Source organism: Sciurus carolinensis, chromosome 4, assembly GCF_902686445.1.
Source record: "Sciurus carolinensis chromosome 4, mSciCar1.2, whole genome shotgun sequence".
In the NCBI taxonomy this organism is placed as follows: Eukaryota; Metazoa; Chordata; class Mammalia; order Rodentia; family Sciuridae; genus Sciurus; species Sciurus carolinensis.
The window spans coordinates 160,370,854-160,515,032 of record NC_062216.1 but is presented as its reverse complement, the minus strand read 5'-3'; the positions used below and the strand labels follow the sequence as shown (position 1 = coordinate 160,515,032).

The window sequence follows — 144,179 nt, the reverse complement described above, 5'->3', positions numbered from 1 at the left end:
ACGGGACACACTCAACCCAGATCCAAACCGTAGAAGTATCTGTGTTTTAAGGGGTTTTCATTGGATGAATTGGTTAGGTAGAAAGTAGTTAGGAGAGTCATGCCACAGAGAACGTTCATCATATTCTTACCAGGTCTAAGCACCAAGGGATGCTTCAGCCTTCCCTCATTCAATCTTCTTAGCAGCCAATGCAGTGAAAGCTATTATTATCTGCATTTCAAAAGTAAGAAAATTAAAGCTGAAAGAGGTTAAGTCATTCTTCAGGAACACACCAAATGGATAAGTAGTAGTGATAGAATTTAAACACAGAACATCTTGTTTCAAAGCTGGTGCTTCTAACTCCTGTATAAAATCCCTCTTGAGAACTTTTTTTTAAGGAGAAAAAATTTACTGGAGGGCTCATTTCAGAGGTCTCAGTCCATAGATGGCCGACTCCATTCCTCAGGGCCTTAGGTGAGGCAGGACATCATGGCGGAAGTGTGTGGCAGAGGAAAGCAGCTCGGGACATGGCACCAGGAAGCAGAGAGAACTACTTTGGAGAATTTCGAGAGCAAACAGGAAGAGAGACAAGAGGGTGGCCTCCAGGGTGTGAGATAGATCAGTTGTTTTGCCTTTGGGAAATAGCACTGATTTTTCTTTGGGAGAATGACCTTTCCTTGCTCTCAGTCATGTATGTCAAATAACATCCATACCCCACCCTAGGCCTAGGAGTGAGCATGTGACCCAGAAATAGCCAATGGGAGTGAGCACTCCCTTCCCAAAACAACAGGACTGGTGGAGAGATGGGCACATGACTCAAGCCAGGCCAATGAGGGTCAGACCTGGGACTGTTCCTGGAAAGAAGAGTATTTTTTTAATCCCTTATTCCCCGACTCCCAGCATCATTGGCCAGGGACCAAGAAATCCTACCTGAACACAAAATCAACAAAGGAAAGCTGAGCCTAGAGGTGGAAAAAAGACCAGTAACTAATCGTGTATTAGCTTCTGGGTCCACTCACGCCTGCACTCTGACGAAACCAGTTCCTAATGAGGTACAAAACTGAACTCGAAATCTAGTTCCTGTCCTCAAGGAGTAGCTAGCTAAACTCCAATCTCTTGGATCAGTTAAACTTAATCAATCAATCAAAAAAAAAAGTTTAAATGCATTTTCCTACTCAAATGTATCTTGTCTGTCTCTGTCGTTAGTTATTTTTTTCCCCTCTTGTGACTCACTCCAAAAAGCTAATTAAAAATTTTTCCCAGGAAAATATATTTCCTGTCTAAGCCTACAGGAATATGCATATGCACCAAAGCAAAGGCTTTTTAGCCATGGAATCTCTTTTCAAGTGAAATCTTATCTGGAATTCCAGGACATAAAATTGTAGCTATTTGGGTCGAAGGTGGTGGGAAACAGACATTGACAGATCCTGCTAGGACAGCTCTTTTATTTGTAAAGTTCTCGGGTTTATAGCATACGATAGTGCGTCTTGACAAAGTACAGCATAGAACTTTGACAAGCCCAGAGATTTAGAAAAAAAAAAACTCTGTCAAATCTTGTCAGACACTATGAGGATTGTCCAAAGGACTAGTAGCCCACTCAGTCAATGTGATTAGTTCTTTAAAACAATCACAAAATCTGTTATGTCCCGACCCGCGGGACATCAACACGGGACCGCAAACCTGAGAGAGAAGGAATGAAGGGACAAGAGACGCAGGGAGAGGCAGCAAGACAGGAATTCTGATCAAGCTGCAAATTTTTATTGTTCACACAGGGGTATTTATACTGAGGGAAGGAGGGGTGTGACAAGGTGCAGGCTGGTTGGCTGTGTTCTTCTGCTGGGTTCCTGATAGGGTGCAAATTCGCGCCGGCCGGGAGGTGAGGTTCGCGCCGCCGGGAAGGTGAAGTTTGCGCCGGCGGGAAGGGAGGGGCGCTGCTGCTTATTGTAAAGATCAGAATGTTCTCAGAATAAGAACTTCTTGGTCCCTGACACTGTTACTTTAAGTAAAAAGGACTTCAGGAAAGTTTGACATCCTCTCTCCCAACAATTATTCTGCTAATAGAACAGAAGTCAGGTTTGGAACCAACACTGTTATTTAACTGGGGCAACAGCTTCAAAGGTCTGTTTCAAGTCCCTGAAGCAGCAGAAAGAAGGGAAAGAGAAATGAATGGCTGTGATGTTTAAGACTGGAGACTAAAAAATGAACAGCTGTGATAAGTTCTTCATGCAACTGCAGCTTGTAAGCAAGTGCTAGAATATGGGGGCCTCAAACACCCCAGCTCAGGAGGATCCCCAACATCCCAGCACAGATCCTGAGGCTTCTGTACACCCTGGGTTTGGTCTCTGACCTTGACTGTGTGAACTAGCAACTCAGATTCATGACACCTTATGTGGAATGTTTAGTTCAAAGACCTTGAGCAGAGACTCTCACCTTTATTTTCTCCATGGTTCCGTAATTAAGGACCCTGATCTTCCTACTTCCCAACTTTGTTCCTAAGAAAGGGAAACTTCAAAAACAGGATCAAAACAGCTTATGAAAAAGCTGATCATAGTCTTCCTAGATGTAAGCACCAAGTGTCGCTTCAACCTTATCTCATTTAATCTTCTCAGTAGCCAGTGAAGTAAATGCTTTGTTATCTTTTTGATAGTATATTATTAATATGTTAATATCTTTATTTGTTGATCTTTTACTATGTTGATCTATATGCATTACATCATTTATACCTCACAGAAATGCTCTGCAGTAGTCACTTCTATTTCCCCCATGCTAAGAAAGAAGAAACAGAGGTTCAGAGTGGGTAAGAAACTTGCTGAAGATAGTACAGCTAGCTGAAGGCAGAGCCAGGACTTGAACAGTCAGTCCTGCTTCTAACTCATGCTCTTAACCTGGCACAAATAAGCCGTATCCAATGTTCAAAGGATTACATTCCAGTTCGTTTGTTTAGAACTGGGGCAAGTTTTCTAATAGAAACAATTTTTAAATTGTAGTCCTCCCAGATCAAACTCCAGAGGCCTATTTATGTCTTGGTTTTGCTCAAATTCCACCCATTTGCAGGAAAATAACAGGAACAAGGTGTTTCAGTGATGGTAATGAAACTGTATGTAGAACTAAATACCGTGAATAAGGAACGTTCCACAAACCTCCAATACCTGCCTTGAGGAATTCCACAATCACTAGAAAGATAAAGAAGGTAATGATTCTAAACATTTCTCCTGACAGAGTTCCAACACTTTAGAGACGATTACAGCTGGTCATTTGCTACGAATCTCCTCCTCTTCCTGGATCCAAAGACAGTGCTCGCTAAACATATGCTCATCAAAAAACGTAAAGACTGTTTTATTTTGTTTTTACTCTTGCACTCAGTAAGAGAGATGGGTGATATAAAAAAAAAAAAAATGTACAAACTTTGGAGCCTAACGGACAGGAATTAAAAACCAAAGCTCTGATAAATGCAGAAGCAATGAGGAAATCTCAGGCTACATTAGCAGGGATTCAATGCGTTTCACTGGAAAGTTTATAATTGGGGAGTTTGGGGTCATTTCTGTCAACAGGACAGCCTGTAAGATCTTGAGGACCGTGTGTGATAGTTTGTGGAATTGGGGGTGACTAAGTAAAAACGCTAAAATAAAGGTTATGGTATGAGAAACAAAAATAAATAAATCCCAGTTAGGAGAAACTAGCAGGTGAGAAAAACTGGACTCTAGTTCTAGGCTTGTAAGGGACACCTGGTGAACAAGGGTAAGGAGACTAATGAATACCCAGAGGAGATCCTCTTGGTGCCTCCCTAGTTGGTCCTCCCTGCCATTGAGCCCCAGGAGTTCAGGACAGGAAGACACTAAAAAGCAAACCAGTTACATTTCCTGACTCTGACTCAGACACTCTTGCATCAAACCAGAAAGAAAGTCTTCTTGGCCCTTCATTTAAAAATACCCAGAAGAGGGCTAGGGTTGTGGCTCAGTGGTAGAGCGCTTACTTAGCACATGTGAGGCCCTGGGTTCAATCCTCAGAGCCACATAAAGATAAATAAATAAAATAAAGGTATTAGGTCCATCTACAACTAAAAAAAACAAAACAAAACATTTTTTTAAATAAAAATACCCAGAAGATATTATAGACCCTGCCTCAAGAGCAATTGCTACCAAATGACATTCTTTTGAAACTCAGTCACCATTCATTTTTATGGAATATTTTGCCTTATTTTCTCTGTATTCTTGCCAAGTGGGTCCTCAGTGATGTTAGCTGGAAGGTGGATGGGCTTGGAAATCCAAATCAAATTCTCCATCAGGACATTCAGGAACCACCCAGATCCACCTATTTTCAGTTCCTTTTCAAATTACAAAACAAAACGGTTTTAAATGCTACAGGACTTTCTCAGCATGTCAGTAATATCTTTTAGTAAAAAATAAAAGCCAGTAAAATTTTAATGTCTTTTGTATGAAAGATACTTTTCATAAAATATATTTTGTTTTCCATTTGAACAATAAGCACACAGGTAAATCCACAGTTTACATTTGGTTCCTTCAGAGATTTTGAAAAACAATGAAGATTTTCTCTCTGGATCCCATTTTCCTTTCCATAAGACAGCTCTCTTCCCAGCACAGGTTTCCTTGTCTTAGCAACACCCTGAGCCATGGCCACAGACCTAGAGGAGTCCTGCAGGCTTTGAGGGGCTATCGGGTCCCTTGGAAACTGCCGCACCCCCTGCTTCCTCCTCTCTACTGCCAGGGGAGGAGAATCACCCTCCCACCAGTTGGAAGGCTCAAATTGAATCTTGCTTATAGGATTAAACCAGAGGCTAAGGAAGCCAGGAAACCCCTCTGCCAGACCACTAAAGTTCTCTCGTATTACCTTTTCAAAAGTTGCTTAAAGCTCTGTAATAATAATCTGGATCCTGTTTGTATTATGTGCACTCGATAACAGGATGATGATCAGACATATAAAGGGACCGTTCTCCCCGTGTGACTGGGAAACGGTAGCACTCCCATATCCAAGCGAGCCTTGTTAACACCACATTCAATAAGACCTTAGTTTTCCTGGTCTGGCTACCCCAAGAACTGTGTGTGTGCATGTGTGTGTGTGTGTGTGTGTGTGTGCGCGCGCGCGCGCTCGCAAGCCTGCTTCTTTAGCCATGAGGCCGGTAGTTTCAGGGACAATCACTCAGGCTTGCAGGAAAAAACTGTAGTCCCTTTAAATGACAGTATGCCTGCCTCTAAAGTTGCTTTTTTATTCCAAGAAGGCCCCCAGTGGAACTTAAGAGGCACAGCAAAAACTGCCACCCACCCCGCCCACCCCAAACATCTTGCTATGTGGATAAGAGTTTGTGTATTTTACACCATTTCCCAGAATTTCCCAGTGGGATTAAATTGTCATTGCCCACTCGGTCGCTGGTTTAATCATGGACTTTGACTACCTTCTTGCTCTGTATCACTCCCCTGCATTCCCAAACAAACAACTTACCCTCAAATCCTTGTCTCAGGATCTGGTGTGGGAAGAGCCCAAACAAAGAGGGTTGTATGACTGAGTTCAGATATTTAGACACATAATCGTGGTTTTTCCTGAGGACTTCCTTTCAGGATTTTACAAAGACCACAGAATGAACAGTGTGATCCAACAGGAGAGGAAGCAGAACTCCAGACACTGACCTGTTCTTTCGGGAGCATGATTTCACAGATGGCCACGTGGCGGGGTGTGACTATCACTTTCCTGTTCCTGCCTCACAGAGGACACACAGCCCTATGGAAAGACCCCCTTTCTCGGGGCTGGGGAGTTAGCTCAGCTGGTAGAGTGCTTGCCTCGCAAGCACAAGGTCCTGAGTTTGATCCCCAGTACCGCAAAAAAAAAAAAAAAAAAAAAAAAAAGACCCCTTTCTCTTCTGGTCTCTGAGCTGGATCCTCTTCCCGCTGACACTGTGCACAGCCCTCTGGGTGGGCGGACTCCTTCACTGGCTTCTCAACCTGATCTCTTACTAGCGAGTCGTTTTAAGCATTAACAAGTACAGTGTTCTAATCAGACTTGATTTTTGAGAGTGGTTTTCTGTTCTCAGTAAAACTAGTGGGAAGTACCGCAGTTACCACCCCTCTGCCTCCACGTGTGCACAGCCTCCTACGTGAGGGACATCAACCACCCAGTGGCTCATTTGCTACAGCTGATGAACCTGTGTTAAAACGTGGTTGTCGCCCAAAGTCCAGTCTCCCTCACGGTTCACGCTCCCTGTGCATCCTATGAGTCTTAACAAATGCTTAGTGATAAGCATCCATTAGGAGCTTAGGAACAGCAGAAAGGTGAGCGTGCGTTGGGCCAGGAGGGAGGCCTGGAAGTAAGGCCAGGAGGGAGGCCCGGAAGTGGAGGCTGGAAGTCTCACCTAACAAGTGCTCCACGGCAATGAAGGCTTGCACGGATGATGGCATCGAACTCTCAAGACACCACGGGTACTTCTGTTATCACCCCGGCCTTGCAGAGAGCTCAAAGAACGTGCCAGAAGTCACAGAGGAGTCAAACCAGGAGTCAAGCCGGCAGCAGAGCCAGGAACTAACCCGGCAGGTTGCTCCAGCCCCAGCGCTCCTCGGGGCCACATCCCCGGGACTCCTGAGACTCACCCGGAGTCTCTGAAAGCACCTCACATGTTACTAGCATGACATCGTGGTGGGGACCAGGGCAGCTTCCTTACAGCTATTCCCACTCACTCATGCTTATTTATTTATTCACTTCATTGGCTTTTTTTTTCTTTTTTACCAGGGATTAAACCCAGGGGCGCTTCACCACGGAGCCACATCCCCAGCCCTTTCTTCTATCTTATTTAGAGATGGGGTCTCGCTGAGTTGCTTAGGGCCTCGCTAAGTTGCTGAGGCTGGCTTTGAACTCTCCATCCTCCTGCCTCAGCCTCCTGGGATCACAGGAGTTCACCACCGTGCCCGGCTTAACTGGCTTTTCCTTGGATGCCAGCTGTGTGCTCAGCCCTGGACTTGTTTTCTTCCTTGCAATGCCGAGGTTGGAACCCTGGCCTTGCTCATGACGGGCGAGTGCTCTGCCCCTGACCCTCACCCCATCTGTGCTCAGCCCTGAAAGGGGACAGGACTACCGAGATCCCTCCGCTCTCTCGAGATCCTTCCACCCTCTCGGGAAGCACATCCTTTGGGTTCAAAATTGGCAATAAACGTAGACGGGTAAACTGACAGTTCTAGGCACCGGGTATAATACACCCGTGACCGAGGGGCAGCGACAGAGACAGCTGGGCCGAGGCCTCGGGCAGGAAGAGCCTCCGGGAGAGTCCGGGTAGGACAACACCAGGCAGGGGAGAAGGGGCCAGCTGGCTGAGTTTGGAAAGGGACAGAGGGAGGCATTGTCAGGGTGACCCAGCGATGGCCACCCACCGGCCATTGTTGGGCTTTGAATTCACGGTGACCGGTGACCGTGAGGGGGACATTGGGCAGCTTCAGCAGGGAAGGGGGATCTGCCTCACATCTGGGAAGGCTCTCGTTTCCGATTTCACTGCTGACCGCGGGGTGGCCGACGGGCCGGCAGCCGGGTTGGCATTCGCCCGCAGGCCTTCAGGGGACACCTGCCGCCACCCTGTGCGCCCTTCCCCGCCGACCCTGGGATTCCCAGCTGGGGAGGGGCCCCAGTCTGTGACCTGTTCCCAGGGCCCCAGAAGGCCTAGAGTGGACAGCAAAATCGTCAGCCGGCCTGCAGGCCGTGCCCGGATCCTGTCTGTCCTTACGGACTTGGGTACGTGAAGAGGCCCCGCTGCGTCCTCCAGACTCCCGGAGATCCCCAAGCCGCGGGAACAGGGCCTCCAGGAAAATCCACACGGGAAAAACCACCGCGCCTCCAGATTAACACCCAGGCAACGTTCCGTCTGTAGGAACAGAGATGCGGAAAGGGGCGTGAGGTGCCAACAAGTGCAGGAGTGAGAACTCGCCCGCTTCCCCACCCCCACATCCATGGTGGAGTAAACCGAGGCACAGGGGGGTCATATGTCTTGTCCAAAGTCACAGGTTCAGAGAGCGATACTGAGCTTCAAAACCAAGATCCTTCGACTCCAATAACTGGATTCTCCACTTCAGTACACGTTATGCTAAAGAAGATTTTAAAAGAAGCATTTGCAGCATAAATGTCTTGCTGGGGTATCAGAATGCAAAGATGATAATAGCAGACATTTTACTCTGCAGTCATTATGCACTGCACAATCATTTATTCCGCTCAATCACCTTGCTAGATAGCTATTCCCATTCATTTTCAATGAGATCACAGGCAACAGAGTGGTTAAGTAACTGATCCAAAGTCACACAGCTAGAAAGCAGCAGTGGCCAATAGCAGCATTCAAGCTCTGGATCTGTATGCTTGATGCTACACAGGCCCTCATACTGAGTTTGCCACCTCTCAGCATCTGATACCAGACACCTATGCATGGCTCAGGTAGAGGAAGAGCCTGGTCAGAGGTTGATGGGTTCTTTAGAAGTCAAAACCCGAAGTTGCCAGGACATGAAAGTCCAAAAAATTGAAAGCAGATCTCTACCTTATGAAACAAGAGCCCTTTATATGAATATACAAAAGCAGAAGGGAAATTAAAGTAAAAAGACAGAGGGGAAAAAAACATTCAGCCACCTAGATTCCAAAACTGCTGAGCAACAAGAATTTTTATAAGTTAACGATGACATTTATTGCCTGTGAAACTCTTAAGGCATTTCCTGGCAATTACATAGTGAAATTATTTCAAAATGAGCCATTCAGGTTTATTAGCATAAACACATCCTCCCTAAGGTGGGAATCGGATACCCCACTACTTTTGCATAATTTAATTTCGCTCTTATTTCCCTGCTGAGCAAAGCACATTTTGAACAGGGTCTTTGCACGTCCACCTCGGCTGAGCTCTGGGTTACTCAAGAGCTGCTGGCGTGTCCCCTGAAAGGGAGTCACCGCAGACCTGGTGTGCTTCCATTGGTCAGACAGGTCTTCCTCTTCTTCCCTCCATATCAGTGATCTGGAGTTACTCTGTGTTCTTTTGAAAGCAGCGTCTTCAGATTATTTTGAATCCGTGGTGATGGCTTTATGTTCGTAGTTATGGTTTTGCAGCTTCACTGTCTGTGCTGTTTGAATTGCTGGCTAGCTGCAGGAGGAAAGTCATCAGCCATGGCCAAAACAAGATGTCATTTCCATCTGGAGAGGAATCATGCCTCGTTTATCTTTGCATCCTGGTGCCTAGATTTATCACATGGGTATTGATGCCAAGCATAATACTGAGTCCTGTTAACCTTCATCAAAAGGGACAAAGTGAGGTTTTTAGGACCCATACTAACGATCTCTGAGTGTAATGAGGTCATGATGGGTTTGTGTGGCAGAGACTGTTCATTTTTCCTTTCCTCCATTGCACTGGAACCCTGGTTTGGGGCTAGGGACATGGCAATGTAGAATAAAGATCAAATCCCCCTCCCTCCTGTACAGTTAGGCATGGCCATGTGACTCAGTTCAGGCCAATGGGATATAAAGGTCATGTGGCAGCTTCAGAAATCCTCCATAAAGGAGCTGGGAAACACCATTTACTGTTTATTCTTGGCTCCTTTTACTTTTGACTGCCTGGAATGTAGACCTAATGGCTGGAACCCAGCAGTCCTCTTGGGCCATAAAGTAACCTACAGAGGCTATCTATGGTTGAACCTAGATCCCTGAGGACCTCATGAAGAAAAGCTGCCATGTTAGTCCTAGACTTACAATTCTGAACACTTATGTGAGAGGGGAACCCTGTGTTGTTTAAGTCACAGTTATATGTCTGTTATAGCTGAACCACATCCTGGTACTGTATTGGATTTTTCTGCTTCTCAGTGACAGTGTTTTGTAATACACTGAAAAAAAACCCTTCCTTCAAAGGCTTCGATGGGTCATATCTGGAAACTGGAAACTACAAAATTAAATGTATTACTATCTCTGATCTCCCTCCCGGTCTCCCCCTTCTGCAATGAGACACTCTGACTTATATCCCGACGGCATAGGCCTGTGGCTTTTGTTATTGAAAGCTTACTGCATGCCCGATTCTCTACGATACTTCACGTGCATTTTTTTTTTTTTTTGATCCCTGTTTATTTTTTTAACACTGTTCCCTTCACGTTAAAGATGCCCAATATGTGGCTCAGAGAAATCAAAGCTGTTCCAAAGGCGAGGCTGACTCCCTCTGGGCCCTGCATTAACCACAGCTGGACTCTTGCTGCAGGGAAGCTCTGAGGAGAGACTCTACCTCCACTTGCAAATCCTCTGACCGCTGCAGCCAGTACCAGACCGGCAGGGGGTGGAATTCTGCCTACAGCAAGGTGACATGGGCACCCCCAGGAGGGAGGGAGGGAGGAAGGGACTCATCTGCTGACCTCTTCCTATGGAGAGAGCCAGAGGCTAGAGAACATTGACTTCCTGGGTGACGCTGGGGGCAGGGCTGGTGAGGAGGCAGAGGGGGCCTCGTGGAGCCCAGGCAGCTCTGCCCACTGCCAGAACTGACCAGCCTTGCAACCGGAGTCAGAGATAATGACACAGTGACGTGGAAACCACAGGGCTGGCTTCCGATGGGACAGCTGAACGCCTAGAATCCGTGTGTAACAAGATGGGCACTGGGGGAAAATGACTCATGTGTCCAGCTCTGGCCTCAAGGACAATCCCAATCATACTGAAGAAGTAATTAATTCTCTTTTATTATCTGTGGTCCACACAGTCACTCAGGGAACAGGCAGTGAGAGTCTCCTGTGGGCATGGGCTGTGCTGAGTAGGGACTGGGGCACCCGGCGGATGAGGGCTGACCTTCCTATACAGAGATCCTCCGGTACGAGGTGCCAGGAGCCACATGGAGAGGGGCTTCAGTGAGAAGCATCCCACTCTGGGACCAGGGAAGAGCGTGAGGGGAAGGACCCAGGGTCTGAGGGACGACTCTGACATCCGTCAGAACAGAAAGGAGAGGAAAGAAAATAAAAAAGGTAACTTATGCCAGTCTATGAAAAGGAGAGGCCCGGCAGCCGGTCTGCTGGAAACCCAGGACCACACTCTGCGGGTCACAGAGTCACAACACCGGCTCATAAAAATGGTCCCGACACATCGAGCGCCACATCTGTCACTGTTTAATAAAACAAAGAAGATCAAGTCCCTCTTCCCCCGAGATCTTCTGACCATCCTCAAAAACAGTCAGAGTAACAAATTGGCAACTCAATGACAGGGCGAAACACCCTGTTCCTAAAAAATGCTGCAGCAGAGGAGGCTCTGCTCAGAAGGCCCTCTGCGTGACACATATCGATTGTCCCCTAGCCCAGCAGGACTGGAGTTGTCTTTTAACTATCAGACATTGATTCAGTTCTGCAGTGGCCCAGGAAGCAGGAGCCAGGCAGAGAGCCACGTGCTTGGCGCAGGAGACAACGCAGAGTGAGGGGCACAGGCCCTAGAGTCAGAAAAATCTGGATCCGAGCCCCAGTTCCGCCTCCAAACTAGCTGTGAGCGCCCTGATTCCCAACGCACACAACCACCAGTAGCGAGGTATCTGCACAGTTGTTGATCTAATTACGTAAAATGTAAGGCATCTCACACAACGTCTAAAACGTGCCAGTTCTTCATTTTCGGCTGCCGTGTCACCGTCGACAGTGGCTCTCATCATCCATCCCAAATGGAGCGTTCCAAAACGCTGAGTTTCACAGGCCGAGGTGCTACAACAGAAGCTTCAAGCAGAGATGGAGAATCCCGTCAGCCTTGCCCGTAACGACCGTGACCTTCTGAGTGAGCAGAGTGACTCAAAGTACTGTGACTAAGAGCTGAGTCCCCCATCCTGGGTCCAAATCATGATCTCCCGGGACTTTTATGCAGGAACAAGAGTTTCAGGAAAACCCCTTTGTGGGTGGGGAACGAGACCCGGTGACCCAATCCCATTTCCAACTTGTCAGAGCTCACAGCAGTCATTTTAATTCACGCGGCCCCGCGAGCGCTGAGGCGGTGGGTCTGGTGGGTTCTGTTTTTAACTCGCCCTGGAGGGACCCACGTCTCCAACGGTGGGAGTTTTGGAAATCCAAACCCTTCAGCCATGCCTGGCACTTATCAGAGGTGTATAGAAATTAATTATGACCTTTCTACAACTTCTTCACCTCAAATATTTCCACCCTCTAGATCATAAGTTGTTTCTGAATCAGACTTTGCATGATTATCTCTTCTTTCCACCACGAGTAAGCTTGAAAAATGGCACCCGGGCTGGGAGAACAGGAGCAAAGACCAGCTGTGTGAGTGAGGCCCTTCTCGTCTATGAAGAGGCCCGACGCCCTGCTTCCCTTCTGAGGATCACCTTGGACCTACAAGAGGGCAGGTGCATGAGATGGGGGTGGGCTGAGGAAGGTGAGGATGAAAACCAGGCCTCCCTCACCCGAGCCCAAGCCTGCAGGGTTCTCTGCTCTCCTCTCTGATTAGCCTGTAGCCAACTGTACTTCCCCAGAGACACGTAGCCTTGACGACCAGCTACGTGGAAAGAAGTCACCAACCTGTGAGAGCATCAGTTAGGTGAGGGAGGGGACAGGAAACGGCAGTGGACAGTGAGTGACCTTCTTGAGCCTCAGGAGAAGGAGCGCGGGGAGAATGTGGTGGAACCTTCTCCGCAGGTCCAGGGGCCGACGGGCTGACCTCTTGTTCTGTGCTCACCTCTGAGGTGATGGGATCAGGGAAGCAACTCTGGCAAGATCCAGCACCCATCTCTTGGTACCTGAGCATGGAGCAGAGAAAGAGAATCCTGAGCAGAAGATGGAAGCAGAGAGAGTCTTGAGATATGTATGACTTGATTGGGTTACCTCGTGGGAACACGGTGACAAGGACGGGAAGTGAGACGGCATTTCCTGAGGGACAGCTGGAGGGAAGTCTTGGAAGGAAGGGACCCTGCCTGTCGCCATCACCAGTGTGTTCCCAGCTCCGAGCACGGGTTGCAGCATGCAGTAGGTGCTCAGTAAATATTTGCCGAAGGAGGGAAGGGCGGGCGTGGCGTGACTCAGTGAATATGAGTACCCACTGTATGCCAGTCGTTGCTTCCTGTGCCACGCCACTTACAAACGCCACATCGCACAAGTCCCTGTCATTCACTGGACACTGAGAACTCAACAGAGAAAAGAGACAGTTCCTGTCCCCGAAGAGGTCATGGCCCTGGGGAGACAGATGTAGAGGCAACCGCAGTACAGGACTTTATGACCTCAGGCCGTGTCACAGCACAGGAAGTCATGGGGGCCAGCGTCACTGTCTTTCTGGGAGAGTCAAGGTGACCTTCAAACAGCAAAGAGAAAATGAGCAGAGAACCATGTGTGGGAAATGAAGGGAACTTATCCTCTCAGGGGCAAAATCTTCCATGGAGAAAGGAAGGGGAGAGGGTTAGGCCCGATCATCAGAGACTGGACTCTCGTCCGACGCAGCCTCATGGAACTGGCTCTATAGAAAAGAGGAAAGGGGGCTAGTTTCATCTTTGAGCTTGTGCTGTCTCGGGGAAATCCAGTGAGAGAGCGGAACGGGCCTTGAGCAGAGGAGGTGATGTGACAAGCATGCACGTCCACCAGCAGCGGCCACTTCGCTGGCATTTAGGGTCCATGGTTCCCCCTGAGCACAGAATTCCAGTGAACTTAATATGTGTGGGAGTTTAGCAAGACCCAAAGCCAGCACAAGAAAGTGTGTCGTGAGAAGTGCCACCTCCCCTGAGTCTCCGTAGAATGTGTACCAAGAAGTAAAGATAAAGCAGCGGGGTGGTTCTGAGCGGCCTTTCTAGCATGCCGGTGAGAAACAGCAAATCGCATGACTGTCCTGGTTCCATGCACCAGGCAGACCCTCTTCTCATTTAAAACTGGCATCACCATGTAAAGAGGGACAGTAAAGTTCATGCCAATGGATTTACATTTGAATGGTTTTGTTTTCCTTAGAACAACAATAAGTAGTAGATTCAAACACCATGGCCAATTGAGAGACTACCTAAAAAAAAAAAAAGAAAAATCACAGAAAAACCTTACATTTTAGTACACTGAATGTACCCTTGCTTCCTGAAGGTTTGGCTCTGGGCCCCACAAATTATGTAGCTGGCCTTTTGTTTTTTTTTTTTTTTTTTTTTTTTTTTGGTGCTGAGGATTGAACCCAGGGCCCTGTGCTTGCGAGGCAGGCACTTTACCAACTGAGCTGTATCCCCAGCCCCTGTAGCTGGCCTGGATGGGGAGCCATTAAAAAATCTTCAGCGGAGAAGAGACGGTGACAAGACTATCATTTTTTGAAAAGAACACTCATCTGGGAGTTAGAGCAGAAGCGGGTACAGCAAGGAGCAAGAGGACCGGTCACTGTGGGCAGCGTGGAGAGGTCTCTCCTGGAGCAGGGGCAGAAGAGAGCCAGAAAGGGACAGAAGCACCAGGAACCAGTGGGCAGAGGACCAGGCGTGGTGATTCCCTGCAAGTGGGAGACAGGCCAGAGGGGGCGGGGACGGAGTGCGAGTCCCAGGTTCTGGCTTCCACCACTGGGCAATGCCTTCCATGGAGGCGGGCGGGGGTCCGTGAGGGAGGGCAGATGTGTTCACTGGCACATGGAACTGACTCCTCTTGTTCTGGTCTGGGTGGTTCCTGTCCCCATCCTCCTTCTGGTAACAGACCCCATCTCCTCTGGCTCCGCCGTGCAGCTCTGACCTACACGAGGGCCCTTCCTGAACTTGGCGCTGTGCACCCACATGCACGCGGCCACAGCTAGTGATTCGGGAGTGGGCAGCTCTGTGTCTGAAGACAGGACAGTCGCAGCCCTTCTCCAGGACTTCTAAAAATTCCTATCCCCACCTCCAGCCTCACCCCCAGACGAGGTCTCAGACTGGGGGCTCGGTGATCCTCCCGCCTCAGCCTCTGGAGTGGCTGGGATGACAGGCTAGGTAGCCCACCCAGCTTGCATGTCCAGTGTTCCTCTCTTATATTGGCAGTGAGTCAGCAGCTCCCAGGTGACGTGGTTCTAGTTACTCTAAGACTTGCATCTGAGAGAATGAAGCCAATATGCAGGGAAATGTTTGGATGAGAGGTGGAAAGAGAGCCCTGGGCTTCCGGTCTCTAGTTCCAAGCCATTCCCAGCTTCCTTTGTACCCTGCCACCTCATGCAATCCAAGAAATCCAACTTCCTCCTTCCCGACCTTTTGTATTTTCCTTAAATACTAAAGTTTTTGTTGGGTTTTGCAGAACCAGTTGGGTTTTGCAGAACTAGGAATTGACCCAGGAGTGCTCTACCACTGAGCTACATCCCCAGCCCATTTCAGTTTTGTTTTGTTTTGTTTTCTCGGTACTGGGGATCGAACTCAGGGCCTTGTGCTTGTGAGGCAAGCACTCTACCAGCTGAGCTATCTCCCCAGCCCCCATTTCAGTTTTGAAACAGAGTCTCACCAACTCATCCAGGCTGGCCTCAAACTTTTGAATTTATGATTCTCGTTTTCTAGTCTCTCTTCTGTCTTTGGTCACTGAAGAAGCCTGATTAATACAGACACAGTTAGCTGCCTACAGAAATAGGATATGATAGGAATTAGCATATTCCTACCACAGAGAAGTGAGCTCAGGTTCAGAAAGGATACCTAACTTGCCCAAAATCTTCTGGCTAGCAACCTGCAATGCCAGGGCTCAAACTCAGATCTGTTCAGCTCCAAGGTCAATGGCCTCTCTACAATGTCGTATTTTCCTCTAAGCCATTCATCATTATTAGTACTCTATCCTGTATACCCAAGCTTTCAAATTTAGGGACATTCCTGTTACAACTCTGAGGTTCTTGCTTGGTGGCCAAAATTTATCAGGGACAGCCCGTGCTTTCTCTGGAGTGCTTCCCAGTCTTTGACTGTTCCCACTTTAAAAGGCACTGGTAGCAGAGGGCTGAGTTGCTAATTTTGCAGAAGTTCAAATTCAATGACCTTTGACTGAAACGTTATTTTCCTAAACTTTGTCGTGTTTTATGAGTTCAAATGGAAAGTCAAGTTTTAATGCCCAGCAAGAGTCCCAAGGAGGTGATAAAAAACAGAGCCCAGGTCTTCAGAACTTGAGAACAACTCTCTCTGACCTTCACTCAGGCCTGCTTCTTCATTTTATCATTTGACTATTATTTTTATCATTTATCCTCTGCTTTTTTTCCTTTCCATTCCATTAACCCAAAACTATTCTAAAGAGACTCTTTTCTGATTAATTCATTCCAGGGGTATTTAACAGAGACCATTATCCCCAAATTGTTATTCTCTCCTCTTTTTTTTCGCCAGTAGTAGAGCCCCAATGTTTTACACTAATTTATTATTGTTTTATTGGACTGTTATTCACACACCATAACATCATTTTTTTTTTTTTTATCTTATTTGTGGGGATGGGGAAGTCACCATTTAAAGGGTAAAAGTCCCTGGTTTTTAGTAGATTTAGAGATTGTACAACCATCACCAGTATTTGATTTGGGAACATTTCATCACCTGCTTCCCCTGAAAGAAACACCATGCCTGTTAGCAGACACTCCCCATTCCACCCTCCCTCCAGCTCCTAGCAAAGGCTCGTCTGCTTTCTCTCTGTATGTGCATACTGTCCACTCTGGGCATTTCACAGAGTTGGACTCATATAACATGTGGACTTCCTTGTCTGGCTTCTTTGATTCTGCATATGTGTTCAAGTTCATCCACATTGTAGCTTGTGTAAGTACTTCGTTCCTACTAATGTCAGAAAGCATTGCACTGTCTGGGAATGCCATATCACATCTTGCTTATCTACTGGTTGATGGACATTCAGGCTCTTATGAATAGTGCTACTATAAACATTCACATTCAAGTTTTTGTGTGGACAGATGTTTTCAATTCCATTGGGTATATACTGGAAGGGATTTGTGGAGTCATGTGATAACTTTATGTTTAACTTTTTGAGGAACTGACAAACTACTTTCCACAATAGCTACACCATTTTACATTCCTTCCAGCAATGTGTGCGAACCCTTGAATCTTAGCTGGGCATCCTGAGCCTGGAAAAAGGTCGACTTTCCAGCTTCCCTGATAGCTGTGTGTGGTCACGTGACTAAGTTCGGGCTAGGGCATGGGATGTCAGTAGAAGAGTGTGCAGTTTCTGGAGGAAATATGTCATTCTCTGTTGCTTTCTTTAAGCTGCTGTTTGGAATGCTGACTTAATGACTGGAAGGACAAGGAGAGGAAAAATAACTGGGGAATGATCCTGGTCAAATTATATTGTTACATTGTGTGCATGTATGAATATGTAACTACAAACCCCACCACTATGAACAACTACAGAAACTGATAAAAAGTATAAAAAGTAAAAAAAAAAAAAAAAAAAAAAAAGCCTGGAAGACCAGCCGCCATCTTGGACCTGGAGCAACTTTGAGAAGGGAAGCCAGAGCACAGGACAGAAGGATTCTGTGACTGACACTGTGGAGGGAGGGCCATCTAGCTCTGGACCATTCACCTCTGGGTTTCTTTTTCTCTTTTTCTCTTTTCATTTTTATTTTTGGTACTGGGGATTGAACCCAGGGGCAATTAACCACTGAGTCACAACCCCAGCCCTTTTTTATATTTTGAAACAGGGTCTCACTAAGTTGCTTCAGGCCTCACTAAGTTGCTGAGGCTGGCTTTGAACTTGTGAAGCCAGAATTGGGGACAGGCAGTTAGTGTAGAAAGAGGGAATCGGGTCAGATCTAGGAAATGGAGGTCATGAAAGCCATCTGCCTCTGGAAGTTGGAGACTGCCATGGGACAATGGAATGTCAAGGACCTGCAGAACCCATTGATAACCAAATTTACCTGCCCTTGTCAGAGACTACAGGCAGGAAGATGCTGATTAATGCCCCCTGGGCCCTTACCTGCCTGAATCACTTTGGCCCTCCCCCTGCCCCATCCGCTTTTCACTGTTTACATCTCACCTGCAAAACCAGGCCTAATCCCATAGGCAGGAAGGAAAGAGATAAGGGGAAGAGAATGGGAGAATAAAACCCATAAAAAGGACAAGATTTGCTCATCCCATGGATTCCGCCTTTGGGTCCCCTTCTTCCACCCGGGAGAAGTCTGCTTTTACTTTTCTTTAATAAAGCTGCATTTCCACTCTACATTTGCCTCTGTGTGCAACACCTAAGGAAGCAGGACTCGTCACCGGTAAAGAGCAGTATCACTTGCAATACTCCTGCCTCAGCCTCCCAAGACTCTGGGATTATGGGCAAGCACCCCCATACCTGGCACCTCTGAGTTTCTTGAAAATGAAAGAAAAATAAACTTCTATCATGTTTTAGACATATGTTTTTCTTATCAGTGGTATATCCATATCAAATCTTAACTAATACATTAACATAATGCCTCCTGTCACTGAGAAAAAATTTTTTTCTGAAAGACAGCTAAAAGCCAGCTTCAAAGTTTGGCACTAAGAAAATAAAGATACATGATACAAAGACTTTATAATTTATGGGCTCACAGATGAGTCAAGAGGGATGGTTCCATAAATAAATAAGAGGGGTATAAGTGCCAATAAAAACATGTGAAGTCCTATAGGAGGATGAAGGAAAGACAAATGCTGTTGTCCTAAAGCAACTTAGAGAAGCTCTTATTTGTCTTACATGTCCCTACTGACCTTTGGAATTTGGGAGCAAGAAATCAGAATTCCTGAGAAGTCTTAGGAACTCAATAAGCTTAATATATTTCCAATATCATATTTTTACTTATTATGAATATAAAAATTTGTTAATTGAATAATGAGTAGTAAGTTTGGTAGTGTTTATGAAGAACTGTTGCCTGTAGTGAATTCCTGACCCCTGGGAATATCATTGAACATCACCAAGACTGGGTGGCATTTGAATAAATAAAGGCAGCCACACTACACAGTGTCTCTGGTTGAAATCACCACTGGAAGGGTGCATTTTTCTAGGAAAACGTGTAACTTCTTAGAATATTGCTCAAAAGATTTAAATAAAGTATGCTAAATATATAACACTACTAAGTATTTTATTTCCTTTTGCAACGTCTCATCATTAGCAGCAGACAGGGCCACAACTGCATGTGGCGATGCTCTGAGCAAGCCTCTCTATGCCATGGTGGCTGCCCTCTTCCTGCACTCTCGGGCCTGATCCTCAGAATCGTCCACCTCAGCCTGCGAGTCTCCAGCCGCGCGCCCTGCACTCTGCTCATGCTGGGTTGGAAGCTCCTTTGAAGGCAGGGAGCCAAGTCTCCTTCACGTTGAGGAACCTCTAGGGGCTGGCTCAGTGCTGGCGATGAAGTGCGCGCTTCCTTATGTGCTTTGGACTGGATTTCACTGGCCACAGGAGAGCCATTTAAGCGGGTGTAGAGATGTGCGTTAAGCAGCTCCTGGGAGGGCGCGTGAGTCTGAGGGAAGCGTCTCTACGGACACCGGCGAGGGGAACAGTGGGTTTTCAAGGACTGCCATGGATTTCGAGTGGCAGGTGTGCAGCAGGCATGGCGAGAGGCAGCCTTGGTGTGTCAGCCGGGAGCTAGATCACCAGGGCCTTGCCGCCTATGGAGGAATGTAGATGTCGTACCATGAGCAGTGGGGGCCTCTCAGGGAGGCCTCTGAAGAGGCCGCTTCCTGGTAGGAGCCCGGCCTCCGAGGTTGGCTAACCCTGGACAAGCTCTCTAAGCCTCCTGGGTCTCAGTTGCCTTGTTTTTAAATTAAGCATTATTACAGCAAATTAGTACTGAGGTTTGCGATGTGGTTTTAGGAGAACCTTCGTGTATTCAGTCTGCTATAGAAAAATGGGAAATTCATAGATAATAGACATTTATGTCTCATAGTTCTTATGGCTGCAAAGTCCAAGATCAAGACACCAGCAGATTTTGTCTCTGCTTCATGATGGCTCTTTCCCTGTGTCCTCATATAGCAGAGGGGCAAAGGGGACAAACAGGGTCCCTCCAGCCTTTTCCTAAAGATGCAATCCCATTCAGGAGGGCTCTGCCTGCGCTTCCTTGAGGAGGTGACCTAATGACCCTCCTAAGGGCCCACCTCTGAATACTACTGCCTCGGGGACTAAGCTTCCATGTGTGAATTTCAAAGGAACGCACACATTCAAATCACAGCATCAACACAGGTAAAATAATAAGGCACATAGTAATAGCTCAATAAATATCTGTTTATAATTATGCTATTATCACAACCGAAGGGTGTTAAGTGGCAGAGTGACAATCCTCATCCTAAGATGAACACTCAGGACCTGAGAAGGTCCTTCCCCCCTTGTCTCCAGCTTCACCGGTTGCCATGGTGGTCTCTCCGAGCACAAGGATGCCTCTCATCCCTGAAGGTGTCCCCTCTCAGTTTCCACAACTGACTGCAGGGTGGCCTGGCAAATGGAAAGACGTTGGTGGAAACAGCCTGAGTCGCAGGGGTCCGAGGTAGAGAAAGAGGACTGAGCATTCATCCAACCATTTCAGAAGCATCTGTTGTGCATCAGAGGCTCTGTGGACACCTGGGAGGGAAGGAGAGAGGAGTTCTAGGTCAAGGTGCCTTGGCCTTCTCACAGGGGAGCCTCCCTTCTTCTCTGGGATGCGAAGGACAGTCCTGGCCTTGGGAATCCTTGGCTCTATCCCGGCGTTTATTTCAGCCTCGGCTGCAGCATCTGTAACATGGGGACCTCGGTTCTACTGCCCCCGCGGCCTGTGCCTCACCATGACTACTCCATGCCCTCTCCTCCCTCCTCAGACCTCCAACACAGCTGACCATTATTCTTTTGAGCCAATGGCCTGGCTTCCTATTGAAGCCAGAATTAAGGACAGGTAGTTAGTGTAGAAATAGGATATCGGGTCAATTCGAGGAAATGAAGCCATGAAGTCACCTGCCTTTGGAAGTTGGAGACTGCCCCTGGAAGAATGGAATGTCAAGGATCTCCAGAGCCCATTGATCACCAAATTTACCTGCCCTTATCAAGGACTGCAAGCTTGGAGCTGCTAATTAATGCCCCCTGGGCCCTGGCCTGCCTGAATCACCTTGGCCCTCCCCCTGCCCATGGCTTCTCACTTAATGCAAAACCAGGCCTAGTCCAGTAGGCAGGAAGGAGAGATAAGGGGGGAGAGAACTGGAGAACAAAAGAGACTTTAACCTATAAAAGATGTAGGGTGCGCTCACTTCTTGGGACTTTTAGAACATCAGCCATGGCCCCTTCTTCCTGCCGGGAGAAGTCTGTACTATTACCTTTAAATAAAACCTGCTTAATCTGCTTGCCTTGGCTGCTTCTCTAGTGTTCAATCTTCAACATTAGAAGGAGCAGAACTCGTCACCGGTAAACGGCGGTATCACTATCTTACTGAGAAAAATAAAAAGTCCCAGCAAAGAACTCCTCCATCCTCCCTCATTTAATCTACTCACCCACTGTCCCAGTATCACCCAGAATGCGCTGTCCCCGCTTCTGCCCGAGGCTGTCCCCTCACTGGAGATTTGAATCTCACTCCTTTTTGTTACTCAAGGACTTTGGTCTTGGAATTGCCACTTTCTTGTCTCTATTTCCTAATTCCCCCCACTCTACTGGCTTGTTCTCATCAACATACAAATAATCTAAGAAGTCCAGCCTCCTCATCCCTCCGGGCCTCCCAGCCTTTTCTTCTTCCTTAAAAACCTAAAAGGTGTTGTGTCATTTACAGCTGAAAAAGCTCTCATTAATACAGGAGGGCTAGCCAAGTGTCTATGGAAACAGCTTGTAACTGGTGACATTATTCTCATCCCACGGAGAGTAAAGCAAGGTTAAATAAGTCAGGCCTGGGGGCGCACACCTGTAATCCCAGCTACTCAAGAGGTGGAGGCAGGGGACAGGAGGATCGCAAAGTTTGAGGCCATCCTGGGCAATTTAGGTAGACCCTATTTCAAGGTAAAAAATAAAAATGGTTGGGAATGTAGATCAGTGGTGGAGTGGCCCTGGGTTAAATCCCCAATACCAAAATAAACAAACAAAGCAAACCCCCCCCACACACACACACAGTGCTAAACACCTTGTCCAAAGTCTGCAGTGTCTCCTTGCTTAAAACAAGCAAACAAAGCAAAAACTTCCCCTTTGCTATTTTCCCTGCAGTTACTTCCCCTCAGAGCACCCCCTTATTGAAAAACTCTTGAAGTAAGTTTGGTCTTCCTCCGTTGTTCCGAACTCATACCATCTGGCTTTCAAATTAAACTGTTCTTGTCAAGGTTTCTTACCAAGTTCGCCAACGACCAAAGACCAATGGCCAATCCCAAGGTCAACCCCCAATCCTCTTCTTGACCTGAACTTTCGGCCGCCCTTGACGTTGTGGATCAATTTTTTCTTAAGGGCTTCTTTGTCTTTCAGGATGGTGTCTCCTGTGCACACGGCTGCTGGGTTGGGATATGAGTTCCTGGTCCTCCTCCTACCTCATTGGCGGCTGGGTCTTGTATGGTTCAGTCTTCCAACCTGCTCTTCCCAATACGCTCAATTCCTGAGAAATTCCACCCACTCTGGTGACTTCAATGGCATCCACGTGCTGGTGAGGATTTATATCTTCAGCCTGGGTCTTGTCCCAGACTCCAGAGTGGTGCACCCAAGTACCACTGGCTCCTGCGCTTGGAGGTTTAAAAGGCATCTGGAGTGCCCCCGCCCCCGCTCCTCCCCAGCATCCCCCGGTTCAGCAAACCCCAGGACCTTCCACCCAGCCGCTCGACTTCCCCACGCCTGCATCCGGTGTAGCTTGTCAGGTGTGCTTTTAAAACACATCTAGTTTTCCCTGCTTCCCAACATTTCTACCACTACCCTAGACCTCGACCCAGATCTCACAATCTCTTGCTCGAATCATTGCAATAACCTCCTTAGAACCCAGAGAAATTCTTTAAAAGTGTAAATCAGACCTTGTCCCTCAGCTGCCCATATTTAATGAGTAGTTTCCTGCAATACCCAGATCTGCACTGAAAGTCCTTCCCATGGACATAGGGTCCTTTGTGACTGGCTGCTTGACATCTCTTCCACCTTGTCTCCTCCCATTCTTTCCTGCCTCAATCTACTCCAGGCACACTGACCTTTCCTGTCAGGGACCAAGAAGTTCTCATTCTGAGAACATTCTGACCTTTACAATAAGCAGCAGCGCCCCTCCCCCCTCCTGGCTGATAATTCTGACAGTATGGCGCCTATGGCGCCCACGGCTTCTCTTCCGGGACTTCACCTTCCCGCCGTTGCGAACCTCACCTTCCCGCCGGCGCGAACTTGCAGCCTATCAGGAGCCCAATAGAAGAACACAGCCAACCAGGCTGCACCTCGTCATACCCCTCATTCCCTGAGCATATAAATACCCCTGTGTGAACAATAAAAATTTGCAGCTTGATCAGAATTCCTGTCTTGCTGCCTCTCCCTGCGTCTCTTGTCCCTTCATTCCTTCTCTCTTAGGTTTGCCGTTCCGCGTTGATGTCCCGCGGGTTGGGACACTTTCCACTCATCCTCAAACCAGTGAGATGTCTCAGGGCCTTTGCACTTGCTCTTCCTGCCAGGCTTGGCTTACTCTCTTGCTTTATTCAATACTCAGCCCAAATGTGGATCACCTCAGAGAATTCTTCCTGCTTACCCAACTTCCCATAATCCTTTATTCCTTTATTCCATTACTATATACTTATGAATTTGTATTTGCTTATTATTATCTCCCCTGTTCAAATATAAGCTCCATTAGGGCGGGGACTTCTATTAGCTTCAGGCTGCATTCAGAGTAGAAGAGAGTGCAGTCATGGGACGCGCTAAATAGTAAACGTATGATTACACAAATGGTATGCCTTGACTCTATGTACAAATAGAGAAACAACATGTATCCCATTTGTATACAATAATAAAAAAAATAAAATAAAATAAAAAATTTAAAAAAAAAAAGAAACAGGAAAAAAAAATAGTGAGTCCATCACTGAAAAAAACCTCACAGTACTGTGGTATCAAATGATATGAAATCTGTGAAAACACTTTTTAAACTGCAAAGTACTAAGCACATGTAAGTTACAATGACATCCATTGTACTTTAATAAGCATTTCTCAAGCAACTGCTTATGTATTGGGTAAGGGATGAGGCACTGTAATTATAGAAATAAACGAAGCAAAAGTTCCTGCTCACTCTGGCTAGAAAGTTGGGGGTGGGAACAAATAGAGGTGTGATTCTAGAATTATCTAGTCAATGCTACTAAAGCATAGGAAGAAATAAATGAATGAAACCCCCCCCACACACACACACACAGGCATAGAAAGCTGGGATTTGCAGAGAGTAGTTGGGCTTGTCAGAAATGAAGCAGGAAAGGGCCCTGCAGAGAGGAGAGCAACTCAGTGCCTCCGCCTCACAGTGTAATTTGCTCAAAACAGGCGTCTTCCTCGCTGCTTCCTTTCTCTCATTCTTGAAGCCCCAGTCGTCCTCTGAGTTGAGCCTCCTGGGTACCTTTTCGTGCCTACCATCCCCCTTTCCCCACTGGTCCTTAGAGCACCTCCTCTCTTCCCACTGATCCCGGAAGCTCCAGGCCCTGCTTCCCAGCCTCCAACCCAGTTGGTGGGGGGAGGGGGGACACTTTTTGTGAGACTTTTAAAATTATAGGAACAGACACTGTTTATGACACCTTTAAAACTTCACATAAGCCATAATAAAGAGAGCAGAATAAGCGAGAGAGTGCTTCACACCGGACAGTTTCATTTATTACACAAATTAATGACTGGATGAAATAATTAATGAAAGAAATGGAAAGACTTTATAAATGTGTTGTAATCCCAGAGTTTGTTTTGTAATTTAGTCGTTTTGAATTTGGGATATAGTTTCCTATAGAAGCAATGTTAAAATGGGCACTTAACAAGGAATCCCACTGAGGCTGTTTAGCTCATAACGTAGCAATAAAATGCAGAAAAGTGAAAAGCAATGGAATTGTGTAAGAGTATGATCTAAATAACTTGGAATACTGATGTTCAAGGAGCAGTGATTTTAATCAGAAGATGAGATGGGACATGAAAACTATGGCAACTCCCAAGGGAACATCTGAGCCTCTTCAAAGGTTCCGGACAGCGCTGTCTCCTTTTAATGTCCTCTTTCCAATAAAAATGTGTGCATTGATTCTCTTGGTATAATTGAAGCCAGAATTAAGGACAGGTAGTTAGTATAGAAATAGGAAATTGGGTCAATTCGAGGAAATGAAACCATGAAGCCACCAGCCATTGGAAGTTGGAGACTGCCCCTGGAAGAATGGAATGTCAAGGATCTCCGGAGCCCATTGATTACCAAATTTACCTGCCTTTATCAAGGACTGCAAGCAAGGAGCTGCTAATTAATGCCCCCTGGGCCCTGGCCTGCCTGAATCACCTTGGCCCTCCCCCTGCCCATGGCTTCTCACTTAATGCAAAACCAGGCCTAGTCATGTAGGCAGGAAAGAGAGAGAGATAAGGGGGGAGAAAACTGGAGAACAAAAGAGACTTTAACCTATAAAAGATGTAGGGTGCGCTCACTTCTGGGGACTTTTAGAACATCAGCCAAGGCCCCCTTCTTCCTGCTGGGAGAAGTCTGTACTATTACCTTTAAATAAAACCTGCTTAATATGCTTGCCTTGGCTGCTTCTCTAGTGTTCAAACTTCAACATTAGAAGGAGCAGAACTCGTCACCGGTAAACGGCGGTATCATAATCATATCCTTGTACTACTCTTACAATCAGAAGGGAGGAAGAACTCAGGACTGACCTTGAGGAAGAGGATTTTGGTCAGGACAGCGTTTGGAAGATTACCTGAGATGAAATTAACTGAATGGTACTTGGTAGAAAATGCAGAAAAGGGAGAAATGGGGTGTAGTCATGATTCCACCACAGGGAAGAAAGACTATTATTGGGGGGGGGGGGATGCTCAATGGGAACCATAAAATAGCTCAGGACAGCTGGCACTGGCCAGAACCTAGGGAGGGAAGCAGCATGCCATCGACCTCCAGGTGTTCACAATGCAGATTCTCTCAACACACTTAGGTGGCTTCTGTAGAATACAGGATTTGTATGGCATCGTATTCTTCCTGTTGGCTTTGGTGATGTTTTCTACTAGACACATCTTACTGATTCCTAAAGAAGGAATTTCAGAGACTCCTGCCTTTGACATAAAGAGATCAAGATCCCTTGATGGTCTTCCATCCCTCTGGCTTCCTTTTCTTCTTCCGCAAGCTTCACTCTATGATCCTAACCAGACCATTTAATTCTCTGGGATTCATTTTCTCATCTCTAAATGACAACACTGAACTAGATTATTCCTTCCAATTCTAAAAATTCAATTATGAACTTCTCCAAAAAGACATAACAAACCAGAATGAGACCTAATTACATGGCCTAAACCAAAGAGCTCTTTTCCAAACTAGTTATCTCTATCACAGATGAATCAGTTATCTCGTTTTTCCTAAACTTAGGTGACCTCTCTGCTCTCAGAACTGTTTCAGGGCAATGAGATTTATCTAGCAAAATTGGTGTGAGAATTGTAGGGTTGTCCTTCGGTTTTAAAAAAGGGATGAGGCCTGGCGCAGGGATGCATGCCTGGAATCCCAGATGTTTAGGAGGCTGAGGCAGGAGGATCACAAGTTCAAGACCAGCCTCAGCTCTTTAGTGAGGCCCTAAGCAACGTAGTGAGACCCCGTCTCAAAATAAAAAAACAAAAAGGGCGGGGGTTGAGGCTCTGGGGTAAAAAGCGCTCCTGGGTTCAATCCCCAGTACCAAAAAAAGAGAGTAGGGGAGTGAGAGTAAGAGCAGCAGCAAAAATCTGTTCGCTGCTATCTCCTTCGACGCAAGAGGGTTTCCAAGTAACCACGATAGATAAACCTTATCTCCCCATACTCGGTTTTATATGCATCGAGTGGCACACGCACTGAGGACAGGCGGCCCTGACCGCGGAACCCTAAGCCACTAATAGCTCCGTGAGTAGCGGGATTGGTCCGGAGCGTCACGGTTCCCCGAGGGCGGAAGCGCGGGAGCCACACTTCCGGCGGCTGACCAGACGCTCGCCACACTTCCTGTTGATCAGCTCAGCTGGGGGCGGGGCCGGGCGGGACGGGGCTGGGAGGAGGGCGGGCTGACAGGCGGCGGCGGCGGTGGCCGCCACTGACCAGACGTGGGCGCGCGCGGGGCTGCCACGGGCACTGATCGTCGCCGTCGCCTGAGCACGGAGCACCTCGGCTGCCGCTTCGCGCCCTGCGTCCTTCCATTCGCCCTCGCCCAGCCATGCCCGCGGTGGACAAGCTCCTGCTGGAGGAGGCGTTGCAGGACAGCCCCCAGGTACCTCCGCCGCTGGTCCCGCGCGCCCGCGGGGGCGAGGCTGGGGAGTGGGCGCGCCGGACCCCGCGTCCCCCGCCACGCAGAGCCGGGACCCGCGCCCGCGCCGCCGCGTCGCGACCCTCCCCAGACTCGGCCGCAGCAACTTTGGCTCCTTCGCTGGTCAGCCAGGGCCCCGGGCGGATGGCCTCGCCTTTTGGTGCCTTCGTCTTGTCTCCTTTTAAATAGAGATAATAATTGGACCTGTCTCCTGGCTTGTTAGGAGAATTAAACGAGAAGGTGCCTGTAAAGGTTTTTTTTGTTTTTGTTTTTAAATCAGACAGTTCGTGGTTCAGAGTAAAGAAGTCCATCTTGCCGCTCCAGATAGATACCACTGGCGATGGGTTTAGGGTCCAGAATGGGAAGCAGAGAGGCTGGGTCCCTGTCCCGGCAGTCCCTGCCTCTCTGGCACTGTTTTCCTTTGTGGAGAGAAAATTAACAACACCTGCCCTATTTGCGGGCGAGAGAACTTCATTAGCACTCTTGAGATGCGACTCCTTTGAGTTTGAAGGTGAAAACTGGTGTGTGAATATAGCAAAAGAGTGCAAATGACACTAGTTCATTAGCTCCTAATTCAGAGTCTTTCTCTGGGGAGCTTTTGTTCTTCATTTAACACCCTCCCACCTGCCCTACCCCTGCTTCCAAACTCCTTTCTGGCTGTGCTTCCCTGGGTTATTTAAGTGTTTTTTTTTTTTTTTTTTTTTTTTTTTCTTTTTTTTTTCCCCTAGTGCCCAGATTAAGCCTTCTCCTCTCATTTCCCCTCTTTTGGGGTTTCTTCCTGTCCCTCCTGAGTGAATTGTACCACCCAGGGTGACCCTTTGAGTGACTTACCTAGCGCTCTCTGCATCTCTCCCATTGAGAATAAGTCAGAAGGGCTGTGTGCACCTGTGTTTTAAGCTCATTTCTTTGATCCTCCTTGGGTAGGCAAGTCGGGAACTGTAAGCAAGCTGTGGTTTTTATTTTATTTTTTCTAACTTGGCATCCACTGAGCTGGTTGACTTTTCAAAAGTCTCTTTTATACAGCTTCGGGTGTTTTTGATCGAATCAAAGCCCATGGTAGGAGGCATTTCAGCCACACCTGTTGTGTGGAATTGGAACCTAATGTGAAATTTCCAGTGATCACTGTGAGCCCAGGATCTCCACTTGCTTTGTAGTTGCATCCATTGCTTTTCTAGCCAGACATGGCAGTGGGCAGGTGGAGCGAGAGAGGCTCTACTCATTCTCCGTGCTGGCCTCACTGACAAATCACATTCTGAATTTTTGGCTCTCACGTAAATGAATACACACTGAGTGGCTTAAAGGACTCACTCCGCTATGAGGGGATAGTAAGAAGACTGGCAAACGAGTCAGAAGCCCTGGGTTGCAGTTCTGACTCCCAGCACTGAACTGACTGTGTGATTTGGCAAGTCACTTAATCCCCATCCTGTGGCTGGCTAGTTTTTCTCATCCTCAAAGCCTTTAAAGAATGAGGGACATGGAGCAAATGATCTTTGAGAAACTGTTGAGGCTTTAAATTCTGTCTTATCTACGTGATTTATAACTTCGAGTTTATATGTGGAAAAGAGTTTAGAAGCATTATGATTCCTATTTACTGTTCCTTCTGATATAGGGAGTTTATTATTAAGGGTTCTTGATGTGGTTGCCATACAAAATGGAACTAACTTTAAGAAGTTGGTTCAAATATTTTGTGTATTTTGTATGCAGCTTGTGCCTGGTGCAGCTGTACTCCCAAGGAGAGGCTTAGACTTGGATGTGGAAGGAGTAATCCAGCTCTTTCATTTTATGTGGAAAGAATAAAAACAATAGCAAAGGCCTAGATCATGCTCATTATGTGCGGACATTGTTGTAAATGTCTTACCCCTCTTAACTCACTCAGTCCTCCCAACAATCTTTTAAACTAGGTCTCTCTTAAAATGATCAAGGAGCAGAGAAGTTATATAACTTGCCCAAGATCGTACACTCTAGAGTGACAGAGCCAGGATTGGAACCCAAGCAGCATGCGTAGTAAAGGGATATTGCTTAAGTTAGCCCAGTTACCTAGCACCTGACTTTTCTGTTATCGGTGACCTAAAGTGTTGTTTCACTAAAAGGAAAAAATCCTAAGAAACCATCTACTGTTTGTTTCCTCTGGTTTTATGCAGGAGAGTCGTGAGGGTTGCTTAAGTAACCTGGCTGCACAAAAGCCTTTGTGTTAGGACTGAGTGACCCAAGAAATGCTGAACAGAAGTTGTCTGACCTTAGACACATCTATTCATTTCCTCCTTTTGAGTTTGCAGTGCTGCATGGTGTGTTTGCAACTAATCTGTGTGCATGGCGTTTCGTTCCTGCTCACCTCTGATACGGGAGAGGCAGGGTGTCTCCGGGATGAGGCTGGCCTCCATTGCCATTTGTCCAGGCACCACTTTCTGCCAGGAACGTGATGTAAATGAGATTCATGTGACTCCCCTCGTCCATTCCAGGGACAGATGAGTCCGCAGCAGTTCCAGGGCAGCGTGAATTCCGCTGTGAAAGCCAGGGACTTAGAGTCTTGTGCTTGGTCAGGGGGCCATTCTCTTATCCTGTAAGTCAGAAGAGCTATGGGCTGCTTTTTTTTGGTGTTTTGTGCTTTTTGTGTGGTTGTTGTTGTTGTTTTGCAGTTGGAATCACTGAAACGGAAATGAAAGACTTAGTTCTGAGATTATGCAGTGAGTGACCCAGCTGGGAACAGCCCTCTCCAACCAAAGCAGGTCTGTCTTTTTGCAAGTGAGATGCCTCCAAACATAACCCGGGTGACTTTGTGTGGCTTCACTGTGGAGGCGTTTTGTCCGGTGGCTCTTTTTATTTATGACACCTTTTTACTTTGAGTAGACTTGGTTCTACTAGGTAATAGCTTTCTCTCCACTAAACCATGGGAATAAGAATTTTGTTTTTAACCTTAAAATTTTTTAAAGTAATCAGTGATTTTAAGATTGAACTCTTCCACAATTACTTTTTATTGAGAAGGTCTAGGTCTATTGGATTAGGTCACATGCTGTTTCTTTACTAAGGTAAGGGAATGACGTGAAGCTAGGCTGTATCCATAGAGTGCTTGCTGTCTTTCCTCCTCTGGCCGTGGTTGTGCTCCTGAGAGCACAGGGTGTTACCCAAAGGGTGGAATTCAAATCCTGAGTCTGCCACTCTTGCCCTTGGCAAGTTGTTTAACCTCTTTGAGCTTGTGTTTGGATGTGTGCAAAGGGAGAATAAAAATAAGCTGCTTTTCAGGTCGTTAAGGGTCTGTGTGCCTGCATGCCATAGTAACTTTGCTGCCGTGTCTTTGTGACACACACCAGTGTCTCTCTGACGTTTTTTGAAAGTTCATTATCTTCACAGTCAACATCATCTACCATCTCTAAGTTTGGCAGTGATAAACACTTTATATACTTTCGTTATCTCCTTAACTCTGCATGTTAGTGTCAGAGCGTGGATGTGCACTCAGGAGTGACAGGATCCCACGGTAATCACAGCTCCTCTGAGGGGCCCCAGCTGACTCAAAGCCCTGTGGAGTGTAGGGTCCCTGCTCCTCAGCATTGAATCTCAATTCCCAGCACAGGTGCTGGCAGGAACGGGCGACTGAGTACTGAAGGATAGATCTCCCACTGTGTTCCGAAAATGTCTTTTGACAATAATTTGTTTTTCAAATAAAAATCATACTTTAAAGAGATGTAATAGAGAATTCTAAATCAGTGTTTTTTTCCTTCTGGTCGTCATCCATTCGTGGACTATGAAATCCAGTGGGTCACAGCCATGATTTTTGTTCACAAATGGAATAGAAAAAAAGTATGTGTGCATTCTGTTGTTAAATATTGTGTGGTAAAACCTTTGCTCAGGTCTTAGTGTAGAATGTATTTCGTACTATGGGGGTTTTGATTTTTTAAAAGTTTCAAGAACTCTTCTAACATGAACTAGGCACTGAGTGAGTTTGGGATGAAGTTTGCTCTGGGTGAGAGTTTTTTACACACTCTTGTAGTCTCCGTGTGAGTAGTCTCCATGTGAGGGCATTGTGATTCTTCCATCAATACGCATGAGTACCAAAGAGATGAGGTAGGTCACCAAGCAGGTTAATCCTAGCAGGTTAATCCTGAAGAAGTTGGAAAGCAGGGTCAGCACACATTGCTGTGAGATGCCCCTGAGTCTGTAAAGCACAGGAAGGTTCTGCTTCTATTTACTAGGGGAGCTTTGGGCCCAGGAATGTCTGGGTCCAGCTGCACCAGGGTTCATAGGGTGGGAGGCAGCCCGCAGCAACTGGGGTCCCTAGGGTGGTGCAGCACTGTTGTGGCTGAGGCCCCAGCAGGTAGTGCACTGCAGTGGGAGGTCCCAGGGTTGATAGGACATAGTGGCAACTGGGGCCACTTTCCTAACCTCTCAACTGATAGGTTAGAAAAAGAAGGGATTGAAATTTATTTGCAGGGAAATAATGAGTCTTAATAAATTGTTCATTTTAAATCACTTTGGTATCACCTCATTAAAGACATTTCTGTTACTTACACTCCATTCTTTGCCTATTGGGTTATTTTCGGGAGTAGAAATCCCATTATTACTTAATGCCGTAGTTCAGACTCCTCCTGAGCTGGGCACATCCCCGAGTCCCGTGAGAAGCTCTGTCTCTAGCGATGCCTTGACACTTGTTCCTGCACCTTTCCATGTGAGTATTTCTCCCACGAGCCGTAGTGCGCAGCGTGGGCCCGCACCACCGTGGAAGTGCTCGGCGCTTCTGGGGGCTCCCAGGCTTGTCCTCCTGGGAGAAGCCAGCTGGCCTTCCTGTCGCGGTGTGAGCTTTGTGCCCAGAGCTGCCTCCAGTGGGCCCAGGCAGCAGGAAAGTCCCAGCCACGAGTTTGAGAGTCGGTTGAATAAGACATGAGGAAGAACGGGGAACTCGACAGTCGAATCTCCAGAGGAAACAGTGACTCTGCGAGGCTGCCACGCTGGCTGTGGCGGGAGGGTGGTGCTCCAGGGGCGCGGGCAGCCACAGCCGCACCTGGGGCCTGGCCTATGGACATGAAAGGAGAGGCTGCCCTTCCCAACCCCGTTTTATTGGACAGACTTTACCGGACATAGATAGGGGTTGAAGGCAGGGTGGATCACAGCCCTCCCGTCTGAATATTTCCACGTGTGGGGTGGAACCCGGGGCCCAAGCATGCCAGGCAGGTGCTGCACCCTGAGCCACACTCCAGCCCCAGCCCTGAGTGTTCCAAACAGGATTTCCCTCTGGGCTGCAGGTTGCACATTTGCCCTGCCCCGCGGGAGGAAGGGTCAGAGGCTCAGCTCCATTTGTGCACGTGCCCATCGGTGTGTGCTCTGCCTCCTTAGTGACTGTGACACCGGCAGTAAACCTGTGCCCCCTCTTGCAGACCCGCTCCCTGCTGAGTGTGTTTGAGGAGGACGCGGGCACGCTCACCGACTACGCCAACCAGCTGCTGCGGGCCATGCAGCGCGTCTACGGAGCCCAGGTAGGCCGCCCTGCTCTCCAGAGTGGGAAAAGCACCTTTTAAAGACATGAAATAAAATCAGAACTGCTTTATTCACTTCTGTTCACCTCCATAAACCAAGGCATTCTGTTGTCATCGTCTGAGAAAGAGGAATTTTCCTGTAACAAGATCCAGGCCACATAACTGCCTTTAGTTTTTAAAAAATTCAACCCCAGAGGGAATCCCTGGAGTCTCCTCTTCCCACTAGTGAATGAGAGGGTTCAGTATTTTGAGATGTGCCCTTTGTCTTTCTCCTAAGTGGACAGTCTTAGGTGTCAGTGTGGGAGGGGAGAGGTGTTTGCTCAAGGGCTTCCTCTGGAAGGACTTGAGTCACGGTTCTGGAACTGTGGGGTGGCGTCTTTGTTTTGAGGAACAAATATCTCTGGCTTGCAAACCCATAGAAAATAAATTGCTGAGTAGCCAAAAGTGAAGCTTTTTAAGCTCAAGAAGTGCCATGTATGTCACTTTCTAAGGGAAGATTTATGAGTCACTTAAAATTATGTTACATATCAAAATATGGCAATTGATGTTTTCATTATTGATTCCTTTCCAACTTAAATCTATATTGTTAATGTTTCTTTTTCTCATTGATGATTTCTAAAGACTTAAATACCACATTCAGTAGTCTATGGCTCTTAATAATGATGTATAGTCATTATTATATAGCTCTTAAACTCACGACACATTGTCTTATGAGTCTTCCATACGTGGGAAAAGCCTCATTGCTTGCCTTTAGGGGGCTTACAGTTGGGTCACTTAAATCACCAGCGAGTGCCAGGGAGGAGAGTTACCTCATCCAGAGGACTTGTGTAGGTATGTTAGTCTGCATTCCGTAGCTGTGACAAGATACTTGAGAATGTCAGCGTATAAGGAGGAAAGGTTTATTTTGACTCACAGCTTCAAGGTTTTAGTCCACAGTTGCTTGACCTTGTTGCTTTGAACCAGTGGCCAGGCAGTATCACACAGGGAGCCCAGGGAGAGGAAGCTGTCAGCTCATGGCAGTCAGGAAGCAAAGGAAGGGAGAGGAAGGAGCCAGGGTCCTGGTGTCCCCTCAAAGGACACTCCCCAAGTCACCTAGCTTCCTTCCACTAGGCCCCACCTCTTAAGAGTTCCACTGCCTCCCAGTAGCACCACAGGCTGGTGACCCAGCCTTTAGCATGTGGGTCTGTGGGGGACATTTCAGATCTAAACTCACAGCTGGGCACAGAAAGGAGGGTGATTGGATAGCTGAGATTTGTTGAATGCTGAACAGGTCGAAGGCAGTTTCTGGAGCTTTTGCATTGATTATTTCGTGTGCATTGCTGAGCAACCCTGTGAGGCTGGTGTTGTTACTATCCTCCTTTTATAGGTCAGGGGACTAAGAATTTTGATGACAAGTAACTTGCCCCAGTCCACCCAGTTAAGTCATGGCTGAGTCAGTTGGAGGAAAGCCAAAGCTCAGACTTCATCCCTGCATGGGGAGGAGGGTGGAGGCCTGGGCCAGGAAGTGCAGTAGAAAGAGGGGGTGGTGGAGGATTTCAGAAGTGTCGAGGCCATGAGGGTGGCTGGGTGTGGAAGAGTCTGGTGGGTGAAGGATGGACCAAGAATAGCAGGGAGAGGATGGTCAGCAGGCGCAGGGGCAGCTCCTTGTGTTCTGTACACAGCAGGAAACTACGGTCAACAACCGTGAATTCATATTTCAAAAGAGCCAATAGAGAAGATTTTGAATGTTCCCAGTGAAAAGAAATGGTAATCGTCTAAGGCAGTGGACATGCCGTTAACCCTGATCTGGTCACTGCGCGTTGTATATGTAGTTGGCGGTGTCATGCCATTCCCATAAATACACACAGTTACTTGTGTCCATTAAAAAGAAAAATATATTTTAAACAACAGGGTGGGCAGGCGAGAGAGCACGGGAGGAGCAGGGCACACGTGTGTGAACGCAGCATACACAGGCACGGGGGCAGGGCTGTGGGGGCCACACAGTTCTCTCTCAACACATCACATGAGGAAAGAGCTCTCGTTGGAAGTTCAGGTCCAGAGTTCAGAGCTGGAGACCCAGATAGATAGGTGAGCTTCGCAGTGTTTTATGAGTTTAATTTTTTATCCTCAACTAGTCTTAATGTCCCAAAGAATTGGGTCCTCATTTGTGATTTTGCTTGCCTGTTTGTTTGGTAAAGACATTCAGAATTTGGGAACTTTGTTGATTTTTAATTTGTAGTCCTGGTTATTTATGTTGGTATTTTAAAATATTTTTTCCTAAATACTCAAAATTTAAGAAAATACTTTTTTTTTTTTAAACTGCACTTATACCTGAACTTGCTTGCCATTCAGTAATTTGAGTATTGTCACTAAACGATTTGTCCTGGCTTAAAGCCACTCCCAAGAAGCTTTGCCGCTTTTCCATGTCTGTCAGAATCATTTGCTTGGAGAAGTGAAACACTCTCTTATGCATCTTTTCTTTTGAGCCAGAAAACTCTGTTTTGCCAAAATTAAGTAGGTCTTGCATTCCAAGAGGCTGGAATCGAGCTTTTAATTCACAGCACATGATCATCACGTGGGTCCTCTGGCCAGAAACCCTTCCTCCCGCCTGGTTCCTGCAGCAGAGGCTGGTGCAATGTTGGGTCAGTGCTGCAGGCTGAGCAAGTCACTGATCAGCTGCACTCAGGTCAGCTGGGGCATGGACAGTTGGTTAGTCAGGCTCACTTGAAAGTTTAGGTGTTGCATTGTCTTTTAAATTTGAGAAAGAAAATTTTCTGAATCTTCCAACCCTTTTTATTTATTTTTTCATTTTTTTAGTTGTAGATGGACACAATACCTTTATTTTGCTTATTTAGTTTATTTTTTTATTGTGGTGTTGGGGCTCAAACCCTGTGCCTCACGCAAGCTAGGCAAGCGCACGCCATAGAGCCACAACCCCAGGCCCCTTTTTGTTTTTGATGGAGTCCCACTAAGTTTCTGAGGCTGGCCTCCAACTTGCAGTCCTCCTGCCTCAGCCTCCCAAGTCTTTGGAATTACAGGTATACACCACTGTACAGCTACATTATATGTCTATTTTTAAGCTAGTAATATTTCTGTTTTCATTTGTTTTCCCTGAGTTATATTTTCTTGGTTTTATTTTATGTTACTTCTTAAATACTTTCCACTAAGACATATTGAATTAGATTAATAGAATTGAAAATTTTTATTTTTAAAAACAGGTACATAAACATAATTTTTCATTATTATCTTTTATTTTTTATTTCTTCTTATTTTTTGCAGCACTGAGTATTGTGCTGTACCACTGAGCTTCATCCCAACTCTTTTTCAGTTTTCTGTTTGAGACAGGGTCTCAATAAGTTGCTGAGACTGACCTCAAACTTGAGATCCTCCTGCCTCAGCTTCCTGAGTCGCTGGTATTACAGGTGTGCACCATGATGCTCATCTCATTATTTTATTTTAAAATTCAGGCCTCTGCTGCTGGCAAATGGTGACTGTCCTTCAGCCCTTAGTTTTAGAAAGAGAAAAAGTATAGAAAGTTCTGTGAGCAGTTTTTCTTACTTTGACTGGTTTGAGGGAACTTTTTATATTTTATTTGGCATAAGCTCTGAAATGCAGCTATATGCCAAAAGTGGTTTTCAGCAGTCCCAGGGGTGCATCTGGTCCCTGCTGCCACGTGCCTTTGCACGTGGTGGGGCTGAGTCCTGCTCTGTGGGTCGTTGGAATGGAAGAGCTGCGGACATTTCAGTCACTGACAGGTCAGACACTGGTTGCTTGGAGCACTTTACTGTTTTCAAAAAACTAAGTTTAAAAGCTTTAGTAGTATCTGAACAAATGCATAATTATACCTACACAGTTAAATCCACATAAATTTTGCATTCAGTATATTTGTTATAATACTTGCTCTGGTTCTGTATATCTGCCATAATTTTGTTTCTTCCCTAAAGGGTTTACCATTTTTTAATTTTTCAAAATGGACTTCTTAGGGCTTTACCGTGGTAATTATTTGGCTCATCTCCTGGCAGCTGCTGTCCTAAGGAGTCAGGGCCCGTGGGGTGGCTGTCCCTGCCTTCTCACAGCCTGTCTTCCTCCCCCGACAGAGGCTGAGCCTCTGTGGGTGGTGCTTGCAGGGATTTTTTTTTTTTTTGGTTTTGCTTTTTTTTTTTTTTTTTTAATAAGTAAATTTTGGAAGGAATTTTGTGGAGCGAGAACTGTGGAGAAGGTTCTCACTTTCCTCTGGCCAGGCAGGATGATCCACACAGCTCCATCTGTCCACCCCTTCTTAACCAAAGCTTTTGGAGTACAGAACTACTGAACCTAGAAACAGATCCTAAATTCTTGATCCTAAAAACTCAGATTGAAGGTGGAAATAGTGTCCTCTCAAATTGAGGTGAAGAGAGTGGGAGAGAATAGGAGTAAAACAGTCGGAGGGAAATATGCATAAATTTGGTGTACTAATGAAGACCGCCTTTCTCACAGCGGTGACACCTACAGACGTCCAGCTAAACAAGTTCCTGTACCCTCTGGGAATCAGAATGAGAACAGTGGGCATCCAGGTTGTGAGTCTGTGATACAGACAGGGTCACAGTAAAAACAGGAGCTCCATTTATGAGACACTCAGGTGCCACACCCTAGGCTAGGCATCTGCTGTGCGTTAGCTCATCTGGCCTTCATAACAAAGGAGTGGGGTTATTATACTGTGCATTTACGGAGGAGGAAGCTCAGCTTATGTTGCTTGCCTGAGGTGACACAGCTGAGAGCGGCAGAACCAGAACTCGAACTCAGATCTTTGACTCCAAGCCTGTGCTCTTGCTTGAGTACAATGCTTTGCTCCTCTGACACATTGGTCTCTCACGTGGCAGCAGAGGTTAGAGAAGTTCGAGGCTTCAGAGGTGCTTCTTGTCATTACCGAGTACAGCCCCGTTGGACAGCTTCGTAGCGTGTCAGAGGTGGGACCCGGTTCCTCTTTGTATCTCAGAGTACACTTCCTTATTTTTGTCGGAATGGTTTTCATCAGTGCGTTTTAACAGCCCTGAAAAACGAGTCAGATTGAAGCCTATGTACCAGATTGAGAGCAATTACGTAGCTTAGGGTCTGAGGGCACCAAGGGCCCAAGTGGTTTCTGAGAATGACTTCATAGACCTGGGCACCCACGCTGGGTTTGATGTGGACTCGTCCGCTTTCCCTCACGCTGGCAGCGAAGGCCTTCGTAATGATTGGCGTGAATGATTGTGCTGGGCTCGGCTCCCTCTCTCAGGTATGGAGGCTAAGTGTGACCGTGGCTCACGAGATCTGAATTCTGGTCTTGATTTGGTCACTTGGGCGAGACCTTGGGTACGGCAAGCCACGCCACGCCGTTGCCTAAGTTTCCTTATCAGCTCAACAGAGGACACACAATACCTGCTTCACAGGGTTGATTGATGCGAGGATTAACTCTATAATCAGTATCTGCAAAGTATTAAGATCGGACCCTGGCACAAAGTGTGTTCTTGGTGTTAACAGCACACTTTCTAAGTTGAACACCAGTGGCAGCTGGTCCCCACCCCACCTGCCCAGTGCCTGGTACACAGCCTCTGCGCCCTCCATCTCCGACAGTGCCTGATTCTCTTCCTTTGGTTCCAGAGACAGCTCTCTCCTGGCTCTCCTGCCGGTCTCTGCCCATCGTTCTCAGTTGTTCTTCCCTGGTGCCCCTTTGCTGCTGGCCCCTTAGGTCTTGGTCTTGGATCGCAGAATTCTCTTGGAGTCCTTCTCTGGACAGTCTCCCTTTGGCCCCTGGGCAAGACCATTTTAGCAATAGCTCAGCTATTTCCGAATCTGTTTCTAGTCCTAGTCTCTTCCTGAACTCTGAATCTTTTCTTTTTTTCTTTCTGGGTACTGGAGATTGAACTCAGGGGCACTCCACCACTGAGCCCCATCCCCAGCCCTATTTGTATTTCATTTAGAGACAGGGTCTCACTGAGTTGCTTAGCACCTCACTTTTGCTGAGGCTGGCTTTGAACTTGTGATCCTCCTGCCTCAGCCTCCCTAGTCACTGGGATTACAGGTGTGCGCCACCGCGCCCAGCACTGAACTCTGGATCTTTATTCCAAACGACTTCTGCTGTTGTCACTGTGTAGATGTTTAGGTCTCCCTGGGATATTGTGGTTCTTGCCCTCAGGAAGGTTCTTCCTGCACCCTGCAGCCCGGCTAATCGCCTCAGGACTTCTCACTTCCCTCCCTTCTTAGGTGCCTCCGTGGCCCACAGAAGGTGGACCCTCAGGAAGGCACATAGCTCTTTGGGACCTGGTGTCTTCCTGCTCCACTAGCCTTGCCTCCGGCTGTGCCAGAATGTGCCAGGCCCCACGCCCCTGTCCATCGCCTGTGCCAGGAGGCCCCAGCCACCCCTGCCCTGGTGCGCGTCCTTCCTGGCCTCGGAGGCTGACCTCAAGCCTGAGAAAGTGTCCCGGACACCCTCCTTGCCCCCGGCACTTCCTTCCTGGCCAAAGTGCCCCTGGCTGTGTGGCCAGATGCCCTGTGCACTTGGCAGGTGTGCCGCTGATGGTGCAGCAAGTGGGGCTCCATGTCCCTTGTGGACTTAGCTCTCAGGGAGCGGCTGCCTTTGTCCCCAGCGCCCAGCCCTTCTGTGTTTGAGGACTGGGTGTGGGGCCTCTCCACCTGAAGGTCTGCACATCCCGACCAGACACGGCATTGTCCTTCCCAGCCCCATGTCCCCTCCTGGCCTCCCTCCTGGAAGACCAGCTGCACTGGACTCCTGCCTCCTGCCTCCTGGGTCTGCCTCGGGCACCTCTCTGACCCTGACTCAGACTCTTCATTTACATCCCAGCGTAAATCTGCGTCCTCAGCGCTGGGAATGATCTCCCGTTGGGTCCCCCTTGTCTGTTCCCTCCCCTTTGGTGTGTCTTACAGCTACAGCCACTGGACATTTTTCTTCCACAAATATCCACTCTGCTCGTCCTGCTGCCCACGCCGGGCAGAGTTGAGGTCCTCAGCGGGCATTCCCCAGCCTCCGCAGCTGGCTGCCCAGCCTCCACTCTTGCTGCATCCCACCTGGAGGGGCCGCCGTGTGCCCCAGCTTGTGACTGTCAGTCTCGGGCCACACGTTAGGCACAGACCTGAGCAAACGTCTGCATCCACCCTCCTCCCAGCCTCTCCTCTCATGGCTGCCAAGGATGGTGCTGCCCGCAGCGGCCTCTGGGTGGTTTTAGGTGACAGTGGCAGTTAGTGAGCTCTCAGTGTCATGGGAAGATAAACGTTCCCTTGCCAGAAGCTCGGATTTCCTGTTGGACTTGTTGGCCACTGGTCTTTCTGCCTCAGCCACAGCCATGGGAGGTCCTCTCCAACACGGGAGGTACTGTCCACAAACCTCACGTCCACTTGCCTCTGTGTGTGTGTGTGTGTGTGTGTGTGTTGTGCTGGGGATGGAAGCCGGGTCGTGTGTGCTGAGCAAGTGCCGAACCCCAGTGCCAGCTTCTTAAAGGATTCTGTGAAGCAGTAAGAATGTCGATGGTAGACACTCTTCCCAGCCATCAGAAAGAGTTACAGGGCAGAGAACGTGACTCAGTGGAAGAGCCCTTGCCTGGCGTGGGGGAGGCCCTGTGTTCAACCCCCAGCACTGGAAAAAGGAAAAAGAAAAAACAAAAGCAAAAACCATGTTATTCACGGGACTCATTTAGAATCTGTTAGGCCACCTCTTCTGCTGGGCTGCAGCTAGAAACGCGAGCCGTGTGCCCGTCTAGACCCTCCGAGGCCTGCCCGCCTGCGTGCTAACTGGAGAGGGCGGGGCCAGCACTGTCTTAAGCACCTGGACTTGAGGCTTAGAGGCAACAGACCGGAGCTGAGTATTTTACCTTGCCAGTTACTAGTCATCTTGTTGTTTTTCTTTTCTTTTTTTTTTTTTTTTTTTAAACTAAGTTGCAGATTTATCCTCTTTAAACTTCAGCATCGTCCTTTGTAAAATGGAAATAAGAGTAGTATATACTCATGGGCTCACTCGAGCAGGAATGTGCTGTGTGTGAAAAGCACTTAGCAGCAATGTCAGGAGCCTAGAAAATACTGGAGGAACTGGCAGCATCTCCAGCGACACGGTTACTCACCTCCACTCCGCCTGCCCTGCGCCCAGTTTCGCAAGCGATGCTGGGATGCCTGTGCTGGGAGGCGCCATCCTCCCAGCGCGTGGGTGCGTGGGCTGAGCTGGCCGAGGGCTCACGAAGCCTTCGCGCACTGTGGGTTGGGTGTGGGTAAGGCCAGGAGACTTCCTGTGCTGAGGCCTCGGGGCAGGGGCCAGGCCACTGTAAGTGTGCGGGTCCCCGTGACGCCAGCCTGGAAGAGCAGCATCTCGGTCGCCTGGAACAGCACACCTGCGGAAGCACGGCATTTTCCCAGGGTTCCTAGGAGGGACCTGGCGCAGCCCAGTCGTTTGGGGAAGCAGCCACCCAGGGGAGTGTTTGCTCCTTCCCCGAGCCACGGTAGAGTCGTGTCAGTGACACGTGCGTGCCCCCCCCCCCCCCCGGCCCTTCACAGACAGGCTGCAGGCCCCAGTGTGAAGTTGGGCCTTGTCCTCTCTCGTCCCTTGGCAGCTGGAGTCAGGGACAGCCTGTCTGAGAGAGTGAGTTTAGGATCGGACGACAGGATTCACGCCCTAGCCCGGCCACTACTGGTTGTGTGTGACCTTGTGCAAGTGGCCTGACCCTTCTGTGCCTTGGTTTCTTCATCTGTCAAGTTGAATTAATCATTAGAACCTGCTTTTCAGGATTATCAGAATCGAATGAGGAAACTCAGAGCGCGTGGCGCGCAGCGTCTGACGGGCACCCTGCGCTGCCCACGCCCGCTCGGAACTGAGATGCGTTTTCGTTCACCAAACATCCGTTCTGCACCTGCCGTGCGCGAACCAGCTGCGTGTTCCTGTCCACATGAAGGACACGCTGCGGGCTGTTCACCTGCCGCCTTCCTGGCCGTGTGGCCACCAGTTCCCATCAGTTTTGAAGGGGCCACATGCCAGTCGGAGGCAAAGCCAGGGGCCCCGTTTGACCTCCTGGGGAACAGGGAGAGGGCCGCTTTTCATGGGGTGATCGCGCCCACCCTCAGGGCAGCGGAGGATGGCTGAGAACAGTTTGGCCGGTTGTCTGCAGAGAGGGTACCCCCAAAGTGGGATTTGGCTATGAGGGGCCCGCAAAGAATAAAGCAGGCTTCTGCAGACTCAGGACTTAACCCTCAAAGGAACGGCAGCCCTAGGAGAAGGAGGAACGAGGCCAGGGCCACGAAGCTCAGCGTGCCCTCCCCGCCGTGCTAGGGCAGACCTGCAGCTCCGGCCTCTCAAGGGCAAGCTGGTTTGAACAGTGGTGCTAGTGTGGGCCTGCCGCTCGCCGGCTGGCGGCCTCTCCCTGGTGGAAGGGATCCCCTGTGTCAGGGACAGGTGGCAGCCTGCCTGGGGTTTTCCGGGACCCGAGTTCAGTGGTGTTCCACCCCCGTCACACTTCCAGGGAGGCCCTGGCCCGACCCTGCGCTCTGCCTGTGCTGCGGCCCCCGCTCTCCTGCCTCGACCCACCCCAGCCCCTCTGCCGGCAGAGCTCTGGACAGGCCGAGTGTCGCTGCCACACGTTGGTCCCTGCTGGAACGCTCACTCCGTGGCCACTCCTCGTCTTCCCGCAGGGCTCTGCCTAAGCCATCTCTTCCTAGAGACCGTCTGGGGCCTCCTGTCCCTGCCCCCCGTGAGTCCAGCCTCTGTCCTTTGTAGTTCTCATGATGCCAGGGACCAGTTTTTGGATGTCTGCTTCCCCAGTCAGTCCACAGGACAGGGACTGTCTTTGCTGAATGTTTGGCAGATGGTAATTTTTTGCTGCACTTGCTTGCTGATGGAAAGACCAGAAGGGACAGTAATTCACAAAGGATGCAGTGGGGAAAAGGCAAGCATTAACCTTTGGCTTCGTCTTGGTTTTGTTTTCTGAATCATGCCTGAACAAGGTAGTTCACAGGCACACGCACATCGCTTTTTAAAGGAGGCTCTGAGAAGGCCTTTTCAGGGACCATACATGCGTTGGACAGATCTCACTTCCTTTTCTCTTCTCCCTACAGAATGAAATGTGCTTGGCCACCCAACAGCTCTCCAAGCAGCTGCTGGCCTATGAAAAGCAGGTAACTCCGGGCTCTGTGCCCTCTGTGCCACCTGCCGCTGGGCTCAGGTCTCTCCTCAGAGGCTTCTTTTGAAGGAATTCTCCAAAGGCATCCTTTAGAAATTTGTGCTGCTTTTCTCTCCTCTCCTCTCCTTTTCTTCCTTCTGTCTTCTCTTTTCTCTCTTCCTTCTTTCCCTTCCCTTCTTTCCCAGCGGTTTTCCTTTGGTCCTTTCCTTTCTTTCCCACTGATAAATACTAAATAGTGATCATTCCAAAGTCCTTGTGAGGTAGCCTCAGGAGCCTACAGAGGTCGCCAGGTGGCTGCCTTGAGCCACAGCCTCTGGGGGCCACAGGGACTCCATGCTAACTCCAGGAAGTAAGCACTCCAAGATGCCTTCATGTTCAGAAGGGTGGTGACCAAGGACCGAATGGCCAGAGAGGGCAGTGGAGCACCCCTGGGGCAGGACAGAGCAGGGAGCTCCAGCTTTGTTCGGTTGGACACTCTGGCAGGAGGAGGGACATGGGAGGTGGTGTTGGGAGGGCGACGCTCATTCAGCTGACACCTGGTTCTCTCATTCTTGGTCTTAGAATTTCGCACTTGGCAAAGGTGATGAAGAAGTAATTTCTACACTGCACTATTTTTCTGAAGTGGTGGATAAGGTAAGGTAGCAACATGGGATGTTTTTCTTTCTTTTTGAATTTTCTTATTTCGTCCCAGTCTCCATTTTTAAATATCCGAGAAGGTAACTCAGCTTGTTGGTCTTCCAGGCTTCATTCCACCTCAGAGGCTGTGCAGTGGTTTGTCTGTCTGTAGGTCGAGGGGAAAGGCTTTGACAGGCACTAACAATAGAGCAGGAGGAGGATTTCTGAGAGCTCAGTTTCCTAAGGCGGGTGTATTAGTTTCTGAGAGCTGCCATAATAAATCACCACAAGTCGATGGCTTCACACAGTAAAAATGTATTCTCTCATAGCTCTGGAGGCCAGAAGACTAAAAGAAGGCATCTGCAGGGCCACACTCCCCCAAAGTCCCTGGGGGACCTTCCTGCCTCTTCCAGCTTTTGTGGCTCTTGTGCCAGGACCTGTGGTGTTGGCACTGACTGACTTCTCGAGGCCCCCCTGCCCCCGTGTTCCTCTGCCGTGTCTTCTAAGGACACTTCATGGATTTTGGGCCCACCTGGAAAATCAGGGATGGTCTCACCTCAAGGTCCTCCTTTGCCTCTGCAAAGACACTGGAAAAAATATTCCCAGGAGCTTTCTTACTAGAGCGAAAGGCAGTTCCTCACCCAGAGGTCCTAAGGTCTGGTGGTGCGGGGACTGGTTGTAAGGCCAAATGTTAGAACAGAAGACACTCCCTGTTGCCCGTTGCTCAGGAAAGTGCGAGGGTTTTAGGAATTCCATGCCAGGAACAGAGACTCGACGTTTATTTTCATTATATCACAATGGTATATTCACCATCGCGGCTCTTTAAAATACGTGTGGAAAGGGATGTAGGATGAGTGGAAAGTGTAATTACAGAGGAGTAAAGTGAGAAGAATGAATGAATTAATTCTTAATTACAATGAATAAGTAATCTGGGGTGAAGCAGTAGACTGGCCCCTGAAGCCTCCTGTGTTCTGGACAGAAGAGAGTTGCTGAGGAAGCAGGGCTGGTTGCCAGAACCCTGCAACTAAGATCTCCAATTTAAGATCCTTCCTGGTGGCCATTTCTTCCTGGGCAGCAGAGCTGGTTCTAGCAGTGGGGAGCGGCTCCTCCGCAGGGTGGACTCTCTGGGCAGTTGCACGGCAGCTGGATGTTGGCACCGGCTGCGGTTCCATAAGCTCCGCTTCTCGGGAGACCCAGGAGGAGGCTCGGCTACCAGCCGGCCTGGGCCCCGGAAGAGGAGGGTGGGTCTGAGGAGTTTCTTCTCCCTGGGTCTCAACCAGGTGGAAAACTCTTCAAGATAAGTAATTTGACTCTGAAATTTCAAAATAACCCAGTGGCAGAGGCTTATGTGGTTGGTATAGTTAGTCGAATGTGTTGGAATGAGCTCTTCCTAGTCGGTCCTGTGGGGGCTCTGGGCTTGGTGGTCTCCCCTACAGCCAGGTTTCCGAGCACTTCCGGGATGGTACCTGAGGCAGGAGGTCGCTGCCAGCACAGCTCCCGCTGTTGGAGTGCCAGGACGTCTGTGTCAGGCGCTCTGGCTGGTCCCTCTGCTGCTGTCCTGTCCTCACGCAGCCGGGCGTGGACGCAGGTGTTCTTGCTCATTGCTTTTTCTGTGTGATGATCTTGAAGCACCAAGATGCTCTTGGTGCTTCACGCTCCATGCTTGCTCCATGCTCTTCCCACTCTTCTCAGCAAATGCACAGTGGATAGAGGCAAGGATCCCACATCTCAAAAGCCACTCAGCAGGAAGAATTTTGATGGCACGAACCTCTGGGTCCTTAGGAAGAAAATGACCAACTAGGAAGTTTGCCATTCTTGAAGGGCATAGCGATCGGAAAGCCCCTTGCTCCTCTGATGTCCGTCAGGGCGTCGAGCACAGAGCCTGCACATAGTGGGAGCACTGGTGATCATTCAGCGACCGCTCATGAGAGCCAGTACATTTCTTAGAGAGGTTAATCTGGAACGATCCTTCACACCTTCCACCCTGGTGGCACTTACTGGCACGGCCGTCTTCGTGTATCCTGCAGAGTGAGGCAGCCAGGCTTCGACTGGGGTGGGAGAGGAGGAGCGTGCGACAGCCTGTCCGGTGCTCTCCTGCCCGCGGAGGGTTGGTCTTAGGCAAGTCTTCAAGCCTGTGGAAGCCGGCTCGGCAGCACTGCGCTGCAGGGCCAGGCCTGCTGGGAGATGTGTGTGCCAAGGGTGACGTGTGAGTGACAGCTGTCACTGCTGAAGGAAGGCTTGCCGTGCACGGACTCCAGAAATGATCGCAGGTGATGTGTCCTCAGCCACCCAGCAGGGGTCCAGAACATCCTTCAGCGTGCCTCACAGTCAGAGGGACAGTCGCCCACAGTTGCCAATGCCTAGGCCACCGAGCCCCACCAGAGCCATGACGCTTGGCGGCACTGTGAGCGTCGAGGACCAAGCTCCACGTCCCAGGTTGCACAGCAGGAACAGCAGGCATTCCGGGTGCCAGCAGCCTGTGGTCACAGCCCTGGCTGTGCATTTCTTTGCTTTCTGGACTTGGAGGGTTACTTTGCCTGTCTGAAAAGTGGGCATAGTAAATTCCTGATGCACAGAGCGGGCCAGGACTGAGCCGGTGGAGTGCTAAAGCAGGCACGCAGAAAGCGCCCCAGGGTGGCCCTCTGGAGAGCCTCTTTATTTCTCTCAGACAGTTACAAAGACAGATTAAGTGAGCCCTCAAGGCAGAGGGGAGAGGAACCAAGAGCCATTGAAAGCGTCTGGTGAGGAGGGTCACCCTGGAACGCAGCCAGCTTGCTTCTCACAGGTCCTCCTACCCAGAGTGGAGGCCTGCGGCCTGCAGTCCAAGCTGCTGGCCCTGGGCTCAGGGCTTGTTCCCAGCCAGCCTGTTTTTCTGGTGTGACTCGAGTCTTCTCTGAGAGAGAGAGAGCTGTGGCCTTGGGAGGCGGCTAGCTGTGCTGACCTCTGCCTGCAAGCCATGGTTACTGCCAGCAAATACAGCATTCCCCTTCTCCTGGGTTTGCAGCCCAGGAACACAGAACCAGAGTTTGCGCAGTGGGCCAAGACAGCTGGGCCCGCCCTTAGCAAGCTTCACTGATGGCCCAGTTAGTAGGAACCCTGCGTTACCTTTTTAGTGCCTCTAGGCCTCTCACTTACAGCTTTATGAGTGTATTTATTTGCTAAGGAAGTCCAGCCGAGTTGTGTAACCACACAGAAGTGTTCAGCGTGGTCCCTTGGTGGATTGAGACCTGCCAGTAGTAATGGATGCAGTTTTCTTCAAGAGAGTTCTTTTTCTTTCAGCTTAATGTTCTCCATTCAGAGCTGGCTAAACAGCTGGCAGACGCCATGGTTCTACCTGTTGTACAATTTCGAGAAAAGGATCTCACAGGTATTGTAACTGAGTTCATTGCATTTACCTCAAAATATTACTTAATGCACTAAAATAGTAATTCTTACTGCATTAATTCCTTTAAATGTGTGGATCATTGAGAAATGCCTTTCTCTTTGAGTAAGTCAGTTTAGCAAACTTCCATCAACCTCCCCCGTCCGTACTATGTTCCTGGCTTACACTAAGGAGGCCACACAAATAAGACAGAGGTGGAAACAGCTTGCTGTAATGTCAGGAGAGGAGGGGACAGGGCAGAGCCGTTCAGGAATGGAACACAGCAAGGCGTAACTCCTTCCTGGGACGGGTGCTTGGGAAGGCTCCTGGACAAGGCCATCTCTGACCTGGGTTTTGAGTGGTGTATAGTATTTCCCAAGCACACAGTGCGACTGAGGCAGGTTTTATAGGTTAGGGACATCTGTAAAGGCATGCTGTTCTTGGAGACCTGAATGCTTTGGAGTGATCAGTGGGAGTCCTGTGGAAGGGAGGACAGGGTGGGAACTCATGCTTCCTCTGTGCAGGACTCTGGGGCTCAGCTGTGGCTGGGCGGGCAGGTCCCTGCTCTCTCGTGGAGTGCCTGTTTGTGAGTGAGGACCTCTGTGACTGGTTCAGAGAGCATAGGTGGCTTTTTGAACTTAAAGGATAATTTTATATCTCTTAGAAATCAAAGTAGTAAAAAATGAATAAAAGAATAGTGGCACACGCCTGCAGTCCCAGCAACTCGGGAGGCTGAGGCAGGAGGATGGTGAGTTCAAAGCCAGCCTCACAACTCAGTGAGGCCCTAAGCAACTCGGTGAGACCCTGTCTCTAGTAAAATATATCAAAGGCCTGGGGATGTGGCTCAGTAGTTAAGTGCTCCTGGGTTCAATCCCTGGTTCAAAAAAAAAAAGAATAGTCTTGAAAAAACTCAGGTGATGTTTAAAAAAAAAAAGGGGGAATCCAAATCCTCTAGTCCTGTTGTTCTTTCTTGTTTCATTGTGTTTGAAGAACATGCCTGTAAAAAAATTCTGATTAAAGAAGCCCAAACCTAAGGCTTGGAGGTCTGTGCAATGTGCCTGCTCCTCAGAAACACAGAACCTTAATTTTTTTTTTCCTAAGCAGAAAAGATACAGGAAATCTGAGGGCAGATACTGAAGGTGAAGGTTTCCCCTCACTTTGAGATTAGTTCCCTGTCATCATATCACCTGGGGCTGGGGACAATGGTAGAACTGGCACATATTAACCCAAGGCCAGTTTGGCAGGCCTTTTTTTAAATTTATTTTTTATTTGTTCTTACTAGTTATACACAACAGCAGAATGCATTCGAACTCATTGTACACAGATGGAACACAAGTTTTCATTTCTCTGGTTGTACACAATGCAGTCACACCATTCTAGGAATCACATATGTACACAGGGTAATAATGTCCATCTCATTCCACCATCTTTCTGACCCCCATTCCCTCTCCATTCCCCTCCTTCCCCTCTGCCCTATCCAGAGTTCCTCCATTCTTCCCTCCCCATCCATTATGGATCAGCATCCATTTGTCAGAGGAAACATTCGGCCTTTGGTTTTTTGGGTTTGGCTGATTTCACTTAGCATGATTTTCTTCAACTCCACCCATTTTCCTGCAAATGCCATGATTTTATTCTTCTTTATGACTGAGCAATATTCCATTGTAATATATATACCACAGTTTCTTTATCCATTTGTCAATTGAAGGGCACCTAGGTTGGTTCCACAGTTTAGCTCTTGTGAATTGAGCTGCCATAAACATTGATGTGGCTCCATCACTGTAGTATGCTGACTTTACGTCCTTTGGGTGTAAACCAAGGTGTGGGATAACTGGGTCAATGGTGGCTCCATTCCAGGTTTTCTAAGGAGTCTCCATACTGCTTTCCAGAGTGGCTGCACCAGGACTTCAGACCTCATAAGTAAAAAATAATAAGGAATACACCACTAGCTTGTGTCAAGAGAATCCCCCACTGAGCGGGAACCTCAGGCTTGTTATCATGCTCATCTCTAATTGCACGTGAGGCCAGACCAATAAGTGCAGTGGTGCTGGTTTCCAGTCCCGACAAAAGCCTCATCGGGAGCTTTTTTAAAAAAAATTTACCCTGAATACAACCACCAAATGTGTAAGACGTTTTAAAAGCAAACCCCAAGTCTGTTAGAAAGTAATGACCCCTTGCCCGAGTTGTCAGAGTGCCTTTTTCAGGTTTGCTTGTGGGAGGGACCAGGCTGAGGGGAACCGTGACCCTGCTCGGTGGACTTGGTAGTTTTCGCACAGAATGGTGATTCTTTTGAAAAGGAGATTTGAACTGCTCAGTAGTAATTAAAGGAGAAGCTTCTTCATTGTGTGAAGAAAGTTAAATTATCCTTTTTCTGGTGACACAAAAATAAAATGGAAGCATGTGGCCCGTTCGTACCTGAGTTAGCGCCAGAACCACATTAGTACCTGGCACCTGTCTGAGACGTGCGTTTTGTCACTGCCTTTGCTTCCTGTGTCCCCCAAACCCGTACATAATCAGGATGGAAGAACACAGGAGGCTTAACGAGGCTGCTTAAAATTGATGAATTAATAACTAAACTAAACTAACACTCTGCTCCAGGAAGTAAAGGTGGGAGAGAAAGAAAGAAGAGAAATGCGGGAGGGAGAGGGCGGCAGCAGCCCAGCACGGTGCCTGAGGACAGTGCCACCGGGGACAGGCAGAAGAGCGGAGCTGGGACGTGCTTAGCCGGCATGACGGTCGGATGGATTCCTTAGACTCATAGACGGGCGGCCTTCTTTGGCAGCTGCTTTTGCTTTTCGCCCTGGCACTGCACTGCTCACGGAGACCCCTGTGGCTTCGTCGTGGGGAGTGGTGGGCAGCCCCGTGGGTGGGGCGTCGATGCCGGATGCTGCAGGTAGCCGATGGCACCATAGCTTCGCGTTAAAACAAGCCCTGCCGCATTCCTTTGTTCAGTGGTGACTAATAAGTCAGAAGTTAAAATGGCAGCAAGAAGGAACGAATGGGCTCTGGGTGAAGTCCTGACTACGTTCCAAGGAAAGATGCGCTGGACCCTTTACTTTGGGGCTGGGAATCAGAACTTGAGTTATACTCCAGGTCTGCAGGGCGGGTTCCTGGCCACAACACTGTCCCTCCGTGTTCCCAGAGAGCTGCATCCTTCCCGAAGCAGGCAAGGCCCCGGGGTGTGGAGCCAGCCTGCACGTGTGGCTGCGGGAGAGCAGGGTTGCAGCCGTGGCCCAGGCTGTGGGAGCGGAGGACGAGGGCCGGCGGCGCGCACGCGCCTGACCGCAGCAGGGCAGAGGCCTGGGCTGGCGGCCGGCTTGCTTTTCTTTGCTCTGAGGTGTCTCCTCTTCTCTTGTGCAGAAGTCAGCACTTTAAAGGACCTTTTCGGACTCGCCAGCAGCGGTAGGCATCCTCCCTTCCTGGTTCCTGGGATGGTGTGTGTTGGGGGAGATGCTGAGTGCTTTTGCCTCTGGCCTTTCTGGACGCTGGGTGTCTTCTTGTTTCAGAGCATGACCTCTCCATGGCAAAATACAGCCGGCTCCCGAAGAAAAAGGAGAATGAAAAGGTAAGCCGGCCTCACCTGCCGTCATTCCCACGTCATTCCCCGAGGCTTCTTCTGCGCCTCGTATTCTGCCCTTGTGGCCGTTGGGTGTCTTGAGGCTTCTCTTTCTTTTTCCTGTAAGTGGACTTTTGAAATTACTCTGAGTCTCATAAACAGGCCTCCGCTTCTCCATGAGGTCTGTGAAACACCGACTTGGAGCCACCGTAGAATCATAAGCACACAGCAGTCTCGTCTCCCGCCTGTGGCTCCTCAGGCTGGCCGACTCCGGTACCACGCCGGTCACTTGGGCTCCCTGCCCGGTGTTGACTCTGGCCCCTGCTTCCTAGGTGTCCTGCTTTTGCTTCCACTCGATGATTCCCGGGGCTAAATTGTTTCTTTGGAATGGGGTCTTATGAGTGAACCAGTACGTCTGTGGCTTCCGAAGCCTGTGGCCGTGTCCCTCCTGCAGGGCGGCAGGGCGTGCCGGCTCTGCCTCCTTGCAGCCTCATGCACACTGGCGCGCTTACCCGCATATTTGTGATGGGATATTTAGACTGAGGTGAGACTCTCCGAAGCGTCACTGTACGTGGCACAGAAGGGGGTGACCAAACGTTTTGAAGTCGCGTGCTCTCACAGAATGGTCACACCTACAAGTTTCCCCTTCACCTTTTGATCAGGTAAAGGCTGAAGTTGGGAAGGAAGTGGCAGCCGCGCGGCGGAAACAGCACCTGGCGTCCCTCCAGTACTACTCTGCCCTCAATGCGCTGCAGTACCGAAAGCGGATGGCCATGGTGGAACCCATGATGGGCTTCGCCCACGGACAGGTAGGGGAGCCCTTCACCTGGGGGAAACCTGAGGACACGTAGGAGAAGCCAAGGCTTCATCAGAGAAGGAGGCAGATGCACAGCCTCCCGGGAACTTCCTGGTCTCACACTTTGGAGACCGTCCAGCTGGGCAGACCATCTTTAGCTGGACTTGTGAGGCCCTATGTTCAGGAAATGATGACCTGGACCCTGAACTTCCCTTGGGGAGGAGCCTGCATGGCCTTCTGTCTATGATCCACCCAAAAGCCAGGCTGGTCCAGTGTTCCTAGAAGCAGCTCATAGCTCGGGTTGGGGTGTTTGGCTCAGAACCCGGGGTTGTGACATCCCTTGGCTGGGCTACGCTCAGCTGACTCATGCTGAGGTTGCTGCCGCCGACTTCACCTTCTGGGTGTGGGGAAGTGTTGCCAGTGCTTCGCGGAGTATTCTGTAGAGAATTATTTACCTTCTTCCCTCCTATTTAATGGGCTACTGAGTGTTTGGCTTAAGGGACACTCTGTTTAAGGAGGGAGACTTAATTGTTAGAGCATAAGACAGGAGTGGCAGGGACAAGCCTGAGTGTGTCAGGCTGGTGTCCTCCCCACCCTGTTTAACCCCATGGTGTCCACTGTAAAATCTCCCTTTGGCCCGTGAGAAGTGCACCCTGGAATCTTCTCTCATCAGACAGTCGAGGAGCCAGTCGAGGAGCAGAAAGGGTGAGAGGAAGCACAGCATTGGTGGGGACAGTCACTAACTTGAAGAAAAACACCAGCATCTTCTACTGTCACGTACCACGTGTGAGAAATACGTGCCTTTCCAAAGAAACGGCATAGTTTCCATCAGGGAGAAGGGAAATGGGGGACCTAAGCCCCCGAGCCCACTGCCAGGCTTCGTGTCTGGTGCATGTCGAGCAGGGCTTCTGTCCTCAGAGGTGACCTCTGAGTAGAGCAGTGTGATCTTTTGTCGTCTGTATGAAGCTGAATAAAGCCAAATAAGCTCTGTCCAGCTGGGGCTCTAGCCCTCGGCTAGTCCTGGGGAGCTGGCCACTTCCTTGGTGCTTGTGTGGGCCCTCCTGCCCTCCTTCCTCCTCTGATTGGGTGCTGTGCCCTGACCCGGCTGTCCTGGCTCCGTTAGAGAGCAGTACTGTCTTACCGTAGCTCCGCCCGTGTGCGCCCTCTGGATAGACAGGCCCTCCCTTTGGGGGCAGTAATCTGCTCAGTTGTGGGTCCAAGGTCAGTGAGGGTCCCAGAGTTCGTGCCTCAGGAAGACAAACGGCTCCAGTCCATCCGTCAGTGCCGTGGAGCTTGCTCGGTTGTAGGGGATCCCTGCAAGGCCCAAAGGACAGGTGCAGTGCCCACCAAAGAGTGGACTCAGCTGGCAGGGGCTGCACCGCTCTCCCAGCTGGGCCTTTTCAGCAAGTGCTGCTGCCTACAGGCGAGGAGCCTGGGCACCTCGCACAGATGCAGCCCAAGTCCCAGGAGGACAGAGCAGCCAGAGCCCCTGTCATTGCTGGGTGGCAGCAGCATCTGTTTTGAGAACCGAGGATCACGCATCTCATTTTCATGTGAAAAGTATCTGGATTTCTAGACACAAGGCCAGAATAGTCACTGCTGCCACAGATTTTGTAATCCTGATACAAACTCTCGTCCCACCCGTTGTTTGTGGTCCAGCACGTGAGTCTTTCTGATGAGTCAGAAGCACTTGGCCAGCCCTGTCGCCCTCAGAAGTCTCTTTATGGAGCCCACCCCTGTTGGTCATGGCTGACGACTGTGTGACCGTTGCTGGCCGCCCAGGGAGATGGACTCAGCCTTCTTGGTACCACCTGCTATTGTGGAGGTGCCTTGACTCCGTCTCTGCCTTCTGCGGACCTGGTCAAGCAGGTCTGTTTCGCATCCTGATTCAGCCCTGATGCACCTGCGGCTTTGGTGTGTGAACAGGATTTTGAGCACATGAGGATGCGTGCTAGTGTAGAATCGCCAGGGCAAATACTGGTAAGGCCTCTGGAGAAGGCGGTATCTTTCCTTCCATTTGTCTGGGTTTTGCAGGGCTTACGGGAGACCCTGCCCTGGGGAGCCTACGGAACAGAAGAGCTAAGCCAAGGACTCAGCAAAAACTCCACCCCCACGCTGTCGTGCCTTTAGGGATGCCGGACGCTCATTTCACAGATGAATGATATTAACTGACAAGTGTCATTTTGGTACTTGACATTATAGGGATTCAAAATGGCGTTCACAGTGTTGATCTCTGTATGATTCAAAGATCGTGGGGCCTGAACATACCCTGCGGGTATGACCTGCCTTAGGGTGATCGTGGCATCATCTGACTTCACCCGCGGTAACTAAGGACGCGTAGAAGCTTTCCCAGTGCAGGGAGGAGGTCAGTACTCTGCTGATTGTGCCCGTCGGCCTGCTAGGGTGAGGGGTGGATTTCTGTGCCCACCTCCCGGGGCGAGGCAGGATTCCAGGTCAGACCCATGAGCAGGGAGACACTCGAGAGTGTCCAGGCTGCACGTTTCTCTGCCTCTGTGACCCAGGCTGGCAGCCACGACCTCCCAGGCACTGAGAGTGGAGCAGCTCGTACGTAAGCCTTGAGCGTTTAACGCCATGGCCATAAGAATGGGAGGTTGAGCCTTCGCAGGCGGACCCAGGAGTGTCCTCCCCTCCCTCCTGTACCCTGCCTTCAGGGCGTGCCAGGGCACCCAGACCTTCAGGAAGGCAGCATCACACAGGAGTCTCAGGAAGGCTTCCTTCCGGTGGTCCCCGAGCCACAGTGGTCCCCGAGCCAGCGACTGCAGTTTCACTCCCTGCACTGACCACGGGGCTCCTAGAGCCACTCTCCCTGGGCAGGGAAAGCGTCCACCACGGAGCATGGAGAGCAGCAGGGACTCCGAGCAGCTGCTATGCAGGGCCCCCACGTCCTTACGCCCACAGTCCCCTCTAATTTCATGTCACAGTTGGAAGAGGCTTTTGAAGGCCTTCCGCCCAGTTTTCCATCTGCAGCGTCTCAGCCAGGGTGTCATCCACCTGGCCATCTGTCTGGCCCACGGTCACAGCTGCACAGGGCTCAGTGACCAGGCCGTGTCACACGGTGGCCTGCAGGGCCAGGTGAACATCCCGAGCTGTGCAAGAGAAGTGCGTGTTAGGTTCTTGCTGGGCTGAGAGCTTCTGTCACGTGTCACACACCCACTTGGAGGTGGAGGCGAACCAGACCTCAGGAAAGTCGCTACTTAGAATCCGTAGTTAAACCTGCTGGTGGTGATTTCAGAATTATCAGTCACGATCGTTAAAACACATGGTACACACCAGGCATTCATCTTACCGCGTTCCTGACATTCACAGCCTTTCCGCGAGGACGGCGAGCCTCCACCTTCCCCCGTTCTACAGAGACGCCCTGGTGCTGTGAACCGTGTGGCCGAGGCCCCACTGAGACGCTGCGGGGGCTGCAGTGAGGGAGGCCGGCAGCCGAGCCTGCTGTCCCCATGCCGTTGGTCTCACGTTGAGGGCACTCACCCGTCCCCTTCACTGGGTGATTTTCAAAATGTCATAATTGTATCTTTCAGATTAACTTTTTTAAGAAGGGAGCAGAGATGTTTTCCAAAAGCATGGACAGCTTTTTATCCTCCGTTGCAGACATGGTTCAAAGGTAATGCTGCTCACCGGTTTGGAGCTGGGGTGTGTTTCGCCTCTCCTGCTGAATCGCAGTCTGGGGGTTACGGGGAGCCCGGCCACCCCGTGAGCTCTCAGTGAGCACCGGTGCTGGCAAGTGTGTGTGGCGGGGTTGAGTAGAAGTGGGTTCTGCTGTTGTGGCCTCGTGTGGAGCCAGGGCTCTGGGGGCAGAGCCCACGTGCCTCCTGTCAGGATCCCCCGTGTTAATACCGAGTCTCCCATGTTATAAACCTGAGTTCAGTTAAAATTTGCTTTTTTCCTCTCAGCGGAGGGGATTAGCGGCCAGAAGTGCTGAAGATTTGGGGAATGTCTGACCATCACGTCAACCTGTGATCGTCAAGCTGTTAAACTTCTTTTGAATTACTTTAAAGAAACTGCAGCTCAGCTGTGCAAACGCTTACTTAAAAAAATGTGCATCGCTGCCTTTGGGTGATCTTCCCACACTTAGCAATGCCACAGCTGCTGGCCTGCCCGCCGCAGCCTCTTGACAGGAGCTCTGCTGCACCCCATCGGCCTGCTCATCAGGCTGGTTTCACCCTGAGCAGACGGTGGCTCCTCAAGGACTTGTCATGACTTCCTAAGTCTAGAAATATACCTGTGCATGCGTGTGTGTGTGTGTGTGTGTGTGTGTGTGTGTGTGTGTGAAATGCATAAAGTAGAATTGATTGATGCGGAATTTTATTTCATGTGGAAATATGGTAAGAAAGTGGCTCATTTCTTAAAGACATTACATTTCAGAAGAGCTTATGAAGGCCAAGCAGTGGAATCGCTTTAGGCAGAAGGCTACTTAAAAGGCTCTGAGGATAGAGCACGCACCCAGAAACGCAGGGCCGGGCCTGGAGCTGGGGAGGTGGACCGCGCTGCTGCTCCTCAAGCCACCTGGCAGCGAGCAGAGGCTGGACTACAGTCACGTGAGGAGGCGGTCTGTGGGACCTGGCTTCAGGCCCTGGCCTTGGTCGCGCCCCAGCTTCCCCCAGCCTCGGGCTCCTGCTCTCACCCTCCCGGCCCCCGGCTTTCGGTGTCTGGAGAACCAGCGTGTTTCAGTGCTTCTCGGGCCCCGGTCGTTCTGCTGACGGAGAGTAGGCCGTTGGTGCCTGCGTACTTGGGACGCCGTGGTGGCCTCTTTCCGCAGATCCCAGAGCCTCCGTCTAGCCCCTTGCCAGCCTTTCCAGGAGCTGTTAGGCCCCTGAGGGGCGGGTCTCCTTCCCAGCTGGACTGTGACCTGGGTGTTAGTGCAGAGCACCGCCCTGACCACACGCCTGGGCCCTGTGTGCCATCCCTCTGCTGCCCGATAAGGTGGGCAACAGGCAGCAGGTGGGGTTCCCAGGCAGCCCAAGCTCTGGATCCTGGTCCGACGAGCTGAAGCATCCGGGTTAAGAACTTGAATTGTCCTTCGGTTAACCTCAGGAGGCAGAGCTCCGCTTTCCTCCACATCACGAGGAGGTGGCGGCCTTGCCATCGTGTTGCCGTGGAGAGCAGCAGCCCACCCGAGGGCCTCAGAGCGTGGCTGGTGGTGGCTCTGAAGCTTTACAGCCTTCAGGACTCAGGCTGCCCTGGGCAGCGGACACCCAGGGAGGGCAGCGTGCTTCCCACCACCCCACAGACCTGGGGCTCCTTCAGTCCTGAACTCACAGTGATATTTTATTACCTTTTTTCTCAGATCCTGTGAGTGTGTGTGTGTGTGTGTGTGTGTGTGTGTGTGTGTATAAAGATGCTTTTCAGATTTTTTTTTTTGATCTTTGAAGAGGACAAAAGCAGTTACTTTCCTGCTCTGTCCCTTTGGATCCTGGGGTCTTGGATTTGTTCAGTTTCTGAGCCTAAGTTGTATGGAGTGGGGGAAGACAGGGGACAGTTACTAAGAATTTCCTACAACTGTGTGCAAGGTAGCACATCAGTGCACATAAGTATTTCTGGGGAGACAAACCTTTTCTTTCATCGGATCCCTCAGGTGGTTTCTCACCCACAGAAGCTGAAGAAGCAGCCAGGTGCACACCTGTAGTCCCAGGGAGGCTGAGGCAGGAGGCCAACCTTGGCAACTTTGCAAAAATTTAAAAGGGCTGGAGATGTAGCTCAGTGGTAGAGCACTTGCCTAGCACGTGTGAGCCCTGGGTTCAAGGCCCAGTGTTGCAAAATAATGATAATAATAAAGCTGGAGAGCTTCAGCTTTCTCTCGGATGCCTCCCGTGTCCTATCCTGTTCTGCTTTTCTCTGCCATTCCATTTTCTCACCCTTGGCGGTGACTGGCAGGTTAAGCCAGTGAGGTTTGTTCTCCAGGGACATGTCTAAGGTCTCCAGTGGTGGAGTCCCTGGTCATCCCATTCAGGTGTCAGAGAACCAGAATTAACCCAGATGCCTGCGTTGCGCTGCGCCGAACAGAAGGCAGAGTGCACAGCCTAGAGTTACTTGCGGAAAAGAGAATCCTGAGGCTGTCATTTCAAGAACCCTGGATTCCCTAGGTCCCTCGTTCCTTCTGATTTTACATTCATAATTCTCTCTGCCCCTTTACCCTGGTGGAGGGGCGGAGCACCTCCTTTGGAGTTTGCTTTCTTAAATGGGACCACGTCGGGCAGATGGCATCCGGTCGCCCATGGTGGGTCTCCTCTGTTGGGGGGAAGGGCAGCTGCTGTTTTTAGCCAAAGCTTCCAGGTTCACCACCCCCACCCCAAAGCTGGGGCTATTCCATCGGAGCCTGGGCACCGTCCTGCTTATGCCTCTCTGGGCAGCCCTTGGGCAGCTCACTGTGCATCTCGGGCAGTTTATGGATGTCATAAAAGGAAAAGTGTTGCCCTGGGCTTTATTGTCCCTGGGACACTTCCTGGTCATTTTGCTGTGACCCGTCTTCCCCACCCTGCCTCAGACCACGCACAGGGTGGGGACGACTGCTCTCCATTCCTTCCTCTGCGTGCACATGCAGCCCTGCAGGACTGCATCAGGCACAGCCTGAGAATGTGCTCTTCTCCAGCAGTGCGGTTGTTGATCTGCGTTCAGGCGTGGTTGCGTGGTTCTGCTTGTGGCGGGTGGCGTGGCAGAGGGTGTTGTGTGTTCCGGGGGATTTTGGAGTTTGGCGGCTTCTTGGTGCTGGGGAGGGAACCAGGCTGCACTCAGGCTCGGCAGGTCTGCCGGGAGCCTCCCAGCCCTCCGCATGCTCTTCTGAAATGGCATCTGAACACGGCGATCTCTAGCTTTGGGGGCCTCAGTTGGAGGGTGGAGGGCTGTGGCTGTGAGCAAGGGGTGATTGACTCCATGTGTAGACAGGAAGCTTCGGGGTGGACAGGGCCCTGCCACCTGCTTCTCCCAGTGCTGAGTTGGCCAGCAGCGAGTGACCGACCTGCCACCTTCTGTCTTAAGCATTCAGGTGGAACTGGAAGCTGAAGCAGAAAAGATGCAGCTGTCCCAGCAAGAATTACTTTCTGTCGACGAATCCGTCTACACGCCAGACTTCGACGTGGCTGCCCCACACGTCAACAGGAACCTCATCCAGAAGGCTGGCTACCTTAACCTTAGAAGGTGAGGATGCCAGTGGCCGCCCCTTTCTCTCTTCGGAACTCTTCTCCCCAGGAAGCGGCCTGCGGGTGGGGTGGGTGCACAGGACACTCAGGGCCCAGGACCCAAACTGCACTCAGAGGTGGGCCTGGAAACAGCATTGTATGAGTGAGAAGCTGGTGCCAGGGACTCCAAGAAGCTGCAGGCCACCCTCGCATCTGGCCCTCATGGCCGTATTCGTAACTGCTCCACACTCGTCCTTCTGGATCATTGAGAGTTAGTAGTCCCTGGCCCCCTGCCACCCAGCAGGCGAGAGCATCGTACTAGAGCCCCACGTGGAGGCAAGAGTCAGGGCCAGGAAGCTTTTGGTGTATCCGTTTGTTCAGATTGGATCATACATTTGATACTTAGGTCCTTAAATGTCCCATTCTGAATGGAAGGGGTGATCAAGTTTAGCTGCTTCCAGGAGCAGAGAGAGGATGATGTCAGTGTGTGAGGAGTGGACACTGGCATCGGACACCCTGGCCAGCGAGCTTGGTCCCTCCCTGACAGTGGCACCCACTTCCCACACTTGCTGCAAGGATTGACGGAGGTCATTCCTAGCAGGCGGGAGCCCTCAGTCCTTAGCCGTGTCGTGCACACAGTTGCTACTCAGTAAATCCAGCAAATTACTCAGCGTCCTGCAAGTGGGGGTGTCTGCAGAGAAAATTCCAGCTCTTCAGGTACAGCCCCTCTAGCCTGTGTGCTTATGATCATTAGCTAAGTGCTCCCGTTCAGTCTGTGGGGATAAAAACCCGGAAGTCATGGTGTTATTTGCCAAGAACATCACTTTCCTCTTGTAGGAATCTCCCAAAGAACCCCCAGCTGGAGCAAAACCCCAGCTGAGACGAGCTCCCCCAGATCACGGATGGGGGCTGAGGAGAACTAGTTACTTTAACGAGGTTCAGAGCTCCACGTCCTAGAGAAAAGATCCCCCGGTTGCCAGTTCTTAACCAGCTGATTCTAGTCGCAGCAGCAGCGTTGGAAGCCAGTGGCCATGTGGGGGTGGGGTGCTGAGGATCTGGCCTCGGTGGGCGCTGGAACTGGCATTTCCTGAGGGACTGGAGCCACGGTCTCCCAGGCCACTCAAGCCAAATCGTGTCTCTCCTGTCACTGTTTCAAGAGGGTTTGCCTTAACATAAGGAAACACGTGGTTTCTAGAACGTCACCAGTACCTTAAGTAGGCAGCGAGCTGGAGGTGCTGCTCAGGCTTCCCAGTGCTAATGGGCTTTTAAATACTATCCGTCCAGCAAAACGGGGCTGGTCACCACCACCTGGGAGAGACTGTACTTCTTCACCCAAGGCGGGAACCTCCTGTGCCAGCCCCGGGGAGCTGTGGCCGGAGGGCTGATCCAGGACCTGGACAACTGCTCGGTGATGGCGGTGGACTGTGAAGACCGGCGATACTGCTTCCAGATCACCACTCCCAGCGGAAAACCGTATGCCTGCGGGTTCCGTCCCGGAGGACCAGTGCAGGGACGCCGCCCCTGCCGAGGCTCCTAGCTCAGTCCTGCGGCCGCTCCACGCAGTCCCCACCCAGGTCATGCTGACCTTTCAGGAGAATGGCTTGTTCTCTTTAAACACGCACACGTGACCTGTGTGGGACCCAGGCTGCTTCCTTTAGGGAGCCCCAGGGAGGACCTCCGTGCACCAGAGCGGCCCGAGTGATAGCTGTCAGTGCGGTTCTGGGAGAGGCCGCGGCCGCCCCTCCCGTCCCCTCGCGGGCGTCTGTGCCCTGCTGGGTGCTGCAGGCTGAGGGCAGGCGGGGAGCTGCCCCAGGAGTCCACCTTCCCAGCCAACACGGGAGCTGCCGACAGTACGCTCCGCCACAGCGGTGTCATTTGTTAGCATGCTGTCCCCACACAGCCTGAGGACCTCGGACCCAGCAGAGGTCATGCTTTAAACATCCGCAGGCTCGTGGTCACTCACAGCAGAGCCCCTTCCTGCGGATCCCTCTCACTCCTGCAGGGTTTCCACTGAGCTGCCAGGAGCTCAGATCAGTGCACTGCGGGTTCACCTGCCCTGGGGGCGTGGGGCTGTGGCTGGCCTCTCCACCCAGAGCCCAGAGCACCTCCTTGGGTGGCAGTGAGCAGGAAGGAAGATGCCTGCATCCTAGTCAGGTTCTGTGGGCCTCCGTCCTCTCAGGTGTGAGATGAGGATAAGACCCATCGCCCATCTGCAGACATGAGGGGCAAAGGAACTAGCCAGGCCTTTGAAGGAGTGAAGGCCGTTGGGAAGGTCATCACATTCCACACGCAGACTTTTCAGTTCTTGGGAACAGTGCCAAGTCCTTGGGGCATGGTTGGAGGGGTGGCTGGGCAGGAGTCCTGGTTGCCCCGGATCATCTAAGAGGAGGGTCAACAAAGATGGACCTTGCTGTGAAGCACAGACTTAGGTGGAAAGATCTGAGTCCCCCTCGCTTTACAGATGAGAAAGCCGAGGCCCAGGGGAAGCAGGTGTTGATCCAAGACCAGGTGGTGAATGGCCCCAGAGCCAGCCCCCAGCCCCAGCCCCTCCTTCCACCCGGCTTGCTTCCCTCCCTGCAGATTCAGGTGACTTGGTGGCGTCCTCAGATAGGTATGATGGGGAAGCACTGATGCAGACGCATTTTCTTTCAGCGGAATAATCCTCCAGGCAGAGAGCAGAAAAGAAAACGAAGAGGTAAGCTTTGACTGTTGGACCCTTTCCCAGAGCGCTGGGCGGCTCTGGGCTGATGGCGTTCTTTTCACGTCTCCCGCAGTGGATATGTGCCATCAACAACATCTCCAGGCAGATCTACCTGACGGACAACCCAGAGGTGACTGACAGCGGCCTGCCCCTCAGCTCAGAGGTAGCCCCCCCTCCCCCCCCGACTGAGCATGCCTCCTGTGGCTTTTAGGCAGTGGCCATCAAGTTGAATCAGACGGCTCTCCAGGCTGTGACTCCAATTACAAGTTTTGGGAAAAAACAAGAAAGCTCCTGCCCCAGGTAACTAAAGGACAAAAGAAAACTGGCTTTTGTGGAGCCCAGCCGTGTATTAGGAACTTGGTGTATTAGGAACTTGACGTGAGGTGTTAGTTAATCCTTACCCCAGCCCACCACAGCCCCCAGGGCGCGGTCCAGGCCTGTTCAGCAGAAGCAGTGACAGGCTGGAAAAGCCTGGGTGTTCTGCCCACGTTCACAGGCGGAGCCAGGATTCAAACCTGTCCATTCCAACACCCTGTGCATTTCCACTGGACCATGCTGCTGCAGTGGCAAGGGCCTGTCAGTGTGCCCATGTTTTCTATTAGCATCAACAGCACCATAACCAGAACTAGTTTTCTTTTTTAAATAAGAAAATCACCTTTTGTGTGTCTGGGTTACTGCCCGGGTGTTTTCTGTACGTGCACTTATATTTCATATGTGCATTTATTTTTTATTTTCACATATGTATTTTTAAACATTTCTGGATTTTTGCAGGATTAATATCGTTTTATACCATTACATCATTTTTTATTACCATTAGCTATTGGATACTTAGGTTCCATTGTTTGCTGCTGCTGTCAAGAGTGAACATTTTCATACATAAGCTTTTCTCCTGAGTACCATTTTAGGATTGCCTTTAGGAACCCAGCCTTTTGTCTCCATGAGAGTCTCCACGTGGTGAAGTAGGTAGTAAGGGGTGGATTATCTAGCAAGCCGGCGAAAGCCTTGAGTCGGAGGGTGAATCCCAGTCATGACTGTGCAGGGCGTCCATCTTTCAGATGCTCTGAGGCAGCAGACGTGGCCATTAAAGCCCAGTGGCTACGTACCTTCCCAGGCTCACAGCCAGCATTGGGTATTTGAGGCACAGTACCAGGTAAGGCTGGAAAATAGGTCTGAGCTTGACCCTGAAAGATGGGCCTTGCTCAGGAGCGACAGGCAGTGGAGCAGAACTGAAGGTTTTAAGAAAAGGGGCGACAAGCCAGATAGGAGGTGGGGAGGGCAAGGAAAGGGAGCCCAGAAGACGGTGCTGTGGTACTGGCTGCAAGTGGAAGGCACAGCAGTGACGGAAGTGGGAGGCAGCAGGTCTGAGGAAGGCCCAGTGCTCTGAGGAAGGCCTCGGGACTCCAGCAGCCCTGCAGAGCTCGCAAGGTGCTTGGGAAAGCGCCCCAAGCAAGTGAGCAGGGGTGAAGACCCCGGAGGCCTAGGTGAGCCCCTCAGCCTTCTGTTCCTAAAGCCGTGACGTCAGTGGCTGCTGAGAGCTGCCTTCACAGCCAGATGTCCCTGAGCGAACCAGTCAGCGGCTGGACTTTCTCTCCTTAGCGGTGACATGAGAAACCACGTGACCTTCACAGCCCCTCCAGCTCTAAGATGCAGACTTCTGGGGGTGATGTACAATTTAGTGTTTGTATTAGAAGGTGTGATTCGTTTTCTGGAAAAAAAACTTACAGCTCAGGTTCAGTTATTCAGTAACTGATTTTTCTTCTGCTCCAGAGTAAGTCACATTCTTAGAAAGGACTCTACAGAGGGGGCACAGAAGAATCCCTTGGGGGAAGGGGGATGACTCTCGCCAACCAGTTGACTTAACCCAAAGATGAAAAGGGTGCCTAGAAGTGGCTGCCAGATGGCTCCAGAGCTGTGCCGGGAGGGAGCCTCTCTCCGAGTCAGCTCATTAAGAATAAGAAATGTTTCGATGACAATATGAGAAAGCTAGGAGAAAGCGGCAAAGAAAATGTGTTCTTGGGAATAAACTGCCATTTACTTCTAAACATATCTTCATGAAATCCCCTCACTGTTACTACATACCTGCTGTTCAACCAGCGTGCGCCCAGGCCTGAACTAATGAGAAGACAGGCAAAAGTGAACGTATCCTCTCAAAATGGGGGAGCACCTCAGTGTTAATGACCAGGGTGCTGTCATGGAGAACGCAGAGATGGCCCACGCAGGGTCTGTCTGTGGAGGTGGTCCAGATGAGAAGCTGCCATTCTTACAGACAGCCAGAGGCAGTGCCTTCCTGACAGCAGGTGTGGTGGTGGAGCAGGAAAGGGCTTAGCACACCTGAGAGACGGTTAGGCAAGGGAGATCACGGAAGGAGCGAGCCATGCTCAGGAGCCTGGGGGGTCGTGAGGGCTGGAAGGGCAGAGAAACAGATGGACATGCAGAACCCGGCAATCCCTGGGAGTGGTGGCCTAGCCCAGGATCGTGGTAGGGAGGAAAAAGGACATGGGTTTGGATTTATTTTGTAGGTAAGTCATGTGGGACATGTGACAGGTGAGATGTGGAGTGGAAGGAAAAGGATAGGTCAGAGGACAGCCTCAGTCTGGGTCCAGTCACTGGGCAGATGGTGGTGGCAGACATGAAGAGGAGTTCTGTCTGGGGCACGTTAGGTTGGAGAGGCTTGCAAGTCGAGCAATTGACGGAGGATTCTGTCTGAGCAGGTCTGTGAGCCAGAAGCACGAGATGGCAGCGGGAGAGGCTGTGTGGGGCGAGTGGGAGAGGGAGGAGCCTGGAGGCTGAGAGAATCCTGAAGACCTCCAATATCTGGAGTAGAGGAGAACCTGCCTTGGTGAAGCTCCTTCTCTACTTGAGAAAACCTACAATGTGGCACAGGGGAACATGGAAGAGGCGTTCTGGAGAGGAGAAACCATGTCCATTAGATACTTGGAAAGGTCAACTGGGATGATGATTACAAAGCGTCAACCAGAGCCGAGGACACAGAGATGTTCAGAGTCCCCAGTGGCTCCCTGTATTGGAGTGTCAAGTTTGGATCCAACCCCGACTAACATTAGTATTAAGGTCTTCAATAACCTGGTCCCACACTCACTTGATTGGGCCATCTCCCATTTGACCCTCTGGGGAGCCACAATCTTGGACTGTCTTCCCTTGAAACTTCTGCTGTCACCTCTTTTCATGTGCTTACCATTTATTAAATCATAGTTTTTTCATAATGATAGGATCAAAGAGCAGATGTAACTCTGCCACTGGGATTACTGAGGCAGCAAGGAGACCCCCACCACGCTTAGTCTAATTCACAGATTATCTAGGAACCTCAGATTCCTTTTCTGTTAAGAGTGGAGTTTAAAAGGTCTCCAAAGGTTCCCCTTGTAGTGACCACCTTCAAGCCTGTGTAGACTCTCCACATTCCATTCAGCGTGACCACCTGTCAAATGGCAGTTGTAGTTTCATATAGTAATTACGTCTGAGAAGTAGAAAAATATTGTTATTAAAATATCAAATGATCAGAAAGATATTTGAGGGCTTTGTATGTTCCTGACAATTAAAATACTGATATTCTGTGTCCCTCAAAGGTGAAGTTAAATTTCAGCATTCTGACACTGGAAAGGAATAAATATGTTGGTACATGATTAATTACTGTGCAAATGGCACACTCTTTTCATAGGGCCCTGTCCATAGCCATTGGGGAGGGGGGAATGTCACAGTGTGAAGCTCAGGAGGCTCCCAGGGGCACCAGACTGGCTCTGTGACTTGGAAGACTCAGCAGAGAGGGACAGGTTCAGGCAGGTGTAGTAGAGTAGGAACTTGAGCTGGTGTATAGGTGAGAGCTGGGCTGACCCACTAGTCTGTTCTCTGAAAACTTACAAGGATACATGCAGTGAGGGCAGGTCTTGGGACAAAATCGGGGGAGCGTGAGGGTTTTCACCATCAGCCACCCACACCCCAGGCCGGAGGCAGCAGTGAGGACCGGCATGGGCTGTGTGTAGCTCTAGTGGATGTGCATTAAGGCAGTGGAGAGGTTTTCAGGAAATCAACCAGATGTGGTTAAATGCCAAGCTGAGACATCTTGTTCTTTTAGCTAACACTTGAGGTCCTACTAACGTTACCTACTGTTAAGTAATAAATACGACTGTGCCACAGCCCCACCCTCAAAAACCTGTCCAAAGGGAGATACAGATTAGAGTACAATGTAACGGGTTGTCTAATACACAGCTCAGCGCTGAGCCACAGAAAGAACTCTAGGTAGTGGGGAGACCTGAAAGTTTTTAGCCAAAGATATGATGGGTTGAGGGATTGATTGAGATCTCCCTTGTATTTTTATTTGTAAAAGTCACTTGATTCCCTGCCCCATTTTTTATACTTCAGCCAGAATTTGAAAAATCCAGAAACAGAAAATGACAAGATTGTTCCCAAAACCACCATCAGCATTCCCAAAGCAGAAGAGCTGATTGCACCTGGGACACCTATTCAATTTGACATTGTGCTTCCGGCTACAGAATTCCTGGACCAGAACAGAGGGAGCAGGTAAGGCCAAGGGAGGCTCTCTGGGAGAAATGAAAGACCTGACTCATTTCCTCCCCACCACTGCCACCAGATCGCTGCCCATTCTGACTTGAAAAGAATCAAGTACTCAGTGTCCTTTTAGCAGCAGCTGTCATGACCGTTGACTCCTAACTGTTCCCCTAGGCGGATCAACCCTTTTGGTGAAACTGAGGATGAGTCATTTCCGGAAGCAGAAGGTAAGTGACAAATTTGGTGTGCTCGTTCTTTCCCCTGCACAAAATGACCAGGGTCATTGAAATAAGATGTTTAATTATGTTGTAAGAGAGCTGTAACTTAAAATATGAATTGAAATCATGGTCCACCCGTGAGAACAAGACTTGGATAAAAATGGGAGAGCACAGGATTTTCCTTACCACGAGCCACCCCATACTCTTTGGAGCTCCTGAGAAATAGGCTATGCCTAAAATCTGGCGCTACTTGTGTCTAGCGTTTTGTACACCACGTGTCAACAATCCAAGAAAAAAATCTTTCAAACTTATCCATACAAAAAAAAGAAATGAGCCAAGTGTGGTGATGGATGCTATTTTCCCAGTGGCTTGGGAGGCTGTGGCAGGAGGACCATGAGTTAAAACCAGCCTCAGCAAATTAGCAAGGACCTAAGCAACTCAGACCCTGTATCTAAATGAAGTATAAAAAAGGGCTAGAGATGTGGCTCAGTGGTTAAGTGCTCCTGGGTTCAATCACCAGCCCCCCCCCCCACCACAAAATTACTATTAGAGTAACCATTTATATTTTCCTAATAATTTTTTAAACCCTCAAGTTATTTTTAGGGACAAAGGAAGAAAAAAGAGGCTTTTCAGTTTAAAATGGGTACATGAATTATTGTTCCTACAGAAAGTGAACTTTCAGACATTCATCTTTCAGTTGGTTGGTGTTATTTTGTCAGATTATATGCCAATATCTTATATGCCAATATCAAGAAGCCAATGTTGGAAATTCTTTAGAAGTTCTTTAGGATCAATGAATTGTTTTGGTTTATAATCACTGCCCTCAGTAGTAAATATGATGTATGAGCTGAGGGAGACCCAACATCAGGACTTTTACCACAAATAAATTTTCTTCTATAAGAGGACCAAATGAGTTTCCAGGATCTAGTGGAAATGCTCTTGAGATTTAGAAGGCCATTCATCTGGCACCGCTATCTCATAGATGAAGAAAAAGAGGAGCTTTTCTAGTCTATTGAAAATAGTTTCAAACTGACAGATGCAGAGAAAAGATTCAGAGCTTCAGCAACAGGGCTTTAAAAAGTCTTACTGAGAAATTTGGGTAGAAAGTCCTCCATAGAAAGCAAACCTGAAGTCTTTGGCCTTTTCTCAGACAGGGGCATCTCACATCGGTAAGCAGATTCACAGCAGGCAAAATACATGTGACACTGAGCAGAACATGCTCTCTTGCAGATTCTCTTTTGCAACAGATGTTTATAGTTCGGTTTTTGGGGTCAATGGCAGTTAAAACAGACAGCACTACTGAAGTGATCTATGAAGCAATGAGACAAGTATTAGCAGCTCGGGCTATTCATAACATATTCCGTATGACAGAATCTCATCTGATGGTCACCAGTCAAACTCTAAGGTACGTTCAGTTTCATTTTCAGACTTTGATGGCTTCATCTGATTCCCCTCTTAAGGCACATTCACCCACCTGAAAAGTTTGCTAGAATATGTTTGATTGGATCAGATGAAGATGGTACTCTTGTTTTTGCTCCTTCCCCTTTTACATTTCCATTGTATAAGATATAGTATAAAAGATGCTCCCCTTAAAGACAAGAACTGGTATCTTTAAGAATTTCTTTATCTTAAATGCTTGGGGCCATAACTGTTTTGGGTTTTTGTGGGGCAGGGGGTTATGGAACCCAAGTCTAAACATGATATTCATTTTTTATACACACAAGAATCTAAAAGTAAAGTTATGTAATATTTTTAATAATTTTGTTCATAAAATAAAATTTCATGGTGTGGAATAATTTTCCACTTGTGGCATCATTTCAGAGTGGGGGCATTCTAGATTTCAAGTGTTCAGATTAGGGGTGCTCAGCCTGTACTGTGTTCATGAAGACGCTGCTATTCTCTGTCATATCGCAGTGCTTGAAAATGAAACTCATTTGAGAGTACTGTTTATAAAAATTAACAATGAAAAAAAAAAACATGAATCTGCCTAAAATAATTGGACCACCTAACTAGTTGGAATTGAGATGTATGTTATATATATACCAAATTTCTAAAAATTTATAATCCCTCCCCCAAAAAGGGAATGTAAAACATCTAATAATTTTTAGGTTGGGTACATGTCTGACAGTATGTTAGATTAATTTGTTTCTTTTCATGTTTCTTACTGTAGCTTTTGGGAAGACTTAAGACTCATACTGTATTTCTATGGGACAGCACTGTGTCAGAGCCAAAATGTCAATAACATATGCTTGTTATTGGTTCTCTGGCTTATAGGGTAAAATTAATTTTGATTGGAGATAGTAAATTGGGAACAATACTTCATTCCAAGAACTTCCCAATGTGAAGTCTCCTTTATGGCCTCTGAAGGCTACCAGTTATCAAGCTTCAGCCTACTTGCCTTGGTCTTGTTTTGAACAAGTTCCATGGGGGGCTTTGGGAACGAAATACAAACTTTTAATCATGTAACCTGTACAAAATACAGCAGCCCTATTCTTTCCCTTGACTCAGACTTTAAAAAATTGAGTCAAATTCATCTGATCACTCAACTAAAAGCATCCTATATACCTTTCTCTCCAAATTCCTGATCCAGTTAATCACTGAGACCAATCAATTCTACTTAAATATTTCTCCTTTCTTCCTTACCATTCCTACCTCAGCTTAATTCCTATGATCAATATTGCTCATTTGGACTAATATTCATGTATTTACTTCTAGTCTATCTTGTTCAACAGAATTTGCAGTGGTTTGCAGAAATACAATAGGACAGACTCAGGCTGAGGCAAAAGGATTCAAAAGTTTGAGGCCAGCCTGAGCCTCCTAGTGAGATCCTGTCCGGAGAGCTGGGGATGTAGCTCAGTGGGAAAGGACCCCTGCGTTCAATCCCCACTACTGAAAAAAAAGGAATACTATAAGACAGAACCATTGTTTCAAGTACAGATGAAAACAAAAATTGAAGGAAAAAAGATTGATTTGAAAAAACACCCCCATTCCATCTTCAGCAACCAAACATGGACCCCTATTGATTTTCCAAGCAATAAGAAAGAAACCAAATCTCAATCACAAGATTGAATTTCCATTATGTACACACAGCTCTACAAAACTTTTTTAGATTATACCAAAAATTGTTACATGGAGATTAATTAACTCTAACCAAACTTAAAGAGACCTAAACATGGAATGGATGCCAGGGTATGAATATACAGTGGTAGACATGACCTTTACAAAGTCTGGAACACTTCTTACCAGCTGGGCAGCACATCTGCCTCTGGTAGAAGTGGGAGGCCAAACTCCATTTCTTAGTTGCACAACTTTAGGCAAGTTCCTCAGCCTCTGTATCTCTGTTCCTTTAACTGTAAAATGAAAACTGTATCCGCACCTCACAGTGGTGAAGTAAGGAGTGACGGGCAACATGGAAAATGCTCACTGTTAGCTCCAGAAAAGGTAACTAGGACTTTGGCAAAAATGAGGATATAGCTTCTGCCATTCATTAAATCTGCCCTTTTCATTTATTTTAAACATTTTCAAATACTATTTTTTATTATTTGTGATGAACCTTATCATGAGAATTAGGTTATTATGAACAAAATCTTGGTTCTTTTAAAGCTTTTCTCCAGATGTGTCCTGGACCTTTTATAGAAATTGGCTCATTGTTCTTATCATCCAAATGATCTTGTGATTTGCCTACTCTAGACATTTCATATAAATGGAAACTGTAACTCTTGCTTTCATCTAAAGCAGTTTTTTTCATCTAAAAGTTTATAGTGATTCCATAATGATTCATATACCATGTTAATTACTCTACCACAAGTATAAATATATAGGAGAAATGTATGTCTTCATATTTAAGACATTAAATTCTCAAATGCAGGTCAGGTCCATCAACCTCATTATTAAATGAAGTTTAAAATGTTGTGAAAGAATATATTCTGAAATGCCTTCTTGAACATAACTTCTCTAATATCTATCCTGAAAAGAATAGTTTTGTCAAAACCCCTTCACTGTTTTCTCACCCCTACCCATTTTTTTAAAAGTTGAATTTAGAATAAACTGATCCAACACTTCAGAGGAATTAAAGTAGCCAACGACTGTTGAGAAGGAAGCTGTACAGAACATGATCTATTCATATTATACATTAGAACTCAGAAATTATTATGCTGCTGTTTTTGGCAAAACACTGAAAATCAATATAATCCTCCACTGCAGATACCCTGAGCTTTACCTACACAGGTTCAAAAAAGGCAGAAACCACAGCACACGGTCACGCGTAACTGTCTTGCCCCGCCCTCAGCCAGACCTTATTTTTCATTTGTGAGGGTATTTGTATGATTTCATTCTGAACTCTTCCCTGTTTTACAACCCCTCCCTCACCAGTTCTTAAACATTTGTGATATAATGAATCTCTTAAAATTTCAGGTTGATAGATCCTCAGACTCAGGTGTCAAGGGCCAATGTAAGTACCTCATCCATCTTAATGTTAGTGACTCCGTGCGTTTTGGTTCACCTTCTACTTTAAATACACCTAGGCACTTAATAATCTGCTAAATTAAATGACTGCCATTAATAGTACACTCTTTTTCATGATGTTCCCATAGAGAATAACCTTGTTTTTTAAAATTCCATAGAAAATAACTAACCTTGTGTTTTAAATTCCAGTTGTGTGATTATTCAGTCTATCCTTTCCCATCCTTCCAGTTTGAACTTACCAGTGTCACACAGTTTGCTGCTCATCAAGAAAACAAAAGGCTAGTTGGCTTTGTCATCCGCGTTCCTGAGTCCACAGGAGAAGAGTCTCTGAGCACATACATTTTTGAAAGCAACTCAGAAGGCGAAAAGGTCTTGTTATTTTTTTTTTTTTAATATTAAGATTCTGTAAGATCTCAATCCAGACTAGTCCATTTTTAATGATTTTTTTCTGCACTGTCCTCCTGAATATCTAGTTGATCATCCCTGTGCTTCCATCCAGGAGTTCAGACAGGGACACTTCCTAGAAAGGCCCCACTAAAAGAAAACTGACTAGATTAAAATTTCCCCATGGAAGAATATATGTCAACTAAATACAGGGAATGGGGAAGAACTATAATAGCAAGATGCAGTCTTTTATTATTGTAAGGATATCATGAAATGTTAAAAGCAGTTCCCCCAAAACTTGTTCTAAAAAAAAAAAAAAAAAACACAGGAAGTTACAATAGAGAATGAGAGCGCAAACCAAGGAAGAAAACATTTGGGAAGTACATACAAGCTGTTCTTAGTATGAAAAATACTACATGTGGTACTGAGAACCATCAAAGTTAATCTTCCTTTCATTAAGTAGCTGTTTACCACTATGTATATGAACATGCAATAGCTAAATATACTTGAGAGGAAAAATATATCCTCAGGAATTTTAAATGCTGGAGTAACTTACCTGGAATATTTTTTGTATGGTATAAATCAATGATAGGGTGTCAGGGCAGTTGCATGCTAATGCTCTGAGCCCCATGGGACAAATGTCCTACAGCAAAGTCCTGTCTTTCCACGTGGACATAAACAGTGCCCTCACTGTACTTCCATATCACATTTTTTTCTAAAATTTTGTCCTTTTCTACCTTTACCAAACACTACTTTTCTTGTCTTTTGCAGATATGTTATGCCATTAATTTGGGGAAAGAAATTATTGAGGTTCAGAAGGTAAGGTGCATTTTAGTGCTGGTATAACAACTGTTCTATAGACATTTGTACATTTTTCTCAAAGAGAAAAGTGATACTCATTAGCGTGGCCAAATTTGGGATTTTCTTTAAGCATTCTAACCACCAGACATCTCTGATCGATCATCTGTGTCCACGTTCCCTGGTAGCATGTCTGCACTTTTTAATTAGTGTGTGTCACTGCTGCAGCTCCTGCTTTATTAATTTTCTTGCTTGCATACTAGTTGGCTGGGTTTCCCATGTGGGGGGTACTTAAGTACCCACCGTGCTCTGCAGCCTAGCTCCTTAAAGGATGACCACAGGCCCAGCAGCACTGACAGGCGTCACCTGGGACCTTACTAGAAATGAACCCTGAGACCTCTCTGACATTCAGCAGCTTACAATCTCATCCAACAAATTTTTGAGAACCTAATTTGTATAAAAAAATCCTGGAATTGCACTAATGAACAAGGCGAACATGGTCCTTTATCCAGGGATGTTTTCAAGTCCAGCAATGTCTAGTAGAATGACATCACATCTAGATCTGCATTATTTAATATGCATGTTGAATGTGGCCAGAGTGACTAAGGAACTGTATTTTTAAACTTAAAATATTTTACTTTAGTAAAATGAAGGTGCCTTTAGTGTAGTCACTGCTTGGGGAGGGCAGGAAGACCTACAAACATGAAATAATGGCACACATTACAAAGTTAGTATCCAATGGTACAGGTCAGAGGTGGGCACACTTTTTCTATAAAAGGTCTTTATCTTTTAGGCTTATTAGCTTCACAACCACTTTACTCTGCTGTTGTAACACAGAAGCAGTCATAGGGAGTATGTAAATGCATGCGCTCCAGTAAATAAATGGCCATGGTTTGTCAACTCCTGGTATAGACTAAAGACAAAAGAAAGGAGGGGGCTTAGAGACAAAGACGACAAGGGTTTTGTGAGGGAAGTTCCTCCATGGACTCTTTAGAAAGGTGATTATGAATTGGATACATAAATGATATTATGACCAAGAGGAAAATTAGTCTGGACTCTAGAATAAGTAATGTCTTTGAGTTTTTTTCAGCCAAGTGAGGAGACCCAGCTGAAAGCCCACATTGACAAGAGTCGGGAGGAATGAGGTTAGGTCACAGAACATATTGAAAGCCAAAGTGAAGGGGTTTAAGTGCATCTTAAGCTTTTTCTTTTTTCCTTCTTAAACTCTCCTAACTTCAGGATCCAGAAGCACTGGCTCAATTAATGCTGTCTATACCACTAACCAATGACGGAAAATATGTACTGTTAAATGATCAATCAGATGACAATGATGGAAATCCAAGTGAAAATAGAGGCACAGAATCTGAAGCATGACTCACTGGGGCCTGTGGGGGCAGCGCGCACAGGAAGGAAAGCTCCTCCTTAAGGGTTTTCAACTTCTCTGATGTACAGGCACACTGACCTGGCTTCAGAATGCTGACAATCGTTTGTGGAATGTGCCCCTTGATGCCTTGATACTGAGACTGGGAGGGAACAGTTAAGAAAAGGGTGACAGCCTTCCTACCCATCTACAAATGTTATTTTAGGTGCCTTGTGGTAAGTCTTCTTTCCTTAGATTGCATTGCAGTGCTCAGAATGAAAGCTATGAAAAATGCATCATTCACTTTATTTGGATGTCATCTCTTCAGTTTCTAGTATCTTTTTTAAAGTGGAAAAAGCCTAGCTTTACAACTTGATAAATACTAAATATTTCCTAGTAATATAATCTATTTTTATATTTTACTCAAAGCTTATTAAGTGCCTATCATTCTGAAAACTGTGTATTTATAATCCAACTTATCTCATCACTGGGCCTGGCAGCGTTACTGTGCAGTGAGGTGGTGAGCGCCGCGTGGAGGCCCAGCACCAGTGGCGATGCAGGGCTGGTTTGGGTCACTGTTAGACACCGTAAAGTAAAAGGCCTAGGCCATGAGTACTACAGAAAAAGTTTTGCAACACAACCTCACTGAACCTGCATTCAGCAGTTTAAGGTCCTCTTAGATGTGACTTTTTGTGGCTACTCACTATGAACAGGATGCAGCTCTACCAGTTCCTGTTTCTTCTGAGCCAAACCCTCAAGAAAGGGATTGATTAATTTTTAAAACTCACTTGAAGCACAGCTGGTTATGGGGCTTGGTTTGAAGTTCCTATTTCTACCCTGATATTTCTGGTTCCTGGAATCCCAGTCCACTCCCAGATCCCTCCTAGCTATGAAAGAAGATCATGAATTGGTATAGTGTGTTTAATTGTAACCAAGTTCAACAGATTATCATTTTTGTAATTAACCAGCAATAAAAACTACCATTTCTGTTTCTTTTGCTTTCTGTTATTTTCTACAATATTTCCTGGAAGAAAACTAGAGTCAGTTCTCTAGATTGAACAGTTAATTTCCAAAAACCCTAAGGTTTAATGAAATCACTGTAGAGGAGACAGCTCATCAAAAAACTATTCAACCTGAGTATTTTTTAAAATGGGGAATTACTAAAACAACTTTTGCAACCCAAAACTAAGTTAACTTTGTAGGGTCTGTTAGAAAAATCACTCCTGTAGCATGTCTACCATCAGAGATATGGGGAGTGGATCTAAGCCAATATGAGATTGTACACTATTAAGTAAGTTCTAGATTCACTCTAACTGTATTTTATCAGTAAATTCTCAGCTGCAAGATCCACAGTCATTCTTTTTTTTCCTTACCTAGACTTTTTCAGTGAAGGTGGTTATAAGGCGGGTAGTCTCAGGTCATGAACAGTTATTAGTTTGGAAATTGAAGCACTGTTAAGACTGTGGCTTAAATAAGATAAAGAGCATGCAGATAATAAGAAAAAGATAAAAAGATTGAAATTTAGCACCTTAAAATTAACTTCATCAAAAAATACCAGAGGGCTGCGGAAGTAACTCAGTGATAAAGTACTTGCCTATGATGTGTGAGGCTTTGGATTTGATTGATATCCAGCATCACCAAAAAAAAAAAAAACAAAAAACAAAAAACTAAGCAAAGATACAAGCAAGCACATAAGACGAAATATTCAGAATATATAAAATACTCCAACAAATGTTTAAAAACAGTCATGAAAGCATTTCCTAAACTACAAAGGACTCAAACAGAATCATGCTCATTCTCTCTCAATAGGAAGTGCAAATGAAAACCACAGACATTTTATATTCACCAGACTGCAAATATTCAGCTGTTGGGAGGGAAAGGAGCAATGGGGAATCTAACCCACTGCTGAGACGAGAGAACTGTGTGACAGTCTAAAGAAAATTTGAAAGTGCGCCTGTCTTAAACCACCTTAGCAGTTTGAACACATGCCCCAAGACAGGAGCAACAGTGATTATATCAATAGTGTTCAACAGTATCCCAAATGTGCAAACCCCAATGTCATCAACAGTAGAATAAACATCTACAATCATTAATAGACTACTAGGGAAGTAAATATAAGCTACAGATATGCAACAACATGAATTTTTAAAATGATACTGAAGTCATAAAAGCACACAATACAGTAAGATTCTATTTATAGTCAGGATAAACATGCAAATACCGTGTTAGGAAAATACAGAAAGGTTGTAAAATTAGACAAAAGCAACAGACCTATTTCCACCAAACCCCTGCCCTGGGGGTAGGTGGGCTGCTGAGAAGCAGGAACAGGTGCTCAACCTATGTGGTGACTTCCCAAGCAGTAGTCTAAATAGGACATACGTATATTCTTTTGCATGTGCTGCATATTTTTAAATAAAAATTTTAATTTACAAACAGGGTACTTTACTCAATTTACTGAATGATGTATTAATGCATATAGAAGCCCTGTGCAAAATTAACAAGTCACCAAAATGAAAGGTGAGAGTGTTCAGGAAATGGAATCTTTTTAGAAAACCAGCTATCCTCACCAATTTCCATTTCCAGAGAGTTTGCCATCACATACCCATAAGCCTGCGTTCTTCAGGGAAGGTGCTTTTAGGGAAGAGCAAGGCCTTTTTCACATTTACAACTACCTGAGTCACTGAACTAGGACCAGTTCAGCTCCTACCCCACGGACAAATAACAGACTGCTGCTTTTCAAACTCCACTAAAAGAATAGCAGCAGCTAACACTTACATACCAAATGCATTTCTACCTATGAGTACAAATTAATAAGCCATATAAAATAGCTAAAATTAATTTATAAAGTGCTTTACATAAATTAATCCTCAAAATCCCATGAACTCCATATTATTACCATCCCATCTTCTGCCTGAAGTAAAGCAGCATAGAGACTACATAACCTCATAAGCAGCAACTCAAAATTGACATCAGTCTGACTTTGGAGTTTATGCTTCTAACCACTATGTTCTATGTACATGACCTTAGAGATAAGCAACTGCCAAATATTTCTCAGTACTGAGCTGTGAAGATTATTGTGATGTTCAAGAAAGTATCTGATTCTGCCAAATTTTGTTTAAATACTTTAAAATTGACTTGTATATAAACAGATACTTATAGGTATAGAAGTTCCGCCCCAATGATAATGACGGCATTACTACAGAGTGCTTCAGTATACATATATTTTACATATGTTATACAATGTGTTTTAGTTCTTAAAGATGATCCCAGAATTATGACATCAGATATGCATCAACGGAAAGATAAATTTCATCTATATTCCTGAGTGTATCTCCACTAATGGGAACTGGAGAGATCAGATAAACTAAATGGTAAAGAAGAGGTAAGCTATTAAAATAGGGAAAACTGTGTACTGGCTCAACGTTTTATATACTGTACTATATGTAAAAGCCTATCTTTATATATAAACTATAACCTTGCCATCACCATCTCAAGAATTCTTTGTATAATCTAATTTCTACAGATTTCCACTTATTCTAGATTCCCCTTTTTTATCTGAAATCTTGGAAACCTATGTAATAGTTCCTAACATTTAAAAACTTTGTTTAAAAAAAATATTTTTAGATAGATACTTCTAGGTATCTGTTGGCTCTCCCTAAGCCAGAGAAGAGCTGACGCTGGAATGGGAAGACGGCAGTGAGCAACCCTGAAGGATGAAGTATCTTCCTCCAGTACACACAGCAGGCCTCCTTACTGTTTGCTATATAAGTCACAGAATTTCTACACTCAGTGCTCCTCAGGAGTAGCACAGACCCTTGGCATGTAAAGCATCTATCAGGATCCATGTCGCATTTCCCTGTGCGATTTAGGGGGAAGGGGAAATGATGCAAATATTCGGGTGCTCATACTGCCTGCATTATTGTGTCTTTGGTCAGCATCCATGACATCATGGCAATCAAACATAGTAACCTGCCAGTAGGGTAAGATCAAATCCGAGATCCTTATAGCAAGAGAATGTGTAAATTGTGGTTTGCACTGACTTTAATGGCAAACCAAATAAATAATGTTAATCTCCACTGACAGGAAAACAGTTCAATAAATTGATGCATCAACAGCAAGAGGTGGAAGGGTAGGGTAGACATCTGAAACATCTGCAACCTGAAGTTGGAAAAGATTATTAAAACTGATTAAAGCCTAGCATTCATACATTCAGCAAAACAAGCATAAAAGATTCAATATGATGTATGTGATGGTATTATCTTTCCAACGATTTTACAAAATTTAATATCTTGGAATAAAAAAAGGCAGTAATCATACAACATAATGTTTAACAGGATTGCTATCTCTTGCCTCCAATGTATTTTAAAGGCTCTTGTTTATTACTATTTCACTTCAACCCATGTTTGTAAATAGGATTATAGTTATTTCTAACATATTAAGCACTTCATACTTAGGATCCCTTTCCAGGATTAGGATTTAAAATAACTTCATGTTGTTCCTTTTATTTGAAAATATCAAGCTACGTAAAGATCAAGAATGTATAAAGAAAAGAAAATAAAAGTTCTTTTCCTGGAATAAATAAAAATCTGAACACATTTTATACTTGAATTTTTTTGCCTCTGGACATGCAAGCATTTTTCTTTGAGAGATTCCATGTATTTTATTTAAGAAGATCCCAAACGGTTAAGAGCTACTGGTTTAAAACATTCAGTTTTGAACATAAACATCCAGGGGAAGGAAAAATTTGAAATTATATTTATTAATGTTTTATTATACATATTGTATTCTCTTAGGATTGGGAGAGGGAACCCCCACTCAAGTGAGGTAACAAACTTGCCATCCTTTACAAAATTTAATTTGAAATGACAATGTATGGTTAGTCCTTAATTCCTGAGAATTTGAACATCATTAAGTTTTCTGTGAACTTATAACAAATGCTCACATTAATTTTTAAATTACAGGATGTCTGAAAAAAATATTAACATTAACATGTTAGTAAGAAAAACCATCCAAATGTACATATTAACTCAGGTGTGAATACACTGAAGCCCTGTTGCTCTGCAGTTTGATACCATTTAAATACTTTTCAGACTTTATTTCAAGTATGTGAAATTATAATTTCTCCAGACTGCAGTGTTGTTATTTTGAACTAAAAGTAAAATAATAATCTGTCATTTTCTTCTCAATTGTAGGTATCCAGGGAGTCAGCATGTGACCTCTAGTACTGATAAAATGATTAATTTACATGTGGGGATAATCCAGAAACGTGATTCTTTTAATTCCAATTTCTGTCCCTACTGAAGGACATAATTTTAAGAAGTTAGAGAAGAAAAACAGAAAACAATACTGTTGCTATGAAATGGTGACTAATTTGATACAATTAAATGCAATATCATTAATATAAACATTTATAATAATGAAAATATAAATTATTAATTATGCAGCATGCTTTAGGGCCATTTCTACAGTTAGTATGAATTAAAAATATCAAATGCCTTTAATCTATCCATTGTCCATAATTTTTTAAGCCATGTTTACATAATAAACATAAAACAGTTCCTACAAATTCTGTTTCTTCTGATTTTTAATAGGGAAGGTATTTACCTTGGGCTGGAAGTTTTCCTGACCCTAAACCAATGAGCACAGATAGCATACTGTATACCCATTCCAAAAGGTGGAATCAAAGAACAATGTTAGAATTTCTTGCAGGATTTATCCAGAGAAAATGTTTAGCAGGCAAATGCAACAGAAAAATCAAGCATTTTCCCAAATGATATTTGTATTTAAAGTTTTAAATTTTCCTTTTCATCATAAAGGTATCATTTTATTATATTTAAAAAGGCCATGATTAAACCACTTAATTATTAGCTAATGTATCTTTACAAAAATAAAGCCAGTAGCTTGCCAAGAACTAAATTTACTCAAAATCTTTCTGTATTTTTAAAATCAGTAAGTGATTTATTAGTTTTATTCTCACAGTGGTAATTTTTTAAAAGCCTGCACGGTGCAATTATTTAATCCTATGTCTTGAATTATACTTCATATAAAGAAAAAGCCTGCCCAAGCCATCAAGATTTCAATTTAACCCAACAGAGAAGAAACCTGAGTTTAGATGTAGAAACAATTCATTCAACTTTTTCTGATATCAACCAGAAGTGAACAAGCAGGGTTCTATGGCTTTAATCTGACTTTTCTTTTGAGTATTAAATGTAAATCTTGAATTTAAAGCAGTTGTTGGAGGTTAAATGTTCCCAAAGCAATGTAAACTAATTACAATGTCTCATCAAAGACATCAGCAGCAGCTCTTGTGAGTCACATGAAATTAACAATGAAGGATCATCAGTTAAGGGTACATAACACACCTGTGCCTCACCTCCAGTATCAAAGTCATCTTCACATACTCTTTTTATAAGAATATTGATATGTATGCTTCATGAATTTCAGGCTCAATTCCTTTTATTTTTAAGACGTATTTACTGGCTATATAGTATATGCACTGAATTTCCAATGACTTGAGATAAAGACCTATTTAAATATAAATTACAAACACTTGTAGACTCAAGAGATCTGAGGTGACATTTTAGGGATTTGGTTTGCCAACAAAAAATTTTTCCTAGAAACATCTTCTAGCCTAAAGTCTAGGCAAAAATCCAATTTAAAAATCTTATTCTCAACCTTTGAAAAGTAGAGCCTTTGTAAACAGAACGGCTAAACTTTAGAGTACTGCCTTAAGAGTTGCAACAACTAAGTATCTTCCACAGATGTGACCCAGGAAACAATTTGATGATAACTTACAACATCCATTTCACTGGCAAAGTATTAATACAATTCTGATGATTTCGTACCATCATATCATTTCACAACAGGATCGGCAGACACAGTGCAGTCAGACAGGTCTCCATTGCTTGTTTTAGTTTCTTCTAGAAGTATGAGTGAAAATAACAATGGTCATATTTACATTCACTTTAAAAAGTGAATTAAAAAGTAAATAAAATTTGAAAAGAGCAATATTGTTACATTTCAAATTAAAAGGTTGAAGCCATCAAACCTTTCTTTAACATCACAAATTATACCTAGTTTTTGTTTTGTTATCTAAACCAAATATTGAGAAAGTTCTGACTGGTTCTTAATAGAAGTGCAGAGTTGAGAGAGAGAGGAATCACATCTGGGATGGGGCTTCAAATTGAGCATCTTTCTCCTGTGGAATCTTGATACCCCTCATCTAAATAAGTCATGCTCCCCCATACCGCTTTCTCCAGTTGAGCCAAGAAATCATTATGATACACTGCCAATACTGATGAGATGTGACAGCAAAATCACATACTAAAATTGTCCAGAATGAATAACTTTCCACTTGTACTTATAACTTACTTTTTATAAAGAGCTTTTTACTATTTGTTATTAGAACAAATTCCTGGCATTTTGTGCTAATGTCATGTGTGTGTACTATTCATTAACAGATGAAAATTATTTAACTAATGTACTTGTTCAGTGACTGACATCTCTGAGCAATCTTTGGCTAAAATATAGTCAAGAAGTGTGACTTGAGCATGTGAGTGATATACATCAAACCAGAACCCTAGAGAGTTAAGAAAAAAACAAACCAAGGAATCCCACTGCCCTGAGACAACAGGGTTTGGTGGTTTTGTTTTAATGATTCATGCCTTAAAGCAAATGTCTAATCCACCTGCAGAGTTTTCCAGTCACTTGCACTGAAGACAAGGTTCCAGCATCACAAAATGCCTGAGCAGAACCTAAGCACTCAGTTTCTTCACACTTTACATTATATTGACTCAGATGCTTCCAAATCTTTTTGCTAGTTTTCTTATTCTTGAAAATGAACCTAAATGGAATTCATTTAATAAATACTAAATATTTTCCAGATAAATCTAAAATAATTTTAAGCATATCTATTAGTCCAAATTCTAAAAATACCTGGATATGTTCCTGATAAATATTAATAATGAATTTATTTAACACTCCAAGGAATAATGTAATTCATGTAAGTGATCTACCCAAATAGTTACTTTACTCAGTGTAAAAAGTGTACTTTAAAAGCTGACATCAAATAATATTCATAAAATATAAGTCATATAAAATACATAAAATCACTTTATGAAGTATTTTATGTCTTGACTAGTGAAAATTTCATGAAATACAGGTTAAAAGGTGGGCAGAGAATAAAGGTGAAAACTCTAAAGGTCAACTCTGTACCCCACTGTGAACTTCTAAGCAGAGAAAAATGTTTAAGTCACATAATTTGCATGACAGAAAAAGGAAACATCTGTTCCTCATGGAAGACCACGGATCCTAAATGTCGAATCTGAGAAATATTAATATCATGGAGATATTAAGTATGAGCCACTGATCAATGTTCTTCAACATTAAAGTGTATAAGCACTTTCCATCGTACGGTGGGATCATCAGTTATGCTGCACTGCTCTCTGACTCTCCCAGGCCTAGATGTGGAGGCAAGCAGGATGCCATTTACTCTGACACTGGATCGCCTCTCAGATTTTACATCTTTTTAGTCCCACTCATGTGGTCAGACTCCATGAACGGCAGCTCTGCCTTCAGCAACATTTAGTCATCCTTTTCTAATTTGTGTCTTCTAATCTATATAGGTTAAGTGGTAAAAGAATAAAACTAAGCTTGTTAAGTTTTATTTAAATTAGAATATGAAATAAGTTTAAAAGGTTACAAGAGTGAAATGCATGAATTAAGTAAATTTCTTTTCAACTTACATAAAGGCTTTATTTTTTTTTAAAGACTTATTACTAGTTCTATATTATTTTCCAAGAGAAAAAAGAAAGTTAGACATCTGACCAAAAGATGGAGCATTCAGAATTGTCTACAGTTAAAGAGAGATTTATTGGTTTTTCCAAATTCAAGTCACTTACTAACCTTCCTTTTCTTTCTTTTCTTGATTCTCTTCGGCTGCAGTCTTGTCTGCTCTAAAGAAAATTCTTGCACTGCTCAATGAGAAATACAGCAATTCAAATTCCTAAATAAACAAATTTGAAACAAAAATGGAAAATGTTTATTATAGCAAAATATCAAGAATGAAAGAAACAAAACTAAGAAGAAAATATTTGTATTTTAATGTATCTTATTATCTTAAAACCCTCTGGCAGGAATCGTAAATAAACTGATCTAAGTAACCCATTATTAAGATCTGAGTCAAACAGCTCTCAAATACCATTAATCCTAAAATATACCTTTCTAACCACTATTCATCTCACTTGTTTAAAATGGGGTTTTCCACATGGCTTCTGGTTTTCAGATATCAAAAAGTTAAGTCAAAGCAGATTTGACTTTTATACTCCTCTACCTGTAGATAGACATCCAGTCGCTTCTGAGTGAGATTCATGGTTTGCAATAGTTTTTCATCTTGACTAGCTGATTGTACATTCTGTTGTTTAGCAACTGCTCTTATCTCCTTCAGGTATTTCTCTCTAACAGACTGGAACCAGTGAAGTGAATCAAACTCCTGGTACTGATCCAAAAGCTTTAGGATGTAAGCCACACCTGCAGTCATTAGCAAAATTAAATTACAGTGAATGCAGAGGTTGTATTCTATGCCATCACCAATAACTCAGCAACAAGCTAACCACATTTTACAGCATAAATGAGTAAGGTTACCAAGATGGTTTAATTTTTCCTTTCCAAGAAAATATGAAAGAGTGTAAAAAACTAAAGAAAAATCAATTAAGAAGAAAATAAATAACATGGCCTGCAAAAATACTGGGCTGTTGAGGGTAGAGAATAAAAATTCCATTGATAAAGAGCAAGTGAGGAGGTTATAAGCAAACCAGGGAAACTAAATACAAGATGCTAAAAATTGGAAACCACAACAAAAATCTAAATGTTCAGTCAAGTTAGACAAGTGATTAGCAATACCAACAATATATACATGACAGTTATGGATGATGAGAAAAAAAGTATTGTCAGATGGCCCCACTAAAATGAAACAAAACAGTAAATGCTACCTCACTAAAAATCAATCTGTAGGGAGCACAAAAAAACTATTAAGTCAATATAAAAACCTATTTTAAGGGGAACATAAAATTAGTGGAAAAAGAGTTCCATTAAGCTTACCCATGGCAAAACCATCATCAGTAAAGGCTGCTCCAATTTTATTTTTTTTATTCAATTTCTCCTTGCAACTAATGGAATGCTCTACAAAGTTGAGGGTCTAAAAAGAGATAAGATATTAAAGAAACAAGAACATCTTTAGAATCTTCAGAACAGACATTTCAAAAACTGCAAAGTCAATCTCTAGGGTCTTGTCTTTCATTCTGAAATATTTGCCAAAGACAGTCTCTTAGTGAGGACACAAATCTGTACAAGTGTCTCTCGATGGCCTTCTTCCCAAGCCATTCAAACATGGGTCCTCCTTCAATCACTACTTAACCCAAGCACAGTGTATATGGTTCATTATAAAGTATTATACACATTTTAGAGATGAGGACACTGAGCACTGGGAGATTTAGCAGCTCACCCAAAATCATACACAAAGTGAATGTGGGAGTCAGAAACGGTCCTGTTTTCCTTCAAAGCATTCTTACGCATATGCAGGAAGCTTTTACTTCTGCCTGACTGATTCATTCTGAAATACTACTTATCATATTTCTGGTTAAAAAGGATTAAAAGTCCTTTGGTTAAAGGGTGAATTTCTCAAAGCGGTACTTCTCTTGAAAATTCAGCTTTTCCAAATACCTTACCTAATCAATTTGTTCAACAAAGATTTACTGAAGCTACTATATAACATGCATAAAAGAACTTTTGATTAAAAAAAAACAAAACTGATTACCTTCTAGAGTTCACACCAAGCAGCACTACTGGCCATGGTAGATTTTTTTACTGCCCAACAAAGTAAGCCACTAGTCGTATGTGGCCATTGAAACTGAGAAACTGAATTTTAATTTTATAAAATTTTAAATAACTTTTAGTGACCATATGTAGCAAAACAAGGACAGCACAGTTATAGAGAGGTACTGAAAGCACCGTTTAAAAAATGATGATGATATAGTGATGAATACAGTTAATAGCCTTCACTGGAAACAAAACATCAAGTTTCACTTTTATTGCCTGTGAAATTTATTTCATAATCTACATATTTGCAAAATCTTTATCAAATGTTATTTAAATCTCTTTTAGACAGCTCATTTATGTTTTTGTCTTTTTCTAGAACTAGACTGTAAACTTAAGCACAAAAGTAGTGTTCTATACTTCTTGGTAGTACTACTTTTGGTCCATTTGGAATAGAATTCTGTAAATCTCCAGGCTCTTCCCTAAGCTCACCAATGATTTTCATTACTGCTACCATGGCCTAAATATATTGTCCTCCAGCTTAAAGAACTATGGTGAGAACTCACCCTAAGTTAACTGCATTGTTGCCATGTAAGACATACTAGTTTGGACAATAGCCTAAAATGAAAAGATGCTTATTAGATGAATATGAACATCTTTGCTGTATCACAGCTACTAAAATGTAATGATAGTTAACAGTAAGTGTATGAAACAAAATTTATGAAAAAAGCGATCTATGAGTCATTAGCTATTTCTGATAGGTAATAATGGTCATGTAATATGTAAAAAGATGTATGTCAACAATTCAAGCAACAATATGAAAAATTATTCTTGGTCAAAGACAGATGTAATGAAAAGCTAAATCTGCTCAGTGATATTTAGATTTTAGAATTTTCTACTTACAAACTGAAAAACTATTATAAAAACCTTTAAGGAAGAGGAACCCTTACTGTTAATCTATACCTCTCTAAACTTCTGACTCTTTTTCCCCACTGGAACAATCTTGGTCTCATCAAAAATGTCATTTTTTATAATTAGCTACTTTTTGATAGTAACTACAGAAATACAGAATATATTATATATTTTAATAAGGAGAAAGCACTAAAACTTTAGTCTAGATATTAGTATTACTACTGAATAGACGAAGTTATCCTCAAATAACAGGCTTTTAAAAGGTATGTTAGAAAAAACTTCACGTTAAAACAGTTAAAGTCAGTCTACACTAACACTTAAAAAGATTATATGGTATTATTTTGGCCAAAGATTCTATGGGATAAATGTAATGACATACACTTAATTTAAAACACTATGATTTCTCTGGTAGTTTTAACAACTAAGAATCTCTTAACTATTAAATAAGTCTCTTCAACATAGCTAATGAATAAAACAAGTTGGTCACATTCACTGAGATCACATTTAGTTTTATCTACAACCAAAAAGTCAGTAATACAGTCTGTGTGCATTTCATGCTACAAGAAAACCATATTTATTAATATTCTTTTTTTCCAATTCATTTTAGGTTCTGAATATACTCACTAGAGGAGGAACAATGATATAGAAATTTCGGAGATGTATATTCTTTGGCCTTCGAAATTCTGGAGCAAAAACATCTACAAGCATTTTGAAATATTCTGTGCCTTCGGCAGAATTTCGTGTATGATCACTGAGGACCAAATCCAAATGCCTAAAAATCAAAAAAAACAAAAAGTGTGTTTCTTCTTTTAAAGAAGGTGTGGCTTTTAAAAAATCCATCTCCCATTAGGTTAGATAAAAGCACTAATAAGTGGGAAACATTATATAATTTCTATGTAAATTTCCTTAGATTTCACAATGAAATAATTTTCTTATAGATAAAAACTGATTAGAACCATCTAATTAACTTAGTCCCTAAAACAGAACAGAGCATCCAGGGACTTAAAATGATAAAGGTTCTGTATTTTTTCTCCCCACAATGAGCCCTACAGAACATCTCATTATAAATAAATTCTTCATTTTAAGTCTCTTCACTAATACGTCCTCTACATCTCCTTACCTCAACTTCAACCTGGCCTTCTTTCAAGAACTAACCTTTTCTTTAAACCTTCAGAAATATTAGCTGCTTTTCCTCCTGAAATCCTCATGTACACTACTTTTACATTATTTCTCTACCAGAGGAAGGCAGAAATTGCCCCTTTAATCCAACTACATGATCCAACTACAGATGTTCCTCAACCTACAATGGTTTTGTATTCTGATAAATTCATAGTAAATTGAAAATAAAGTAAAAAAATGCATTTATTACACCTAGCCAACTGGATATAATAACATAGCAATGTAGTACACTGGAGCATATCAGTTGTTTCCACTTCTGATCATGAGGCTGACTGGGAGCTATAACTTGCTGTCCTACTCTGTATCTCAAAAGAGGATCATAGTATAAATTGCTAGCTCAAGAAAAAATCCGAATTCAAAAGTACAGGTGCAGGGGATGTGGTTTAGTAGTAAAGTACTTGCCTCGCCCTAAGCACCAGGGCCTAGGTTTGATCTCAGCACCACAAAAAACATAAATAAAAATAAAAGTATCATTTCTACTGAATACTTATCATTTTCCCACTATCCTAAAGTTGAAAATAAAGTATAATGGTAAGTTGAGCCATCAAAAGTCAGGGGTCATCTGTATATTCATCTGTTGTTTTCTGAAAGCAAGTATACCAATTTTTTAGCCACTATCCTAATTTATTATCTAGGACTAGGGTGCCTTCCCCAGTTTTCCTCCACTGTCTATGTGGATAATTTATTCATTACTATGACCCCACAACTCCTTGACTTCACCTACCATGACCTTTCCTTCACTTAATATTAACCTTTACACAAATCTGAACCTTTCAGTTAGCAATCAGCTTTACCCTAGAGATCTTAGAAAACAATATCCTACTCTCTGACTTCCTTGGGCTGCTTTAAAGTATTTTTTAAATGGTCCCCAATTTTGAAGAAGATGATGATGTTAAACAAGAGATAAAGGTCCAATTTTCTTTCTTTGGTATGCAAGCCACAAATCATTTTAATCATTTCCATGACTTCAAATGGCTTAATAAATACTTGTCTTCTGTAATCTGGGAAAGCACTAAGCTATCTAGTAGGATATTTCAGAACAAAGCTTCTGTGCTGGGGTCTTGTTTTCATTAAAATGTACACATATACATGTATCTTCCAGTATATTATTTTTTTTTAAACATCAAGCCCATAAAAAATTATAGTATAACAAACCTTGAACACCCTTAACTAGATTCACCATTTCTTCACAATTTGCTAGTTTCCAGTTTTTCAGAAACATTTCAAAGCTGCAGACCTCATGTCACTTAGCATATAAATACATCAGCATTACTCTATTAGTACTGAAGACATTTCCCCAAAAAGTCACAATAGTACACCCAAGAATAAAATATAACATTATCTAGTGTACAACACATTTTCAAGTTCCCCAATCATTCCCCAAATGTTACATTTGGTTATCATGTCTCTCTATTTTCCTAATCTAAAACAGCCTCTTTGCCTTTTGGGTCTTTCATGACATCTGACATTTTTTGAGTCTAGGCCAGGTGTTTCATAGAACACCCTACATTCTGGATTTCTCAGATCGTCTCTTCCTAATACATTCAGAGGAACACTTCTAGAAGAATATAAACCAGGTGCTGGTCATTACATTGCATCAAGAGGCCACAGAATGTCAGTTTGTCCCATTACCAGGATGCTATTTTATCACTTGGTTAAGGTAGTAGACAGCTCTCCATTGGAGATAGTTTTCCCCTTTGTGATTAATAAGCAAGTCTGTGGGATGGTTTTTGAAAATGAATTCTCTAGTCTCCAAAAACTTTTCATCCAACATTTGTGTTATAGTGGAGGTTGCAAAATGTGATATTTTTCCCCTTATTAATCTCATCTGCTCTGTGTTAGCTGGCATTCTTTTGTTAGAAGAAAAAAACAAAAAAACTTTGTCTTGTAATCTTTCTTATTATCCCTATGACTCAGGTTTTTTTAATTCAATGTTTTATGACCTATTTCTACCATTACTCTTTTTGACATTCAAATTGTCTCCACTTTGTTCAGAATGTCCCTTCATACCTGATTCAATAAAATGTTATAAATATTAATAAAATCTACAATTTTCTAAACAAATTCTTTTATATTACAAAATCACTAATGATTCGAGCCTACAGATGGGCACTGTCCAATAAGATCACCATCAGCATTTAAAGTAAAATGAAATAAAATTCAGCTCCCCAGTCTAATTTGTCATAGTTCAAGTATTCAACAGTCATGTACAGTAGTGGCTACTCTACTAGAGGACTATGCTGCTCTAGAGGACATGAAAGGAAGCATTGGCATTCTAGAACAGTCCCTGTGAATAGAAATATTTTAAAAGTAAAAAGAAATACGTGAAATGAATTTTACGAATGAGATATCTGGCATTCCTCTTCTTGTACTAAATCTATGAGATAAGTTGTTTGGATCAAACACATTTCAAGTGCCTAGAGTCATATGTGGCTAGTGATTTCCATACTGGACAGCATGTTCTAGAAGATCCCTTTTTAGTGAAACTGGAAAGATCCTGGAATGCTGTAGTCTCTGAAAAAAAATATTGTTTCATAAACTAAGACAATAATTTGTGTAATAAAGACACCAGTATATAAATTATATATTACCCTCTAGCCTTCTCCTTCATGTTTTATATAAACACTATTTTAAACTTCCAAATTTAGTTATTCCAAAACTAGACTACCTTGCTGCTTTTAGTGTTTCTTCTGCAAGACCTTCTTCTTTCACTAGTTCCTCGAAGTTTACAATATCTTCAAGATCAGGCACAAATCTATATAAGAATTTGGGAAGGAATTTATTAGAGCAACTGACACAGACATAAAAGTGGTACCACAGGAAGAACTCTGCATTTCAGTAACACTTAAGTTCCAAATCAAATTTTAGACATGATCACATTTTAATCCTTAAAATAACATAATATTTAGATCCCCCTATAATCCATACTGATAAAATAAACATAACTTTAACTAACCCTAAGAGGAAAAAAGAGATTTCAAAAGTCTAATGCAATCTTAAAATTTAAGGAGAAAAAAGAAATCTAGTAAAACTAATGGTTTTCTTTCACATTTAAAACTAATGGTTTTTGTCTACATTTTATCTCAAGATATATTAATACAAAAAAACTTTCTCTATAATAAACAGATTTAAATAACAATTTTCAAATAGCATAAACAAGGCAAAAATGGTATTTCATCCATACCTAATGGCATTGCTGCTACAATGAAGACCACCAGATCTTATCATTCGTACATAGCCCATAGCATTACCTTAAAAACCACACAAAAAAAATCAGATATTTATATAAATAATTCTAAATTCTATCATTAGGAATACGATTGCATACGGTAGTTAATTTACAAGGTTTCTGCGCCAAAGTACCAAAATATTCTGCTATATTTTACTTCAGTTCATGTTCCATTAAAAGCAAACCTGTTAACATGTTTCTGTACTTATATACATCTAACTTAAATATTTGAAACAACCCTTTTAACAAACTAAATTCATTAAATGCTATGTTAAAACATCTAACAGTTTTTAAATTGTAACATCAACTGTTTCTTTACTCTCACACTGAAAGCCAGTCTCCTCTGTCTCCCTCCCTCTTCGACAGCATTTGCAGTTATCACCCTATACCTGACTGCCACATTTTGCCTAGAACACTGCAATATGCACCGGTTTCCTGATTTCCCCACCTTCACCATAGCACCCTGCCACATCCCTCAATCTTTCATTTAAGTAGCAGCTAGTCACTTTTTGGGGTGGGGGTGGGGGGGCGGGATGGTACTGGGGACTGAAATCAGGAATGCTTAACCACGGAGCCACATCCCCAGTCCTTTTATTTTTTGAGACAGGATTTCACTAAGTTGCCTAGGGCTTTGTCCTGCATCAACCTCCTATGTGCTGGGATTACAGGCATGCACCACCACACATAGCTACAGCTAGTTACTTTTTAAAAACTAAGTTGGAGCACATCATGCCTTTTCTGAAAACTCTACAATGGCTTTCCATCTCAATAAAATCCAAACTCTGTATGTTCAACTTCAACACAGCCCTGCACGATCCTGCCCCTGGCTGCTGTTCTAGTATCACACCTTGCCCCTCAGGTCTTCACTAACTCCATTCCAGTTTCTAGCCAATTCCTCACAATGCCAAGCAGACTCAGGGTTTTTGCACTTGACTGTCAACTGTCTGGTATACCCTTTCCCTGGATATGCACAAGGTTTATGCCTTCCTGTTTTTTAGCCCCCTGCTCGCATGTCACTTTCTAAAAACTTTCCCTGAGTAGCACTGCATATTGCTCAATCCCATTACATGGCCTCACTCAGCACTTATCACTGACATTATCTTTTTGTTTATATCTCCCCCCACCAGAATGTAAGATCCATGAGTACAGCCTTCGACATCTTCATTGCTTCATTCCTAGAGTCAGAAGGTCCTAGCACATGGTAGGAATTCAATATAAAATTGAAGTGAATTGAAATTATTTAGGAAAGAGAACAGACAAAAGAAAGCAGTTCAGGCTGGGGATATAGCTCAGTTGGTAGAGTCCTTGCCTTGCAAGCACAAGGCCCTGGGTTCAATCCTCAGCACCGCCAAAAAAAAAAAAAAAAAAGAAAGCAGTTAACATTTTATAACCATTACAGTAACATGTTTTGACGTTAACAACCCTACAAGGTAGGTATCACTGAATCTATCTTAAGGCCTGTCCCCATGGGGTTTTTGAGGGTTTTTTTAAGCACACGTTAGAAAAATCAATTATCTAGTTTTACTATTTTCCTCCAAACTGTCATATAAATGTCTGGCTGATCCAAATGTGAGAGGTAGGCAGAGTATAGATTAAGAGCAAAGCTCTGAAACCAGACTACCTGGGTTCACATGTGGACTCTGCCATTGTTAGCTAGAAGATCTAGGTCAAATCATGGAACCTCTTTTTATGTCAGTCTCATCTGTTAAATTAAACTCTAGAAGGGCAGAGATCTTTTTTACTGTCATATACATCACCAGTACCCAGAAACATTTGTTGTTCTCAATAAATACCTATGAAATGAGTGAATGGACATATTTCATAATGTTGCAGTGAGTTTACATAAAAACATGAAATAAGTAACAGTACAGGCAGTATTCACCTGAGTCAAAAACTCTAATAATGATATGTGAAAAATGAAGTTTAAGCAATACTGCTACAAGGACACTCTTAATCTGAGGTCCCCAGACCCGAGCTGAGAGCACCTGGACTCCTTTACATTATATACAGAAGTATAATACATACGGGCATTAGTTCTAGGGGAAATCAACCCAGAATATTCATCGGATTCTCACCAAGGATTAAGAACTACTGCTCTACAAGTGGCCACCTAATATAATATCAAATGTCTCTTTGAAGAAAACAGGACTTAATTGGCAATCCCTGTATTAAATGGTTTAAGATAAAAAAATTTACTCATAGAAACATCTAATATGAAAACCAAGTAATCTATAAAACTTAAAGATACAATTCAGTGATATTACTCTAGCACTAAATGCTTGTTAAAATATTTCCCACTAGTAAATTTAAAGCCCCTGGAAGAAAATTCATCATAATTGATGCTAGGTAAGTGTTTTATAAATGAATGAATCAATCTTAGGAAGCAAAATTTTCCCAAAATATAGCCAAGAAAACATTATTGACTGCTTTGTGTCAGTTAACATAAAGTGTGAAGAATGTAAAAATACCTCTGGACTTACACCCAAATAACACTGAATTAAGTCTCAACAATACCATTTTTTATTTCTCTAAGTTTTTCTTTCTCTCTTCTTACTTCCTATCCCCTCCTTCCTCTCCTCCTTTCCTTCCTAGTACTGAGGATTTAACCCAGGGATGTTTAACCACTGCACTATATCCCTAGGCCTTTATTTTTAATTTTGAGACACAGTCTCACTAGGTTGCTTAGGGCCTCCCTAAGTTGCCGAGGCTGGTTCTGAACTTTCGATCCTCCTGCCTTAGCCTCCCAAGCAGCTGGGATTACAGGTGTACACCACCATGCCTGGCTTCTTTCTGCATTTTTAAAACAGGGATTACAGTCTGTCTCACGGAGTTACCATAAGGACATTAACAGAGATGATATGTGAAAAGACTAAATAAGTGTAAGATTTCATTAATCTATGATTATTTTCAACTATAGTTCTTGCTTTTAAATGTAATATACTGTATTTCAGAAAACAAATTCCACCTGTTAGAACAAATTATATGCACAAGTATAAAATGGTGCAGCAGCAAATATTACAGTATTCAGTATTTTATCTTTAAATTTTTATACAGCCTATTACTAATTTTTCACATAAATACTTTATACCTTCACGTTTAATGTGAGATTATCTCTTTTAGAAGCCCAAAACAGTGCTTTGAATAGAGTAAGTACCCAGTAAGTACTAACCAACTATTAATTATGAATACGATATTTGTGGTAAGTTAGTTATTAAATATTTTAAATATGAGTGATCCACCTATAGTCTATCAATTCTTCTGTAGCAACAAAAGAAAATCACCCCACTGAAATAAAGCTAAGCTGAGACATTCACATAATAAGCTGTTTATTGGCATGGTCTATTTAATACATGAAATTATTGGGTTTTGTACTTTGTTTCCCAACACTTTTATAATAACTTACCAATCTGGCTGATGAGTTGCCTGAACTGATCAAGATAGCTCTGTCCCTCTGGTGTTATTCCAAGTTTTCTGATGCCTCGATTGAATTTTTCTGCTCTATCAAAAGGATACTAGAGAGATAATTTTAAGACTATCTTTAGACCCCTAAACCATAAAATGCCTACTAAATCAACCACGGCAATAAACCTTCTAGTCTAATTTTGTATTTTATCATGACTTTAAAAAGGTATCACTCAAGTCTAATGACATAAATGTTTTAGGAAAAAAACTACCAACATTCAAGGTCAATATAGTTTTTGTTTTTTCTTTTTGGTATTAAAGGGAATAATCAATGCCACTAAACAAGGTTTGCACCACAAATTATTAGTGTACTAACACCCCAAAACTCTATCAGATTGAAAACGAACCTTATTTCTCCTAGAAACATCTGTTTCTAGATGTGTCAAGTTTCTGTGGGCTAAGGAGGTATCTGAGATTTATGAACACATTCTTTCCCAATGAACGCACATCAACTGCCTTAAAATTTCTAGGTGCCATCAATAATAAAACAAGTTCGTCAATGCAGAGACGTGCGTTAGGGGAAAAAGATCCGTCAATAAAAGTTTTAGTTATTATCTCTATACTACCAACTCTTGAAAATAATGAGATAGATCTATAGGTTCTGATATTTTATGAGCATGTTGCAGAAGAATGTGTATAGCATCACTCCATTTTTACTATAAAAAAGCAAGATGTATAAATGAGTGTAATTTTATGTGTCTACTGTGAAGATTGTAAAGGGCATAAAAATACACTGCTAACAGCCATTGCCTCCAGAAAATGGAATTCAGAGGAAGAAAATGAGAGGGGATAGTATATACACTTTACAAGGTTTAAATGTTTCAAAATGATCATGATTGTTTTTATATTATTTTAAAATTTTACAAAAGTAAACCTGGCTACACTGATTATTTTATTTTTCCTTATGCTTAAGCACACAGAGTATGTAAAGATTAGGAAATTATAAGGGAAAAATTAAAGGAGTTTAGAGGCCAGATGTAGATGACATGTGAAAAATTAACAAAGAAAGGTAAAACCCTACAAGATCTAAATAATGCATTTTAGCAGAAACATTAGCCATATACTTCACAGCTGAATCAAAGCACCTAAAAACAAATATTAGCATACCTTATGATCATTTTGGTCCTTGATTTCCCTGAAAAACCGAATATCTTTGATCAATCTGGATTTGATATGTTCATCATACATAAATTGGCTAAATATGTAAAACTTCTTTTTCAAAAATTGGTAAGTGAAATTAACCTATAAAATTAAAATTCAAAAAAGTAAAGTTAAAATAAAAAATTTCAAGTCAATATTACCATTGAATAATAATGTTCTAATAATAAAAAGTATGATTTTAAAGTTCAGCTCATGTTGGATCTGAAATATTTAAATAATGAAGCTTTTTATTACCTAAGTTTATAGAACTTTCTATAGGCTTATCATATTTTTACTAAAAAAAGGAGAAAAAAGTATACAATATTCTCATGACAGGATTAAGAGCTGTAATGGGAAACACAAAACCAGACTGAAGACCCTAGCTTTTAACTCATAAACCAGTAAGTGTCCATGCTGATCCATCATTAAGATTACTTATTACTAATCTGCACAGCCAGAATGAAACTGAAAAAACACGATGCTCTGTGAACATTCCTGAAGGACAATATTAAACATTCAATTATCTATCTGTAACTACTTTTAAATGTGTTTTATGTAGAAAGCAACGTGCCTATTCTCATGCTAGATGTGGTCCTTGTACTCATGAGGTTATATTCTAGCAGGAGTGACAGATGTTTTAAATAAGTACTGTTAAAATAAGTTGTTAAGTCTCAACTGCAATAATTTTTAAAAATGAGAAGTGTGAGTGCTTTGAGAATGAATAACCAAAGGCCTGAAGTAGATTCAGAATCTCCTGACAGACAGTTGAACTGGAATTAAACTAGAATAATATAACATTAATTCTAACCTACAAATGAAGCCCTATACTCATTTCCATTCCCACGATGCTCAGCTATAAAAAATGGTTTTGACAAATTTAAGCCCTTTTTACTTCATTTATCCAGTTACAGAAAGTTCCTCTGAACTTACCCTGTGGCTTAAACTTTGTACTCTCCCTGCTTTGTTTCTTTGCTTTTGATCTCCTTTATGGTCTTTTCTTTGTTCTGCCACTCTTAATAGTAACTCTGCCACTCTGATTCTCACTTTCCTCTGCTCACTTTACTGCCAGACACCAGTAACCTACATTCACTAGTGAGATTAACTGATTGTCCATATTCTTCTATTAGGAAATGTCTGGTTTTCTTCACCCTAATGCCAGAGGCACATAAAATACACTGGTAATATCTGTTACACGATGAGTCTGTGGTAGACTATGGAGGTTAAGGAAGAGTTTATCCTCAAAGGTTTATTTATCCTGAAAGGTTTCAGACATGATCTCTACGTGGATAACTCCTTATTTTAAATTTAAAACTCTGACTATACAGATCTCATTTCTAAACTGGTAACCATTAAAACAGAACCCCAATCACATCATTCATCAGCTCTAAAACTTCAAAGCATTCCCTACTGTATAGTAAAATGATCCCAACTTAACTTTCCAGTCTTCTTTCTATTCCCTCACAACAAAGGTGTTTAATAGTTTACTACTTAAGCATTCACCTTTTTCTCCTCTTCAGGAGAAATTAACTACCCTAAAAGTGAGGTAAATTCAAAGATCTCTTTTTTCAGAAAGGGAAAAACAGCATACAAGTTTAAATGATTTCCTCAAGTGACTATTGATTAAAAATATTTTTAGTAAGTTCAGACTTATATGGATATTAAATAATTAGTAGCCCCTCCCCCAAAAGGATATAAATGACCTTAAACTGCTATCAATGATTCATTTCTTAAAGTAACTTCCAGCAAATATCAGAGAAACAACATATATCTGGACATCCTCAAAACTCCAATGCTATTTATAATGATGATCCTATGATGCTATTAAGTGCCTTTTATAGTATCACATCCAACACAATTTCAGTGCCAGATATTTTTAATTATACCACCAGAAAAAAATGGAAATTCAGCTATAACATCAAGAAGTAGTAAAGTATATTTGCCAGAATATTCTATAAGAAAATTATCTTCCAAACTACTAAATTAAGCAGGAGTCTAGTATGCGTCCAACTCCCCAAAAAAGTGCACTTACTGTAGTATTCATGATTCCTGTGCCATGTGTTCGAATTGAGTTAGCAATGTGCCGAATATTAATAGTATTCAAATGTTTGTTATTGCTTGTTCGTTCAATAAAAATCTACAATGAAATAAATTTATGTTTAAAAACAAAAGAACCCATAGCAAATACTGATCAGTTATCCGAAGAAAATTTTAGACTTAGTTTCATTAATTTAATTGGGAAGCCATTCAAGAAGATAGTACACCAAGCAGTAGCAAAGCAATAAACAAGATCTCTAAACAATCATTTTATGTTTTGCAAATTCTACTAATTTTTGGTCTTGAGAATCAATTCTTTGTGCCTTGGTCTTCCCATTAAATACCATCCACATTAAAAAAAAAAAAAATTCTAAACCCCACTTACCTACGGATGGAGTTGGAAAATATCATGTTAAGTGAAATAAGTCAATCCCAAAAAAACAAAGGTCAAATATTTTCTCTGATAAGTGGATGCTGATACAAAACCATGGGAGGGTGGTAAGGGAGAACACTGGATTGTGTAGAGGGAAATGAGAGGGGAAGGGATAGTGAGAAGGAAATATGGTGGAATGAGACAAACATCACTACCCTATATACATGTATGATTACACAAATAGTGCAACTCTACATCATATACAACCAGAGAAATGAAAAGTTGTACTCCATTTGTGTGCAATGAATCAAAATGCACTCTGCTGTCATGTATAATTAAATAGAATAAATTAAAAATTTAAAAAATTAAAAAACAAACTCTTACCTGATTGTTGAGATTATAGAGGTATCGAGACACAAATATATGAATGTTTCTCATGATTTCCAAAACATCAAGACCCTACAACACAATCAACACAAGTTCTATAATTATCAGTGTAAATAATCAAAATTATATCAATACAGAGACTTATTGATTATATTGTTCCCTAGTATTTTAAAACTATTTTAAGAAACTACATAAAAATAAGACCAAAGGTACAAGAGCCTTCTGATACAAAGAGAACTATTTTTTGAGGAAACTTGATTGCTTATGATTTTACCTTTTCCATATGGACAGTTCAAATAACCAAAGATCATGACCCACAATCATTTCCCCACCATTCTTGAAAATACTTACTTGTCTTTCCAAGGATATTCCCCACATTTTTTATATAACTAATGAACAGATTCTAAAAGGTATTCGCAGGATATGTTATGATGTTTATAAATGCACACTATGTTTCAGCTACTACACAAGGTTCTTTATATCAGGGTTTATTCCAAATTCCATAGATGAAGAAAATGAAGCTAAGGAAATTCTCTGAGGTCACAAGTCAAGAAGAAGCAGAACCCTGGGATTTAAGGAAGCCTAACTCCAAATTTTTATGTATAGTAGACCACTTTTAATGCACAAGTTATTTACCAAGATCCCTGCATTCTTCAGACAATGGGTGCATTATTCTATATACCCAGTAGTATACCATAAACATTTTTCTATGCTTTTCTAATTAGGACTCAAAGTAACATTACAATACCTCAAAGTTTCAATTATAGTTTTTGTCATGTTCTTATCTAAAAATGTGTTCATATCCTTTTACGCTCTCCACCAAATGCTGCTTTGCACTCATTTTAAGAGCAAATACATTTGTAATTCTATAAAATTAACCATTATCCTAAAATACTAAAGTTTACATACCATGCCCAGATTTAAAATCCTTAAATATGATCTTGAGTAAACTACTTGCAATTCTGCTGAAGTCACCTAGTATTATTTGTGAAAATCTATACACATCATCAACACTCAACAGAAGTATGGGTGCACTGAGGAAGCCTCTAGTAAATTCTTTCATAAAGTCATAGTGGCATCTGATTTGTCACTTTTCTCAAGTATGAGATTTTATGTAGAAAATATTTTCTTTAAAAAAAAACCACATAGTAAAAAGTAAAAAAAAAGACTTTCTGAAGAAATATTGTTATACTAGAGTCAGACTATGTTAGGAGTATTCTATACATACCTGTTCCAAAGTCTGACTAGGAAGATGTGCCTCTGTCATAACCAATCCATAACGCTGAGTAGCTAAATTTCTCATTTCACTGTAAGTGGCCCAGTCATGAAGGGCTACTGTTGTGAGATTGTAGAAAGTCTTGTCTAGGTAGTGAGTTACATAAGCTACCAGAAAAAACAAATTCCAAACAATTTTTGAATCATAAAACAGCAAAAAAGAAACTAGAATGGAAAAAACCAACACCTGTCTTCGACTATTACATTTCTTCCTTTAAAATAAGGTACTAGGAAATAAACACAAAGGAATTACAAAGTAAATCAGCACATACCAAAAAAGAAACCTTCAAGGTTTTATTTTTTCTTTTATAGTTAGGGTTAAGAGATATAGCATATGACTTTAAGAAGGAAAGAACACTCACCACGAATGTCAATGAAGCGATTGAAAAACCGAATTGGATTCAGAGAGAAAAAAAGGGCCAGGTCTTTCATGCCAACTTTGAAAGGGTTTCGGTCATCCAGCTTTAAATGAGTATGCACAGAAAGTCTCAGATCCTTCTCTATTTCTTTGCACAACTTGTCCAGCAAATGCTGTTCAGAGGAGAATTGACTATTTAATTTTTCAAAATGATATCCCAATTGTATTATTTCTCTACATGTCTATGCTTTGAGAGTTTTATAATTAGTGCACTGAAGGAAATAAACTGTCAAAACTAGTTCTTTGTTTAGTAATCTAAATACTCTATGGTAAAATCTTAATTTTACTGGGAAATGGAAACTTATTTTGCTCTCTATTTTAAACAAATGACTTGGGGGGGAGAGAGACAAGGGAGAAATTATCTAAATGTCAAACTTTTATTTTTAATAATATTTTTAATTTAGCTAAAAAAAAAAAATCAAAGACCAATAAGCAACAGTTTCACAATAAGGAACATGAATATGGAACATAAGCATAAAATTTATGGAACAAGCAACAAGGGAGGAATAGTCCCACAAACATGCAAGGAAGGAAAGAAAAAAAACCTTTCTGATCTACCACAGAGTTCTAAACACTAGACAGACATGTATTTTATTTTCTGAATAAAAGTAGTTATGGGCTGAGGATAGCTCAGTGGCAGACACTTGCCTGACTAACATGTGCAAGGCCCTGGATTTGAAAGGAGGGAGGGAGGGAAAGAGAATATGTAATACAAAAAATTACATAAAATTTTCCCAATTTCATCAAACCCACATAGGTTTACACAATGAAACTGACTCATTTTAATTCCTACCTCCAAACAAAACAGCACTAGATGGAAATCTGATTTTACAGGTGTTGATATTTATTATAAAATAAAACAGGAAGGAAACACTATACTGCATTCAAATTATTACACAAGTCTTTTAAATAATTGTCCTCTAAGAAACTCTCTACATAAAATTCAGTAAAATATTAATAGTAAAATTGCCTTAACTGTACCATTCAACATTCAAACCTATTTTACATATACATTCTTCTCATTAACAAATTTAAATTCAAACATACTGCTTGCTAAAGTAAATTTAAAACTTCCAAATTCCACTATCCATTTAACAAATTCGTGTTTTAGTATTTTCTCATCTCCAGTTCTAAAGTATTCTACTATATGAAATACATAGATGTGTTATCTCAACCATGAAATATATTACATTTTCTTATTTACATATCTTTTTGTCCTACTGAATGTCCATTTGAAGGCAAGATAGGGTCTTCATATTACCAGTGCCTATCAAAGTAACCGCACATAAATGTTATTGATTTTTTGTGACTGGAATATATCCAAAAAATTACATTATTTGCCTTTATGTGCATTATTTTAGGAACTCATCTGTATTTTAAAATGTGATCTTTTTTTTTTTTTATTGTAAACAAATGGGATACATGTTGTTTCTCTGTTTGTACATGGAGTCAAGGCATACCATTTGTGTAATCATAAATTTACATAGGGTAATGCTGTTTGATTCATTCTGTTATTTTTTTCTCTTCCCCCCCACCCCTCCCATCCCTCTTTTCCCTCTATACAGTCCTTCCTTCCTCCATTCTTGCCCCCCTCCCTAACCCTAACTCTAACCCTACCACTAACCCCTCTCACACCCCATTATGTGTCATCATCCACTTATTAGCGATATCATTCGTCCTTTGGTTTTTTGAGATTGGCTTATCTCACTTAGCATGATATTCTCCAATTTCATCCATTTGCCTGCAAATGCCATAATTTTATCATTCTTTATGGCTGAGTAATATTCCATTGTATATATATACCACAGTTTCTTTATCCATTCATCAATTGAAGGACATCTAGGTTGGTTCCACAATCTGGCTATTGTGAACTGAGCAGCTATGAACATTGATGTGGCTCTATCTCTGTAATATGCTGATTTTAAGTCCTTTGGGTATAGGCCAAGGAGTGGGATATAAAATGTGATCTTTTATCACTGTTTAATTTTATCTTGAAATAGTTGGTATACTAAATAAAAGTGCTCTTTCCATGTTAAAAAAAATTCCAAATTCCTAGTCTGATTTCTAAAGTGACTATGAATTAGACTAATTTAGTATAATAGTGATATTATAACTAAAATAGTTCCTTTGCTCTACACAGTGATTTATAAATAATTTTTGACTCAATGGAAGTCTTCTTCAATTCAAAACTTTTTTCCAAACATTGCATTCCAAAACATTGTTTTATGCTTTTCAATCTCAAATCTGGTCTTACCTCATTTAAAATTTCCATAATTTCCTTGTCATAGCAATCCAGGAGAATCTCATAGGACTCTAAATGCCTTGCATGCATCATAGCTGGCACACAGTCTCGTAAAGCACTGAACATGTACTAAAGGAAAAAAATTTTAAAGTACCTGAATTTAGAAAAAACAGACCTCTAAACAATATTACAAAGGCTACTTATCTGATATCTAGAAAGAAGAAATCTTGATCTGAAGAAAAAATAATTTTTCTACAACTATCTTACTTTCTTAAATAAAGTATGTAATTTAACTAAATACATTAAAATGTTATACTAACTTATCCTTTTCTATTTTGTGCATTGAAACACATTTATTTCCATAAACAAAAATGTTGAATAACATGTGGTTTGCTGATGAGTAAATATCAAGACTATTATGACACCAATTAAAATCAAGTGAAATGAGAATGATTAGGAAGAAGTGGGGAGAAGTTAAATATATTAAAATTACTTCATTCGTATTAACATAAAATTAAACCACAGAAACATTTATTGGATATTCATAACATTGTTCAAGACAGTATTAGAGATCAATTTTAAAATAGTTTATTAAATCAGATGACCTATTTTAAAACTTAAAGTAAAACATGATGAGCTTATTCTTTACTATTCTTTACTTACGTGTAATCTAGCTGCATCAACAGCATTTTCATACACATCATCTAAATAAATTGGGAAGACAGCTCGATGCCAGTATAAAAAACAACAGTCACACTGTGTTTGAACTCTGCGATATAAGTATTATAGGAATTAGTGGTACCAAAATTAAAGTTTCCCAAAACAACATAAAAGAATGATTTCACACATACTAAAAGGGCAAGAGGCCTGTCTTATTCATTTTATGTTCCCTGTATCACTTCACCCAATGTTAGTACAGAAAAATCACAAAATAATTATTTTTCAAATTGAGCTAAGATTTTAACAAAACTCTTCAATACCTGACACTGACAGAATTTTATATATGTACAGAATCAGATTCTCAAAAAATAATAGGTAGCTTTTAAAGAATTTAAAACAAATTTATTTTCAATATTATTTAATATGACTATTGCATCACATGCATCATTTTACCTGTTTCCAAGTTGGAAAGTAAAACTTAAAAAACTATAATAATGCAAAAATCCAGTCACATGCAACCTATCCATAGTCTCTGTCACCAAATGACTATTTCACACCTTATAAGGTAACAAAATGATCATTAAATACCTTATAATGAAGAAGGTTTAATATTTCTTCCAAAGATGGAAAATAAATGCAACCACAAAATCATATTGGGTTCAGAATTTTTTTAAAAATATTACGAGTATTTAAGATATTGTGCTGTAACATAGTTCAGCCGGAAATCAAAATGTGGAAGGCTCATTTTCTCTTGTGTAAACAGTAAGGAAGATTACTGTTTACTCAACAAAAAGAAAACAATAAAGTCACTCACAAGTACCTGCAAAAATGTGACTGGCTACTGACATTGTAATTAAAATTTCTACCTCAAAAAAAAAAAAATTATAGGACACCATGTGTCAAAGATCTCTAAGTTTCTCACAAATTGATAAAGCTTTACCATAAAGCAGCAATTTTAAAAGCCCACTAGTGATAATCAGCATAATAATCACAACATGCACAAGAATCTGCCAAATGCTCTGGGTACACTGCTCTTCTCCTGTGAGCTTTTATAGAAGTTGCATGCTTCATGGAGGAGAAAAGCTCAATAAATATGATCCCTAGTCCCAATTTCACTTAGTTCATGAGAAAATAGAGACAACTAATGGTCAATCTGAATTTTACTTCTCTTTATGCTAAGAAGAAAATATTCCTAATAGCCCCATTTTTTGAGTATTATTATATACACCAGTCCTGCTTACCGTTCTCTAAGTTCACTGATAAGATCCAGCTTTTTCATGACCACTTGAAGTGGAAACAGTTCTTCATCTTTAAATGTTTTCTATCAGAAAACAGGGAAAAGGCATAGAAGATACAATCAAAGTAAAGACAGGTTTCTTAGATCAATAACAAAGGAACTGTGAAATCTCAGACCTTATGTTTATTCCATAAATAACAGCAATACATTTACCATTTGTGTGCCAACACTTAGTGCCAAAGAAATGATAAGTCGCCGCTGCTTTGTGCTTGGTCCATTTAGAGTATTTTCAGCCAAAACTAGAGCAGAGAGCACATCAAGACGCTGTTCGCTATATTTTTTGTCAGAAATTACTCTTTTCTTAAAGACAAAACAGAAAACTATTAATTTTGCTTCTGACATGATGACCAAAGTTTCAGAAGAAAAACTTTTTATCTTTTTCATGATTCAGCTTAAGAGAACATAAACACCATTCCCACTGAGCTTGTTATATAATGTTTTGTACTTCTGTAACTTTGTCTTAGCACTGATGGGACTAACAAATGTATTGAGCATACTTTAAATTTTCCTTATAAATTTAATGACAAATCACTTCTAAAAACTGCTTGAATTTTGCATACTAATAAGAAATCACCTCTACAAAATGATGCATTGATTTCAAAAGTACATACAATGTCAGTTTTAATAAAAGTATATGTATTAAATGCTGCAATTTCAGAGTAGATAACACTGATAATTCTAAATAAAACTCATAAAACACCATGGAGATAGATGACCAAGAATGTTATGTTGGAAAGAATGGAATAAATAAGTTAAGCTAGAAAACATATAAAACAACAGGACTAAAAAAAAAAAAAAAAAAAAAAAAAGGTTAACAATTATGCTGAATATATAATAATTTGCATACCTTGGCTACAGAAATAGAATTAAGAGCCTGATGTTGAAGGTGCTGTGTTATATGTGAAACTGAATCAGCCACAACCATGCTTCTCCTGTAGAACATATGCTCTATGGCCTTAAAAATCAAAAGTAATTTTGTGAAGATCAACTTAAAACTTTCAAGCAAAATTACAGAAGAATATCTTTTTGACCTCAGGCAAGAGAAGGAATTTGTAAATGAAATATAAAAGTATCAACATAAAAAATTAGAAAATTCAGCTATATTAAAATTATAAACTTCTGTTTGTCAAAGAAATAAAGCCAAAGGTAAGCCAAAGTATGAAAAGAGGATCTGCCAAGTATAAAAAATTAGTGTTCAGTATGTACACAGACTCCAAAAGAATGATTTTTAAAGGCATATAATCCAATTGAAAACTGAAAAAAAGACATGAACACATTTTTCTCAAAAGAAACAATAAATAATCGAACAAATATTTACCATCAATAGGGGCTGAACATTAAAAATCATAACCAATTATACCCACTAATTTCTAAAACAAACAAAAACACCTGAAAAGCCTGATAATACAGACTAAGCATTCCTAAACTAAAAATTAGAAATTTGAAATGATCCAAAACCAAAACTTTCTGAGCACTGACAGGACACCACAAATGGAAAATTTCTGACCTCATGTGAAGAGTCGTGGTCAAAAAGTGGGCACACAAAAAACATTATATGAAGTTACCTCCTGGATATTTACATAAGGTATATATGAAACCCTAAATGAATTTCATGTTTAGACTTGGATCTCATTCCTAAGATACCTCATTGCACATATGCAAATATTCTAAAAATAAACAAGCAAAAAAAAATCAAGACTAAAACTACTGGTCCCAAGCATTTCTGATGATAATCTACATCAGGACTGGCCAGGTAGAGAATAACAGGAAGTCAAATATACATGGGAGGTATATAAAATGACATTATTATTTGGGAAAACAATTTGTCATCATCTTAAAGTTGAAAACATACATAACATACAACCCAGCAACCCACCCATAGGTATATACTACATTAGAAAAATTCCTGCATGGGTACACCAAGAAACATGAGAACGGCAGCTCAGTTTATAATAGCAAGAACTGGAAACCACCCTGAAATCCACCCAGAGGCAAGCCACCAGCAATGGAAAGCAGTGTACTACAGCTGCTCATCCCAACATATTCTAATACAAAATGTTGAGTAAAAAAGACAAATCAAGAAATGTATATAAAGTATTACTCCATCAACATAAATTTCACAGTCATATGTAACTATAAATGATTCATGGATTCGTCCAATTGTGGTAAACTAAATAGATAAACAAGGGAATAAGCACAGAATTCAGAACACTGAATTCCTCTGAGGGGCCAGGTTGAGATGCAATCCAGGAGGGACACACAGGAGGCTTTGAAAACACTAGCAGCACTCTATTTCTTAAGTGGGATACTATTTTTTTTTAACTACACTTAAATGTTATATATACTCACATCTGTATTTTTATTTCATTTAAAAAACATAAATAGAAAACAGGTAATATATCTTAAAAAAAAAAAAAAAAGACTGAAAATCCAAAGGTACAATCTCAAAAAAGAAAATCTTTATTTCCTAAACAAATCGGACATCCACTATTAGCAGAAATTTACCAATACATCTTAATTTCAATTTTTATATAAATAAGTTGGGCTCTCCTTCCCAAAAGTTTTATTTTTTATTTATAGTGAATGCTAAGAAACATTTTATGTTTCCACAAGTACTATAATTCTGAATTCATATGATCACCTCTATATTCAAAGCACAAGATTATAGCACTTTTTCTAAATATAAAAACTCTTCATATTAACTAATCTCATATGCATGTGAATGTTATAAAATAATGGATATACAAATAAAAAATAATGGATAATGTAATAAGTGTTTTTTTAAACTCATTTAACAGGCTTTTAAAATTTCCATAACTAAACCTGAACTAATACTACTAAAACATTATTTCCTTTCTTGCTATCTTAACCTTCAATAAAGCTTAAATATATAGGCAGTCCTCAATCTTTAATTTTTCTACTTTATGACATAAAAGCCTACATAACCATAAAACTGTTCTGCTTTTCACTTTCAGTATACTATTCAATAAACTACATGAAATGAATCAACACTTCATTATAAAAGGCTTTGAGTTAGACGATTTTGTCCGTCTGTAGGCTAATGTAAGTATATCAGGTATATCAAGGTGGACTAGACTAAGTTATATGGTTAACAGTACATGACTCCATCCTAAGTCAAGAAGCATCTGTAATTAACATTCACAATAATCAGAAATTTCTTTTAATTGAGAGGGAAGTACACTTTCTCACAAGTTTTTGTTCTCATGTAAACAAAAAGTCAAATGTTACAAGATCAGTCTATTTTAAGCCTGGGTCATTTTTCAATCATGATGGCAAGGTAAAATAACTTAAGACCTACCTTAAGAAGTTCAACAAGCCTGCATAATGCCTTAACTGAGGTTTTGGTCATTGGCTTTTGCATGGACATGTAGAGATTCATCGTGGTTTTAATAATAGTACTAATACTATATGCATATAAGAAGCCCTGTGAAAGAAAATAAAACATTGAGTATGACCATAAGAAAAGATTTCATTTCTTCAAAACTTAATTCTCTATGTAATAGCAGTTAGTCCCCAATTTGCCAATAACTAATGTTTTAAAGTTCCTTTTAAAGCCAGTTCTTAAAATTTTGAAATACTCTTCTTTTCAGGGACAACATTAAATTTAAAGCAGCCCTTAAAAGTTTAGACTACCACAAACCAGAAGATTAGTACTATTCAAACTATAGTGTATAATTAGTTTTTAAATCTTTCCTTAAAAAAATAAAAAATAAAAATCTCAGAGAAATAGTTTGGATGTCAGGGAGGTATCTACCCTTCCTTATCTTTCCTGCCAAGGAAAGAGAATAAAGACTCCTATTTGTTGCCAGTTAGGGCAAGAACTGAAGACTCTAAGGAGCAAGAAATTGAAAAAATGAGAGATTTACTTTCTGACCAAGGCAGACATGCAAACTGCTGAGCTCCAAGTCACTTTCGCCTTTTCTCTTTCCCTAGACCAATCCCCTGACCACTCTCCACAGTCCATCTGCTATCCTTTCTCTGCTAATGAGGCCTTTTTTCCTTCCAGCTCAATAAGAACAGACTGCCTCCTCCCCTTCAATTCATGAAGGAAGCACAGGTGTTTTTAAGGTTTAAAAAAAAATTAATTCTACTAAATGCAGGGAAAGAATGAATAAGAAAACAGGAAAAAAAGGATGTTAACTCTCAATTTTTCTTTTTTTTTTTTGTACCAGGGTTTGAAGCCAGGAGCACTTAATCTCTGAGCCACTTCTCCAGCCCTTTTTATTTTTCACTTTGAAATAGAGTCTCACAAAGTTGCTGAGGCTAGCCTTGAACTTGCAATCCTGCTGCCTTAGGGTCCCAAGTCCTGAGATTACAGGTGTGTGCCACCACACCCAGCTCAAATATGTTTTCCTTTAAACCCAAAGGAGACACCCAGAAACACAAAGGTAAGGATAGCAATTCTTTGGGCTTGGACAGCTCCCAAAAATATACACATATAGTTTAGAGATGAACCAACTATGGAATTGGGGATAGATGCAAGGAAGACAAGCTCTACACCAGTGTTTGTCAAACTTTTTCTCCTGCCCCACCACTCATAAGAAAGTTCTCTCGAAGCAGTCACCATGGCTCCACTTAAGGAATGATACACAACACAGGGTGAGAAGTGGGTTTATCTGATCCACTACTCACTCTGCGGTGAAGAGACATGCTAAATTAAGAGAATGAGGAAATCAAAGAGAAAGTAGTGTAAGAAAAGTGATATTAAGACCAAAGCATGGGGCCCACTTGCAAGCCTTACCTTGTCAGCTACACACCTCACAATAACCCTGCCCTAGTGCCACACTGGGAAAAGTCACAAAGCAGAAACAAAGGAACAGGGAAGGAGATATCTATTCATCCTTATCTGTCAAGAAGAGAGAGACTGATCTCCTACCACACTATGGCAGGCAGAAAAGAAGATTTCCCTTTTTTTAAAATATGGGGCTTGAGGGGCTGGGGAGTTAGCTCAGTCGGTAGAGTGCTTGCCTTGTAAGCACAAGGCCCTGGGTTCAATCCCCAGCACCCAAAAAAAATAAAATAATAAATAAATAAATAAATAAAATAGGGGGCTTGAAGTACAGAACACCTGGGCCCACGTCACTCCATTCATCATTAATCTGTGTACCGGCTACACATGAAGGATGTACTTTAAAATCTAAATGGGGAGAGAGGAGTCTGTGACCTTAATGTTAATGACAAAATAAATAATATGAATCACCTTTCTCATTGAGAACTAGAAAAGATGAGCAAAACAGTTCTGAAATCTCTTGGAAGGCATCAAAGAGCTAGCAAGAAAGTAAGAAAATAGGAGGCCAAGACCTAGGAGAAGACAGAAACCCAAAGAAGTGAGCCAGTATTTAGGGTTGCTCTCTCTTAGAACATCTGCCTTAGAAAATTCTGTTAAAGACAGAAGCACAGCACACCTTTCAACAATGTCTCCAGGAAAGAGGAATAAAAGCAGGCCTTCAAGGAGGGGGCAGAGTTCTGTTAAACCACCCAGGCTCTGTGGACTCTAAACGATTGATTACCTGCATTCTCCCCCAATTAAGGGTGAATTGGAAAAAAACTAGCCATCAGAAGTTTGAATCCCTTCAAATCATCTCAATCCATGACTGGGTTGATGTGATCCAGGCTGCCAAGAGTCCTAGACTAACTGTGCTAGGCTGGGTTCCAAATCTATCCTAAACAGCAGATTAGATATAGAGAAAAAGAACAGAAAGAGAAAAGAACAGAAGCAGTAGTGAGGAGTGACTAGAATTTCCCACAAATTCAAGAAGCAATACATATCCCAAGCAGCACATACACACACACTTAGGAGCATCACAATAATATTGCTAAAATCCAAAATCTAAATCTTGCAAGTAATTAAACAAAGATGTTATATTTTAAAAGCAACAAAATCAGTAGCTAACTTAACAAAAACAAGGCAAGCCAAAAGACAATGACACCTTTAAAAGCTAGATGAAAAAACCCAGCCAACCCATAATTCTAACACAGCAAAACTATTGAAATGAAAACATATGCAGACCAAAATAATATTGTGATTCATTAAAAGAAATGCATGCTAAATGAATTACTAGCAGGTATTCCACAAGCAGAAGGATGAAAGTCACCCTGCCTTAAATAAAAGACAAAATAGGGCTGGGGATGTGGTTCAGTGTCCTGGTACCAGAAGGAAGGAAGGGGGGGAGGGAGGGAGGGAGGGAGAGAGGAAGACAGAAGAGGAGAAAAACAAAAGTAGGAAGGTGAAAAGCAACAGAAAGCATATGGCAGTGTGAATCTAGATGAACACTGACTACAAAAAGAACAGCAAAAATGCTTTTTTTTTTATTGTAAACAAATGGGATGCATGTTGTTTCTCTGTTTGTACATGGCATAAAGGCATACCATTTGTGTAATCATAAATTTACATAGGGTAATGTTGTTTGATTCATTCTGTTATTTTTTTCCCTTCCCCCCACCCCTCCCACCCCTCTTTTCCCTCTATACAGTCCTTCCTTCCTCCATTCTTGCCCCCTCCCTAACCCTAACTCTAACCCTAACACTAACCCCTCCCACACAAAAATGCTTTTGATATTTGAAATATAAAGTGAATCAAAGTTACCAAGAGCAATACAAAAGGTGAGAGGGGAATAAACAGAATTCAAGTAGTTTAAAACCATTACACTATCTGGAAAGTGGTAAAACTAGTAAGTTATATGACAGTGAGTAAGAAAATGATGCACTTTAAATCTCCAGAATAATCTCAAAAGAACAGTAAAATACAGAATAACAAGCTATTAGATAAATGGAGAAATAAAATGATAAAAATAATTCACAAGGAAGGAAAAGGGAAATAGAACAAAAGGTAGACAAATAGAAAACAACTAGTTGAGTGATAGTTTTAAATATATATTTATCATTAGTGACATACATTAAAAATGGTACAATGAAAAACAAAGATTATCAGTTTGGGGAAAAAAATATATGTTACTTACAGGAGACACACATAAGGAGTCAAAAAGTCTGAGTATAAAGATCAAGAAAAATATACCATGCAGACATTAACAGAAAACTGCTATAGCTATGTCAATATCACACATAAGAGACCCATGACAAAAAGCATTACTAAAGATAAACATGTATTTTTTGCAGGGATAGGGTGCTGGGGATCTAACCCAAGGCCTCACACATGCCCTACCACTCAGTTACATCCCCAGTTGACAAACACACATTTCTTAATGATAAAAAGTCCAGTTCTACAAGAAGATGTAACAATTCTAAACTTTATTACATTCTCCAAAAAGACAACAAAAACTGAGGGAACTACACAACTAAATAACAAATTCACAACAATGGTAGGCGATTCTGACCAACTCTCTCAGTAACTAATAGAATACGCAGACAAAATCATTTATAAACATACCTTTTGTCGTGTACAGAATACTGCAACTGACAAGTGTAAATTTTACATTCTTTCCAAGTACACATGAAATGTTTATGAATGCTGAGCAAAAACTAGGCCTTTACAAATTTTGAAACAAATAACCTGAATATTTCTTCAAATCAGAAATAAAAAGATAACTAGGAAATCCTTACATATTTGTAAATGAAGAAATATCATTTAAAAACCCACAGATCTACATCCCAATTAAAATTTTAAAATATTTTCAACTGATAATGAAAATACAAAACAAAAATTTATGAGCTACAGTTAAAAAGACATGCTTTAAAAGGAACACAGAGCTTTGGGTATTAGGAAATCCAAATTAACAAGGCATACTTATCCAGACAACCAAAACAATTTGTTTTTAACACAAATTGTTAAAAATACACCCTTATCCTTTCCCAGTTTTTTCTAAGTGTAATTTCTATAAATTAAGAAAGAAATTTAGCCCCAAATATTCTAAGAAAGAAGATGCAACTACCTGTATAAAAATATTACATCTATTGGTGAGGTCTTCGGCAAATTTATCCATTCTCTGCTCTTTAGATAAAATAGATTCCATTTTCATCATCCATGAGCTCACAAAGACGTAGTAAGACTGTACATCTCTAACAAAGGAAAATATGGGGGTTACTAAGCACAGGAAAGAAATTTACTTTATCATGTTGCTGGAATAAAATTTTTCCTTACAGCAGCCATTTCAAAAGACAGATATCATAGATACAATTTACTTATTCAACAAATATTTCCTGAGTGCCAGTACAGGTGAGGCATTATTTCTACTATTGAGAAAAAAACAGATGCAAATCCCTACCTCTGTGAAGCTTATATTCTAGAGTTATATAATCAAGAAATCAAAAATTAAAATCTTAAAATAACTCAAAGATGTTAGATGATACATCCTATGAGAAAAAACGCAGGGAAAGGGGTAGGGTCTGGGACAGGGGTACAATTTTAAAGAGTGTTCAAAGTAGGCTCATTGACTTCATGCCAAGCTTGAAAAAGATGAATGAGTAATCAAGGCAAAATATATAAGAACAGAATTTAAGGAAAGTGAGTGACAAGTGCAAATGTCCTAAGACATTTAGAAATGTGTCTGGCAATGTTTAGGTAATAGCAAAAAATCAGTATGACTAGAGCACAGTGAGCAGGAAAGAGAACAGAGAAGTACAGGGGTGGGGGCTCAAGGGTGGGGAAAAGACTGGAAGGCCTTGTGGGAAGAAGGAATTTCAACTGAGAGACATGGGAAGCCACCAGATGGTCTGATCAGAGTGACCTAATCTAACTGAAAGAGGATCAGTATCACTTTGTCTGACTAACTGTAGAGGGGACAATGGTTTTCCTAGGAAAATCACCTAGGAAGTTACTGTAATAATGCAGGATAAAAGAATGACAGCTTGATCCAGAAAGGAACAATGGCAGTGGTCATAATCTCAATTTAACAGCTCACAGTTAAGGAATGCTTTCTACCAGTCACTATTCTAAGCACTTACAGAATTCACTCACTCAGTCCTCATAATGGCCTTATGAGGGAGGTGCTAAGATCTCCACCTTATAGAATAGGAAACTATCACCCAGGAGCAATGTGCCAAGATCAGACAGCTAGTAAGCATCCACACCAATATTCAAGCCCAAATCCAGGAAGCTGTTGCATTCTGAAAACAATCAGTAAGGGTAATTCTACTATTCAGAATGATTACAAACATTAAATCACTCTGCCAATGTATCTAAGACAATCTCATGTATATGGGAACTTTTAACACCCACAGCTGTGTAAGTTTTCCTTTTTTCCTCTTTAAAAAACTACAAGCAAAAAACAGACAATTCCTTTTTATGCAATCCAACAACACTCATTCTTTTTTTAAAAACTTCTTCAGATAGTGTAAATAAATATCTGACTATTGCCAGTCAGAATTAGCCAAAGGATAGCTCTTTGGGGCAGGAGACTGAAGATACTCACTTGACTAAGGGTAGAATCCCACAATGAGGCTGGTAGCCACACTGACAGGCAATCTGTCAACCTCAAGAACTAAGTCTGAAAATGGATTACATCAAAATCTGCAATGTGTTTTAGGGGTATAAAGCAATCCCTAGCATAAACTCTGAGAAAAAACAGATTCTGCAGAGCCATGATTCCATTAGATAAAAGACACCAACAGTCAGTTTTGGCTTTGTTTCCAGTGGTGCTGGAAATATATTATTAAACATTGATTTAAAAGTATGGAACAGGGCTGGGGAGATAGCTCAGTTGGTAAAGTGCTTGCCTTGCAAGTACAGGGCCCTGGGTTCAATCCCCAGCACCGCAAAAAAAAAAAAAAGTATGGAACAGTGAAAAAACAAGGTCTTAGAACAGCACTTCCAGTTTTCAGAAGGCACCTAAGATGGCCAAAAGAGTCAAGAGCACAACTCAGGGAGATCTTGAAGGAAGTAATGAAAGAACTTCTCCCAGTGGTAAGAGCTGTGGGGATGGTGCATCTGATGGTCCAGGGAGTGTGATGAATGAAGTGTTCCACGTGAGAATAAAGGTGGACTTACAGCCTAGGTGGCTATCTTGTCTGTAGTGCAAGGATCTGGAAGGAGACGCACTAGAATACTATGAACAGGAGTTGTAGAAAGGAGTCATGCAGACAAATGTATAGGGTAAATAAAAAGTATAAGATAATTCCAGTGAAATTCGTAAGAGCTGTGTTAAAACTGAATGAGAAGTATAAGAGGTTTCATTATATTATGTGGAGTATGTGAAAAACTGCTAATTTTGTTGGTCAAAAACGGCAGAATATTGGTAATTTCATATAAAAAAAAAAAGAAGAGTCATGAGCAAGGATCAGAAAAAGAGACTCGACTATGTAGCATTCCCTGAGAGCAACTAGATCAATAAATTATGCAAAACGCAATAACTAGTAAAAAGCATTGTCAGCCTTAGATCAGACTGACTACAAAGCAGAGGTTCATGTTAGTTTTGCCCATCACTCTCACATTCAGATGCCAGATCTTGAAACTGCTTCAGGTTTAACAAAGAGCATAAAAATGCCCCAGAGTCTCATCAGATTATCAGCTTCTTTTCACAGAATAAACAGGAAAAACACTAAGAAGAAAAGAAAAAACAAAAACAAAAAAAATCCTGTCCCAATAAAAAGCACTAAGCAATGTCAGCAACACTTAAGTCAACCTGGGAGTGACATAAGGATTTAGACCTCTATCCCGTAAAGGCAGTTATTTTCTAGGGTCAAAATGGTTGTGAATGAAAAGCAAAATGTAGCGACCACAGGCTTTCAACCCCAGTGAAGGAGGTGGCTGGGGCACGGACAACTTGGGATCTAGCATATAGCGTGGGAGCTGGAAAACTCCTGTACGGTTTCCTCTTCACTTACATAACACTGAGCCCAACCTTCAGATAGATGTATTACTCCTCAACTTGCTTTAAAATGTCAGGATAAAGCTCATGCTGATTGTATCTCCCCTCTCCTGAGTTTCACTTTAGTGAGGTAAATTTCAGCTTTCACTAGCAGAATTGCAAAGAGAATGAAAAAGATAACTATCCCCTTTAGTTCTTGGAAACTCTATGATTATATATATCTTTGGAATCAAAAGAATTTAGAAACAAAATTTGCATGTGAGGGGTGTTTGAAAGTGAACTTCTATCTCCACCTACTAAGACTCACCTCCTACTGCCTGGTGGGCTGATGGTCATCTACGCTGTATGTGCACACAGCTCTGGTGAAGCAGGTGCACTATCTCAGAGCAACCTGCACAACTCTACCTGCCCTACAACAGGACTGACACCAGTCTGAATTACCACTCTAGTGTGTCCTTAAGTATGTGCCTGGCAAACCTCCTTTCTCTAAGCTTAATTTTCCTTCTAAAAACAGGATTAAAAACTTCAGAATAGCAGTTAATAGTTTGGGCTCTAGCACCTGAACTTCCTGGCTCTGCCCCCTTCATTAAACTTGGGAAAATTTAATCTCTCTGCACCTAGGCTTTCTAATCTACATAATGGCAATAACATGAATATCTAGTTTATGGGCTTTTCTGGTAAATAAAAGAAAAAGTACATGAGAAGTTCCTGAAATAATAACTGGCTTACAGTGAGCACTCCATAAACTTCAGGTTTACTTTTACTATTTCTCACCTAAGAAGATTGTTACAGAGTTTACGAGACAAAGTGCGTAAATCCTCTAGCGCAATGTCAGCTACGTAGTAAAAAACTCTAAAATGTTATTACTATCCGTTATCTCTACCTTCCACTTTCAATTTAATCTTCTGGAGCCAGATAGATCAAATCTGTTCCCCCTTCAATTTGAATGACCCTCAGAAAAGAAACTTACCACATCAATTCTTCAGATTTCTCTTTTAATGGACAAACTACAGAAAGACTCTTCATGGTCTTAAATAGAGAAGGCATAGGTCCCAGACCCTCTGCCATCATGATCAGCTTTATCCAGCTGGAGTTTTGGCCCTTGTAAAAAGTGGTACATCCAAACACCAGTTATGATCTAACCAATAAGAATTCGAAAAAACGGATTCCCAGATAGGTCCACGACCTGGGAACTATGTTTATTTATGTAATCTAAGGATATACTGGCATTTTAAACAACTGCATCTCACTACAAAAGAATATTGAGTTTTTAAGAACTTAATTACCCACATTTTTTTTAACTTACTGCTACTAAACCCAATTCCTGTCTCTCCATCTCACATTAAATTCACCTTTTTATAGCCAAACCTTTGTCTTCATCACTCTTCCACTGTTTTAGGAGTATAATAGAGCTCTGGTATCTCTGCCATGAGTAGACCTACCTGAAATGTTATTTTCCACTGACTTTAATCATGAGATATGTGGATCCTAAGAGATACTTTGGGGATCTCCTATATTTCAGAAATATTTTTCCTTCCCCCATTGTAAAGCAGAGATCCAATTTCACCTTGATTACCAGGATCAACAGAAAGTGGTTAAGAACCCCTGCTATGCCTTTCATCATATCACAGATAAATTACATTTACACAACAAAGTCAATAGTAGAGTCTCATGCCATTTCACTTAAAATCTTCACCCAACTTGACATGTGATTTTCACAGTATTCTCATGTAACTATGTGCTATAAATTAATTTCTGATGCTGGTGATGGAAACATGTCTCTATATTATTTTTGTTATCTGCATGAAAATTTACCCAATTAGAGATAAACAAAAAATAAAGATGATAATGTCTGAAGAAGAGTTAAAAGTGTTCTTTTAGAAAGAGGGTTAAGGTGCAGGGAAGAACTGGGCTTAAAACAATTATCTTTCTCTTTAAGCTTTAGCACTTTTTGACTTTTTAAATAAATGCACACATTACTTTCATAAAAAATAAAAATAAGCTTGGCACCGTAGCACACATCTACAATCTCTGCTACCCCCTCAGGAGGCTGAGGCAGGAGGATCCAAAGTTCTGAAGTTAAAAGCCAACCTCAGCAACTTGGTGAGATCTAGTCTCAAAATAAAATGACTTGGGGAAACAGTTCAGTGGTAGAACACTTGTCTAGCATGTGCAAAGTCCTAAGCTTAATCCCTAGTACTGCAAACTAAATAAACAGAAATACAGGTAAGTAAATAAAAAGGGAGGCAAAAAGAAGAGCATCAAGTTAAAGTCATCTCCTCCAAATATCATCATGAATACCCAAGATTTCTGATGTCATCAAAAGATATACACTGCTGGGCGTGATGGTGCATGCCTACAGTCACAGTTACTCAGGAGGCTGAGATAGAAGGGACTCAAGTTTGTGAGACTAGCCTCAGAAACTTAGCAAGGCCCTAAGCAATTAAGACCCTGTTTCAAAATCAAATAAAAATGACTAGGAATGTAGCTCAGTGTTAAACAGCTCTGGGTTTGATGCTAAAAATGAATCAGATTTCACTTTAGAAAAAAATTAATATAGTTGATTAAAAAAAGTGTATCTATGAACAAACTGCGTACACTTTAAACAGACTTTTAGCCTACAAAAATTTTTTTTTAAATTTCTAGAAAATAAATCCCTGGAGATGGCCCAAACTTATCTGGTAATGAATAAGTACCCTTGATCTTATAATTCAAATGCTTTCAATATAAAACATCTACATATTTTCATTATGACTGCTTATGAAACTTACTTGGTAAGTGATTGAGCTTTCTGCTGTAAGAACGTATCCCTGTGTATTTTAATGGCTTGAAGACTTTTTCTGTCTAGGAGTTTGGCAGCTGCTGGTATTTTCTGGATAAGAAAATTATCAGGAAACCAAATAATATTAGCAGTTAATGTGATGGCTGGTACCTGAAACAGTGAAGACAAGGGAGAAAAAATATTCAATGCAGGCTTAACAACACACTGTTTAATAGTTCTATAATGAACATGGAATACAATTCACAAAAAAATAACCAGACCAAAAAAAAATCATTAATAGAGCCAGGTGCTGTGGCGCATGCCTGCAATCCAGCAACTTAGGAAGATGAGGCAGGAGGATATAAAGTTTGAGAACAGCTCAAAAACTTAGCAATTTAGAGAGGCACTCTGCAATTTAGTGAGACCCAGTCTCAAAAATAAAAATAAAAAGGGCTGGGGATACAGTCAGTGGTAAAGCATTCCTGGATTCAATCTCCAGTACCAAAAATCAAAAAAACTCACTGAGACAAATATTTTATTGTAGCATAAAGTGAAAGCATTTCTATTTCTGGTGCTGAGCATGTCAATTTTATTCTTCCTAAAAAATAACACATACACATGGGCATGTATACACACACAATACACATTCTTTCACAGATCTTATGATGAAAGAGCAAATAAAAACTTGAATGTTCTTACTTTTACTCTACTAATAGTGAAAAAAAATTTTTTTAATGAGAGGAAAAGAAAAAGATGGCTGCTTCTCATGTGATCCCATATAATTTGATGACATTACAAACTAAATTTTCAATTTGGAAATCAGGTATTGTATCATGGAAATAGCAAAGAAGCAGAAAAACTATTTTCATTTTTTTTTCTATTTTAACAGTGAGACTAAGTGACAAGAAAAAGAAAAAAGCATAAGAAAAATGCAGTATTAGCAGTAAAAGTTAATGTATGAGAAAAAAACATCTAAACATCCACTTCACTTTATATATAGCTCTCTGTATATTCCAATGAAGTGGAATTAAAGAATATTTTCATTTACTATGTTACCTACTTCTGGAATGCTTGAATTTTAAAACTGAGTACTATCAAAAATACTAGCCAAATTGTATTACTATATTGTGTGCATGTACAAATGTGTAACAAGAAATACCACCATTGCATACAACTACAATGCACCAATAAGAAAATATGGAAGGGAAAAAAAATTCTGAATACTATCAAATTAGTTTTTGTAAATAAGAATAAATTTTTTTTTCTTTTTTTTTTTTTGCAGTGCTGGGGATTGAACCAAGGGCCTTGTGCTTACGAGGAAAGCACTCTACCAACTGAGTTATATCCCCAGCCCAATATATTTTAAATATTTAGTTATATCCAAAATCTTTTTAATCTACTCATTAAAAAAATAAGTTCCAAGTTCTTACCTTCTTACAAATGTCCAACAAAGACTTATAAAACTTTTTATCAACAGTTCGAAAAATCTGAAAGTGCAGTACAAACAGTCCACAAATTCCAACATACTTGTCTCTCTGGTCAATTTCAGAAGGTTCTCCTTATAAAATAATTACATAAGAGAAAAGGAGGAAAATACATTTATATTATGCTTTTAAGGAAATGCAAGTTTTGCAAACAAAAATCTAAAAAATGTGATTTACATTACCAAGTTTGGCTTCTACATTTGCAAAAATTGAGCGAATACTATGTGCAAATTCTTCAGCAAAAGTGCTATTCTTTGACACAGACACTCCGCCATTGAGAGAATCAAACTGCTGTTCTATACAGGCCTAGACAGGAAATATTTAAAGAGAATTTAGACTCCTCATCATAAGCATTCAAGCATTTAAAGTATACGATAAACATAATTAGTTATTTTAATGTTATTAAAACTGAAACAGATTCCTAATCTAGTATCTAAATCCTCTTGATTAGACAATGTGTGTGTACTTATATATCTGACTACAGTTAAGTGAAAGCAAAAAAACTAAACCCCAAATATCTAACTCTGGATAAAGAGATACATAGTGATGTTTAATAGGTGTATTGAAGATATTTCTGATGACACATTGGGAAGCATGTTTTTTATTTTACTTTGCACTCTCAAGGATAGAACCTGTGTTTTCTGTTTACAATTGCTTTCCTAGCACTTTATTGTAATAAGAGTGGAAACATCCCCTGGAAAAAGAATAAGTAACAAAAACATTTATTTTCTGAATCTAATGAACAGTTAAATTCATAAAAACAAAAGCTGGGATCACTCTATTAAAATTGGGTTCATGTGAAAAATAAATTAAAAGTTACCCTGAAGCAGACATAAAACAGAATATAATTCAATCTTGGGGACACTACTTAAATCAGTCCTCTCCAAGAGAACTCTCTGTGATGATGGAAATGTGCTATCTGATTAAAGGCGTGCCATGAATTACATGTGACTATTAGGCAATCGAATGTGGCTACTGTGACCAAGGAAGTGATTTTCAGGTATGGAGATGTAGCTCATGGTAGAGCGCTTGCCTACCATATGTGAAGCCCTGGGTCTGATCCCCAGCACTAGGAAAAAAAATAGGAAGTAATGTTTTTTAGTTAAGTTAATCAGAATTTAAACAGCTATATGCGGTTAGAAGCTACTAAAATGAACTATGTAGACCCAACACTATGTTCCCTGAACCTAGAAAGAATCCATCAGACTTTTTCAAGGTAATCTACAAATCTTAATCTAGAGGTATCTAACAATAAACAATATTTAACACACTTAGATCTTAATCCTTAGTTTTTTACTTTTACATAATTTTAAAAAAACCCTTGCCCCTAGTACAATCAGTACACTTTTTTGTTTACTACTAGATATTGAAATAGTTATCACTTAATATACTAACAATGATTTTAAGTCAAAGCACCTTTCTTTCTTTCTTTTTTTTTTTTTTTCTTTTTTTTTTTTGCGGTGCTGGGGATCAAACCCAGGGCCTTGTGCTTGCAAGGCAAATACTCTACCAACTGAGCTATCTCCCCAGCCCCAAAGCACCTTTTAAAGAAAAACAAATTCAACAGTATTCTAAAAAGTATCCTACTATAATGCTTAGCTGGGTTAACTATAACAAGTTCATTGGTTTTAGCCTGATACAGCTCTACTCACCTGAAATATCAGTCCATCAAGTAACTGCCCTTCTAACTTTAACAAGAACTTTTCAAATGGCTTTAGTTTTTCTTCCTGAATTCCAAATTTGGAAGGGTTGTGATGTACAGACTTCAGTAACCTTGTCGAAGAGTAAGAAAAAGATCTTAAATCTACCTAATGAATTCTTAAAAACTCAAACTTTTTGCTCATTCTTATTTGGCTTTACACATTTGAAAATTTAAGCAGAAAATTAGAGCATTATATTTAATTTTCTTGTGCTTCTATGTATCATCTTAAATTCAGATGCCTGGAGCTCTGTACATACCAGATGTTTAGTGAATATTTATAAACTGAATAAAATAAAAATAAAGTTTAGAGGGTGTAATAAAATGAAACTAATTCAGGGGAAAAGCCATCACCTGAATAGAATCCAAGGAAAAAAATTAAATCAGAGTTCTAAGGCAGGTAAATTAACATTCAAATATTCTTTAAGAATGAAGATGCTTGCCACGCACAGTGATGCACACCTTTAATCCCAGTGGCTCAGGAGGCTAAGGCAGGAGAACTGAAAGTTCAAAGCCAGCCTCAGCAACATAGTGAGGACCTGAGCAACTTAGCAAGGATCTGAGCAACTTAGCGAGATCCTGTCTCAAAATAAAAAATTTTAAAAAAGGATGCGGCTCAGTGTTAAGTGCCCCTGGGTTCAATCCCTGGGACAAAAAGAAAAAAGAAGATGCTTTATATAGGTTTATCATACTTTCAAACAAATCCAACTGAAATTATAGAACTGTCTTCATAAAAGTAAGAGAACAGTTAAAATTATTTTAATTGATGTACCTTTTGTACATAGTCCAGTGGTCTTTCAGTGTGATATGATTATCAATAATTTCATCCAGCGTGAGCAAAACTGTCAGCAGTTCTCCCAAATGCTCATACATAGTCTGTCAAAAAACCTTTAATGATTATCATTTAGTCACTAGTTAGAAATTAAATCTCATGTAGATTTTTAAAGTAAAACATATTTGGGCTAAGTACTGAATCAGTTAACACAAGTGAGTGTATCAGTTTGTTAAGCTACAGGTTTAATTCTCAAATGGGACTATCAGTCTTAAATAGAGAACAATTTGCACAATATTTCTTCCTTCATTGTGACGCTGCAGATTTATTTCACTGATCAAAGAGACTATGAAGAATCTGTATTGGGTCACTACCAGGAAAACCAAGAGTTACACTGATAGTAATGCCACATAAACTACACAAGTGAAAAGAGAATACGAAAAAAAAAAAAAAAATCCTCTAGAATCTTGGTATAATTGTTATACTTCCCAATCACACATACTCTAAAGTAAAACATAGTAAAAATTACCTGAAAATGAACTCCAGTTGTCTCTATAATTTTGGGTGCAATCCTATAATAAAATAATACTCAAGTTAAAGAAAACTGCTTTTTTAAATTCACAGTTCATTCTTATTTCAAAGAATATACACATAAGCAAAAGCTCTTAGAATTTCAATATGTATTCATCTTAAGGCTTCAGTGATTAAAATTTAAGAGATCTAAGAAATTACTACCATCTTCTCTCCTAAGAAAGGAACTGACCTGTGTATTCAGACTGTGCTATCCCTCCTACTGACAGGAAGGGACATGACAACATAAGGCCCATGAATAATCTTAGCCATTTAAACCTAAAGGACATACCCTGGAATAAAGACAGAGAAATAATAAAACTGATACTTGTATTTTTATAACTATTAGAATACCTCAATTACCAACAAGAATCTTTGTATCCTACCCGAACTGATATTTGGAAACTAGTCTTCTACTCAGTCAGATTGATTTCTTAGTTCTTATCCTATTGAAAAACACACTTTTAAGATTATACTAAAGTTAAAAGCCACAGAAAAATTTGATTTCACTTCCTTCCTAAATACCCAATTTACTTAACAATAGTTTATGATAGTACTTGTATGTTAAAATACATACAGATATTTTATATAACACATTTTTAAAATAAAGAGAAAATTCAAATTAATTTCCTTCTTCAGGGGCAGGGGTGGAGCTGGGGAGACACTGGAAAGGGGAGCTATACTGTCACTCTCTCCTGCCATAAGAATAACTTCAGTGAAAAGCCAGAACAAAAAATACCTGAGAAATGCATCAGAATGAGGAATAGTAAATACATTCTATCCATATATGAAGAGTTAAGATACGGAGGACACATTTAGAACAATGTTTAAGTATAAAGAATTAATCAAATGGTAGATATTATTTTGTGGTAGTAAGAACAGCAAAGGCTCTAGGAAAACTTGATCATTTTTCTTAATTTAGGATAGTGGTCCCTAAACTTGGAAGATTATAGAACTACAAAATTTTTTCAGGGTAGATTCCTCAGCAACCCTTCTCAGGATTCCATGTTTTAAGAAAAAAAGTCTCATGAGTCAGGAAACCATTAACGTAGATAAGACAGGAAAAAAGAGAGAGAACATGGCACATGAATTAATTCCATAGTAGCTTTTTTCTATATGGTGAAATTTCTTCTAAGATTTTTTTTTTTCCCCTTTTGGTCGACATGCTCATTCAGACATAACGGGGTCATGTACTATGGTAGAAATTGTGTCCTATTAACCTATACAATATATGCATCAAGTAGCACTTAAAATATCGTTAGCATTCAAAGAATGACGAATAAATAAGTGAACAAAAACTATTTCAGGTATTTAGTTTTAAAAAATTTCCTGTATCTCTAATATAAAAGCAAAAAACATATCTAAAATCCATTACTTGTTACTGATATAGAGGGCAGCCAACTGGTGGACTACATTCATCACCACTTCATAGCACCTCGTAACAAAACAAGACAGTTCCTGAAATGATAAGTTGAGTATGTGTTACAAAGTTGCCTTTTAAATGTCACCTTTTGTACTAATTTTTATGGTAAAGAATCTTTGAAAAACATTCATTTTCCAGTAAAATCTCCAGTTACCCACAAGTCAAATAACTTAAGCATTCCTCAAGCAGTCAATTAATTCATTTCCTGTATCCCAGGTCATTCCTAGTTCTGTTCCCACTGCATTTCATTCATACTTCTATTTTAAGTCTAATGGTTTTAGCTATTCGTTAGCTTCTAAATGGGACTCAGTCTTTCTCTGAATTATCTATTGCCTAGCATGGTAGCTAACATTTGATTACTGCTCAACAATTTCTGTGCTATTAAGTGAATAAATGAACATCTGAATAAATCAAAGAGCTCAAAGGCTGCCAGTTTTAGAAAACAGGAGGATTTCCCTAGAAATCACTCAAATATTAAAGTACCTTTAATCATCTATAAGTGGGCCTGGCACACAGTTAGTGAAATATCAATTATCCCAGGGGTATACTTGTCATTAAATAACAAATTCATGTCTACTGTATCTCAGACCTTCTGAAAATTTGTTTTTAGATGCTCTCAACTTTTAAACCTACAGAAACAGTGTGTATATAAAATATTTAAAATCTGATTAAATTTAAAACTATTTTAAATCTTAAGCTCTATGAGAGCAATATTTTTTGTTGGTTTTATGTGCTAGTGTATCGTCAGCACCAAGAGTAGTTGTATGAACATCATATAGTGTACTTACACAAATCAACACAGCTATAACACCAGTAGGCAATATAATGTTATGAGAACACTGTTGTAAATTCAGTCCAATGTTGACCAAAACGGTGAAATGGCACATGACTGTATGTGCGATTATTTAAAAATGCAACTTTTTTTAGAAAAATGTATGAACACAAAAGAGTTTAAAGAATAGAAAATGATAAATCAAGAAAATGCCAACTACAACAAAGTTAAGGCAGCAATATTACTATCAGACAAAACAGACTTTATTAGCATTACTGTAGCTAATTACCACACAGGTTGAATGTCCTTTATCTGAAATGCTTGGAACCAGAAGTGTTTCAGATTTCTGCTTTTGCTGGAATACTTGAGAATATTTGCACATACATGAGACATCCAGGGGATAGGAACCAAATCTAAACATGAAATTCATTTATGTTTCATATACACCTTATACACATAGCCTGCAGGCAATTTGATACAGTATTTTTATTAATCTAGGTTGTGGTATTTTCCACTTGTGATGTCACATCAATGCTCAAGTGGCTTCAGACTTGGGAGCATTTCAGCTTTAGTATTTTTGGACTGAAGATTCTCAACCTGTGTAAGTAATATATATTTACACAATTATATATTACATAACTATTATAGCTTAAAAAGAGTCAACTCATAACTATGAAAGATTAAATTTATCAGGAACCATTAACAATTCTAAACTTGTATGCACAGGATAAACCATCTGCAAATTAAGAAATGCAAAATTTTATAAAACTAAGGGAAGAAAGGACACATTCACTGAAACCCTGCAAACTTTATTTTTTTAGTCACTTTCCTATCCAGAAGACTTCCTGTTAGATTCTGCCAATAAGAGACTAGGAGGCAGGAAGAGGACATGCTTTCAATTTTTTTGCTATTTTTAACAAGATACCTACACAGGAGCATTTCATCCCAACAATGGCAGTTTGCATCAGGGTCCAGCTTCTTTCAGCACTTCAAATCTAACCTCAAACCTCTCTCAAGGTACCAGCACAGGTAGGGCCACATCCTCAAGAGTATGAGCCCCAATTCCACATGGTTACTTCAAGCTCCTAAATTCTGGAAAACCCAACTTTTCCCTTTTGTTCCCTGAATGTAGAGGTGATATCTGCTTCCTTTGGATTACCTGTTTCATTTTTTCAGCCCTCTAATTCCAGTGTAACCCATTCTTTATATTAAATCCCCTCTTTAAAAAAATTATTATTATTATGTATATTTAAGGTATACAACATGATGTGGGATCTATATAAATAGTAAAATGGTTATCATAGTGGAGCAAATTAACATGTCCATCATCTCACATACTAATGTGTTTTTTGACAAATGCAGCTAAAATCTACTCGTTTAGAATTCCGTATACAATTTTATTGCTTATTGTCCCCAAGTTGTACATTAGATTTCTAGACTTCTTGCTACATATCTGCCATTTTGTAACCTCTGACCTACATCTTTTGAAGTACCTTCTGTGATTTGTTTTCTAGACAGGACCCTGAATAACACATACCATATTACCAACAAAATGCTTTCAATTAGGTCAAGTAGACAATCCCCCAAAAAGTTATAAAGATATAAAAGATTTGAATCATATATTAGCATGCCCAATTTGATAAAACCTATCAAATCTTATATCCAACTATCTGAAGGGAGGTGGAAATATGGGTATTTTTCTCTTTAGTTCCAATTTTTGTTTTTTTTTTACTTTGTGCATTATTGTATGCTCTCCCACTGGAGTAACAAGGGAACAGAAATTGTTTTAAGCTTTTGATATAATCAAGTCAAAAGATATGAAATCATTAAAACTTCAGTGATGTAAAGCATATCTAAATTGAAAATCCCATTCGAAGCAAAAAGTGCTGCTGTTTTTAACAATATCATCACTCCTCATCCAACAGCTTAAGCCTCACCATTTATAACTTTTCCAGATGTAATTTATCTTCTTCCACAAGGTACAAATTTGAAGTTACTTTAGAAGGATGATAAATCATCCATAAACAAAATTATGCAAATAAACTGATTTTGATACCTCATTCCTTTAAAAGTGCCTGGAAATCTTTTAGAAGTTCTCTCTTAAACTACAATCTAATGCTTATTAAGTGTTTCACATAGTACATATCCTTAGCATGTGAATGTTTCAGAACTTTCTAAATTTCTTTTAAAAGAAAAAGCACTCCTATCCAGAAGTAAAAATCACTTACCTGTAAGAATGAGATAAATCTCCCCATCTGAATTTGGCAATCACCTTCCACCATGCTGGAATCTGTAGCTTTAAAGGGCAACGTAAAAAATTATATTTCAATTTTTTCACTTGAACTCAATCAACACCAAAAAAGTAATTTTTTAAATTAGGACATCTAATCCACTCAGCATTTGCTTTATTTTTTTTTCTTCGGTTTTTAAATCCATGTAACACTAAAACAAAGAATTTTCACTAAAGAGAAAAATGAGACATTAGTCATATAATTAAAAGTAACCATCTGCTTCACTATTAAATGAATTCAAGAAAAATTCCCATCTATTTATAGAACTTTTTGGGAAGTGTGTTTTGTTTGGTACTAGGGACTGAACCAAAGGGTGCTTTACCACAAGCTATATCCCCAGTCCTTTTTCCTTTTAATTTTGAGATAGGATCTTGCTAAGTTGCTGAGGCTGACCTCAAATTTGTGCTCTTCCTGCCTCAGCTTCTGGTGGAGTAACAAGCATGCACTACTATGCTTTATAACTTAAGAAAACACCACAAATCAGTTTTAGAGAATGCCCTTGTTTAACCAAACAAATAAACCAACAAAAAACTGGAAAGCTTATTTTCTCACACTAACACATTATATAATCATATTCTCTTAACATTCTATTCATTTCAATCTCATTACCATATTACTATTTTGAAACTTTAAAACTTACCTCCTTCTCCATAAAACAAGAGCCCATTGTAAAACTTAGTTTCAGCCTGTTTAAAAAAATAATTTTAAAGGTTGTTTTATTTTCAAATTTCTAGGCTTTCTCATTTATACTTAACAACAGAGGACTACAACATCATTTACAGATTTATTTTTAAATTTCAAAAGCTGGTTCTAGTTAAATTCAATTTTTCTTAAGATTAACAAATACATTACTGATACTCAATACTATATCCTGATTTCTATGGCCTTATCTCATCTGACCACCCTCACTGTCCCACTAATTCACTGACAGCAACCACAGTGTCAAAGAGGGAGAGGGAAAAAGAGATGACACTTAACCAAGTTCTACCAGAGTGTCCATGGCTCTTGGGTAAGAAAACACAAAACTAAATAGGTATTAAAGGTTCAAAGTTTTTTGGTTTTTTTTTTTTTTGTAATCAGTTATATTTATCTAGCCACTAGAAATGACAGGTAACCCCAACTTAGGAGGTATCCAGATCTGGGTTGAAACTGTTAAGATGCAAGACATTAGACAAGTGACATCCTTAAGCCTCAGTTTCTTATATTCCTCACCTACCTCCCTGAGTCATTATAAGGATTAACTGTGTTTGGCACACAGGAAGTACTCAATGATGTTACAACTATTAGTATTTTACTATTAGTATTATTAGTATTACTGTTATTTCAAATAATTCATTTAATATTCAATATTTATTGCACACCACACATATATAAGCACTTTTTGCCTCTGAACGTTCTGGTTTTAAAGTTTTAGGAATACAAATAATTACCTCATATTTTAATTTCTTGATTTCACAACAAAGTGCAGCATAAACTGTGATGACTTTGTTTAAGACCTAGTTTCACGAGTGAAAAGAAAATAAACGGTAAATTTTAACTGATAATAAAATTATCTTTTAAAATACGTTTTAAGGTTTAGGACTTTGTACCTTGTTTTCAGTCTTTATGAGTTCCAAAAGGGAAGACTGTTCATAAGGCAAAAGCTATAGAAACAAAGGAAAAGAACATTTCTTTTTAATCTGAAAAAAAATCGACTGAAAATTTGAAATACATGAATTGAGAATAGCTATACTATTTAAAATTTGTGTTAGACCCTGTACTCAGCACTAGCACCCAACGAATTAGTTTGTTCAAAACAATCTCAAAAGAGAAAATAAGAAAAAATAATAAGCTCAAGAAGGAAAATAAACAAGCTCAAGAAGAAATGACCCAATATGACACCACTATGCTGAGAGACTCAAGCTGTGCTCTGGGACATAAGGTAGTTGATTATAAATGCAGTGCAAGAAAATGCTAGGTAAAAAGATGATACTAATCAATAAATTCTATTAAATATGAACATGGGAAAAGATAACCATCATTTTGGAATTCATTATGCAGGCATACATTTAGTAAGATATGGTCTGAGATGTAGCTTAGTGGTAGAGCGCTTGCCTAGCATGTGTGAGGCTCTGGGTTCAATCTCCAGCACCAAAGAGAGAAGAAAAGAATTTAGTAAGATGTCAATATTATAACTAAAAGGGTCAAGGAAGTTATCATGAGGAACAGAACAAAGAAGAAAAAATATCATCTTTTCTTGTATAAATCAAAGGGCAGAAACACTTAAATACAGTCTTGGGTTCACTTTTCCAGGACCAGCTCCCACTCTACCTCTTTCATAAAACCGTCCTATAATCATCATCTATAAATGACGTCTTCAAGTGAAATTTCAGATTTTTCTTTTGGTAATATAATAACGATTAAGTATTTATGTAGGTAAATAACCTTGCTCATTAGGCTGGAATTTCTGTTTTCAGAAATTCTGCCAGATTTTGTGATTCTACCAAAGTACTACTACTTTTGTACAGTTAGAAAGATGAAACAATTGCCCAATAATGGAATTAAAAAGAAAGTAACAGTGGGCAGGAAGGTTTCATATGACAATAAAATTTAAGAGATTAGAATGCTTCTGTAGGGGAAGATAAATGCTAAGAGATTATTTCATCCTTTTACAAAATTTGAGAGTTGAGACAAACACCAGGGTTTATAATGGTAACTAAGAGGCTCTTCAAGCCCAAGAGCAAGTCTTAAAAAAAAAAACAATGTTTTACTAAAAAAATACAGAAACTCATTACCCTTAGAGATAATATAGGTTAACAATGGCAATTTCCTAGTGGAATTCCTGTAAGTTACATACAATGATTCTGATAGCTATGTCAAAGAACAAAAACCAGACAGCAATACATTTAGGTGAAAGATTTTTAAAGGAAAACTATGCTTATCCAGTCAACAAGACAGAAAAGTTTAAAGTAATTTCAGTTTACAAAAACATAAAACATTAGGCAGTTTAGAGTAGTGGATAAGGCACCAGCTCTACAGCTATAACTGCCTTTTATTGATTTCTCATTTAATTAAATTCACTTCTTTGAGTAAGCTGCTTAACTTTTCCATGCCTTCATTTTTCATTTGCAGATAAAGATGATATTATATCTACATTACAGCCTTGTGGTGGGAGTTTAAAAGTCAATACTTGTCCTACGATACAGGAAAAATTGGATAAAAAATCCAATTTAAAAATGGGCAAGGGTCAGACACACAGGTGAGCACCTGTAGTCCCAGCTACTTGGGATGGGAGGCTGAGATAGGAGAAAAATGAGCCCAAGAATTTGAGGCCAGCCTGGACAACAAAGCAAGACTCTGCCACCTCCTTCCACATCCAAAAAAGAAAGGGTTGAGGATCTGCCCAGACATTTCTCCGAAGATATACAATTGGCCAATAGCACAGGAAAAAAAAATGCTCAACATCATTAGACATAAGAGAAATTCAAGTCAAAACCACAATACGGAGCTGGGGATGTGGCTCACTGGTAGAACGCTCGCCTGGCGTGTGTGAGGCCCTGGGTTAGATCCTCAGCACCAAATAAAAAATAAAAGTACCTTGTCCACCTATAACTAAAACAAAATATTTTTAAAATTTTTTTTAAATCACAATAAGATACCACTTCACTCTCAATAGTATGGCTATAATAACAGAAAAAAGAAAATATCAAGTGTTGACAATGATATGGAGAAACTGGAACCCTCATATATTGCTGGGAGGAATATAAAACAGTATGGTCACATTAGGAAAAAGTCTAACAGATCCTCAGAAAGTTAAATATAGATACCATATGACCCAGCAATTGCACTGAGGTTTATATATTCAAGAGATATGAAAACATGTCTACACAAAAACTTGTACGCAAATGCTCACAGCAGCATTATTTTGAAACTCTGTTCCAAAAGGGAAAACCCCGAATATCTATTAACTGAATAGATAAATATGCTGTATTTGCATTTCATACAAAGGGCTATTATTCAGCAATAAAAAGAAATAAAGTACGGACATGCTCATAAGTCTTGAAAACATGGTAAGCGAAAGAAGTCAGACACAAAGGACCACATATTTTATGTTTTCATTTATATGAAATGTCCAAAAGGGACAAATCCATAAAGAAATAAAGTAAACTGATTAGTGGTAGCCTAGGGCTAGTAGATATTGGTGTAGCACAGCAGGAGCAGGGGTGACTAATAGGTACAAGATTTTTGGGGGTGGTAAAAAAGTTCTAATATTGATAATGGTGATGTTGCACAATTCTGTAAATATACAAGAAAAAATTTACTGAATTATACAATTTAAATGGGTGTATTTTATGATATGCAAATTACATCTCAAGAAAGCTATCATTAACAAAAATGCAACATGTGACTTAGAACAGTATGCAGTACATAAGTGCCCAATGAATATCAGATATTATGTGGAAAAGACCAGTTTTAAAGACAGAACAAGATAGAGTGATCTCAAATGTAACAGAGTAAGAGTAACATATACACTAAAGAATTATTCCTATATCAATATCTCCAATAACACACAAAGAAACTTTTTTGAAAATGATGGAAATATTCTGTATCTTGATTCAGAAACAAGTTACATGGGCATAGGTGTTGGCAAAGTTCATTGAACGGTATCCTTAAAAATCAGTGCTCTTCACTGTATGTAAAATAACCCCAATAAGAACAAACAAACAAAGCCTAAATAGTCTATACAGCACTCTACTTTTTTAGTGATGAAAAACAATGACTAAGTCCGAAAGTTGGAGTTTGTGCCATTCTTTGACATCAAGTATCATTCTTTCAAAAAACATTTTAAAATACCTATCTAACTTAGAGAAAAGAAAGTTAACAAATCTCTCTAATTTCTTTTTACTCTTAAAGATTTCAAATAAAATATATTTTCTAGTTTAAAACTAAAGTTTTTAAGATATACTATGTCCTGAAAATATATACATAATAATCAAACCAAATCAAACCTTTAATGCTATAGGATCAAGATTGAAATCCCAAACATCTCCAATTGAATCATCCAGTGCATCCTCGATTCTTCTCAATTGAGATGTATATTCCTCAAGAAATTTTCCATAATTCTTAAGTTGGACTTCAGCATGAATTTCTAAATTTAATTTTAAAACAGTATGTTATAACCACAAGTAATGAATTACAGAACACTTACTTCAAATAACCTCAGAAGTAACAGCAAAGCATTGTTAATTATTACTTTAGAATGTCTGGATTTCTTGAAAATAAAGTTTCAAAGTTAAACAGTAATTCAGTCTTCAACTTTCTCCAAATAAATAAAACAATTTTAAAAGCAGTGACCCATTTACCCAGAACTTCTAACCAATCTGAAAAATGCCTCTGACAACTCAATGTCTTGATTCTGTTTCAGTCAGAAACAACTCTACTTAAAAATGTAAATATTCACAATTTGGCCTAAAGCAGGTACAAAGGGGATATGGCTCAGTTGTAGAGGGCTGGCCTAGCATGCCCAAGGATCTGGGTTCAATTCCCAGCACCACAAAAATAAACAAGTGGTTGGTTGGGCTGGTAACTAGAGCCAGGGACAGCATACCTGTAAACCCAGCAGCTCGGGAGGCTGAGGCAGGAGGATCACAAGCTAAAAGCCAGTCCCAACAACTTAGCAAGACCCTGTCTCAAAATAAAAAATAAAAAGGACTAGGGATGTGGCTCAGTGGTTAAGTACTCCTGGGTTCAATCCAAGTACCAAAAAAAAAAAAAAAACTTCTTGTTACAGAAGCAATATTTTTAAATGATAATTTAAAGAATATTTTTCTCATAATGCCTAAAGATTTACCATGTTTTATAATTTGTTACATTATTTAACTATCAAATAAAGTTGGGAAAGCCAGTAAAGCCAGTACAAAATATTGTGCTGGTATTTACAGAATTTACACAACACTGGAGTCACTGGAATAAACAGGATTTTAAAAATGCCTATTCATCAAAATTAATGAAAGTAACTATTTCATTCTATACATAGGAATTCATTACTTATTCCCAAAGGCAGCAAATTTAAGTTTCTTTTATTGATGTGTATAACTTTATTCAACCTTTGTTTCCTAAAAAAAGAAAAATTTTCTTTTAAAATTAGTAATATGGGGGGTTAGGGATATAACTCAGTTGGCAGAGTGCTTGCCTTGCATGCACAAAGCTCTTCGTTCAAATTCCAGCACCACACACATACACACACACACATACACACAAAATTACCAATAATTTTTAGGGATTGTAGCTCAGTTGTAGAATGCTTGCCTAGTACATGTGAGGCACTGAGTTTGGACCCCAGCACCACATAAAAATAAATGAAGATACTGTGTTTATCTACAAAAATAAAAAAATTAAATTAGCACTCTGAAGCAACTCTGAGATAAAGTGTGTTCTGACTCATGCTGTATTAAAGATTTACCTTCCTATTCTCCCTTAGTTTGCAACTCATGATCTGAATCAGGAGAATCAATTTAGCTCAATAAGGTTTCTATCTCATCATAGCATTAATCTTGCTGATTTTAGAAAACATTTAGTCTAGACATGATTCCCAGTCCAAAATTCAATGAGAACCTGGCACAGGTAAGTTTTCTCCTTCCTACAGCTAACATAAAAACTAAGTGCACAGGACCCCAAACTTACATTTTATTCTCAAGTTATATAGGAAAGAATCAAGCTCCATTTGACCCAGTAAATGAATTTCTAAAGACAGTGCTAGAAAAACAGACCAATAAATCACTCCTTTACTTTGGGACTTCATGAGGCAGAAAAGTACAAAAAACCCATAACAACAATGAGGTTTCTTACCAATAATGAATAGCAGAAAAATCGGTAAAAGTACACAGATTTGATCCAAGAATCACATACTCATACTCATTCTACAGAATTCTAAACCCCGTGTAACAGTCATCCTTCCGTGTCTTATCTTTGTACCCCTAACAGCAACTAGAGTGTAGAAAATGTCTGTTGAGTGAATCAGATTATTCCACTTCATGTTGGAATCATTTCAAAACCCAATAACATATCTTCATTCCATATTTTTTTGAAGATACTAAAATAGGAAATCTTTGTCCACAAAACACCATACATGACAACCCACTTCTCAGTTTATAGCAATAAACACCAAAGACCTGGCACTAAAAATTATTCAAGGTGTTTGTCAATACCTCCAAGATTATTTTATGCTGCATAAGAGTAAATGTCTTAAAGTTTTGTGAAAAACTGCAAACAACGCTGGATGTAGTTTACCCATCTTTGAGAACTGAATAATCTCAAATTCACAGAAGTTTGTTTCTCCTTGTAAAATCAGACAAAATTCAACTATAATTTTTAAAAATGATTTTCCAGTTTTGGGGCGAACTGCGTTAAAAAAATTCAAACCACATGCCCCAATATTTCTTATGCAGATAATATCAGCAAAGATAAACAGATTGTCAACTTGCATTAATCTCAAGTAATTTCACTAAGATAATTAGTTTGGGCTCTACGTTTTGCCAAAAGAAACTGTTAGGCTTTCCTTTTTTGTTTATTGAATTCTAAGTTTAAAAATCAGCCGATTCGATTTTATGAAGCAACATTTGAAGCTCTGTTGTAATTTTTGAAAGCTTTTATAGCTGCAGCGGAAGACTGGCCATCCCTGAAAAAAAATACGAGTTAACATAAAGGACCTGGAAGGGGGTAAAATTATATTCGCGTTATTTTCCACCGCGTGAAGAGCTGTTTTCTCGCTATCTTCTACGGCTCTAAGTACGTGAACCCAAACTTCCAAAAGTTGGTTTGAGGAAAAGACGAAAAACAGGAAACCGAAACAGGAACCCAAGCAGGAGCCTCTGCTCGAAGTGCACGCTCCGCGAACCCGACCAGGTCCCCGCCAGGCCGGCCGGGGGCCTCCTGGGCGCGCCCGCCCGCGGCCCCGGCCGCAGAGCCCACCGCCGCCAGCCCGCGCACGCCGAGCCCTGCTGGCCGACCCGCCGTGCGGGGGCCCCGACCCGGACAGTCAAGTCCGAGGGCGCGTCCCTCTGGCACCCCGGGGTGGCCAGGGTCCGGGACTCGACGGCTGCACGGTGCCCCTACGCAGAGCCCTCCCGCAGGAGCGCCGCCAGGGCTGTGGCGGGCCGCAGAGTGGCCGCCCGCAGCCCGCGCCCAGACGCTCCCTTACTTTGTGAGCCGTCGTCAACGCGGTCAAACTCCCAGTCAGGGGACAGAGTTTCCACCGCCATCACCCCGACGCCTCCCACAGACACAGCCCCAACCAGCCCGGGCGGCGGAGCCGGCCTCGCCCCAGCGGCTGTCACGGCACGTGACTTCCGGTCTCGGCCCCGCCCCCGCGCGCGAGGGCCAGCCAGGCTCGCGGCCCCTGCGGCCGCGGGGGCCGCTGGGAAAGCGAGTCCTCCGCCGCGGACGGACGCGGTCGCCATGGCGGCGGCGGCGGCTGCTCCGCGGGCTTCGTGGGTCCTGGAGGGGGGCCTTGCCACCCTAGCTCCCCGACCCCGCGCCACAGGGGCGCCTGCAGGTTCGCCCTGCTGTCTCACGGCTGTTTTTAACACCTGGGGGGTTGCTGCTCAGTCTAACCTAGAGAGGGTGGAAGGGAAGGCGGGGGCGCTCCCCAGGAAGGCGTGGTCCCGGGGAGGGACGCGGCCCCGCCGCCGCTCCAAGAAGCGCAGCTGTCCAGCGCCTTTCCTGTCGCCGCCAGCGGAGTTCCTGCGCTGCCCCGCACGTCAGAAACCTCTGTGGGAGAGGAGGAATTGCCTTACGATTGCCCTAACGGGCATCTCCCTACTTACCTGCCACTTACTCGCTCTCCTGCCGGTGCTTTTAAGAACGCGGAGCAGGCTCTTCCCCGAATAGGGATTTGGGTTACCCCCAGTTTCTGTGTTTATCCAGATATTTGCTCATGATGGTTTACTGCAGCGTGACTTTTAATAGGAACCGATCTAAAAGTCCCTCAGAAGGGAATAATAACAGAAAACGATATAGCCGCTCTATGAATGACTAAAGAGCTTTTAAAAGAAATGAAGTAGATCCGTAATGGTAAGAAAAACCAACAGGAGGCAGGTGCAAAATAATGCATATTTATGGTTGCATTTGTATTTTTTAAGTTATGTAAACATGCATCTGTCTTTGCAAATTCATGGGAGGAGAAATCACACAGAAGAGGAGAGGGACTCCTAAAAAGTATGTGTTGGTGAGTAGAAAGTTTTAGAGTTTTGTTGTGTCTATATTTACAAAGGAGAATTTATTAAGGTGTTTTTTTTTACGTAACGTTGTAAAGTACCAAAAGTAAGTAATCAATGTCCAGTGCTCTTCTCTCCCCCCCCCCCACCGCCTTACTGGTCATTGAATTCAGGGGCACCCTACCACTGAGCTACATCCCCAGTTCTTTTTATTTTTTTATTTTGAGACGGGGTCTTACTGAGTTAACCCAGGCTGGCCTCAAACTTACCATCTTCCTGTCCCAGCTTTACAAGTAACTGGAGTTACAGCCATGCACCACAGCACCCAGCTGGAATATTCTCTTGAAGAGCTTGTCCTGGACATTATTGTTTGGATATGGTTTGAGCACAGGCCTCCAAGTTTTCATGTGTTGAAGTTGGCTCTCCATCCTGAGGTATTAAGAAGGTGGAAATGTGTGACTGGGGGTGTAGCTCAGTGGTACAGTCAGCAGGAGGTCCTGGGTTCTATCCCCAGCACCATGGAGATATCAAGGTAAAAATTTATCCAACTATAGTATTAAAGGGTAGTCTTTGAGAGATGATTAAAGATATAAGGTTATTAGATTGAAGTTTCCATGATTGAATTCTGGTGGCTGTATAAGAAGAGGGAGAGATGGGCTGGGGAGATAGCTTAGCTGGTAGAGTGCTTGCCTAGCAAGCACAAGGCCCTGAGTTCGATCCCCAGTACCGCAAAAAAAGAAAAAGAAAAAAAAAAAAAATGCCTGTCCCTTGTCTCTTTCTATGTGATAACCCTGAACCATCTTAGGACTCCTGTCAGCAGGCAGGCCATTAGTACATGCAACCCCTTGCACTTGGGCCATAATTCTGACCCAAAATAAATCTCTTTATTTAAAAAATCCAGCTTCAGGTATTTTGTTGCAGTAATGAAAAACAAATACAGAGAACACAAATTTGCAGTGAATCAAATATTTATTGAGTGCTCACTGTACTTAAACATAGAGACTATAAAACAGACAATAAAGATTGATTCATGCTCCTTTGATACTTGTGGTATTAGTGCTTAGTGGCCATTTTATTTATTTTTGATTTTTACTTTTTTTTTTTTTTTTTTGATACAGGGATCCCATTCGCTGTGTTGCCTAGGCTGGTCTTGAACTAGTGGACTCAACTGATCTCCCACCTCAGCCCCTTCAGTAGCTGGGATTACAGGCATACATCACCATGCCTAGCTTCTGACAAACTTGTTTCCGATTACTTTTTGAGTGATCCTGAAATCTGCTTTACTGGATTTTTTCACATCTACATTAATCACCATAATTAATCTCCCAATAGTTTATTGTGATAAACTGAAGTTACAAGTAAGAGCAATTTGAATCTGCAGATACACTAATCTATTAATAAGTTAGCATTGAGAGGTAGTATCAAGTAATAATTGTGGAAGAGAGAAGGCTAAGCCTGCTCTGAGTCACTCCTTGTTGTATGGAACAGTGGTGCCTAGTCCTGAATTAGTCCACTGTATAAAGCGTTTGACCCAAGCTACTCCATTTTGAATGAAACTGCTAAAGCAGAATGATTTGGTAATTTGTCTGAGCAAACAGATAACCACCAGATGGTGGACATGTAGAATTCCTCAAGAAGAATGACCTCCAACAACTGCAGCATGATCATAAGGCACAAACTGGAATTGTGCTAATAAATAATGACCACTTGTGAACTTACCAAATTAAATCAGAAACACATGGATGCATAGGCATCTCAAACCCGTATCAGAGAAACAGGCCCCTGAGTTTATCAGTCTCGCCAGAAGTAATCCCCTCAGCTGAAACACGTAAAAGGAGGAGCACCCAAAAAGGTGATGGGTGGTGGGCAGACCAGCCAGTGAACTACTCAGGAGGTCAACAGGTGACAAACTCCCAACTCTGTTCTTAGGACTTCAGCTCAGCAGGGGGGAGGCAGCCCACTTCACAACTGCCTGCCCTCTGGACCTTGGCCTAGAGTAAATTCAGCACCCTGGTAGTCCTGAACCCTGAGCAAGTGCTTCAGCTGGATTCTAATCTGACCTTGCAGTGAGTCTTCTGTAGTTATATCTGCTCCTGCCTTCACTTTCCATGGGGTGTCTTGAAACGCTGAGGCCATGCTTAACTCTTCCTTAGCCTTTCTGTAAATTGTGTAAAGTATGATGTGTGACTTGAGTGTTATAAACATTAGTAATTAAGACTGAAATGGAATGGAAGAAATTGTGATCACCTTAGTCATGACACCAAGTGAACCATGAGTATTTTCAGGAAATTGAAACCAATGAAGTTGATGTAGCCTGTAAATTTATTATTATTCAATAAATCCTGACACTGTAGAAAGACACACTTGTGTCCAGTCTATGTTAATGGCATAGCTTGCTCAGGACAATATTTAAAAGCACAGTTTTTACACCCTAATTGCTTAAGTCCAAATCTAAGCATTGCCTTTTAGTAGTCATGTGATATTAGACCAGCAACTTAACCTCTGCCTCAATTTCCTGATCTTTAAAATGAGAATAAAAATAGAAAATGCCTCCTAGGATTATTGTAAGCACTAAGTTAATCTTGGGGTACTTAGAACAATACTGTTTTAGCTATTTTGCTGCTGTGACTATGAGATCTGACTAAAACAATTTTAGGGGAGGAATAGTTTATTCAGGGGTTCACGGTCTCAGAGGTCTCAATCCATAGAAGGCCAGCTCCGTTCGTTGGGGTGCAAGGTAAGGCAGAACATCATGAAAGAAGAGTATGGCAGAGGGAAGCAGCTCACATGGTGATCAGGAAGCAGAAAGAGGTCTCCACTGGCCAGATACAAATACATATCCCAAAGCCACACCCCAATTCCCACCTCCTCCAGCCACACCCTACCACTTCAGTTACCACTCAGTAATCCCAATCAGGGGAGAAACTCACTGATTGGGTTAAGGCTCTTACAACCCAGTCATTTCTCCTATGAACCTTCTTGCATTATCTCACACGTGAGCTTTTGGGGAACACCTCACATCCAAACCATAACAAATACCAACCACACACTGTAGAGAATTTGCTATTATGAAACAATATGGACTTTTTTCAAAAATCTTAGGGATTGCTTGCTTTGAATTTAAATATCTTTAACCAAATTCCCAAGCCTAGAATTTCAAATACGTTCAAAAATTGCAAGTTAGATACTAAATATAAAAGTGCATTCACTAACTGAAAAATGCTATCTGAAAGTTATTTTAACTATTTCTTAGACCTAGTCTACAGAAGACAAAAAAAATCATTTTGAGAAATTAAACATCTTTCTCTATACTACTCTTCACTCACACAGTATTTTCTGCAAGGCAGGTTTGGAGATAGAAGGGGAAACATTTTTCATCGACAGTATTGTGCTATTTTGAGAGCTTCTAAGAGTTTTAGAATGGCTGCCCACAGGAGCGCCTGCTGCCAGCTCCCAGTAATCCTGCCTTTAACCTACAGGTACTTATACCCACTCATTAAGTGCTAGCTCATTCCATAGCAATTTTTAAATATATGATATAAATAAGGTTTTATTGAACTTGTTTTTAATACATCCAACAATGTAAAATCTGTGGTAATAACTCCTGAAGACATCTCACCTAGTGATTTGTCAAAGTCCTGTGTATACCTGTCAAAAAGATTCCTAAAATGTTCATTTTTTTTTTTTTTTTTTTTTTTTTTTTTAGCAAATAATCTCTCACCTAGACAGTGACATAACCTGTGACAGACCTTCTCTCTCCATTACCCACATCCCTTGGGTATTCACATTCTCAAAACCTATCCAGTTCAGCTGGGCACAGTGGCACATGCCTTTGATCCTAGCAGCACAGGAGGCTGAGGCAGAAGGATTGCAAGTTCAAAGCCAGCTTCAGCAACTTAGGCCCTAAGCAACTTACTGAGAACCGGTCTCTAAATAAAAATATGAAAAGGGCTGGGGGTGTGGCTCAGTGGTTAAGTGCCCTGGGGTTCAATCCAGTCATACCCCACTTCCAGCTTTTTCCCTGGATTCCCGTTGCCTCTGCATGGAGTTTACACTTCATAGAATGCAATACAAGGTTTCTTCCAGTCTGCCCTTTGACTTAGGGACCTGAGGATTCCTGTACTGGTTGCATCACCAGTGATTGTGGGATGTTGTAGGTTACTATTATATGTGATTCTCTGAATTCCAGATTGGACTGGGAGTTCCTGTCCTGTGCTTCCACAGTATCTGCCACTTGGAAATTATCTGTCGATGCAGCTGTCTGCCCTAATAGGGTGTGCATTAGTTTCCTTTTGCTGCTTAAATTGTCACAAACTTAGTGACTTAAAACACATTTATTGTATTTGATTTCTGGAGGTTAGAAATCGAAAATCAGTCTCACCAGGTTAAAGTTAAGTGTCTTCCTGGACATTCTGCTGGGACACTCTGTATCTTTGCCCTTCTAACTGCCATGTGTGACTCAAACCTTTTCCTTCTGCACCACATCTCCTGCTATTGATTGATTCCTGCCTTCCTTTTATGAAGACCTTTGTGATTACATTGAGCTTGCCCAGATAATCCAGTTTAATCTCCATATCTCAAAAATTATCACTTCTACAAAGTCCCTCCAAACATATTCTGAGGTTCTGGAGCTCAGGATGTGAACCTCTCTGAGAGCTGTTATTTAGCTTCACACAGGCCATAAATTCTTTGACATCAGGGACCATAATTTATTCCCTCATTGTACAGTCCCTGATGTCTGAGATATTAAAAACTGTACTTATCAACCATTCTAGATGTAAGAACTTCTTAAAATTTCTGAGTTTATTTTAAAAATGTATTTTTCAAGGCTGGGGGTGTAGCTCTGGTAGAGTGGCAGGCCCTGGTTTTGATCCCCAACTCCACAAATAAATAAAAATAGATAAATAATATATTTTTCAAAATTGACTACCCTATTGACTCAAGTAACCCCCATTTTAAAATAACTATAAATATAAGGAATCAAGAACTCTGAAGTCTTTTCTGGCAATTCCAATATCTGGAGTTCCTGTGGGTCTGTTTTCTGTTGTCTGGTGGTGTTCGGTTTTCTTTTTCTCTTGGTTTTCCATCATTTGTTCTTTTTGTAAATGTTTCCCTCTTTTTAAAAAAATATTTTTAGTTGTAGATGGACACAATACCTTTATTTTATTTATTTATTTATTTTTATGCAGTGCTGAGAAATCAAACCCAGTGCCTCAAAAGGCTTGAGGATGTGGCTCAGTGGTTAAGTGCTCCTTGGGGTCAATCCCCAGTACCAAAAAAAAAAAAAAAAAAAAAAAGGAAAGTTTGGATTTCTGCTTCCAGCCATGATCAATTAACAAGGATTGAACTTAATCTGCCTAAACAACAGGAAGGTTGGAAAATACACAGTGCATATGAAAAATATATTAAACTAGACATGCTATTTCAGAAATTTGGAAACAGGCAGCACTCTCTATTCTCTAAGAAGTGTAACAAATGAGGTGATCTCTAAAATATCCCCAGATTTCTACCTGAAAGCAATTTGGGGACCAAGAGCATAATAGGAATCCAAAGAGTGTAAAACCTTGCTGAGTTAAGGTCAGAGACTGAACTGGAATTGCTGGAAAGTTCACAGAAACTAAATTTAGAAATCAGTGCAGACTAAAGTCTCTGCAGACCACCAGGTTACCAGTGTATAGAATGAGACTCCACAGAGATCAGAAAACAGCAACAGAGACTTGAAAACTGTACAATTCTCAAAACTCATGAAGAATGAGGAAAGGACTAGATGGAGTGAGAGTTCTCCATGATCATCAGGGCAACCTTTGGAACCTCCCCAGGGGGTCACCGCTTAGTAATAGGACTGACCTGTCCCTGGAATGAAAACTACTCTAGATTTATCCTAGTAAAGCTCTAAAAATTGAACTATAGAAATGAGGCTGACCTACGAGTAACTTAATTGCCTGCCAGAACAAAACCCAAGAATCTTTACAAGAAACCAAATCCAGGCACTCAACAGTGTAAGGTTCAAATATCTAATACCCAATTAAAAGTTATGAAACATACTAAAAAGCAGTGACCTATAACTAGGAAGAAAATTAGGTAATAGACAAATTAGAGGGATGACAGAATTTGCAGACAAGGATGTTAAAAGTGTGATCATAATTATGTTTCAATTCTTAAAACATAAATGTAGAACTTTTAGAAATGAAAATGAAAGATTCACTGAATGAGATTTGCAGCAGATTAGACCCAAAAGAAAATCCCAGTAAATTTGTGGTGGGGAAGGTGTGCCAAAAAATCAGTGATCTTCAGGACAGTATCAAGTGCTATGCTGTACGTATTATTACGTATTATTGAGAACTCAGAAGAGGAGTACAGGAAAATATCTGAAGAAACAATGACTAAAATGTTTGCAAATAAATATGAAGCTAACAAATTCACATGCTAAGTATAGCAATGAACCCCAAATAAGATAAACACAGACACACAGGGGCTCAAAAAAACACATGATACAATGAAAACCAGTTATGAAAGAAAAACAATAAAGCAAGAAAAAGGGAGACACAATGTGTACAGAAGAGCAGAAATAAGAATTACAGACTCCTGGGTGGAGTGACACATGCCTGTAATTCCGGCAACTGGGAAGGCTGAGGCCAAAGGACGCAAGTTTGAAACCAGCCTGGATAACTGAGGGAGACCCTGCTCAAAAAATGCAAATGACTGGGCTGTGGCTCAGTGGTTAAAGTGCCCCTGGGTCCAATACCTAGTGGGGACAGGGATGGACTTAGAGACTTTCCATCAGGAACTGTGCAAGGTAGATGACTGACCTAAAATCTTAAAGTGCTCAAAGGAAATGAGAAGGACACGTGAGGTGGCACATGCTTATAATTCAGCTACTGGAGGTGAAGGTGGGGGTGGGGCTGATGCACAGGATGGAAAGTTCAAGGCCATTTTGGCCATCTTAGTGAGAAATGAAAAGAGCTGGGCAAACGAAAAGTAACTCACTGGTGGAGCACTTGCCTAGCAGGTGAGAGGTCCTCTGAGCCCCCAGTGTTGGGGGACAGGGAGACAAATGCTCCTGTCATTTTGTATCCAGCTGAAATGAACTTTAAAAGTGAAGGTGAGCCCAGCACAGTGGCCCACACCTGTAATCCCTGTGGCTCAGGAGGCTGAGGCAGGAGGAGCATGATTTCAAAGCCAGCCTCAGTATCTTAGCGAGGCCCTAAGCAATTTAGCGAGATCTTGTCTCTAAATAAAATAGTTAAAAAGGGGGCTGGGGATGTGGTTCAGTAGTTAAGCATCCCTGGGTTCAATCCCCTGATACCAAAAAAAAAGGTAGTAGGTGGGGCTGGGGATATGGCTCAGTGGTTAAGATTTAAAACCAAACCACACTAATAATTACATTGAATGCAAAATTTTCTAAACACTTTAACTAGAAAGCAAAGACAGACTAGTTTTAAAAAGAAGAAGGAAGTCAGGCATGGTGGCTCATGCCTATAATCCCAGCAGTTTGGGAGGCTGAGGCAGAAGATTGTGAGTTCAAAACCAGCCTCAGCAAAAGCAAGATTTTAAGCAACTCAGTGAGACCCCATCTCTAAATAAAATACAAAATAGGGCTGGGGATGTGATTCAGTCATTGAGTGCCCTGACTTCAATCCCTGGTACCGCAAAAAATAAAATAGAAAAGGAAATTCAGCAATGTTTTAAATATAAAGACATTAAAAACAAAAATATAGCAAACCATGTGCAATGCTGACTCTAATTATAAGAAAATTGTAGTGGTTACACTAATATACAAAGAAGAGTCCCAAACAAAGAATATTACCTCTGATAGAGGGACTTGTCACACAGACAAAGGGATTAAAATTAATCAAAAAGACATGACAATCCTAAATATGTATACTTCCCAATAATAGAAATCTAAAATATATAAAATATGACAAAATAGAAATAGATATATTTACAATTATAGTTGGAGATTTTAACACTCCTCTCTCACTACTTATACAAATAAAATATAGAAGAATATCAAAGAATTGAAGACTACTCTAGATCATCTTGTCTTGAGATTTGTAAAATGCTCCCCCCAAGAACAGCAAAATAAACATTTCTTTGATGTACAAGAACTTATTCAGCAAGATGAGTCATTTGGTAGGTCATAAAGCAAATTTCTAGAAATTTCAGTAGATAAAAAAATTATAGTAATATTCTCTAGCCAATTTTATCTTATTATTATATAAAATTATGTTAGAAATCAATAAGAAAAGCATCCTCAAATCCATGGAAAACCTGAAGTATGTACACAAATCTCAAGGGCATCATACTGAATGAAAAAAAAAATCTCGAAAATTTATACACTATACAATTTCATTAATTTGACATTCTCAAAAAGATAGTCTTAAAAATGTATATAGTATGTGATTCTATTGATTTGACATTCCCCAAAACATAAGTTATAGTGACAGAAAAGATGAATGATTTTCAGGATTAAGGGGTGGCTCTTGTATGTGGCTACAGAGAGATAGGGCAAGGAACTTTTTCAGAGAGAAGAAAATGGATCTGTTCTATATTCTGATCATGGTGTTCCTTATACAAATCTGTACATATGTTACTACTCAGAACTGTATACCAAAAGTAAAGTTGATTTGACTATGTCAATTTCAAAACATCTAGCATAGGGCTGATGCTATAGTGTGGCACAGTTGGGAGGTGGTAGAACCTTTAAGAGGTGGGACCTGGTAGGGAGTTTAAGGTCACTGGGGTATGCCCTTGAAGGGTATTGTGGAACCCTATCCCCTTCCTTTTCTAGTCTCTTTTGCATCCCAGTCACGGGGTGAAGGGCTTTGCTGTAGCATGTGCTCCTGACATAATATACTGCCCTGCCACAAGCCCAAAAGCAACAGGCCATCCAACTATGAACCAAAACCTCCCAAACTGTGAGTCAAAGTAAACCTCGTCTATTTATAAGTTGATAATCTTAGGTGTTTATTATGACGGAAAACTAACTCAGTCGGCCTTCCTGTGCATCTGGCTTTAGGATTCAAATGACGCTCACTGTTTGGGATTTTCACTGTCTCTTTTCTATATCTTCCACATTTTTGGCTACATTCTTTAGACTCCATATGGTAGTCCTTTGGCAGCTCCAGGCACATGTCATCACAATAACTAAATCTAGCCTAACAGAGAAAAAAAGCACACTTAACTGATAAGTCCCAGAATTAAGTCTTGCCAGTATTGATTAGCCTTTCAGGGGACTTGTGCACACTTTGCAACTAATCCTTGCAATTGAAAAGATGGAAGGAATGTGCCTATTGGCTTAGTTTAGGTCACGTGCTTCCCCCTGGATGGAGTGGTTGAAGGGAGAGGTAACTTCATAGGAACCACTTGACCTGAGAGTGAAGGAGAAGCAGATCCTTAGATGAAAACCAGGGGACTATTGTCACCGAAGTGTAAATGGTTCAGATGGTGAGTGGTAAAAGCAATACATGGTGATTACACCACCCAGTCACTTGGTCATTTGCAGTCAAGCAGATCAGTTACTATTTGCCAGATATTGAAACAAAAATTTATCAGAGTAGGATGATTTTTAAAAAATCATTTCAAAATTCCTTTTAGGGGCTGGGGATGTTACTCTGTGGTAGAGTACTTGCCTCGTATGCATAAGGTCCTTGATTTGATCCCTGTCACCACAGGACTCATGTATAAGGTCCTTGATTTGATCCCTGTGGTGAAGATCTGTCAGCAGGCAAATTCGAGGTCATCATCTTATGCAGTGTGTATGTATGTGTGTGTGTGTGTGTGTGTGTGTGTGTGTGTGTGTGTCAGTTCTGGGAATAAGAGCCCAGAAACTCACATTCTAGGTGTTTTAGTCAACTTTTTCGCTGCTGTGACTACAAGGATCTGACCAGAACAATTTTAGGAGAGGAAAATTTATTCAGGGGCTCATGGTTTCAGAGGTCTCAGTCCATAGAAGTCTGGCTCCATTCCTTGGGACTTGAGGTGAGGCCAGACATCATGTTGGAAGTGTGTGGCAGAGGGAACCAGCTCACATGGTGTTCAGGAAGCAGAGAGAGATTCCACTCACCAGATACAAATATATACCAGAGCCACATCCCAATTCCCACCTCCTCCAGCCACACCCTACCACTTCAGTTCCCACTCAGTTAATCCCGATCAGGGGATTAAATCCTTGTTTAGGTTAAGATTGTTTAGGTTAAGATCATTTCTTTTCTGAACCTTCTTGCACTGTCTCACACGTGAGCTTTTGGGGGACACCTCACATCCAAACCATAACACTAGGCAAGCACTCCACCCCTGAGTTACATCTCCAGCCTATAA

At 41.9% G+C, this 144,179-nt stretch overlaps 2 protein-coding genes and 1 long non-coding RNA gene across 8 annotated transcripts; 2 read left to right on the top strand and 1 right to left on the bottom strand.

The window, feature by feature from the left end:
* The first annotated feature begins 26,955 nt into the window (after positions 1–26,955).
* Appl2 (adaptor protein, phosphotyrosine interacting with PH domain and leucine zipper 2) lies at positions 26,956–87,599 on the top strand. 5 transcript variants are annotated; one of them, XR_007108342.1, is made up of 23 exons: positions 31,452–31,859; positions 32,566–32,664; positions 42,712–42,771; positions 43,338–43,409; positions 46,671–46,758; positions 50,110–50,151; positions 50,256–50,314; positions 50,968–51,114; positions 54,650–54,732; positions 58,104–58,262; positions 59,528–59,716; positions 60,896–60,938; positions 61,018–61,074; positions 61,156–61,244; positions 65,319–65,477; positions 65,640–65,692; positions 66,914–67,088; positions 70,097–70,133; positions 70,376–70,516; positions 71,303–71,350; positions 72,569–72,925; positions 75,941–76,071; positions 85,021–87,599. XR_007108342.1 is itself a non-coding variant. In XM_047549887.1 (21 exons), the coding sequence occupies exons 1-21, from the start codon at positions 27,110–27,112 to the stop codon at positions 72,701–72,703; spliced, it is 1,989 nt and encodes a 662-aa protein (XP_047405843.1). In that variant the 5' UTR covers positions 26,956–27,109; the 3' UTR covers positions 72,704–73,680. The 5 variants fall into 5 exon arrangements, 3 of the variants coding, with proteins under 3 accessions (XP_047405843.1, XP_047405841.1, XP_047405842.1); XR_007108343.1 differs by lacking the exon at positions 75,941–76,071; XM_047549887.1 differs by lacking the exons at positions 31,452–31,859; positions 75,941–76,071; positions 85,021–87,599 and adding an exon at positions 26,956–27,163 and having other exon boundaries at positions 72,569–73,680.
* Washc4 (WASH complex subunit 4) lies at positions 77,416–132,969 on the bottom strand. 2 transcript variants are annotated; one of them, XM_047549883.1, is made up of 33 exons: positions 132,845–132,969; positions 129,654–129,793; positions 126,255–126,308; positions 126,096–126,161; positions 125,306–125,351; positions 124,603–124,670; positions 121,555–121,637; positions 120,139–120,181; positions 119,610–119,713; positions 118,791–118,911; positions 117,321–117,444; positions 117,085–117,212; positions 115,665–115,825; positions 110,020–110,146; positions 105,429–105,554; positions 102,957–103,064; positions 102,263–102,409; positions 102,054–102,133; positions 100,816–100,921; positions 100,165–100,281; positions 97,855–98,023; positions 97,446–97,600; positions 96,215–96,289; positions 95,453–95,557; positions 93,391–93,525; positions 92,225–92,333; positions 88,777–88,843; positions 88,261–88,347; positions 85,038–85,185; positions 82,788–82,884; positions 82,021–82,217; positions 81,594–81,693; positions 77,416–79,609 (listed from the first exon to the last, which is right to left on the bottom strand). In XM_047549883.1, exons 1-33 carry the CDS (start codon positions 132,903–132,905, stop codon positions 79,542–79,544), a joined length of 3,522 nt encoding a protein of 1,173 aa, XP_047405839.1. In that variant the 5' UTR covers positions 132,906–132,969; the 3' UTR covers positions 77,416–79,541. The 2 variants fall into 2 exon arrangements, with proteins under 2 accessions (XP_047405839.1, XP_047405840.1); XM_047549884.1 differs by lacking the exons at positions 124,603–124,670; positions 125,306–125,351; positions 126,096–126,161; ... (1 more) ...; positions 129,654–129,793; positions 132,845–132,969 and having other exon boundaries at positions 119,610–119,725.
* A 106-nt stretch (positions 132,970–133,075) lies between these two features.
* On the top strand, positions 133,076–136,194 carry LOC124983554 (uncharacterized). Its single transcript, XR_007108463.1, has 3 exons — positions 133,076–133,198; positions 133,785–133,870; positions 134,978–136,194. It is a non-coding gene; the product is annotated as an uncharacterized LOC124983554 (long non-coding RNA).
* The last annotated feature ends 7,985 nt before the right edge of the window (positions 136,195–144,179 follow it).

Coding starts and splice junctions, on each gene's coding strand:
- Appl2 (XM_047549885.1), top strand. CDS start 31,632: ATGAGTCTTAATAAATTGTTCATTTTAAATCACTTTGGTATCACCTCA. Junction 32,665..42,711: donor AGCGCGTCTACGGAGCCCAG/GTAGGCCGCCCT, acceptor TTCTCCCTACAG/AATGAAATGTGCTTGGCCAC. Junction 51,115..54,649: donor TGGGCTTCGCCCACGGACAG/GTAGGGGAGCCC, acceptor TGTATCTTTCAG/ATTAACTTTTTTAAGAAGGG.
- Washc4 (XM_047549883.1), bottom strand. CDS start 132,905: ATGGCGGTGGAAACTCTGTCCCCTGACTGGGAGTTTGACCGCGTTGAC. Junction 100,922..102,053: donor ATCAGTGAACTTAGAGAACG/GTAAGCAGGACT, acceptor CTTATATCGCAG/AGTTCAAACACAGTGTGACT. Junction 79,610..81,593: donor AGAAAAGAAAGAAAAGGAAG/GTTAGTAAGTGA, acceptor TCATACTTCTAG/AAGAAACTAAAACAAGCAAT.